Here is a 141,761-nt window from a genome sequence, read left to right as displayed (position 1 = left end):
TTCGAGAGACGCGGATAGCCAATGCCGCATTTGACGCATTTGTATGTCTGTGGCAATTGGTCCGGATGTTTCGATTCCATGTGGCGCAACACATTGTTGTAGTTGTTGTACTGTTGATCGCATATGGGGCAAGCTTGTGGCATACGTGAGAAATATTGTGATTTCGGTTGATTTGTGGAGGCAGCTTGGTGACTGCTGCGTGACTCATCGGTGGAGGAAGCACCTAAACAAAGTAAGAAAGAAAATGGAGAGTTAGTAATGACAATGCGTTGAGCGTAGACGCGTGTGTGACTCACCACCCAAACCGACGGTTGACTTCTTGGCCGGCGAATTCTCTGTGCTTATGGCGCTAGCATTTAGCGACGATGTGGACATTTGCTCGCCAAAGCCGGCCAAATGCTTCTCGTACACGTGATCGAGGAATTTCTGGTGATTATCGAATTTGGCATCGCATGTGACGCAACGCAGCGACACAATGCAATCCATGTTGTTGTAGTGACGTTTACGTTCGGCCGGATCGTCCAATTCCAAGCCACAATAACAGCATTGTTTTTGCATGGTGTCCTTGCGTTGCATGTCGGCGTGTTCGTCGTACACGTGCGAACGGAACTCCAACTTCAGCCGGTACTTCTGCGGACACAACTTGCACTCGTACATCTTATTGACGAGCAACTCCTTGGCGCGCAACTTGTCCGGTACTGCGGCCGCTGTGGCCGTGACTGCAGCGGCGAAGTTGCTGTCCTTCGCCATGAGCGCATGCAATACTTTGTACAAGTTGATGCAGTTGCGGCGCTTCAAATGCGAGATGAACAGCGCCTTCGAGTCGTTCAGCTTCAGGCAATTGAAGCAGAGATTGCGAGGCAATGCTAGGTATTTCTTGCGCATGTGTGCCATGAAATTCTTATAGGTCGAATAGGTTTTATTACAACAACGACAAGTCATATTCTGATATTGGCGCAAAAATTCATCGTTCTGCTGTAGGAAAACGATCTTCTCATCGGTCAAATGGTGTTGATACTTCTCCGGATGCTCATAGTCGAAACCGCCGATTTCACACTTATTGAACGCGTTCACGATTTGCTGTCGGTACTTGAGCGGTGTTATCATGCCGGAAGCGGCGTTCGACGCCTCCGCTGCGGCTACGGCGGCTGCTGTGGCGCGTTGCAGCTCCAGTGCGGCTGCCAAGGCGGGTGTGGGTTTGGTAACCGGCATATTGTTGGGTGTCGATGTTGACAGCTCAAAGAGATTGGGGTGCAGATTGCGTTCGTGCCGGCGTGCGTTGGCGCGTGTGGAGAATTTCAGATTACAGGCGCGACAGGACGCCTCTTTGGTGTCCAACAGGGGGGCTAGCTCAATGGGCGGTCGCGGTTGCTCATACTGATAGGGCATGTGTTCCTACAGGTGGTGGTGATTAACGAAACAATTTATTAATTTTAATTGCTAGGAAATGTGTTTTATACTGAAAATGTGTACGAGACATACCATGAGCGACTCGTCGCCCTCCTCTTCGGTGCGTTCTAAGAAGAGTGTTGGGTCAACCATGTCATCGGACTCGTCATGCTGTTTGGTGTTGTATTCATCATCGGGATCCATCGGTTCATCTTTGATTTCGACAGCGGGCAAAGGCTGTGGAGGAGAGAGGAAAAAAAATAAAAAATAATAATAATTAGTGGTGTTAAAAGTTAACGAAAATAATTTAAATTATAGACATGGTTTTTGTATGTTAGTAATTTTAAACTTCATAAGAGTCGCTGAAAAAAAAATATCTTTGTATCCAAAAAAGTTGGGTTAGGAGAAAATTTGTTTGTTATAACCAAAAATACAAAATTTAGGATGCAAACCATTTACATATTATTTAAGTATAAAATATAATACACACAGAAAAGGCTATCTGAAGAGCTGTCTGCTGAAAATTGATGCTCACAGAGCAAAAAACAAAAAAGATTTCCGTACAAATTTTGATCAATCAAGTTGTATGGTCGCTATGTGCTAAAGTAGCCCGATGTGGACAATTTGTTCAGAAAATGTAACGCTGTCTTGGACGATCATCTATGTTGAATTTCGTGAAGATACCTTGACAAAAAAAATGTTTTTCCTACAAGAACTTGATTTTCAACGGCCAGTTTGTAAGGCAGCTATTTGAAATAGTGGCCCGATCTGAACAATTTCTTAGGAGATTATAGCATTTGTTTGGACGATAATTCGTGCCAAATTTCGTGGAGATATCTTTTAAAATAAAAATATTTTTCGTAGAAGGACTAGATTTTTAACGGCCAGTTTGTATGGCAGCTATATGGAATAGTGGCCCGATCTGCACAATTTCTTCCGACATAGTAGCATTTGCTTGGACTATGATCCAAGCCAAATTTCGTGAAAATATATTTTCAAATAAGAGAGTGTTCCATACAACGACTTAAGTTGGATCTTTCAGTTTGTATGGCAGTTACATGCTATAGTGGTCCGATATCAGCGGTATCGACAAACAAGGAGCTTATTGTTTGCAAAAATGTCACATCAATATCCTATACATTAAAAAAAGTTCGTATATATGCAGACAGACAGCCTACTCGACAATAATATATAAATAATTATCCAAAATAATAATTTCTTTCAAAAAGACAAAACAGAAATATATAATGTATATAGACGTATGTATATATGTAAATATGTAAATAAGCAAAACGTTGTTGCCGATACGTTTACGTTATTGTACGTGTAACGTCTAAATAAACGCAATTGCTGTGCGGCACTCTGACACGATGGCGCCGAAGTTGCAGCAGCAACGGCAATTGGCGGTGCTTGTTGTTGCACTAACTGTTGGGGATGCTGTGGTTGCAGTTGTTGTTGCAATTGTTGTTGTTCCAACAACTTTTGCTGCTCTAAGAGCAATTGCTGTTGCTGCTGTTGTTGTTGCCGTTGATATTTTTCCACTTCGGCTTGCACATGTTGTTGCAATTCTTTTTGTTGTTGTTGCTGATGATGCTGCTGCTGCTGTTGCCGCTGCTGCTGACTGCGATGATAATGCCGCGCACGACGCGGTGGTGCTTGCGACGGTGGTGCCACAGCCACAGCCACCGGCGGTGCGCGACCTACAGCGGCAGCAGCTATCAAGCCGGCTGTGGGCGCATATTGCCGACTGTATTTCCTATAAGGTAAATGTTGCTCCAATAGCAATGGTTGTGTTGCTGTCGGTTTCGCATGAAGCGGTGCTGCTGTAGTTGCTGGCAATTGCTGTTTACTGGCGGCAGACGTGGTAATAGTGCTAGTAATCGAGGTGGTAGCAGCAGTGCTGCTAACCGCGTGGCTAGTAGTAGTACTAGTACAAGTAGTAGTGGTAGTAGTGCTAGTAGTAGTTGTAGGGTTTTCTTTAGGACTCACATAAACAGTTAAAGATTTGCGTTTCTTCAACGACGAAATTCCATCCAAAATCGATGATGCCAAGCTCGGCGCGTTGTGCTGTTCACTGTCGTCCGCTTGGTGTTGCTGTTGTTGGCCAGTGCCATCGGCACCAATCGTTGATATGCTGACATTGTTGTCGAGCAATTGTTGACGTTTATTCGTGTCCAACCAACTGCGTTGCTTGCTTTGTGAGGCGAGGCAACGATTCTTGAAACTCTGCCAGGAATTCAGGTAACTGATGCACGCATGACAAATGCGCAGTGATAAGTGATCTTCGGGATTGATCTGAAAGTGAGAGGAGAGCAAAATTTTTTTTTATTAAAATGAAAATTTAAAATAATTAAAATCGGAATAATTTATTAATTTCTGTAAATTTTATGCATAAATTCTTCAAAAATGCCTCTAAAGGCTCCGAAATAAGGAAAAATTTGATATAACGGCCTAACTTTGAGAGCATTTAGTCCCATTTTTCACAACTAAATTTAATGGGTTGGAAAAAACGACTTTCATATCATTTCGAGCTTAAACTGAGTATGTCTTATACTGTCAGCGAGTGAAAATTGTAGATAGAAAACCGTTATTACTACAGTCGGGTCTACCGAAACGGAACGGATCCGAATTTTTATCAAGCCAATGGCTGTCAACTCGGCAGCATACTCAAAATTATTCGGATAATGTCTTCTAGTAATACAACATCAACAACAAAGAGTTTGAAAATCGTTTCCACGCGGGTCGGGTCTACCGAAGCGGAACGGATCCGAATTTTTATCGAGCCAACGACTGCCGAGTTCATCAAAGTTATTCGGGGAATGTCCTATAGTGATACCAACATCTAAAACAAAAGGTTTGAAATCCGTTTCGAATAGAGTCGGATGTACCGAAACAGAACGGATCCGAATTTTTATAAAACCAAAGACTGTCAACTATGCAGAGTTCCGTAAAAATTATTCAGGGAATGTCTAGTGATAAAACAATAACAACAATAGATTTGAAATCCGTTTCCACAACAGCTGGATCGACGTAACCGAAACGATTCCTAAATATTACCCCACATAGGACTATAAGCACGGCAAAATTTATCAAAAAACATTTGGAAAATGCTATGACAACAACAACTTCAACAGTACAAGCATATTTTCCAATCTTTCCCTCACTCTAGAACTGAATGTTGTCGAAATTTTACCATTTAGGGATTTATTTCAGTTTGTGCGTTTATTGCATAATTTTAGGAGAAACTCGTTGTCTCGTCTGGGATTGTGTTTTGACACTACAAGACGAATTTCAAATATGTGTTCACAACAGGCGGTCCTATGTAACTACAATGGACCCGAATTTCTTTCCGACGTGGAACAGTTAGCTCTGCAAAATTTATGAGAATTATTTTGGGAGTATTTTCTGCGCTGTAACAACAACAAAAATAAACGGAAAGGAATAATTTCTTATTTTCACTCACTCCAGACCTCGATATTGCCGAAAATTTTGCCGTTATGTTTTCTATTTTCGTTTAAGCGTGTGTATTGCACACTTTTCGTTTGTTCAATGAAATATGCATGAAGATGACGAATGTAGATGAATTTTTAATTAAGAAAAAATTAAGAATCTTATTAATTTCTTGCGAATGAAATATTCAAATTGCACTTCAATTCTATTTGGGAAATTGATTTTAAATTGTCGCCGCAAATTACTCCTACCGCCGGCCAGGCGAACAACAACAACAGCAACAGGAGCGGTAGCACAACTATATACGCATAACAGTAGTTATAATAATGAGAGAGCGGCAGGCAGCAGGGGAACACCGACTGCCGCAATTTCTATTGGATATTGATGTCAATGACCTGTTCCTGCTCAAAACAACAGTAAATATATGTATGTATGTAGACGACGAAAACGTCTTAGCTGTGATGTACGAACGCTGGTCCATATGTAGCTATATACAAGTAGACATGCTGATACGTACATACATATGTATATGTATCCTTATAAGCCTACACCCCAGGACTTGACCAGCACAAATGAGTTCCCACACTCTAAATTTCACTTGCAATGGAACATGTGGGGTTTATATGCTTGACTGAGTGATTTCGCATACATGTATGGTAATGTACTTGTATACATGTGTGTTTTATTACATATGTATGTATGTACATGTATAAGTGTGTGGAATGTCTCATTATGCACGCCGCCCGCCGCAAAGACAAGAGGTCAAGATAAACAAACAAACAATTGAGTGTGATTATGAACAAGTAGCAGTTACATACACACACCTACACGCACACATTGTGTTAAGCAGCAGCCAAAAAGGATAATGCAGCTGCCGTGTGTGTGTGTGCGTAACATTTTTAGCTGCAGACAATGGCATTTAATTGAATGTTTTAATTTAATATTTAAGTTTAATATCATTTGTCGCCGCATGCAATCTTGCAAACACACCTGCACACACACGCAAAGCTTTCAGGCACTTAAACACGACTTGACAAGGCGCAGAGACCGGTGTTAGTTGTGTTTTGTATTGGCCTATGAAGGCACTCAAGCCGATTAAACACAAAACCTTTGTCATTTCGCAAGGATAATGATTAAAGACAAACACACGTAGACAGACATAACCATATAAAGACATATTATGTCTGTATGTATGTGTTTTGCGTTCAAGCGTGTAAGCCAAAGTGTAGCTAAATTGAATAAGTGCGTCGAAATGTATTTCTAATAATTATGTACTAATGTATGTATACATAGAAACTCGCATCTTAAGTGCCGTTTTACCTAAAGGCATACATAAGCATCATACATATGTATACGCTAGCCCCAATGCAGTACAACTGTGTTAAATGCATAAGCAGTAAGCTTTATATAGCGCTGTGGCCAGAAATTTTCGAATTTTTTCGATATTGACCGATTTTTTCACCAAAAGTCCTTTTAAAAAACGCTACTACAAATTTATTTTACTCTCAACAGTTCATATTAAATTGGCCACGAAGTTTTCACCACCCATAAAGAAACTTTGGAGGCCGATTTAACCGATGAACGCCTCTTTGTAAAAAAATACGCGAACTGACCTGAATTTTTTGTGTATTTTGCATACGGTTTTTTCATCCTTAGACTATTGGATGACATCGGACCACTATAACCAAAGGCTTTCATACAAACTAACCCAACAAAATTAAGTCTTTGTATGGAAAACTTTTACACTTGACGAGATATCTTCATGAAATTTGGCACAGCTTATTGTCCAAGCTAATGTTACAATCTCTGAAAATAATGTTCGAATCGGACAACTATAAAATGTAGCTGCAATACAAACTGGGCGTTCAAAATCACATCATTGTAAGGAAAACTTTTTTATTTGACAAAATATAATCACGAAATTTGGTATGGACTTTTGTCCAAAACAGAGCTACAATCTTCGAAGAAATTGTTCAAATCGGAACACTATAGCATGTAGCTGCCATACAAACTGACCGATGAAAATTAAGTTCTTGTATTGAAACTTTTTTATTTGTCAAGGATATTATATATTAATTTTAGGTGCTATTTCAAACGACGTTTTATATGAAAAAATATCGCTGTTGTTTTCCATTAACTCTCGAAATGTGAAAAAATTATTAATTTAAATTAAGTATTTGGATTAATGGCTCTCTTTATTTTTAGAAAGTATCACAAAATCTTAAAAAATATTTCCTTTGAACTAGGTCAAAATATGATAAAATAAAAATTTGGATTTTATGCTTTCGACGCGCACGTGACTGTATATACAACACATTAGGCTATATAAATATTGAAGTTGGGAGTGGGAATACATTGTTGAAAGTGCGCCTAAATGTATGTGTATATATAAGAACATAACATTAGTGCATTACCACATACCGACATACATGCATATCGTACATTCAGTTAACCAGAATAATTAAGAATTACATAGTATGTATGTATGTATTACATATCCCTTTATTTGTATGAATGCATATAGATTGATAACTTAGTGCATATTATTGCGAAATTTACATGTATGTACATGCGTATGTGTTCAGCAATGTACATAACCTTAAATATGTATACACATCCATACAAATGTACAAACGTGTATCTTATCAAAGCGTTGCATGACAGTCAAGCGACCAGTAAGTGCAACAACAATGCTAATTATAATTATCCTTGCAGAAAGACTAAACGGATAGAATTAAATGGGCGAATAAAGAAAATTACAGATGCCAATCTACGCATACACTACTACTACACACATACATACACACAGATGCGCAAATATGCAGAAATATTGATTGTATACATAAAGAAGCACTAATACAACTATAAGAAATTGTATTTTAATTATGACTCCTTATTTTCCTTTAATTATGCAGGTAGGAGTACAGCATACCATTGAACACGCCAACAAACACATACATGGGTAAATGTGTATACACATAGACATAACTGTATGTGGCTAAGCATAGCTTTGGAGGGTTATAATAGTGCGTCGTATCCATACGGCGACTGGGCGGTGGTCCATTTGATGTTCATTCACCTTGCCCATGCTCCATGCGGCAAACGAATTACCTAAAGCTACACACAGACTCAGCGTTGCTCATCTGTGACTGCGTAGCATATAATGCATGGCAGCTACTGGCTTTTTGTGTTGCGTCAAACTCCTCATTTTCATAATTATCATACAACTTTTCTTCAAGCGATCGATAATGGAAGCATAATATATAATTCATTTAAGAGAATATATAAATTTTGCAGCGTTATTTTTTGGCAGTTAATCGAAATATTGCATATTGAGAGAAATGAAACATTAACGAGTTGCCTTTTTTAGAGAAAAGGTAACTTGAAAATAACCAGAACTTGTAAAATTAAATAAAAGAGTTATTCAACTTAAAGCCGAAACGAAAGCCAATATCATTGTGAAGCAAATTTTCAATCCATTTGTATGACAGCTACATATACATATGTATGTATGTCATTAATTACTTTGGAGATTGTGCGTTGTTTTCGAAAATATTCTATAACAAATTACATGGAAATATCTCCTTCAATAAAAACAGTTGTCCATACATAAATTTGATATTGAACATTCAGGTTATATGGCAGCTTTATGCCAAAGTAAACCGATATCCACGGTTCCGACAAAAATGAGCAAATTCTTGGAGAGAAAAGGACGTGCCAAAATTTTCAAAGCAATATCTCAAAAACTGATGCAATAATTCCCATAGTTTGTTCCTGGATGTTACAAACTTTCACGATAAATTTCTCCATCTTCAATTAATTTCAAAATTAGCACGTAAGTTATACAAAGAAACTTTTATAGGTGTTCAAGCAATGCTCAAAACTGTAACAGTATTTGTTTTGATTAACTTCAAAAGCCTCCAAGCAATAGATTGTGCATATATCTCTACTAATCTGAAAGCATAAAAATCTTGTATCAGTACATTTGTATAATACTGATTTCAATATGCATTTACTCACATGTTCCTTGCCCTGTAGATAAATATGCATCGTCACATCGAAAAAATGACAGCTTGTTCTTAAGACGATATAAAGCAATTCCAGAGTATTTGCTATTTATATATACAATTTCAAAATTTCTTAAATAAACTTAAGTCATATGCAGGTCTCTACATATAAAATGGATATTTGAACATATCTAAGCCATTCAAGTGAAACCTCAAAGCCACGTGAACACAATGCAGAGCTGCTAATTGTCCAAAGTTCCAAACCACATAACAACTTAGCCATGTATCTCACTATGCAATGATATCATGTACGCAAATATTATAGGCACCTATCTATTTGTGCTCCAATACAACGATAAGAGTATATCTACCAAATAACTTGGGAGTGATGACGTCGTCAACACTGGTTTATGGTGAGGGTGAGTTAGCTAACAAATACGCTGACGTGGTAACCGTCGCTCCAAGTAGTGACTAGAGTACCAGCTATTGAAAAGCGACAAATTAGAATAGTTAGTTATACAAACATACAACCGAAATGATCAGGGCACATGTTAGAAATTAGAAATGAAAATTCCACAAAGTTTTTAATGTTAACTTTATGGTAGGAGCGAACTTTTAAACATTACAGTCGATTCTGAGTAAAGCGAATGAATTTAGCTTCAACCACAGCCCTTTCGCCACAGAGAACAGCAAGTGGAACAACGTGCCCTGATAAACACATGACGAACGCACTGAGAATTCGTAGCGTGAAACGAAGTAAACGTTAGCGTGTTTGGCTGACAACGCTGGCAAATGTAGCTATGGTAGTTAGCGTGAAGGTAGTTTTAATTTTGTTATTATATAGCAACATTGGTACCACGTTTGACCAAGGTAACGTGTTGACATATTATAAACGATACAAGCCTGAAATGAATTATTTTTCCACATGAGCGACCAAACCAAAGCCATTAATGAAGATAATATTGCAATATTATCGGTTATATATATATATTTTTTTAACAAACTATGTATTACAAAAATATTTACTTTTATATATTACATTTAATTAACAAAATTAACATAGTCGGAGTAGAAATTAAACTCAGTGCGATAGAAAATCTTAGATGAATGCATTCGGCTATTTTTTTTCAGTTTCTATAGCCAATATGACGTATCGATGTCATGAGACAACGCCAAAAATGTCTAACTGCAACAGAAATAACAATTAAGCCCTTATTGATGAAAATGCATGTACACATTTCCCTTGGGACGATGTCTCAAAAAGCTATTGTCTCCATAACCTCAAAATCTTTTTATCAAAATATAACACACGCATTAAAATGTGTAAGCAGCTGCCAGCTGCTCAAACACGTTATGCAACTCTCAAGGTGAAACTGCTTAGTTACTCCAAACTGCGCGACAGCGCCTCAGTTCATACAGTTTGTCTGGTACTAGCTGGAAGTACGGCTCAAGCAACGAATACACATTTATTCAATCCCTCCAACAATGTAGCAAAATAACTGCCTACATTATTTTGTACCTAAGAGCTGCTCTCAAATTACTCCACTTATCAACATTAATTCATGTGGAAAGCGTAGTACTCGTATACCAACAACCGCCAGACGACAAACAAAGCCATCTCCACTTTTGGAATCGGTCACAGATGGTGAGCGAATCGATAGACAGCAACGAAGATAACGGCTATGGAACGAACATAAGGTAATGGCAACAACGAAGTCACAACGTATTCCAAGTAGTCGATACAGGCATGCACGTCGTCAATTCCCAGCACAAAACAGCATGCCAAGCGAGGGAAATGACAACGATGTAGTCGACGCACTACTACCACCGATAATGCGCGTCGAACGCAGGCCAGAAAGAGATAGCGTGGTACCCAATACCACACGGTACTCGGTTACCAGCAAGCATTTAACTGCTGCCTGTCAATCGTAGCGTTCCAGCTAAATAGCACATGTGCGTCGGCAGTTACGGTTATGAAATGTTCCTCGTGCACCGTACCGTTCTGTACGCGCATTTTGCAAAGTTTCCCAAAATAATGAAATTCATCCTTAGAGTTGGTAAATCATCCATACATTTACAGCGCTTTCCGAATCCAATTCTCTTTTGTTTTGATATACAAAAAAAAATAAAAATCGCATTGTTTTCATCGCTTCTTTGCACATATCGTTCTTTATCGCCAACTATGTCTTTCGCTCCTTCGTAATCGAGTATGCATGAGTTTGTATGCATGTGTGCGTATAATTGTTATTACCGGCTTTGTTGTTTTTGCCATGGTTTCTATAGAAAAACGCAGGTCAAATTTCAACTGATCAACCAAATATTCCTTCTGCATCTTGTAAAGAAAATATGTCAACCGATAAAGGCTACGGATAGGAGTGGAGATCACTGATGTTCATATGAACTTATTTCAATATATATAACCACATATTGATTGGCATTCTTAATTGATATTTCTTATCAATTATCTATTTTCATAAAAACCGATAAAATACCTCTAACTAGGGTCCATATAGATTAAAGAAAAACAATCAGTAGTAAGTGAACTATAGTAAGAAAATTCAATGTACTGCCCTCTGCAGCTGCTCTTCCATCCGGTTCTTACTGTGAAAATAGTGGACACGCTTTGTTCTGTAAGCAATTAGCAACAGCAGCAGGCAACGTGACAACTAACTAACGAATCTGGCGATGATATTTCAGACGACTGCCTCGATGAAAGCAGCAGTCGTTGTAGCTACAGCTGCGGTCGTAGCTACCAGCCGACTACACCTCGCTGTCACATCCACACACAGTGAACCATTATTCAGCCATTCAACCACTCTGCTATACAATCAACAACTGCCAACTAAGTAACCAACCAACCAACCACGAGTCTTAGTGAGTCAACGCGAATGCGATAACGATGTGAGCGCTGTGAATCCGGATCCGAAATGGAATCGATTCCACACAACAGCACAACATTATTATATGCCATAATACACCAGCTAGCCAGCCATGTCATGTCACAATCGTGGAGGCACTGAGCGGCAGCGGAAGAGAGCGCGCGCACATATAACGCGCCAGACGGCACCATCATTGATTGCTTGCTCAGATTGCTCAGAGCTCACGGGCTGGCAACGCTACACCAGCGCAACTAACCAACAAACGCCATTAACGCCAATATGGTGACTTGGCAATTCCGCATGGCGTGGCATGACACATGTGGGAGCACGGACGCAAAACTTGCACAATCAATCGCATTGGCTGTCGTTCACTGTGCTCATCCTAACCTCAATCACATTCTTTATTAACAAAATTTGGTAATTTTCCTATTTTTCCTTAGCTATTACAACATAAACTTTTAACTCGATCCCTTACATATAGAATACTCAAACATATGCATGTTTCTAGATAGGAACCACTCATCGCCATCCATGATTGATTGGGTCATACCCAGTTTTTCTCATTATATTTACATATATGTGTAGGTAGATATACTATGTACTCACCTTGATGCTGACGCAGTTCTGTATCTTAGTAGCCAACGGTTCCTTGTCCGCCGCATAGCTGTTTAATATGGATATGCATTCACTGCCCGGAGCCAAGCAGAGGCGACAGCAATTTTGTCGCGCACGCACTGGGCTGCCGTCCGACATTTTGTAACGACGACTCCGTCAGACGCCGCTCTTCCCTCCCAGAAATTTCACACTGAAGCGTAGCCAACTGACGAGCAGATAACTCTCTATATATATAGGTATATATTGTAATGGTGTGATTTTTAATTGGTTTTGGAATCTGTTATTGCTGAAGCAATGACGTTTTAAGTTCACTTTCAGTTTTAAATTTTTTTGGCGTTTTTCGCACTTCTTTTCACTTTTTATTAATGTTTATCGTTTATTTTTTTACAATTATTTTCTTCTCCACTTCTCTCCCGACTTCTTTGTTTTTATCATACTTTTTCCGGTCACATTTAATTTTGCAAGTCTGAACGCGACGGGATTTTCTACAAAACTGAATTCAGATTTGGTTAATTTTTCTTTACCGGGAATTTTCGTGCACGAAGGGTGGAAATAGAGACAGTAAAACATAGAGGGCGACATCTAGCGTGTAAAATACGGACTCTAGTGTGAGAAGAAATTGCTAAGAACTGAAGCGACTCTGTGAAAACGACAATCAGCTGTTATAGCTGTCGTTGGGAAAAATTCACAGGCGTTGAAATATTATTGAATTTCAAGGTGTCATTCACAATCAACAGATGTTTATTATTTGTTGATGCGGTGACTATGACTACATAAATAATTCGTTCCCAACAGAGTCGGGTCTAAAAACCCGGAACGGAATCCGATTTTTATTTAACTTAGAACTGTCAATTCGGCACCAAGCCTAGAAATAACTTCTTTAATGTTTGCTGCCGCTATAACAACAACGACTGTATTAATAGTTATATTTGTACGTTTAGCTTGATGTACATATTTGAAATTCTTACAGCCTTTTTTCAATTTTGGTTAATGATTAAATTAGCCAAGATTCTTTCACTCAGTGAAGCGTCTTTTTTAACCAGAACTTAACTGACAAATGGCTGCTAATCAGTAGTTGAGAAAACAGCTCTTAATGTTATAATTTGATAGTTCCACAATTTCCTTCTATATAGCACCTGAGTAAAACCAATATGTTATAATTTATATACATAACTGGAAATAGTAAAGTCTATTATAGCACATTTTTTTAGTTTGACCAATTGTTTACCATTTCCTTTGGTTTCCAAAAAGTCACAATGGTTTGTTTGTTGTAAATTTTGACATTCAAATGCCCAAACGTAAACATTGTATCCCGCCAAAGTTCCGCTTCCTTCAGCTGACTATAAAATTTACTAAATTTATCTGAATGGATATTTATCTAACAATAGCACCAGACTAATACAAAATTCAAAAGCATAACATGGAGACACCTGAGGGCAACACAAATTGGCAAAATATACAGTATTTTCAGTAAGACATTTTAATTTCAGACCATAAACAAACACACGAGCCCTTGCTTCTTTTAAGTGAAGGCCGCTCCGATTATTTAAAGATGAAAATCGAAATATATTGTGTCCTATTGAAGTATCTCTTGGCATATACATATGTAGATATCTACTAAAAATATGCTTCGTCAGGACGATTCAAATATGCGGTTGCTTTAGAGTGAGTTTGTAATTGCAACGGGGCCTTTGCGCCCCATCAATCGCCACCGATTTCTCAAAATGTTTATATAATGTGCATCAACTTATAATTTTTAGAATTGAAGGTTCCAAGTATGCATATTTTATGTAATGATACATATACTTGTATACACATACATACATATATACATATGTACATTTACGTTTATACTTTGAACAGCATCTGATGGCAGTTATTGCAATTTTCAAATTCAACTGAATCAAACTGAAATGTGATAAAAGTGCATTTACATACATAATTGTTCAGTTAATATAAAAAAACTTCTTATTATAAAAATAAGGATGTTATCAACGTTTAGCGGATATTATATGCAAACAGTGCAAAAAATTCTATTTTTGCATTGTAATTTTTTGCAAAATTTATCCGCGCAAGTATATACATACATATGTACATATGTACACATGTAGATATATAATATTTATATAAATGCAATAGTATTGCTTTGAGCAGCAACTTATCACGCCTCCTTTTTTATTTAAAAATCCGGCCGGCAAGTTTACGGGCATGTGGAAGGTCAGATAACGCAAATTTATGTATGTACATATTTATTTACATGTATGTATGTATTAACATACAATTAAAGGATTGGTCTAGCAGTATAATAAATTATATATGCCAACTATATTGTTAATAAATCAAGAACTCGTAAAAACTAAAAATTATTTTCGAACTTTGCTAAGTAAAGAAGTCATGTAGGCAATTAATTAAAATGTCATTAAAACAATTAAAAAATATGTATTAACAAACAATGCTACTAATACTGATAAGCATGCTATTTTTTCAAATCTTTAAAGAAGAAAAAAGTTTGCAATAAGTACGTCTAAGCGCGATTGAAACATACATTATACATACATATACCCAGTAGGCATTATAACATTTTCGGATATTTTTTGAAAATTATTCGTATTTTTTTTTAATTTTGAATGACTTATTTCATATATATATCTTTATAGACCTGATAGGCGTGCCGAGTTGAGTTGTCTGTTTGTCTATCCGTTTGCACTCTCAGTTTTTGAGATATCAATCTGAAATGTCTCATGCATTCTTTTCTCACCAAGAAGCTGCTCATTTGTCAGCACCGCTGATATCGGACCACTATAGCATATAGCTACCATACAAACTGATCTATCGGATTCAAGTCCTTGTATGGAAAACTTTTTTATTTGACGAGATATTTTCACGAAATTTCGCACGAATTATTACCTCAAGCAGTCACATATTCTTCGAAGAAATTGTTCGGATCGGACCACTTTAGCATATAGCTGCCATACAAACTGAATATTCGGATTTAAGTACCTGTACAGAAAACTTTTTTATTTGACAAGGTATTTTCACGAAAATTGGCTCAGATTACTATCCAAAATATCACTATAATATGCGAATAAATATTTCAGATCGGACAACACTAAAATGTAGCTCCCATACAAATTCGCCGAACAAAATCAAAATGAAGATCTCTTTGTACACTTTTTGATGACTTGTGCTGTGTGTGTGGTGATGCACATGTGAAGGGTATTATAGCTTGGGTGCAGGCAATTTCAACGGATTTTGTTATTTTTTACTAGGTTACATTGCTATTTAGCGACAAAAATCGTTTTCTGTAATATTAGTTCAAAGTATTTTCTGCCAGCACCAATCAACGCTTGATTTGAAGGATTCATACATAAATCCTATTTTTAAATATTTGAAAACCAAAATAATGAAATTCCATTGCGTTGGGTATATTTTGATGTGAGCATCTCCAGGGTTATGATTAATAATTATTTTAATTTATTTGTGCATATTTTTAATCAAAACCATAACCAAAGGTCAAACCTGAGACATTGCACGCAAACAACAGACGGAAGATACGCGTATCTTCAAGAAAAAGAAAATAGCCGGGAGTTCTTGATTTGTGGCTATTTTTCGAAGGCTACAAATGGAGTTGCCAAGGCATCTTTTTAAAATATTTTGAGTAATTATATTAAAAAATCTCCTGCATCCTCTGCTTAGTTGAACCAACCACTTGTATGGCATTCAAACTTGACAACTGTTCTACAGTTAGATCTTCAAAACGTGACGAAACGAATCTTACCAAAAAATAGCCTCTCTGTATTTCTTATAACTCGCCCTCAAAAGAGAGTATCATGCCTTCAAGCGTCTGTCGTTCACACACCACGGGACTCCTCTCGTTCAAACATTTCGTAGAGGACATCGCATTCTCTCGCCATTTATCAACTATTTCTTAACTTGACGTGACTAAAATATTGCATTCAAGATTCTTTGGCTTGGACAAACATTGGGTTACATTTTTCGGGACTACAGTAGATAGTAACGAACGACTAGGAATCCTTTGCATAAATTTGCTTGAGATTCAGTTGTGGCTCTTTCACTTGGTTTTGTGTGAGGATCGTTTCAGTGACGTATATTTGTTATGTTTGGCAGTAAAATATCACTCTATGCTATCATGATTTTATATCGAAAATCGTGTTAATGAATTTCGCTATTTTAATATTGCTGATAAGTACTCCCGCGCTAGCAAGAATCAGCGATTTTGGCATCTCTAGACAAGCAGAGACACTTGTTGTGCTTATACAAGAAACAGTACGCTTTATCATTGATAGCCGGCTTGCGAAAATATACCCAGTTATGTATGTGCGTATGTATGTATGTGCCTTAATCAAATATAAATATATATACAGATATATTTATGAAATATATTTATAATTTCCTTCATTTATAAAACACATGCTTGGTGCCCGCTTATCAAAAGAAAGCGACTTGAGAAAAAATTCTTGAGAACCGGCATAGGGGACTCATAGAGGGCGCTACAATAATAATTTACTGATGGTTCATAAAATTTTTTATCGATATACATATAATATTTATACATCATGGTCCATAAATTTTTACAAAAAAAAATATTTTTTAATGGAATTGAAAGCGTAAAAACCTAATAGAGGAAAAATTCTCTTCAGAGAGTGAAAAAGTTACAAAAAAAATTTTGTTGGCGGGTATTAAAAATTCTCTGGTGATACTGAATTTCCTATTTTTTCATTATCCAGTAAATCTTTCTGTGCTTTTAAATAACTTTTTCTTTAAATTTGATTTTAAAGTTGGAAAATAATAAAAAAAATTATTGTTGTATTCATTATTTAATTTCCATGAATTATAAGGAAAAAAATGTGTTGATTCTTAAAATAAAAAAATAATTATTAATATAAAATAATAAATTTGGTGAAAAAAATATTTTCAATAAAAATAATAAAAAATAATAAAAAAAAATATTTTTGAGGTAAAAATAAAGAAAAAAAATATTTAAAAAAAATTAAATATATTTTTAAATATTTTTTTTTTTTTGAAAACCAATTTTTTAACCTATAATATATTTTAAACATTTTCATATTAACCACGAAAAGTTGAAAAATATTAAAAAACTGATTGTTTTAGTTGTATTCACTATTTAATTTCCATGAATTACAATAAAATTAGGAAAAAATTATTTTTATTATTAAAATAAAAATTATTTATTAATATAAATTAATAAATTTTAGGAAAAGAAAATATTTTTTATTAAATTAATAAAGCAATGATATTTTTTTTAGTAAAAATAAAGAAAAAAAAATATTTAAAAAAATCAAAATATTTTTTTTTAATAATTTTTTCTTTTTAATAGAAATCAAAATAAAAATTTTATTTAAGCAGTCTAATATAGAAAATAGCTCCCAATTGCTCCAAGGCCACATTTCCTTTTATATTTTGACATAACTCAAAATACATTTTCCTCTCCCACATCAACCCATCCCTCAACTCATCTCACACACCAAACTTGCCATTAGCAGCGTGTGTAGCGTGTATAGCAATATTTTTTACCGGCAAATCGACTATAAAAAGATCTGCTCTGCTCATTGACATTCAGTCTTTTCATTTCTGTGTGTCTGACATTGTTCTCTGTTATTCGACGAGTCCAACGTAATATTACCAAAGGTATGGAAATACTCTGCAAATTGTATTTGTTTATTTTGCGTGCAAAGTGTTGTTGTTCTTAAATAAATAATTAAAGTGTGGTCTCGTGCATTCACAAAGAATTTATTGTAGACAAAACGATTTATGCTAAATTTTGCTGCCAAATCGTGTACGAAAATTGCTTAGCAAAGCTTTAGCGCTTAAAGCTAGCTAAGCTCTCTCAGTTTCTCTAAGATACTGACAGCTGCAATTTAAGTTGATCTCTATACAGTAATCTACAGAGATTGCATTGACAATTTAGCGCTAGAATTTATTAAATGTAGCAATAAAGCATTATAGATACATACATACATACTATACAAACGATTTAAAGGTAGAGTAGGTGCCGCACTTGCTCTCAGCATTCTTCCAACTTAGCATGCACATACATATGTATGTACATATAAATGTCGAAAAACATGTATACGTCTGTATTCAAAAGCGTGATCGCCAAAATGATTTATTCTGTTAGAATACTATAGATTTTGTAGTTCATGCTGTGACTGTCGCAATAGTCTTTTACTCTCGGCCAGTGTTCGTCAAACTTTTCAGACAAATTTAACACTCCGAATATTATGAAAACAAAATGTAAATCAGTTAAATGAAATTTGTTTGTATTTTTTTAATATTAAATTCGAAAATTATTATGTTTTTTTCGGCGCCATTTCCGGTGACCCCTCGGAAAAAAGATGCTCACGCGCTGGCAGGATAACTCTTTACAGGATCATATAAAGTGAAAAAAATCGTGTTTTCGTTAAATTAGAACTTGGACGAAGGAAGGAAATGGAAAAAACTGAAAATTGGATTTTTGGCAGATACATATGTATTTTTACAAAAAAATTAAAATTTCGCAAAATTTTTTTCAAATATTTGTAATCGCAAAAAAAATCCTTCATCTAAGTCTTTAAGAATTGTATGCCAAAGACCAAGCTACCCTCGAGCGCACAAGTTCTCAAGGCTGTATCTCCGAAACTATTACTCGAATCAACTTGAAAATTTTGGAAAATTTTCTAGCGGTGTTTTGGAATTTAATAAGACTTTTTTGAAACGTGTAAACCCATGTAATCCCTTAAGTTTTTCACGAAGTTTGGAACGGCAAGAAGGAAACGTAATAGAGACTATAAAGTACATTAAAGCGGTTCTATTTAACCCTTTCAGCCCCAAAGGACTTTTTAAACGATGTCAAACATAGATAGAAGTTGCTTATAAGCAACTTCGGGGCTGAAAGGGTTAAAGGGAGCCAAAAAATTGGAAAATCTCATATGCGAGAAATGTTCTACGGATCATTCTGTACAACTTTGCCTAAAAGACTACGGGACTAAGGCCGGTTTCATGTTAGCTATAGTAGATCGCTAATTTTTGTAAGGATCATACAAAACTTTGGTAAATTTTTAAGATATCCGAATGAAATTTAATACGTACATAGGTGAATACTGATATTCTATTGATCATTTGTCATTGCCCCGACAACCATTAGATGCCACTAACGTTTCAAAACTAATTATTTAAACATACATCCCTCTAAGGACGATACAAATTTTCCTAATTTCAAAAATTATTTCATAGTTTATACTTTTAATTTCCAAAGCCCGTGTATTGAGTCGATTTATATACATACTGGTTCGCTCTAATTTAGCAGAGATAATACCCTTTTTCGATTCTTAAGGCTTCCTAGCAGGGAAATATAGGGAGTAGGAACCCGAGAAGCGGTTATCTGGGTAGTGAATGCCATTAGAATTGTGAAAGTCTCTTCTTATCAAAAACAGCGCGTTTAAGTCATCTTAGTGACAACACGAAAGTCAATATTAACAATCTGTGCTCATAAACATTAGATTGGGAACCGCTGCCAAGCTATTTTTTGCTAAATCGCTTGTTGCTTTGGAACCAAACAAAATCAACATGTTACGTATATAACATACCCACATACTCACATATGTAAACATTCAAATGCATAACGATTAAATGCTCATTCATTGAACAACTCTTTGTTTGCACCTCTCGATCGTGCATCTCTGCGAACAGCTGATTTCGGCGTTTGCCAATCTATTAGCCATACACATACATACATACTTGTGTACCAGTTACTTTCGTGCCGCTTTATGAAAGTTTATAAGTGTCGCGGCAACTAGCGCCAAGGTTTCAGTTGAGTCTTGGTCTGTTAACTGTGTTAATCTTTGCGGCCATTCGATTTGTCTAATTGAGAACGTGGGATCTCGTACTTACAGTTCAGATTTCAGACAGAAACTCGTGTAATAAAAGAATTTGGTCTTTTCCGAAAATGAATTTTCCAAGATTTGTAATAATTGCGGTTTTACTGTGCTTAAGCGCTTGCCAAGTGTACAGCGATGACGTCTCGGAGACAGAAGAAAGAGTTGAAGTATCCATGGAAGTGTCCATACGTGCCAATAACGTAACGGTATTTGCGAAAATTTTAAATAAAAACTTATTTCTACGTAATTTTTAATATTATTTAACTGTGATGTAATCATATAAGCATAAATCCAATCCAATACAATCTACATTGTGTGTCATGCCGCAAGCATCACTTATTGTAAAGCACAGAGTTGCACTTCCGTCTTGCAGCACAACTAGAATACCTGTATCTTAAAAGAGTTCACAAAGCAGTTTTTGCTCTTAGAAGTGGAAGTAACACAAGCAATTAAATTCAAGTTCAATACTACAACTTAAGCAATGGACATTAATATTTTATGAGTTAGAGAGTAGTTTGAACTGTTGTCAATTATTGCGGAATAACTAATGGATGTGTAGCGCTAAGACCGGTGAAAATTCACTGCTAGCGATCAGTGGCGGTTTAAATTTTTTTTATACTGTGAACAAACTGACCGATGAAAATCAAGCTCAATTTGTATGACAGCTGTATGACATAGTGATCCGATCTGAATAATTTCTTCGCAGATTGCGCCGTTGTCTGGGACAATAACCCATACAAAATTTCGTTAAGAAATCTCGTCATATGAACAACTTTCCATTCAAACACTTCATTTCGATCGCTCAGTTTGTATACTATAGTGGTCCGATATCGACTGTTCCGACAAATGCGCAGCTTGTTAAGGAGAAAATACGTCGACACAATTTCAGATCAATGTCTCAAAAACTCTGGAACTGGTTCGCGTATATACAGACAAACGGTTAGACGGACATGGCTATTCCAACACAGCTCGTCACGCTGATCATTTACATAAAACTTATATATTCTTTATAGATTACCAACGTCACCTTCTAGGTGTTACAAACTTCGTGGCAAACTTAATATAAAATAAGATATGACACATCTCCTTACTCACAAAGACTCACCTTGCCCCAGCATGTTCATAAAGTCGAATAGTCCAATATAACGATAGATGATCGCTATTTGGAAACATGGACCCCAGGGCATTTGTCTGCGTCTGCAGAGATTCAGGCTCCCTGTCACAGAACCAGAAATTTGCACAAGAAGCTAGACCCATGTTATACATATATGTATGTAAGTGCTTCTTCAGTTTGCTTTGACCAGTGTAGAATGCGACAAGTAGCCTCAATTTGGCCTAAGGAGGTTGATTACATATTTAAATCTACTGAGGTTATAGCCGATCTCGGCTATAATCGCGCAATCGGTGTCTACGCCAGTAAAGAAGAAGAAGAGGTTATAGCCTCCCATTAGCAACTTAGCATAGCGCATGCCTTGACCTCTCTCTGTCTATTTCTTGCTCATTGCGTAGCAGCTTCATTGTGATGTTAGGACCCACCGCGTTCAGGTCTTACCATGTTAGAGGATGCTGCGCAGCGGGCGAGCTCATCAGGTGTACTTGGTTACGTTTCGCTAGACTAGATATACCCCGTTCGCTATAAATATGCTGAAAAATACCATACGATTTCTCATCGTTCGAACCACAAACCGACAGTTTGTTGATTATTATTGATCGCTGTGGATAATCGCCAATGGAAAGCTGCACATTAAGTTCTCTCAGTTTTTGCCGAGTCATCAAAGATCTGTGTGGTCTAGCGTTGTCCTGATAGAAGACGAAGCCCTTTCTGTTGATCGGTTTTGGCCGTTTTTCGCGTTTGCTTGCTTCAATCTCATCAGTTGTTGACAGTAAAATGTAGAATAAATCGTTCGACCAGGCTGGTGCAGTTAATAGTGGCCCTTTCGAGGCGTCAATCTTAGCTTTGCGACCGTTCGTTCAGCTTCACCACGCTTGGACCTTGATCTTTTTTGCACTTTATTGTCGTATTTGATCCACTTTTGGTCTCCTGTTACCATTCTTTTCAGAAATGCTTCGATTTCATTTCGTTTCAGCAAATAATCGCAGATGTTAATCCGGTCCATTAAATTTTTCACAGACGATTGATTAATCTAAACATCAACCTTCTTTTTGTAGCCAACCTTTTTTAAATGGTTCAAAACTGTTTGATGATGAATGTTAGGTTCCTTAGCGGTGTTTTGGCTGCTTATGTGACGGTTCTGGTCAATCTTTTCCATTATTTCATCGACTTTTTCACCGTTAGGTCGATCAGAGCGAGGTGTATCTTTCACTTCGAAATTTCCACAACGGAAGCGAACGAACCATTGTTGTGCCACAAGAACTGATACAGCATCGTCTCCGTAAACAAATTTCATTGGTGGCTTGGGTGGCATTCTTCCCTTTTTATACAAAAATTTCAAAATATAGCGAATTTCTTTATTATTTCATTCATTTTTGAACAGCTATAACTTTTTTCATCTTTCCCGAGTTTTTGGTTAAATATTCGTGATCATCTAGAACATTCTTATTATTCTATAACAAATTTTAGATATGTATATAGCTGATCTTAAAGATTTTAATGGATGAATGACCTCAAGAAATTAGTATTTCTTAACAAAGCACAAAAAATTAAATTTTAATCTGAAACCGTTTTTACGATTTTTTGTTCAATTAAAACATCTGTTTTTAAAAGGTTTACTGCTGATAACCTATGCAAGTTGTTGTGTAACCAAAAAATGCGAAAAACAGATGATATTGTGCATACTATATATTAAATAAAGGGGTATATGGTATATGCCGTTGGGTTTTAAATAAAGATAAGATTTGTTTCACCCAACTATTTACTAATCCAGCAAAATTAGAATAATACAAAAATATCTTATTTTTCTAACTGATTTCCAATTTTTTCTATTTCTCTCGAACACAGATGTCTTACAAAATCGAACCATTGCCCAACTCTTATGCCCACCTCGGTGAAGGTCCCCATTGGGATATTGAGACGCAGAGTCTCTACTATGTTGACATTGAAGCTGGCAAAATACTGCGCCATGACTACCAAGAGGATAAGGTGTACCATAGCAAAGTTGAAGACGTCGAACTCGCCTCCTTCATTGTGCCGGTCGAGGGACAAAGCGACAAATTCGTTGTAGGAGCTGGTCGTCGTGTACTCGTCGTCACATGGGATGGTGTTTCGCCGACAAGCAAGGTAGACCGTGTACTCTTCGAAGTGCAACAGGACGAGCAGTATATTGTTAATCGTTTTAACGACGGCAAAGCTGATCCACGTGGACGTCTCTTCGCCGGCACTATGCGTTATGTCGGTGATGAATTCAAAGATCGTTGGGGTGAACTCTACAAGTATGAGAAGGGTGGCAAGGTGTCGGTGGTGAAGACGGATGTTGGTATCTCCAATGGTTTGGCATGGAACGAGAAGACCAATAAGTTCTATTATATAGACACAACCGACTATGAAGTGAAGGAATACGATTATGACTTTGATGCTGGTGTACCGAGTAAGCATGCGCTTGTTGTGATTTGAGAAAGCTTTCACTACAAAACCTTTTTATACTTTCATTAATTTAGCTAAACCAAAGGTCGTTTTTGATTTGCGTCGTCCAAATCCGAAGGACAATATCTTGCCCGACGGTTTGACCATAGACAGCGATGGTAATCTTTATGTGGCCACCTTCAATGGACACACCATATACAAGGTCAACCCAAGGTTAGTATATATTAACGCATTCAAGTAATAAATCCTGACTTTCTTATTTCTTTGTATTTCTATTTAGCACCGGCAAAGTGCTCTTGGAAATCAAGTTGCCAACCAAGCAGATCACATCTGCCGCCTGGGGTGGTCCCAATCTCGATATCTTGTATGTAACAACATCAGCCAAATTTGAGCAACCAGCACCGGCTGGCACCACTTACAAAATCACCGGACTGGGCGCCACCGGTTTGCCTATGACCAAGGTTCAACTATAATCTTATACAGTTATATTATCTGAACAGTTTTTATACGTTTTCATATTAAATTTACACCATAAAAATATAAAATTGCATTTTAAACTTACTTAGGTCAAGATTCAGGGTATGTACTCTCGCAAAAAATTATTCGAAAGGGAGTTTTTCGTAAAGAGCTCACCGTCAAGCTTAGTTTCAGACTACCTGATGACTGTAGGGCTTTTCAAGCAGCCATTCAAGTAACAATAGACATATTGTTCTCATACATATTCAGGGATGTAATATTTTACCTCGACAGCAGAGTTGCAATACCAGCGTTGAGGCATCTCTACGAGTATCAATTGCATCAAGCTGCTTTATTTGGGTGCATGGCTATAGCGAAATCGCTAGAAAGTTGAACTTACGCCTATATTGGAGTGTGGACGAGCTGGGATATGCGATTCTATTGCATTCTAGCGCTGAATTTATAGATCTCGTGTACGTTTAGCAGGCATTTGGCCACCGTTCAGCTCCTGTATGACTATGAAATTTTCTACCCTAAAGTAGAACGCAGCAAATCCACTTAACTGATTGATCTTAACAAGGTTCATCTTGTCGCAATCGTAGAAGTCTTCTTCTTCTTCTTTATTGGCGTAAACACTGTCTACGTTGTTATAGCGCAGTTTCTCAGTTTGGCGCCAAATGAAGATTCCAAGTATAGCCAGGTTCTTCTCCACCAGGTTTTTCTAACAGAGTACAGATCTTCCACTTCCTCTGCTTCACCAGGAAGGTACTGCGTCGAATACTTTCAGTTTTCATCTAATCATACGACATAACCTAGCCAACGTAGCCGCTGTCTCTTAATTGCTAAACTATGTGAATGTCGTCGTATATATTATACAGCTCATCGTTCCATCGAACGCGATATTCGCCATAGCCAATGCGTAAAGGACCATAAATCTTCCACAGAACCTTTCTTTCGAAAACTCGAAACGCCTACTCATCGGATGTTGTCATCGTCCATGCCTCTGCACAACTTCGAAGTTATGACCGTCAACAGTGACGTGGGAGCCAAGTCGCAAGTGCGGAGACTGTTTGTGTGATGGCTGGCGCTCTAAGTGAGATCCTTCTTGGATCCGTAGCCTCAATTTGGTAGAGGGCTTCGAAGGAACAATGGGCAACTGTGCTTAAAAGTCTTGTAAAAAAAGTGGACACAGTCACCCTCTGAAAGGTTTAAGTTCATAAATATCTCATAAACCACTAAAACTATATCTACCATACTTGCTGAGGAGCGTTTCTAGCAACTCCTTTATAGTGTGGATGGTATACTTTCACTTTGTAAAATGTAAATCAAGCACAGAAGAAAACATCGGTTACTTTGGCATTCGAAGACTGACAACGAGTTCCGGTATAAATGGGGTATATGCTGATACGGAAGCTTATTCAGACAAACATTGAAATAAGCTCACTTCAAATTTAATTTGTGCTTTTAAGCTAGTAAATTAGTTAGTTTAAAAATCACTTAGCACACTCATAGCTGAAAACGTTAGAGAGTTTATAATTATGCGGAAAACGAGCGTTGCCACATCTTAGAAACCAAATACGAAGGATTTTTCAATGATAGCGGTTTTCTTTTTTTGCACTTTCGCGTGATTCTTTTTTCTGCATTGGCGATCTTCGGCCAGATTTTCAGATCTAGATTTTCAAAATTCCGGCTGACTCTATATTGACTTTATAGACAATATGTGAGGTAACTTAGTGATCCTCGAAAACAAGTTTAAAAAAACTAGATTCTCTATTAGCACAAATTTTATAATCATACATCAACAGAATCAAATTTTACATATTGGGTTGCCAAAAAAGTCTTGCGGTATTTGAGCGTAGTTCTAGTTTTATTCATCGCATTGGGTTATGCTATACCCTTTTGGAAAGCTCATTTCACGCGCTAGCACGTGTTTGATTGATTGTCGTTTCTTTTAAGTATTTAAGTAATAAAGAGAAAATACGGCATATTTTACAGTACTACTACTATAAAGGCAAAAATGCATCTCAAGCCGCCAATAAAATTTGTGCAGTTTATGGACCCGATACAGTTTCCATTTCCACCGCACAACGATGGTTTCAACGTTTTCGTTCTGGTGTAGAGGTGGTCGAAGATGCGCCACGCTCCGGAAGGCCTGTCGTCGAAAATTGCGATAAAATCGCTGAATTGGTCGAAAAAGACCGGCATAGTAGCAGCCGTAGCATCGGTCAAGAGCTGGGCATGAGTCATCAAAAATTCATTTCAATTTCAATAAAAAAAAATCAATGAAAATACCGCAAGACTTTTTTGACAACCCAATATAATGACGGTAACAAAAAATAAAGGTCGATGTTTTAAAAAATTTTTCAAAAGGAGAATGCATCAACTTCTTTGTAGAATATGGTCGGACGAAACCATGGCCGACAATAAGAGTTTAAGCGCGCACTGTCCAATCCACAAAAAGGAGACCCCACAATCTGCGCCAACTATCGTAGAATAATCCTCCTCAACATCGCGTATAAGCTACTATCGAACGTATTGTGTGAAAGATTAAAGCCCACGGTCAACAAAATGATTGAACCTTATCAGTGTGGTTTTAGGCCTGGAAAATCAACAACCGACCAAATTTTGGAAAAGACCCATGAAATGGGAATCGACACACACCACCTCTTCGTCGATTTCAAAGCCGCTTTTGACAGCACGAAGAGGAGTCGCCTTTATGTCGTCTGAATTTGATGTCCCCGCAAAACTAATACGGCTGTGTAATCTGACATTGAGCAATACTTCAACTTTGTCAGACTCGTGAAGGACCTATCCGAGCCGTTCAATATCTTATCGTCAGACTTCTTCATTCACTCGTGGTAAAAATAATTCGAGCTGCAGATCTGAATAGAGAAGGTACAATCTTCTACAAGAGTGTACAACTTCTGGCGTACGCCGACGACATCGATATCATTGGCCATAACAACCGTGTCGTTAATTCTGGATAAAGAAGCGAAGATTAATGGTCCTTTGCTCATTGGCAACGGCGAATACCGCAGTCGATGGAATGACGAGCTGTAAAAGATATTCGACGATATTAAGAGACCGGCTACGCTGGCTAGGTCTTGTTGTCAAAATGGATGAAAACACTTCAGCTCTGAGAGGATTCGAGGCAGTATTCGCCGGGGGGAAGCATTCATTTAGATATATATTTTAAATATCTAAAAGAATTTAGGTTTTTTTCAAATTTCCAGACTTGAACACCCCTTTAAAATGCATAGCAAGTAAATGCTCATTCATTGAAAAACTATTTGTTTGCACTTCTGGATCGTGTATCTCTGAAAACAACTGATTTTGCGATTGCAAATCAATTAGCTACACATATATAATATATACATATGTATATATGTATAGGTATTGTGTACTATTTTCTTTCGTGTCGCTCTGTGATAGTTTATAAGTGTCGCGGCAGCTCGAGCCAAGGTTTCAGTTTTGTCTTGGTCCGTTAACTAACTGTGTTAATATTTAGTTCCATACGATTTATTTATTTGAGGTCGTGAGACTTCATACTTATAGTTATACCGACGGATTGTCGCGTATTAAAAAATAATAATAATTTTGAAAAAATTATGGGTTTTCCGAGTTTTGCAATTATTTCGGTTTTAGTGTGCTTAAACGCTTTCCAAGTACGCAGTGATGAGGATTCGGCGGTGGAGGAAAACAATAATTCAACGGTATTTCCGAAAATATAAAATAAGCATAATATCAATCTACCGTTTTGTGTCCCGCCAAGGGTGTTTTTTAGTGTAAAAAGATAAAAAAGGATGAACATCCTTCTTACAGTGCAACACGGGCATTCCTTAAAATAACTCAAGAGAAGTCACAAACAAATTTTCCTCCAGTACTAAACAATTACAAGTAAATCTTTCCTTCTGAGCGAAAGGAAATATTGTATATTTAGTTTCGAACATAGAAATGTATCATTATATCCAGCCGATCTCATTTCCATCTTATTCTCGAGTTTGCCACAACTTACTTTATTCTTTCGTTCTCACTGAACAAATAATTTGAATATGGTGTTTTAACATTGGGTAGTCGAAAAAGTCTTTTCGTATTTTGTCAAAGGTCAGACTTCACATTCATCATCAAACGGTTTTGAATCATTTAAAAAAGGCTGGCTACAAAAAGAAACTCGATGTATGAGGGACCACATGAATTGTCTGTGAAAAATTTAATGGACCGAATTAACACCTGCAATTCTTTACTGAAATGAAATGAAATCACCATTTCTGAAGCGAATGGGAACAGGTCAGGAAAAGAGGATCAAATACGAGAATAATGTGCTAAAAAGATATTGGAAAGTAATCATTCACTATCAGCTGCTCCGGCCTGGTCGAACGATAGATTCTACATTTTACTGTCAACAACTGATGAGATTGAAGCAAGCAATCGAAAAAACGGCCAGAACTGATCAACAGAAAGGGCTTCGTCTACCATCAGGATAACGCTGGACCACACTTATCTTTGTCGACACGGCAAAAACTGGTAAAGCTTGGGTGGGAAGTATTGATGCATCCATCATATAGCCCTGACCTTGCACCATCGGACTACCATTTGCCTGTGAAAATTACTTGTCGCAGTTTTTCGCCAAGCAAAAAGTGGTCGACCTAAATGGTACATATTTGGTCATTAAAGTTCATTATAAATAAAAAAAAAATGAAGATTGATTAGAAATACGAAAAGACTTTTTAGACTACCCAAACCATCTACAAAAAATTGTTTATATAAAACTAATGCCATTAGTCATCGATGAATAACAGCAACAAATTACTGTTGATGCTCTCATAAATCATCGGGTTTTGAAAGGTTAAACCGATAAGCCAGACAAGTTGTAATATTGTCTTTAAAAAAATAATGCTAATGCACCAATATACATATGGTATATATAAACAAAGATAAGGCTTATTTTTCCCAACTATTTATGAAATACTGTATACCCCATGAAGCTATATTGTCCCTATTACTAGAATAACACAAAAATATAACAGTTTTCTTATAAATTCCGAAATTATTTCAATACTCGTATCTTCCAAACACAGCTGCCTTACCAAATCGATCCACTACCCGACTCATATGCGCACCTCGGAGAAGGTCCCCATTGGAATATTGAGACGCAGAGTCTCTACTATGTTTCTCTTGATTCCGGCATAATACTTCGCTACGACTACCAGGAGGATAAGGTGTACCGTAGCAAAGTTGAGAATCTCCAATTCACCTCCTTCATTGTGCCGATCGAAGGACAAAAGGATAAATTTGTTGTTGGATCTAGTCGTCGTGTACTCGTCGTCACATGGGATGGTGTTTCGCCGACAAGCAAGGTAGACCGTGGACTCTTCGAAGTGCAACAGGACGAGCAGTATATTGTTAATCGTTTTAACGATGGCAAAGCTGATCCACGTGGACGTCTCTTCGCCGGCACGATGCGTTATGTCGGCGATGCATACAAAGATCGCTGGGGTGAATTGTATAAATATGATAATGGCACAGTAACGGTAGTGAAGACCGATGTCGGCATCTCCAACGGATTGGCATGGAACGAGAAGACAAATAAGTTCTATTTTATAGACACAGCGGACTATGAAGTGAAGGAATACGATTATGATCTAGCAGCTGGTGTACCAAGTAAGCACGCACTTGCTGTGATTTGAGAAAGTCTTCTTTAGAAACTTTTTTATACTTTCATTAATTCAGCTAAACCGAAGGTCGTTTTCGATGTACGCCGACCGAAGCCAGAGAACAATTTGTTGCCGGATGGTATGACCATTGACAGTGATGGTAATATTTATGTGGCCACTTACAATGGCTACACCTTATACAAGGTCAATCCAAGGTTAGTCTTCATACATATATATGCTTTATTGGATCACCCAGATAGCACATTTTAATCGTCTTTATTATTTTCTTCTATTTAGCACCGGCAAAGTGCTCTTGGAAATCAAGTTGCCAACCAAGCAGATCACATCTGCCGCCTGGGGTGGTCCCAATCTCGACATTTTATATGTAACAACATCAGCCGAATTCGATCAACCACCACCGGCTGGCACCACTTACAAGATTACCCGCTTGGGCGCTAAGGGTTTACCTATGACAAAGGTTCAACTATAAACATACACTCTTACGTTATGTGACGTTTCATATCAAAATTACTAGATAAAAAATACAAGAATGCATTTCAATTTTCTCAAAGGTCAAGTGTTTTCTTTTACACGTAACGGAAGCGGCGACATATCCGGTAGACATTTGACTGAAGAGTGTTATAACGGGAGTGTCATCTTTGTCACTTTTTTGAATTTCAAAGGAAATCTTTCTGTCAGCGTATTTTGAATGTTTCGACCAGCGTACAACTCTAATTTCATACCCTCCAAACGTCAACAACTACATATTTTCGATAGGATATGACTATAGACCGATAGGGACAGCAAACGACGCCATATTTTTTCCGCTCTTTTGACATTTCTCTTCAGTAAGGTTTGCCATTTCATCATGGAAAGATATACGATCCAACAACGAGTCGAAATTATTAAAATTTACTACCGAAATTCGGAGTCAGTGGTCTCAACTTTAAGAGCGCTACGTCCAATTTATGGTCGTCATAATCGTCCTGTCAGATCAACAATTGAGCGTCTAGTGGAAAAATTTGAATCCACAGGCACAGTACAAAATGTTCCCGTGCCAGTGAGACAAAGAAGTGCCCGTAGTGTCGAGAATATTGCTGCCGCTAGCGCATCAATTGAGAAAGACCCAAATCAGTCTCTCACACGTCGTTCTCAAGCGTTGGGCATCTCTGTGACGTCGTTGTGGCGAATTTTGCGAAAAGATCTTGGCCTACATTCTTACAAAATCAAACTGACTCAAGAACTGAAGCTCTTTGATGACCAAAATTGCCGTATGTTCGTGAATTGGCCTCAGCAACAACTTCAAGAATATCGAACTCGAAATTGCAGCCGTATCAGGCTATTTATGCTTGAAAATCGTCGAAAATTGGGTTCAGCATTTGGACTTCTGCAAGCGTGCCTGTGGTGGCCATGTTGTCAAGCGATTATTCATCACAACCCCAAAGTAGAATTATTATACTGACTGTCGCTTCTGGATAGAAAGTTTAGCCATTATCATGCCGAGGAATCGTTTTTCATATTTATTTTTCTTAAATTGATAGGATCATGAGATATCTGTGTTTAAAAAAGATGAGAGAGACAAAATTCAGTTCTGCTCGAAAATATGAAAAGAAATATGACTGCCAGGGGTGATTATGAATAGAGTTAAGTCCTGAACCGTTTTTAACAAAATGAATATGAATAAGCGTCTATTGTACGAGTTTGAGAAGAAGACATGTGTTTTGAAATCATTCGAAATGAACAGGTCAAGTGTGAAATTTAAAAAAAAAAAAAAAGCTGTTACAGGGTTATTTTCAGTTTCCATATTTCGGAAAAGTATAAATAGGCATATGAGGGGAATACGAAGTTTAGTATGTAATTGCTTAAAAAGTGTGGAACTCTTAAAATATGCTGTAGATTTAGTCTCTTAATTTTGGAAAATGCCTCAAACAGTGAACTGCTGCTTTATTTTCATAGGTAATTTATATATAATCCATAAAAACTAACTAACATAACAATTTTTTTTAGTGACATTGATATTTCGTCTGTATGTATGTAGCGATGGGGTAAGTTTTCACAGAACATAATAAAAAACCAAGCCCTTTACAATTTTCTTTACTGAACCACAGGCTAACTACGAGATCGAAGCATTGAATGGCACACGAGTGAGTATAGGAGAAGGACCACATTGGAAGTACCCGAATTTATACTATGTCGACATGGGTACTGGTGAAGTGGCGCGATATGATTCCATAACCGGGAGGACTCACAAATGTCAAATAAGTAGGTATTGTATAATATCGAAACTAACCTAACCTAAGTGACCTTAAAAGTAAGTCGCGATTGTAGTCGAATCAACAATTGCGCCCACTCGTTGCTGCTTCTAACAGTTTGGCACTAATTGGTAAGGTTTAGCGAAACCATATCGTTCTCTACACGAAGCTCTCTTTCAAAAAGAGTGGAGGTTTTCTCCTTCCATCAGCGTGTACCGTATCGAACACCTTCAAAGCTGGTGTGATTTCATCCATTCGGACGATATGACGTAGCCGCTGTTTTTTTATTCGCCGAATTATGTTAATGTCGTTGTATAACTCGTACAGCTCATTACGTCATCGTCGGATATTTACGATCTCTTATGTTTAAAAAACCAAAAATCTTTTTTCTCGAAAATTTCTAGTCGCGTTCCATCAGATGTCGTCATCGTTCACGTTTCTGCGCCACATAGCAGGTCGAGAATAATGAGCGATTTATGGTTTGGTTTTGGTTCGTCGAGAGAGGACTTTATCATAAGGTGGAGCTCTCATCGCCTTATATTTTTAGCACAACTCCAAACGGATGTTTGTTGACTACCCAGGTGATACTTGGTCTAAGATCGGAAGTGGTGAGGTCCTTAACCCATATCTAAAAGAATTTCTAGCCACTCCCAGAAGAAAAGTAACAGACAAAAAACTTTGAAGTAAAATAATTGTAATGTTCTTGGTCTGTTAAAATATCTACTCTAGGTTAGGATAGATGAAAGATACCTCAGTACGGCGCACGGATCACCCTTAGACTGTTATATTTAGACCTTTGCAAAACCAGACGAAAAATCTCATGTGGTTGAATATTACCTATCGACAAGGCACCCTGAACCTATTACAAATCTGCTTAGGTGTTTTATTTCTACTTTGGTCATTTCACCTGGTGTTTGGTGGTGATGTGTACTTAGGACTCTTATAACCATTGAAATGTGATCCTAGCTGAGAGCGAAGAGTTCCCTAGACCTTTTGCGATCTACCCTAGGCCAGAAGGATCTTGCGACTGCACAGCTGCTAGCAGTTGTCTAACGCTTGCTGAGCTGGTATGAAGCCCAACAGTCCAGCAGTGAACGGGAGCTCCTACCCAATTGCGAAGTTATTGAGACTGAAGTAGCTGCCATAGAAAGCTCATCAGCCTTACAGTTTCCCGGAATTCTAGTAAGTATGCAACTTGCTACACTGTGGTAACCAGATTGTAGGGTATCTTGAGTATAGAGGTTAGGTCCAGGGAACTCATATTTTTTGTAAAGTCCCTCATAAAATGTCCGAATCACTGGAAATTAAAAAAAAACCACCCCACCACATTGTATGATTACTTCCAATACTCTATTTCCCACTATAAAATTTTCCAATCCACAGCAAATCACCGACGAGTTTCCTTTATTATACCATATAAAAACTCCGACAATCTATTTGCTGTTGGTCTCAATCGTCTTGCCGCACAGATTTACTGGGATGGCTACGCCACGAAGTGTCACGTCGTTAAGAGGCTGTTTGAAGTTGAGACAGAGAATCCAAGTGGCGTCAACAAATGCCTAAACGACGCGAAATGTGATGCCAAAGGACGCCTCTTTACCGGCACTGTTAATTGTGATTTCGTCACTACGGGCGTTAGTGATCGAAATTTGTATAAATTCGCTAACGGTAAACTAGAACGGATTTTAGCTAATGTGAATCTCTCGAATGGCATGGCATGGAATTATAAACGCAGAGAGTACTATTACGTGGATAGTGGCAGAAATGATATCAGGCGCTTCGAATACGATTTGAAAACTGGGCGTGCAGGTAAGTCACGGAATATACTACTTCGAAAGCAATCATAACATCAATAGTAGGCTATATATATCTTTTTTCCTGCAGTGAATCCAAAAGTCGTTTTTCACCTGGATCTAAGTGAGTTCCCACCCAATAACAGCGGTTGGATTGTCATGGACGGCATGACCATTGACACGTCTGGTTATCTCTACGTTGTTGTACACGGCAGCACCAAAATATTAAAAATTTGCACCAGGTAATAATTCTCGCTGTTCAGTAAATATTTACATATTTATTAGCACTTGTATTTACATATATTCACACACCCCCTCTCAACTTATCTCTCCATATCTCCTCAGGAAATGGAGAATAATCCAACGCATTGAAATACCTTGCAGTTCAATATCGTCTGCGACCTTTGGCGGCGCCCAGTACAATGAACTTTATGTGACATCTGTAGATTCGGGAAATGCAACAACATCTTGTGGCGAGATCTTTCGAATTAAGGGTCTCAACGCACGCGGCGAGCTCAATGAACCGATAAATTTGTAATGCACAAAAAATGAAATCGATTACGAGATTATTAAAGCAATACGAAAGTATAGATGAATGTTACGTTATGTACTACGAGGTATGACGATTAAGTAATGAGACTGATTCCATAAAAAGCGTATATTTGAAAATTATTCTACAACTCTGCCATCCCCTTCAAAGTAGTCCCCTTGGGGAGCTATACAGCGATTCCAGCGCGTTTTCCATGCTTCGTAACATTTCTGAAACTCTTCGACTGGGATGTCCGCGAGTACCATCGTCACGGCCGCCTTGATGTCCGTAATCGACTCAAAATGGGTTCCTTTGACCACCGATTTTGTTTTAGGAAACAAAAAAAAAATCAAAGGATGACATGTCGGGTGACTAAGGCGGCTGATGCAACACGGCGATCTCTGATGGTGGTGTGGCACGGCCCGTTGTCAGGGCGCACCCTGTTGACTCGTTTACGCAATCTTTCGAGTACTTGGCAATAGTGGACTTGATTCAAACTTGTCTCTTTGTGGACGATTCCACGGCTATCAAAAAAGGCAATAATCATCGTTTTCACCTTCGACTTGGTCATGCGAGCTTTTTTCGGGCGGAAGGCGCGCGGAGACAACCATTGTGAGCTTTGGCGTTTGGTTTCCGGGTCGTATTGGAAAAACTAGTTCTCATCGCCTGTAATAACTCAATCAAGCAGCGTGGGATCGTTTTCCACTTGTTCCAAACAGTCTTCTGCGACGGTCATTCGATGCTGCTTGATTTCGTTTTTCCATTTTCGTTACGAGCACTACACACACGTCTACTCAACTTGACGCAGCAGGCGAACTAAGCAAGCTAAAGAGGTGGTACATACATATATCAATGGAGAGGGGAGGGATGCCGGAAAAAGAGAAAGGGATTTTCAATGTCACAGGTTTACCACAAGCGCGGCTATAAAATCAGTCTCATTAATTAATTGTCAAACCTCGTAGATATAGGAAAAGTTCTTTCACAGCTTCAACGTACTCTCTTATTGACGATACCCTGAACGGTGTAATTTAAGTTTGCCATGAAGTTTGTAAAACCCAGAAGGAAACATCGATGACCCTATAAAATACATACAAGCTCAGTCGACTAATTTCAACTGTAAGATGGAGCAGTCATACATTCAAGCTGAAGTCCTTGTGTAGGAAAACTTTTTTTATTTTACAAGATATCAACAGAACAGATTGATTGTTCAGATCGGACTACAGTAGCATTTAACCGCCATTCTAAATTGAGCAAAATCAAGATAAAGATCTTACACACTTTTTTGCTATAAAAAATGTAGCTGTATAGGGTATTTTAGCTTCGGTGCAATTGAACTTAATATATGTGACCTGGTCTACGAAAAGGGAGCTAACGTGCGAAAACTAGTTTTCTGGGAAAAGATGTTAAAAATAAACAACTCGTTTCGTCAGTTATCTCATGAATTGTTTTTTTTTTTTTTGACACCTAAGCCCCCTTTTCGTAGACCAGGTCACATATTTTTTCATTATTAAATTGCTCAGAGGATCACTTAGAGTCACATTAGATAAGTAAATGAGGATTGCACCGCGTCCTAGGTTCACATTAACAAATGGTTATTGTTTTTCGAAAGAAGGGCAATGTGGACTTACAATTTTTTGATAAAAACTAATGTTAGATATTCCAAACTAATTTTTGGGATATCTTGTAATTCTTCAGGAGCCAAAAAATGGCCACAAGTATTAAATACCAGTGAAAGGTTTAAACCGATGTTATATATACATATTTAGTACTAAATGACAGAATGTCCAGTATTTTCTTGATGAGATCTATTGGAAATCTTGCGTACGACGATTCTGGTGGTCAAGCGGCTTCGGTTCTTGCGTCGATTTGAGGTTGTGAGGATGCAGGCCAAGATGTTTTCGCAAAATGCGCCACAACGACGTTACAGAGATGCCCAAGGCTGAAGAACGACCTGTGAGAGACTGATTTGAGTCTTCGTCTCACTTACACAGGAACATTTTATACTGTGTCTGTGGATTCAAATTTTTCCACTAGACGCTCAATTGTTGATCTGACAGGACCATTATGATGACCATAAATTGGACGTAGCGCTCTTAAAGTTGAGGCCACTGACTCCGAACTTCTGTAATAAATTTTAAAAATTTCGACTCGTTGTTGGATCATATGCCCTTCCATGATGAAATGGTAAAGCTTACTGAGGAGAAGTGTCAAAAGAATGAGGAAAAATATGGCGTCGTTTGCTATCCCTATTGGTCTACTTTTGTAGCGTCCTTATCGATACTTGTTAACATTAAATAATATTCTGGAATTCAAAATGTGTTCGAAGATAAATAAGCGTAGTAATGGTTCGATTACGTCCATTTTTTGTTTGATCTGAGATTCCGTGATATATTTTGCATCACAACTTATTGACTATGTTTTAAAAAAAAAAACAAAATTACTTCGGAAACTTTTCAGTGATCCATATCATCTATCATTCACTCCACCTAATTTTATGTTAGTACTCTTATTCTTTAAATAGTTCAACAACTTTAGCAGTTTTCAACAATGCCGTTATACAACTGGTATTGGCAGAACTGATTTCTTCCAATTTCACATTGTATCCTAATGCCGAGACCGAGTAGTTTTTTTTCAAGAATGATTTAGGGGGGAGCCTGATTTAGAAGCTTCAAAAAATCGATTATTTTTTTTGCTTGAATCTCTTTAAAATAATCTAAGAATATGCCCTCAAAGTTTTAGATGAGAATTTGAAATATTTTCGAAGCTAGAAGGAAAATAGTGACCGAGCGTCTAGCAGATACATGAGCGTTTTGGCAGAAAGCATCCGTCAAATGCACATGCGAGACGCATTGGGCAATTGTTTCCCAAAGGCGGAATATCAAAGATTTCGTATCCCAAAAAATTAGTGAATGATGCTTAAATATATAACTACAAACCCTAGAAATTTCGTTTTAATCAATTTTTTCTTTCCTTCCCAAAAAAATCTTAAAAAAATCGATTCTTTGAAGCCTCTGAACCAGGCTCCCCCCTTAAACTACACATTTATGTGGTCTGCACATAATGTGGATCCGAACGAAAGCATTCTTTGTGCCTTGCCTTCCATTCATTGCGTACCAAAATTTTTATCTAAACACCATTTTTATATCTAATTTGTTTTTATGAGTAATCGCTTCCACGAAGGGAAATCTGATATCAGAAAACCAATTCGTCATTCTGATCGAATTCGTATAAAGGGTACTTTTTTAGAGAATATACTTTTTATTTCAAATAATTGTTATCGGCTTCAAAGCTTCAGCGAATTTGGTTTTTACTGTTTCGATTCATTTTTTTAGCGCTATTCACAAGATTTTTGGATAATTTTCATAAACCCACGTCTCATTAGCATTAATGATGAGTTTGAAGAATGGAGAATTGGAAGTTAGTTTGTCAAGTTGCGAACTTTACTCGACGTCGTTTCTGCAAACGATTAAGGTCTTTTAGTACGAGATTAAATTGAAACGCTTCATACCTAAAACATTAACGAAACTGTTAGGCGATGGTGGGTCTGGTAATGAATGAGGGCGAGACGAAATATCTTCTGTCATCAAACAAATAGTCGTCACACTGGTCATAACTTTGAACTCGTAGAAAATTTCGTCTAACTTGGAACCAGCATTAACACCAACAACAACACCAGTCTCGAAATCCAACTCAGATGAAGCCTAGCCAACATGTACTAGTACGGACTGAGTAGGGAACTGAGAAGTAAAGTTTTCTCTCGACGAACAAAGACCAAACTCTACAGGTCACTCATCATCTGCTGTTATATGGTGCAGAGGAAAGCGGCTGTAGGCTTTGTTCACAACTGCTATGCAAGTTTGGCAGCTCGTTTCATTCTTGACTTTAAATAAGCACCCTATATTACAAACTAGGCGTTCTCAAATATTTTTCGATGGGGTAGATAACACTACATTACTGCTAACGCACCAACTTTCTGCGCAACTGTGGTGTGCTTTATTTATGTTCAAGATTAAATCAAATAAATTCGTTTGGGCCTTACAGTTGGGAGTAGTTCTTATCTGTACCGCCGTGGTTGATAAAATTACTAACACTCAAACGGCAAAAAGTGAGAATTGTCCATCAGTGTAGCGTGCTTCTACAACATGAGGACACGCACTTGAAGATATAACACACATCCACATTTATAAATATACATGTAGTCTCATACAGGCGTGTCAATAACCAATAAGGGTTTACTGCCTGATAACTTTACCAATATTGGAATATCTGTGATAAGCGTTTCTATCGGTGGTCTTTAGTTCTCATTGTCGCGCAGAGAAATTGGGTTTAGACAGACGTGAGTTTGAAATAAGAATATTTAAAAAAGTTATGAGCTTTTATTTAAAAAATTAATGCAGGAGTATTAGAAATCTAGATGTGTTAATAAAAGTTAATTATAATATTAAAAGTGAATATAAATAGAAAATATATGTACATATATATATTTCAAAGCATTGTGTTTACTAATTATCAAAAATATATATGTATATACTGCTGTGGGCAAGAAATAGTAAGACTTTTTAATTTCAATTTCGCGCGAAAATCCATTCGTCAAAATATTTGGTTTCTAGGTTGGTATAACCGTCAGTCTTTATCATCAAAAAAAGATCATTAGTGTTTAGTATACGCTTGGCTGTCTGAAGCACATAAAGCGCATTTGGCGAAAATGAGTGAAATTATTCAACAAAGAAGTTCCATTTTGTGTGCGGAATAAAATTTCTGTTACCGAAACGTTCAGAATGTTCAAAAGGCCTTCGATGATAATTTTTGTCGCGAGTGTTTTCGATTGGTACAAATTATTCAAAGCGGGTCGAGAACGCGTTGACGATGAACCACCTCCAGGACGGCCATCAACATCAACTGAAGATCAACACATCAATAAAATTAAAGAATTGATACTTGAGAATCCTTGATAAACAGCCAGTCCTACTGGCATCGGGGGCATATTGGAAGGATCAATTTTGAAAGTTCATTTGGACCTAAGAAAAGTGAAAGCACGATTGGTTCCAATATCACTCAATTACTTCGAAAAATATAGTCACGTTAACGTCTGTGAAATAATGCCCTCAGACCACCAGGATGTCATGAAAAGTATTATTATTGGCGATGAGTCTTGAATCTATATCTCAGACTATCAAGCAACCCAATATCGTGGCAAAGGTGAGCCTAAGCCGAAAAAACACCTCGAAGCAAGTCAAAACTCATGTTTAAGTTGACACTTTCCTTCGATTATCGAGGTGTGGTGCTCTCCAGATTCCTTCCGGCCGATCAAACTGTCAACAAGGAGTACTATTTGCGTGTTATGCGACGTTTGCGCCAAGCTATTCGTAAAGAGCCGGAATTAACAGGGTTTTTCAATAAGGACGCTTTTTTTTTAATTCAACAAAAACTGCTCGGATATCAATTAAATTCTTTATTCCTGCGAAAGCACATTCGATGCTATTATGTATGGAACTCGATTTCTTTTGCATGGCCACCAGGGACACACTTGCAGAAGTCTAGACGCCGAATCCATTTTGCGACGGTTTTCAAGCATAAATCGCTCGATACTGCTGCAATACCACATTTGATATTGGTAAGAAGTTCATGAATCGTCACTGACTTGTTGGATAGAGCATAGACTTGACGTAGCCCCACAGAAAATAGTCTACGACGTCAAAATCGCTCGACCGAGGTGACCAATTTGACTGGACCATTTCGTGAGTTTACACGTTCATCAAACTTGGTTTTCAATGAATCGATTGTGACAATCGCTGTGTGGCTTGTGACGTCGTCCTGTTGGAACCACATATTGTACAAGTCCATATCATCCAATTCGGGCCAATAATATTTGATTATCATTAAGCGGTAGCGAATGTGAACACAGTAACGTGCCGATCTTGATCATCACGGAAGAAGTACGGTCCAATGATGCCGCCGACCCATTAACCGCACCAAACCGCAACTTTGTCAGGTTGCAATGGTGACTCATGAAGTACGTGTGAATTGCAGCATGCCTAACTTTGCTTATTGACGAAGCCATTCAGCCAGAAATGATGCCTCATCGTTGAAGATGATTTTTCGCTGAAAATTTGGATAATTTTCAAGTTGTTGCTCAGCCCAATTCACGAACAACGATTCTGGTTGTCAAGCGGCTTCAATTTTTGGGTCAATAAATATGATCTTGTAAGGATGTAGATCAAGATCTTTTCGCAAAATTCGCCACAACGACGTCATAGAGATGCCCAACGCTTGAGAACGAGGTGTGAGAGACTGATTTGGGTTTTCCTCAATTGATGCGCTAGCGGTAGAAATATTCTCGATTCTCCAGACATTTCTTTGTCTTACTGACACGGGAACATTTTGTACTGTGCCTGTGAATTCAAATTTTTCCACTAGACGCTCAATTGTTGATCTGACAGAACGATTATGACGACCATAAATTGGACGTAGCGCTCTTGAAATTGAGATCACTGACTCCGAATTTCGGTGGTAAATTTTAATAATTTCGACTCGTTGTTGGATCGCATATCTTTCCATGATGAAATGGCAAACTTTAGTGAGGAGAAATGTCAAAAGAGCGGGAAAAAATATGGCGTCGTTTGCTGTCCCTATTGATCTACTTTTTGGGCGTTGCTACAATACCGGTTATGTGCCGATAACTATGGGTTTTTGCCCCATGAAAATGCATCGTCGAGTATTACACTGATACTTCATGATTTTTTTCGCGAAACTTTCAACGAATATCAGACCGCAACCACAGTATTCGCCGGATTTAGCTCTGTGTGACTTCTGGCTTATCAGCAAACTCAAACGTCTGCTCCGAGGAAAGCATTTTGAGTAAATTGAAGACATTAAACGTGAATCGCTACGCGCATTGAAGGCTATTCTGGAAATTGAACTTTAAGAACTGATTGGAAAAACGTTGACACAAGTATATTGAGGCCAAGGTGGATTACTATGAGGTGGACGACATGGATTTTGAAGAATAAATTGAGAATTTTAAAATTATGAATAAAGTCTTACTATTTTTTACTCATAGTAGTGTATATATTTATATATTTTTTTCAAATTAAAATCCGTGAGCGCATACAAAGTCTAATTGTAGTGGGTGAATTCTAACAGAAGCTCAAACCCCAACGAGTCGGCCTAAAGCGAACAGTGAGCAATACCTCGAGTTCGTGTTCGAGAAAAATACTTAAGCACGTTGAAATTGGTGCACGAAACAATTTAAATAGCTTTTTAAATAGTTCAAGTAATAAAAATAACAAACAATCGTGTTACACCGTGCAAAACCAGTCATTTACAAAACTCCAAAAAAAAACTACAGTTACTTATGTGCTACGCATATATATCGACAAAGTGGGCGTGATGTCCTTCAACACATCCAAGCAAATGTACAGTAATACGCGCTGCCTAAAAGTGGCTTTGCGCACTATCATCTGCATCATATTCTTACTGACGCTCATCATTTTGGTGATCTCTACGCGCAACAATGCACGAAATACAGCCATGCGCATGTCGAAGTTGCCGGTGACGCACGGCAGCGTTGTGCTCTTCTGGAATGGCTTCTTCGAGGACAAACGCTGGACCTTACCGGAGGACACGTTGCACGCGCAGTGTGCACAAGTCCATTGCATTTTCACCAATCAACATGACTTTTTGCCCGCCATCGTCGATTATGCAGCGATCGTTTTTCATACGGCGCGTAAATTTCCGCTTTTTAACGGCACACCACCACAACGTGCGCCCAATCAGTCGTATGTGTTCGCACAATTAGAATCGCCGGAGCATACCTGGCACAATTTCCAGGCCGAGAGGAATTTCTATAATCTCACGTTGAGTTATCGCCTCGACTCGGACGTCGTGTGGAGCTACAATGTGGTGAGGACGATTTCAACGCGTCAAATTATTGCGCCGGCGCTAGATCCAATATGGCCTGCGGTGGAGGTGGCTTGGACGCAAAACGACGCGGATTTGTTATCGTTAATTGAAGGAAAGCGTAAAATGGCCGCTTGGTTTGTGTCCAACTGTAAGGTGGCTTCGCGGCGGGAGCGCTTAGTGAAGGCGCTGCAGGCGCACGTGCAAGTGGATGTGTATGGCAAATGTGGGACCTTGAGGTAAATTGTTTGTTGTGTTTGCAATGTGTCAAATAGTGTCGGTGTGTTCGACAATGTCGTACACCCATAGGTACTCAAAGATAATAGAAACACTTGTAGAAGATGTGAAGTATGTTTACAGCGAGATAACGGGAAGTTTTGATGAACTTCAATTATCTGAAGTACGGTTAGTTTGCAAAGGCTTTTGATTTTATTTTAAAGCTCCAGGTTATATCAAACTTTATAAAGTTATGGCGGGTTAGGTATTTACAGGGTTTGTCCGGAGAGTAATAGGACTGAGTCAATTTAAAAAAGTTTATTGAACCAATAGTTATAATTCTTTAAATAAAATAAAAAGCAGCTCTGCCGCGATTTCCAAGCATTGAAGGCGCACGGACGGCATTCTTCGGAATAACCGTGATAGCAGAAGTGCATGCTGCTTGGATCCCCTCCGTAGTCTCAAAATGCTTGCCATTCAGGCAAGGAAAAAAAGTCCGGAGTCCACAGCTAGGCTGTAGAGCGGTTGCGGAATGGTGGAATGCCGGTCTTGGTTAGGTAGTTGTTCACAAGAAAGACAGTGTAAGCCAGAGCGTTGTCGTGGTGCAACATCCAATCGGTAGCGATGTTTTGTTGGAGCCGATTTACCTTTCGTTTCAGTCTCTTGAGGACTTCCACGTAAAACTTGACGTTGACGGTTTGTCCAGGAGGATCAAAGTCATGGTGGACGAAGCCTTTGATGTCAAAAAAGACAATGAGCATCGTTTTTCCTTTGGATTTGCTCATTCTTTCCTCTACCGAGTACAGTCGCGTCGGAAAAAAATCAGACCTATTACTTTCTGGACAAACCCTGTAAGTTGATTTTTTGTGAGATCACGAATAATCCAAACTTGGACAGTTAGATACGCATGTCTGTTGTGGTGTCCAGAACTGCCAGGCATGTATCGAAAATACCGTCACATACCGATCAAACGCCTAGATCCGGCCACGATTATATTGAGGCGATTAATATCCATTCCAGTCAATTCAGCGGGTTCGTAGAAAGTATGGAAACGGCGACGCTTCAACCTTAGTCTGGCGAAAACTGGAAAGTAGAGAAAAAAGTGTATAGATGTCTGCACCTCATCTTCCTCATTGTAATTTTGACAACTTGAGTTTTCTAAAATTATTAGCCTCACCGGAGTTAAAGGACTTCCCATTCCGGCGATATTTGTCCTGCTAAGAACTAGCAGTTAAATGGAACTTTTAAGTTGCACTCTGTGCCAGAAGATGTCTGAAACCCCATAAGTGGTACTTGCTGAACAACGTTTGCCTAGCTCTCGCCAGACCCATAGATCCAGCACCCGAATGCACGAAAGCAGGGGAACTCTATTCATTTACATCCTGACACTTTCCTGCTGCAAGCACATTGGCTTTACAATTTCCGACGATTCCACTGTGGCCAGGCATCCAGACAAGTTTAATATGGAAGGATTGATGCTACTGCTAGTGAGATTATGCACCTCTTGACTAGTTTTGAGTTCACTATCAGCGAGCCTGTATAACACCGCTACTATCAGAGTGAATGCATGCATACCTCACTAAAAGAAGCGGCACTTCGAAGAAGTACATTTGATACTACCTTGATGGCGCCCACTTCTATTTGAAAAGCACTACAGCAGACTGGCGGTCTGAAATATGAGTTGATTGAGAGCTACAGACAGAAGAGTCATCTATCAACCTACTCTTGAGCTTCGATCCATCCCTGAAAAAGACAGTTTAGCCGCTGTCTCTTAATTCGCTGAACTATGTCGATGTCATCGTATATCTCAAACAGCTCATCATTCCAACGACTGCGGCATTCGCCGTTGCCAATGCGCAAAGGATCATAAATCTTCTTCAGAACCTTTCTATCGTAAGCTTGTAATACCGACTCATCAGATGTCGGCATCGTCCATGCCTCTGTACCATATAGGAGCACTGGAATAATGAGTGACTTCACTACCAGACCCATTTGCTTCGCTTCTTTAACCATTCTGGAGAAAGCAGAACTAACGACGCGGTTGTTGAAGTCGGACGGTAGGGAGCGGCCCTGGCTGAAACCTCGTTTGATATCGAACGGCTCGGACAGGTCCTTCCGATCCTGACAGAGCTTTTGGTATTGCTCAACGTCAGTTTTCACAGCCGTATTAGTTTTGCGGGGACACCAAATTCAGACATCCCAGGATAAAAGCAGCTCCTTTTCGTGCTGTTAAAAGCAGCTTTAACACCAACGAAGAGGTGGTGTGTGTCGATTCCGTTATCACGGATCATTTTCAAGATTTTGCGTATGATGAATATCTGGTCGGTTGTTGATTTGCCAGGTCTAAAGCCACACTGATAAGGTTCAATCAGTTTGTTGACAGTGGGCTTTAATCTTTCACACAACACGCTCGATAAAACCTTATATGCGATGTTGGGTAGAATTATTCCACGGTAATTGGCGCAGATTATGGGTTTCCCTTTATGTGGATTGCACAGAACATACTTAAATTCCAATCTTTGACCATGCCTTCGTCTGACCATATTCCACAAAGAGACTGATGCATGCTCCTTATCAGTTCTTCGCCGCCGTGTTTGAATAGCTCGGCCGGCAATCCATCGGCCCACGCTGCTTTGTAGATCTGCAGACGGGTAATTGGTACTTACATTTTTTCATGGCCGGGAATGGATCCTCTGCTCTATGGTCATCGATTAGGGAATCGGGTTCACCATCTCCTGGGACCATCCATCTCCTGAGACCAAAATCGGTCTTAAGACTTTAACTGGGCTTCAACAACAATTTATTTCTAACTATTATATTGTTTTTATTAAAATAATTTCACTTTTTTCTCTTCCTACAGATGCGAACGCTTCAACAGCAGTTGCGATGAGTTGCTCGACAAAGATTACAAATTCTATTTGAGTTTTGAGAATTCCCTTTGCAAGGATTACGTGACGGAAAAGTTTTTTAACGCGCTGCAGCGACACATTGTGCCCGTGGTCTACGGTGGTGCAAATTACACGCGTTTCGCGCCACCGCACTCATACATTGATGCGCAGGACTTCAAAAACGCCTCATCACTGGCCGCATACCTCAACTACTTGAGTGAGCATCCCTACGAGTATGTCAAGTACTTTTGGTGGCGTCGCTATTACAGAGTCGAAGCTAATGACGGCGGCCTCCAAATGCTACCATATTGTGAGCTATGTGAACGTATACACTCAAAGCCCACCGTTAGACGTACACAAGTCTATGAAGATATAAATGCATTTTGGACCGATGAAGTTTGCACGAAAAAGGCTCGGATAGATTTTTAAGTTGAAATAAGTCGATTATTTATTGTTTGTAATTTAAGTAGTTTAATAAGAACTTTTTATGTAAATTATTTGTACATAGAAAAGTTAACATGCAGGCGCATGCGCAAAAATAAAAGTATAAGTAATGGAGTTTCGGAAACCATAACTAGCTGGCTGGTTTGATGGTGTTCTTCTTTTTTCACGACTTAGTCTTTCTATCACGCCAATAACCCTAGTCTGTTGAGGAAATCCTAAAGTTTGTGTACTTCACATTCACAACAATTGTAATTGTTGTAATTATGCAACAGTACCCTTTAAACGTTTGATACAAAAAAAAACTTTAAATTTCTTTACTGCTGATAAATTCCATTGAGACGGAAAATATTTTCTATATTCACAAAAATTATCTTTAGTAACATACAAATGTATTCGAAAACATGGCTATTGCACTGATCTTGACTATGTATTAAAGCATATTTGTTATATTTACATGTAAATGTATATTTAGCTATTAGAGTAAGCCTCAATAATTACACTTTGTCGACTTATAATTTTCAAACCAACTTCTCCCAACTTAGGGTTGCAAAGTTGATCGTCATAGAAGCAATAAATGCCAAAAGAACGACAAAGTATAACGCACTGCCGGCGATGTCAAAAGTTTCGAGTAGTTTTAACAGTGCTTTTGGGAGTGATGATTAAGTCTGTTGTGTCCAAGCGTGCATAAAGTAATTCTTCATCTGAATAACTTTATGCAACGTCATAAATGGCTTGGACACGTTACCGTGCTCATCCGCCACCAGGTATATTACAATCCATTGATGTATTAACAACACGTCCGATGCGACGATTTGGGCGAAGGCCTTGATTGAAGCCGCCACCATTACCGCCGCCTCGTCCACCACCACCACCTCCACCTGGACCGCCTCCACCACCGGTTCCCCATCTACTCGGTCGCGTATTGCTGCGCGGATTGTCATTATTCATGAAGGGAGCCATCAGTGTTCTGAAGCTGAAATGTGAACATATTTGTATGTGAGAGCATTACACCATATTGCGTATTCTAATAATTTACTTACAAGGTGACAGTCACAAACCAAATGCCTGTAAAAATCTCCATCACACGTGCCACACTCCATGGTCTCCGCTCCAAGACACGACCATCTGTTGTTTTAATTAGTTTTTAATATATTTTATACACGAATATCTTAAACAATTTACCTCGGTCTATATACACCATTCTGCAATGGCGCCACAATTGTTGAGTGGTTGTCTAATAATAACAATAAATTTTGTTTAATTACAGTAAATAAATCAAAACAAAGAATTTAGCACTTTGGAAAAATCAAGAATACAATTCGACGACAATGTGATATTTACAAAAAGTGACGTGTATTTTACCTGTTTTAGTTCTCGGAAAAATTCACAATAAGATGGCGCTCTTGGTTTTTTAATACAAATTTTGGAATATTTATTATACGAATATATTATTATTTATATTTTTCGATCGGTTGTAAGTCAATTTCCTTGTAAATCTATTGTTTATTGTAGCGTATCTTTGAATTTCTTATTAATAAAATAGTTTATAACCAATAAATGTGGGTCGTAAAAATATGCTACCTGGCAGCGCTAATTTTTATTTTATTCTGTGCACATCAAAACAATATCAGCTGATAACAGATGTGAAAATTAAACAAAGGAAAATTACATACACACATTTCTGAAAACTGCATTATTTTTCTCCGACTTCTCCCGCATAGTATCTAATTTTATTAGAAAAGCTTTGCAATGAAATAACAATAGAGCAATTAAAAGCGAGTGAAAAGCTTGAGTGCAGAGTTGTAGTAATCGTAATTATATTGTTGTGATTTAAAATAATATGCAATTACATAAAATAAATGCATTTTTTGTTGTGTACATATAGTCATATTAGATATATGCTATTGCTAAAAAGTGCAGCATTATAGCAAATATATAATAATTTGTTTAACACTAAATAGCTGGAGCAGCATAAACAATGGATGACATAGACGCGCAGATTCAGGAGTACTTGGAAGTGCTACCATATGCCGAATGCAATTTTCTAAAGGTTGGTAATCAAACATATACTTATGCATTTATTAATTCTGACTTCATTATGTACTTTGAACTTTTCCAGAGTTGGCTGCAAAGTTTACAACCCAATAACAGCAAAATAATACCAACCAATTTCGAAAATATAACACAATTGTTGCTGAACCATTTATACCCAGCTGTGCAAATACTGAATGCTAGTCGAGAAAAATGCAAACTTCAAATCAGTCGGGTATTTGTTGAAGTACTACAAATATTATTGAAAGAAAATTTGAATGAAAACGGTGCACAGTTTATTAATTTTATTGCAAATTTTCCGCTAAACATACTCGATGGTCCGACGTTACGTTTTAAATTAATAAAAACTTTAATTGCGGAAGTTAACAGTTCTGACGACGTATGCCTTGCTTTACTGGCACGTCAGGACTCCAACTTATTAGTGGAGGTGCTGGAACAAACGCAGCAACAATACCTGAATTGCTCAAATGGTGTGCCAAATAAAGAATTTATATTACAACAAGCATTGCGAAATAAATTGCATTTTGCACCGTTGATAGCAAAGCAATTAAAAAATGCTAATAATGTGAAAAATAAAGGTTTACGCAACAATTTATTGATACTAAAGATTGCCGATGAATTCTCAAATACAAAGCAAGCATTGTCCGAACTCGGCAACATAAACAAGTGGCTGTCGGAGTATGCCGTTGACGGCACTCCATTACATTTAAAAGAAATACATAAATTCTTTTATGCTGATTTTCAGCGCATAGCTATGATATTAGATTTTCTAAAGCGATATACGGATTTATATAAAACAATAACATTAGAGCCCATATTAAATAGCAGAAGCGTTTTGAAGTTGCTGTACGACTATGACATTGATACCAAGTAAGTTACATATTTTTGGTATAACCTGTAATAAAGTATGTAATAACTTTTCAACAACTTATAGCTTCGAAGAGACCCGCCGCCTTTTGGAAGCCACACGCAAATGGCAAATGCAGCTAACGAATATGAAAAGCATTTACGAACTCGAAATGGAAACTTTGAATTACTACACAGCTCTTTCAACTGTGTGCGACATAATGCTACCCAATACAAACCCAAATAATTTGGATGCATATTACGAATGCAAGGTGCAGCAGCTAAACGGCATGCTGCGCAAAATTCTCAATGTCGACATGTTATGTGCTCTGATTGAGGATGTTTTCCAATTAATATTCCTACGCTGGGAGCATTTGCGACACGCTTCAGCAGCATTCCACACAAATTTTGGCCACTTAGCGGCACATTCAAGTGGCGTTAGTAGCACAGCCGAAGCAGCTGTGGAGACACCCACAGCATCTATGCGTTCAACGGCACTCTCTGCAGATAGCGGACGTCAAGGTTTCATTTGTCGCGGCCCAGCGCTACATGCAATCTTTGCATTTCTCAAAAATTTCATTACCAAAAAAATACATTCGGAGGATTATAAATTGGCTTCGGGTCGTGTGCAGCTACGCTTCCAACGCATCGTCGATGTAATAACGGAGGCACTGTGGAAATATGCCGTTTTGCAGAAGTTTGATAATTCACTTACGCTGTCAAGCCGTAAGCAGAAGTTCGGTCTTGAGGCGGAAGAGTTGCTCCAATTGATACATGCACATATCGATATAATAGAGAAGTCTTCGAGTGACGATGACAGTCGTGATCGTAGTAATTACGCAAGTTTGTCGCGTCGCAAAGCAGCGCGTAAGAAACGGCGCGCCACTATTAGTGTTGCCGCCGGCATTGCGCGACCCATAGTGCAAGCTGGAGAAGCAGATAATGCCAAAGTTAATTTAATGATTAATAGCGTCAATGCCGCAGAGGACACAGAGTGCAATGCTGTTGAGGATTTAAAGTCGCGGCGCGAATTCAATCGCTTGGCTGAACGTAGTATTATACCGCAGATGTTGGGCTCACCGGAGAATCTGGCCATAATGGCTTTGTCTTTGAAGAATTTCAGCGATGTTAAGTTCATCATTGAGGTAGGCTATGATTTTTTGCTAGTTGTGGCTTTGTTGTACCACTATGTGAATGCTTGCCTTATTGTCTTTCTTTGCTCTTTGTGGATACTCTTCCGTTGTTGCGTTATTTTAACAAATGTTCTTCACTGGATTTTTTATATTGTTGTATATATGTAAATAAGTATGTATGTACTGATTAGTCATTTTATTGCAACGCCACTTTACGGCCGTTATAACTGAATTAACACAGCTATTAACCTATTATTTTCCACAATTGGTTCGCAACAGCTTTCACAAACATATGTCATAATTAATTTTGTTATTTATCATCACACCGCAAATGACTGGCATCCTACTGAAAACGGTTTGACAGTTTGTTTGATATAAACAACATTCAAGTCAAATTAAAACGTAAACAAAGTACCTCCTCAGAGTATAAATATATAAGATAAATAGTAGATTAGAATAGTAGACTTAAGAACTATTGTGCCCTCTCCTAATCTCTACAATTACCCACTTATCCCCAGCATATTGATAAATTCCAATACACTGCTAGGTGCAAGTGAGATCAGGTGATCCCTAAAACGTCTGCGTCTGCAGACTGCTATGCACTCAATTAGCAGGTATACTGGAGTTTCAGTCTCCCTGTCGCAGAGTTAACACTTTGCACAAGGAGCTTGGCCCATGTTTTGTAATGCGACAAGTAGCCTGAGTATGTTGGCGCCTGCCTTGGAGTTGTTCCCAATACCTCTCTCTACCTTCTTCTTCTTCCTTGCGGAGCACATCCTTTATGGTAAGAGGATCCACTGCGATGAAGGGTTCAGGACTCAGCAAACTTCCGACAAGCACTGACCGCCATTCATAGTGAAGCCATCAACATCTTCACTGACTCCCTTCCAGTAAATGGCGTACTCGAAGTTAAACCACCACCCATTGCCGACGAAGGGCTCGAGTTATCGCGAGAAACGAGAGTGATACTTGCGCAGCTTCGTTCTAGATAATGTGGCATGTTAAACTCCTACTTATCCAGAATAGACCCCGACATATCCAATATATGTCTCCGCATGACACTGCCTACCTCTTTGCATGCCCTACCAACCCCTTTGGTTCGACCCCCTCAAATCAGCACGTTTCTTGGGCCTCCATTAAACGACGTCTATGACAACTTATCTAAACCTTACCATCCTAAAGGGGACTAGGCATCCTCTAAAACAACGGCAACAGGAAGGATACAGGTCCTGTTATGTTAGTAGATTCTGCGTAGCGAGCGAACTCATCAGCCAGCTCATTCCTGGCTATACTTTTGTGCCGGGCACCCGGATAAGGTTACTGTTCAGCCGTTCTCTACACTCCTGTACCAGTGCGATTTGATCTCTTAGGCAGAGATTGCTTTAAGTGCTTGATGGTAAAGTTTTCTGCTTGAAATATGCTCGGGAAAGCTTCCCACAAGTACGTGGTCATGTGAGTCTTGCTACTGCATTGTACTAACCGTAAGCAGTAGCTCGAGAGTGGAACCAATCCTTTCATCTTTAATTAGGCCTATTGATCATTTAAAAAGTGGTCTATATTTTATTTTGTTACTAAATTTTCTCAATTGGAACTCACAAAGTAATATTTAAATAATAATAACAAAAAATAGATAAGTTTTGTTGTGTTTTATATACGCATAAAGCTATATAAAATCCGTTATTTGTTGCTGTGGTTATCCGCCAAAGAAAATTCTTCTCTATAATGGTACTTGAGATCGACCGGTTTCAGCCAAAAGCCATTTGCAACAGCCAACCACTTGCACAACAACAAGAGCAGGACAAATATCTATGAAAAAATTATAAATTTACTAAAATTATTCATATAATTGCTGTGCATATGTATGTATTTTCATAATTTTTGTTTTTTTTTTTGGTTTTTGCAGACTTTCCACTTACAAGACACCGCGCTCAATCGTGAGCTGGTGTTTGTTGAGCAACAACAACACATCAAACAGAAATTGACAACAATTTACGAAAACTACCTGCAGAAGGAGCAAAGCGGCAGCGGCGACGGTGGCGATGTGGAACAGCCAGCCGCCACTGTTGAGCAGATACGCAACGTCGCGGGCAAAGGCTTCGATGTGTCTCGCATAATCAGCGTCATTGACACCTTTGCACTCACGCAACGCATAGAACCCACAGCGGAAGAGCAGGAACTGTGCCAGCGTCACATGAACAATCCGCAATATTTATTTTTGCGCAATTTCGACGCCGACAACATGAACGCCTTCATCATCACCGACTTGGTGCTCAACTTGCCATTCAACCGTGAGATAACCTCAAATATTTTAATGGTTGTAAGGCGCCAGCAAACAGTTAGCGGTGGCAGCAGCATGACGCGTTCACTCCGCAGTGATGACGGCGCGGCCAACAAGCAGCAATTGCACAGTGATATCGGCGCCTTAGCGTTACTGGAAAGCCTCAGCGCTTGTCTGCAAATACAGCCACAGCAGCGACTCTGTCGCCTGCTCAACGATAACTACTATACGCTGAAGCCGCGCAAATTAACATTGGAGCTGAAGCGTGAGCGCGCCTTTGGCGCAGTCTTTCACAAAACGGACAGCGAAGTCGGACACATTGATGATTTGAAAACTCATGCGCCGCTCTTTCACGATTTGCAAGCGAAATGTAACTACTATCAACGCTTCATCAGCTACGTGCAGCAGTTGGCACAACTTATGCAGTTGCGTGATCGCAATTTGGAGTATCACACTGGCGCGCTGCTGAAGATTAACGTCTGCGATGTCATCGGCGAATTGATTTTCGAGTGCAATATGACGCCATTGGAGATAGAGGCGAATGTGGCCGCGTTGAATTTGAATTTAGTGCACGTCATAGCGTTGAATGTGTGCCCCGAGATTGCGGGCAAATGTACCGATGGCGTCGGCAAGTTGGCGCGGCGCAAAATTACGCAACAGAAAGCCGAAAGCATACTTAACTATGTGGCGAATCAAAATTCGCTGCTGGCGTGCCTTCTGCAGGGTGTCATTACTGCGGCCGGTGTGCCGTTGCCGGCAAATAAATTGAATACCAGTTTTCTACAAGCGCTACTCGAACTGGAGGAGATTGAGCGCGTCGCTACGCTCTTTAATGACAACAAATTCGTGGCCGCCTTGCGCTCCGACTACGATCCTAGCACGCTAGTGGCTGCTGTTGTGCCGAAGTTGACACAGCTGCAGCTGCAGACACTCGATTTGGGTTACCAGCCGAAGGCGTTGCAGCAAAGACGCACAGACCAACTGCTATTGCAGCTAATTGAAGAGGATGCGCGCAACATACGCTTTGCCGGACGCATACAAGATGTCGGCACGCGCGCCAAGCTGATACAAGCCAATTTCACAAAAATTGCCACCACACGTCTGGCCAAAGAGTTGATCGAGAACACGCTGCAAAATCGTCAGGCGTCCAAACGCATACCCGCCGCGCTGCGCCAACAATTGGAGGCTACCTTGGCCGATATAACAATTTATGCGAAAGTCTCGGAGGTGCTGCAGTTCGAGACATGGCCGCAAGCCTACGACTTCGGCATGAAGACGCCGACGGCAATTTTCGAGAAACTCTTACAAACGCATTTGTATAAACTGTGCTACAATTGGTGCCGCGTGGTCAAGCTGGCCGAACGCTTTGCGGCGCAGAAGCAACGCTTTCTGGATGTGCTACTCAACGCGCTGCTGGAGCTGCATGACGATGTCAGTTATGGCGGCAGTAGCAGCGGCAGCAGCGAAGCCGACGGCGAAGTCAACAAATACTTACTAAAGATACTCGAGACATTCCCCACAGCCGATGTTGCTAATTTCCTAGACACACACAAGGACAAGTTCCGCACGGTGCACTTAATGCGCTACACGGTCGATTATTTGACGCGTTGCAATCCGCACGAAAGTCACAGCTATCGAAATTATAAAATTTCCCTCATAATTTTCGAACAGCTTACGCCCGGTGAACTTGCGCCATTTTGGAAACTTTTCACCTATCCACTGCTGATCATCGAACAGTTGGTGATGAATACCAAATTCGAAACGCTCACCAAAGTGCTCACCGCTGTGCGTACGGCGCTCTCACAGCCCGACGCCGCCGGCCCACAAGTCTGTGCCTTCTGCTTCGACAAGCGCGGTCACATCTATGACATTCATACGCGCAGCACGAATTCGCCGCATAAAGTGAAATTCCAACTCGGCACCGATATCGGCCAGACCAACAATTCGGCATTCATTTTGTTGAATTTCAATTTGTACCAGAAGCACCATGTCATCACCAACGAATGCATTGATTTGTTGTTGCGTATTTACGGCACCAAGGCGCTGGATTATCACGTCTCGGATGTGGCTTCCTCCTCGGAGCGCATCTCACAGACCACCGACATGCAGCAGTCGTTGGACTCGCTTTGTGGCGCCTTTCAAATGCCGGCGGTGGCGCCGACGCGTGAGGATTGGGTGCGCGACGATGATGCCACGCACTGCATGTGCTGCCATCGTGCCGCCTTCACGATGCTCATGCGTCGCCATCATTGCCGACGTTGTGGCCGTGTTGTTTGTTTTGCCTGTTCGGGGCATCGCATGCGCATACCCGATCTGTATGAAGACGTCGAGGTGCGCGTTTGCAACGATTGCTTCAGCAAAACGGAGGAGGTGCAACGCAGACGTACACAGGATGCGCATGCTGCGGTGAGAGACGGCGTGGTCACTAACGCCGGCGGTGGTAAGCGTGCGCGTGATAGCGACGCTTACAAGTGGCAGCTGTGCGGCAATATTACGCATGACAAGCTCTTGCGTGAAGAGTTCTGCTATGAGCACGCGCCCAGCGTGGCGCTATGTCTCTCCATACTCGCCTTCCATCAGGGACAGCAAAAATGCGTTGATCTGCTGTTGTATCATTGTCATAAATTGGAAAAACTATTTGTGCCAAATCCCGAAGTGGACTACGAGCTGGTCGCAAAGATGATGAACTGCCTCGCACTGGCCGCTAAGGTATATATAACGGTAGTAGTGTTGTACTATAGTATTTAAACGTGTTTTCCAACACTTTTGTAGGTGCGTGGTGGTCCACCAGAAATTGAAACTATACGCGAACATTCTATGATCATCATGTCTGTGGTGCAAAATGGCTGTGAGTCTTTAATACCACCAGGGCCGCTCAACAATCACAGCCTACGCAAGCTTGGCGATTCGCTGGTGCAGGCAGAGAAATGGGATTTGGCTTTTGAGGTGCATCTCAAGTGTGGCTTTCCCACTGTCGGTGTGATGGCTGCGCATGGTCTGTCTTGCTTGCGCGCGGGTTGCTTTGACACTGGTGAGTGCTGTTCACATATATTATTTCACTTCTTCTACTAGATATTATACCTTACTTACCTAAACCTTATAAGCATGCGAAATCAATTGGATAGCAGTAAGCGGTTCTTGTACATTGGTGAAGGCTATGGGGATGTGTGTGGAGGTGTCGTTTTCTAATTATTTTTGACTTTGTTTGTCTCCCCTTTTCTGTGTCTTTATGTATATTACCCTCATTCTTCAGTGAAATATGTATCTAGAGAGTCCAAAGTTAGTACCTAACCTTGTGTAAGTCTAGCTCTTTTGTTGTTGTCCTTGTTGTAGCGTCTTGTTGAGGGGTGTTAGATGTATGGTAGGTGACTAATATCTTTCGGGAATCCTTTGCGCGGAAGACATATGTTTATTATGTCAGGATTTATTCTATTCTAGAACCAAGTTGCGCTAAATCACGCCGGTTTGACTCGACGACTCGAGCTCATGGTCTGCGCTGGGTGGTGTTTCCACTCCAAGGACGCCATTCTTTGGGAGCGAATCGATTAAGGTGTTTAATCATTCACTAGGAATGACGTTTAGTACACGCCATCGACGTCAATGTATTTTGGAAGCTCGTCGACATATGTTTTCTTGATGTTCCTAAGAGACGGTTCCGTTTCAAGCAGATAACTGCAGGGATGATTTGTGTGAAGACGACTTGTTATTGTTGTAACAATCTAAAGCATTCCCGTTCATAAGACGGTCGGGTCTAAGTAACCGGAACGGACCGGGATTCGGATTTTTATCCGGCTAAAGATTGTCAACTCGGCACCAGGTCTCGAAATATTTTTCGGGAATGGTTTCTGCCGCTACAAAAACAACAACAACAATATTTCCGAAATATGTTCGGTAAAAATTTCTGAGGTGGCAGCATAAAAATTTGGACCCGATAGGGTTACGAAAACATAGTTAACCGCTAACACTCGTATCTATTATTGCATGAAGATGAGAAGCTATCTAATTTTGACTATCATATAATTTTTTTTATTTAAATTTTTTTTGGAAAATTTTTTTAAATGTCTTAATTATTAATTTTTATTGAGAATTAACCATTTTTAGTTTAAATTCATGAAATTTTATTTATTTTTTTGATTTTTCAAAATTTGTTTGTGTGTCTGTGGAGCAGTGAATGTGTAAAATTTTATTAAAAGTGTGTTATATGTATATGTAAGTGTATGATAAAATTTATGTTTAATAAAAAAAAATTGTCTAAATAACATAACCAAAAATAAGGATTTAAAATCCATCATATCATAACATATCAAAACTAACCTCACTTCAGTGGTTTACACCTCATCCATTGGATATTTACTAATGACCCGCTTTAACACAAAAAACTCGCACATAAATTCTTTAAGATAGATTAAAATAACAAAAATAATAAAATTATTCTCAGCACGCGAGAAGTTCGCCTACTGCATGACGAAGTTGAGTAGCGAGTACATGAATGAGAAAATATGCAAATATATAATGTCCACGACAAGCACCGAAACGGACACGAATGACAATCCTTTCGAATCGACTCACCATGAAACGGACTTACAAACAACTAAACGTCCACAACGCGGTCCACCGTTACTGCAAGAGATAATGAAAACTATAGAGAGCACACCCTGCCTCAAACCGCAGCCGGAAACACTAAAGCGCGCCTCACTCATACGCAACTCGAATACCTCACTCGCCTCACTATTGTCGCGTCGCAAAGACCCATGCCCGATACGCATGCACGAACCCGCCTTGGGCATACTCAACACGCTGGCCAATCTGAAGCACATCGCGAAGGGCCAGTACAACGAACTGCACAATAATCTCAGCGGCACGCATGCCAATTTGGACAATAAGTCACGGCAGTATGTGCAGCACACGCGCGGTTTCGAGGAATGCCTCTACTATGTGCTCACCTATGGCTCACACACGGATGTGCTGCAATTTCTCATGCGTCATCGCGAACTCAACGCGGCGCTCAAGTATTTGTTGCAACAAAATCTCGAATCGGAATACTTTATACAGAATATATTCCTCGTCTCGCTGCGTTATGGCAGCCTGCCGTCGCTAATCGAGCACATGCAAAAGATGGACGCCACTTTGGCCATATGGCGTGTGACGCTGCTGCAGACCTGTCACTACCTGGAGACACAAAATCATCTCAACTCGCTCTATCAGCTGCAACTGCTACTGCATGATCCAGTGCGCGCCAGCATGACCTGCGTACGCTTCTACTCAGCGAATTGTGAGAACTTCCAACATTTACATGCGAACGCCATGCATTTGCACAATGCGCAGCAGCACTTGCAAAGCCAGCTGGAGCTGACACAGTGGGATAAGGTAAATTTCGAGCCGTTGCTGCGCAATCGGCGTAGCTCGGTGGGCAGTCGGCGCTCGAGTGTGAGCTCGGGTGCCAATACACCTGCTACGAATATGAGCTTCTTAATGCATATGGATGCGCGCGCGCTCAACAGCCACATCAACACGATCTCGATGCAATTGGAAGTGGCGAAATTCTTGGCGCATTGTGAGCGCGAGTTGAGCGCCCCCGATGAAGTAAACACCTTGAAAATGCTCAAGCAGGTAAGTGACAAGTGTGAAAAATTAGTTGTTCATTTTATAAATGTGCCATGCAAAATGCTTTCAGTTACGCCTTGACAACTCGCTTAAATTGAAGTTGCCCACGCTCTTCGATGGCGCGCAGGAGCGCATACAAGTTTGCATATTGATTTTGCTATGCGGCAAGAATATCGAGGAGGGCTTTGGCTTAGCCTACAGGTGAGTGACAGTACTATAGTCTTCAACATACAATATAATACATTTTTTAACCTCAATATAGAATCATACACCACTACAAGCTGCCTGAAGTGAAGGTATTCGGCGCGACTGCCAAATTTCTTGCCTGCAATCAGCGCATTGCCGAAGTGGAAAAGCTAATAAGCTGCATAACGTCCAACAATGGCATACAGTCGCGTGACATTGATGAAATCTTATCGATTGCCGTCAACTCGGCTTGCAACTGTAATGACGCAGAAGTAAAAACGGTACTGGATAATCTCGTCAAGCGTATACATAGCGTGGAATTGCGTATATCTTGTCACATCTTTATTGGCCAGCTGAAATCGGCATACCTCTTAGCGAATAAGTACGAACGTATTGGTGATATTCGTCGTATACTACGACAAGCCGAACTCACAAATCAGGTGCACATTAAGAAATTGTGTGAAAGAAAGTTGAATGTGAATGCCGCAGCGCGTGAATGATTTGAAATGCATACCAATGTTTTTTATTAACACCTCGACTGATCCGTAGAACAAGTATACCTTCATATATATATAAATACGTATTATCATATTGTTAAAAAAAAGAAGAAAAAAATTATTAAATATTTTATTGTGATTCCATATATTATTTTTAACTCATTGTAAGATTTTACCAAATTTATACATACTTACATATATGTACATACATACATCGATTTACGTAATAAAGTATAGGCAATTTTATAAATGTCATCATTTTTATTATTCCCCCCAAGACTATGAGGTTAGTGCAGGGTTTTTTGATTTTTTTTTTTTTTGAGTGAGATTTACAAGTTTTTAGGAGTAACACTAAATTTAATATTATAAAAATATATAATAATAGTCAAGATTTTGTTATGGAATTCCATTCAGCAAAAAAACATTTCTAAAGACAAAAATATAATATAAATTATTAACAAATTTTGCATTATATGCATTCACGATTTGATTTTCGTCAGTTCAAAAGTCTTTCACTTCACAAGAAATATTTTAAAATTAAAAAATTATGTAAACTCTAATGGCCCGGAGGTACCTGATAACCTCGTAAAGCGGTTTCATAGAGTGGAATTGCATATATGTATATAATATATATAACTGATTCGTTTTAACGAATCTCAAAATGCTGTTAGGCAGTACTCGTTCACTTTTTGTCATGGCTTATGAGCCATAAGTAGGCATAACTGCCATTTATCCACAACAACTGCCGCAACTTGGTGCGTCCATTGATGTGTTATTTATGCGTCCAATGCGACGGTTTGGTCCAAAGCTACCACCACCGCCGCTGCCGCCACCTCCTCCACCACCAGAACCACCGCCACCGCCTCCACCTCCTCCGCCGCCGCCGCCATAGCCACCGCCCCAACCGCCTCTGCGGCCATTACCACCACTGCTGCTATGCTCATCCTTCATAAATGGCGATAGTAGTCCTCTGAAACTATTTCGAAATTATTAATATTATATATACATACATATATATATGAGCGAAGAAAATTATATATATTAGTTTAGTGCGTTGTATATTCTAACTTACAATGTAATCGATATGAACCAAAGGCCTGTGAAAATCTCCAATACGCGAGACACGCTCCAAGGCCGGCGTTGCAAAACGCTGCCATCTGTGAATTGACGAGTTTTGTTTAAATTTGCTTTTAAAATTTATTCAAAAAATATAAAAACAGTGCCTTAAAATAAGTATACATGATAAATAATTTAATTATATGTATTAGAGTCTAAAAGTTAAAATACAAAAAATCTAAGCATTTCAATTAAATATCAAAACAAATGCAAAATAAATTCAGGGACATTTAAAAAATCAGCAAAAACTTAGACCTACATACATACATCTACACATACATATGAATGTAAAATATCTAGTTTTTTCCATACTTAATCAGCGAAACTAATCTTTTCCAAAGCACATATTTTTGTGCATACTTTTTTACTATTAATTTTATTCAAAACCAGCGTGTAGCTGTGCATTGCAACAGATTTCTGTTTACTTTCATAAATTTTCGGTTTATTATTTTGAACAATACACAGCGTACGTGTACTTTAACGAATTCAAACTTCCTTATCTGCCAATATATAGAAAGTTAACACATACATACTTTTATCTCGGCCAATTTTTGTTAGTTTTAACGTATTATGGTTTTTTAAAAGAAAATTAATAGTAAACAAAAGCTGCTAAAATCTCAATACGTGTACTTTAGAGAATTTAACACATTTTTTATCAGCAGCTACACTCTGCAGGAAGTTGACACATATTTAAGGTATTTAATGCAACTGTTGGTTTTTTCCACCATAATACCTCGATCTATGTACACCATTTTACAATGGCTTTGCTTGCTTCACAGTTTCGTGCAATTTCTAATTAGACAACTAATATTTAAAGCATAAAGTAGTTAAAAACAATTTGTTATGGTTAAGAAAAATTTTTTGCAATCCAAACTCAGTTTACAACTGACTTGTCATGGCGTATTGACGTTTGCTTTTCACAGAGCATTTGTGTGTGTGTGAATTTGTTGGTCGCTTTCATATTACCTTATTTGACATGTAGATGTCGCCCTTAACTTATTAAAAGTTTATGTGTGTGTGGATAGATAGTCGTAAATTTTGTATATACAAAACATAATGCTTACATTTTAGTCCGAATTTAAAAATACTGAAAACATACTTTCTGAAAAATTGAACATATTTAATTGAGGTTAATGTAAACTACAGCTGTAGTGTACAGCTGGGTATAAAGATTAGGTACTCAATTTTTGAATTGAGCAGACTTTAATTACTTGATTACTCATACGCCATGCTGTTTCAAATGTGGACATCCATCTGCATGCATGTGTATGTACATATACATATATGTATAGTAGAGCAAGTTGATTTACAGGGAGCCAAAATTGTATTTTATCACTAAAACTGTCTGTAGATTCGGCTAAGTTGACACATAGCATACCATGTCCAGTCGAAACTTGGGCTAGAAAGATCAAATTCTTTCTCGCTTCGAATGCTTTCTGTCCTCAAATTATTCTTTCTCTCTTCTCATTTGAGGAAGCCAACTATTTTGACTGAGTTTGGTAAGCCTACCATATTTTTCCTAACTTTATTTTGTTCTTTTGTTGAGAAATCGGTCTATTTTTACGGTCTGCTCCCGCTTTTCATTTCATGGTTTCAAAGTAGCTAGCTGGAAGAAGGTCTATCGTATCATACTACAATGATTACAAGAGTGTATTTTTTTGCTTGTGAGAAATTCACTATTTCTCCTTTCCATTGTAACTTTCTCTGCTGAGTGTTTGTTAGCGGGTTTAGTGGATCGAGATTCATGTTGAAAGTATGTTGACAGTTTATATTCGACCATAAATAATTTAATCCGAAAATATAAATATTTTTTTCTATTCGTCATAACAGTTTAAAGCACAGCTTTAATACAGCACCATTTTGATTAACGAGCAACAAATGTTTTACTCACACATACCTGATAAATTGTTATACCCTAAACAGGGTAGTTTTGGTTTCCTATGAATTTTGACTGGTAATACCGTGCTCCAATGCCTGAATCGAAGCGGGATTGTCCGCATGAACTTCAGACTTTACATGTTCCCACAGGCAAAAATCTAACGGTGTGATATCACACGATCTTGGTGACCTATCTACCGGCTCAAAATGTGAAATTATCTGTTCACTGAAGTGCTCTCTCAATAAGTCCATTGATTTATGCGATTTGTGGGAAGTGGCGCCGTCTTCTTGAAACCAAATGTCGCCGAGATCCCGAGCTTTAATTTCAGACATCAATTAGTCGGTTGTCATTGCGCGAAAACGGTCGCCATTGACGGTTACGTTCTCCCCATCATCATTTTTAAAGAAATATTCTGCGATGATTTCTCCGGTGACAAACCACACTACAACCTAGCCGCTGTTTTCTGAATGAAATGGCAGCTCTTGAATCTCTTCAGGTTGCTATTCATCCTTAATTTGGCAACTTTGCTTGTTTATATATCCATTGAGCCAGAAATGAGTCTCATTGCTGAACAAAATTTAGCTCGCAAACGTGGGATCTTCTTAGAACTTTTCAAAATACCATAAATCGAAGTGATGTCGCTTGGGAAGGTCGAGCGGCTTCAGTTCTTGAACAAGATGTATGCTTTGAATTTAAAATCTCAAAATAAAATGCGCCAAGTAGCTCACCTTGGATCACCTGTTACATAGGTATAGTTGCTGTAAAAGTTCAACTGTGCAGGGTATCATAGTTTTGTTTTTGTTGCAGCCAAAGTTACAGTTTTTTCGTTTTTACTTAAACCAATTATCGCCAGACGTTTTCACGGTTATATAAGTGCTGCAAAGCGGCGAAAAACAATCAGTGCGATCCACAGAAATCTACGAACTACACCGAACTATATTTAACGGCGTTAAATTGTAATGATGGCAATGCCATTTATATTACTCATTCTAACGGCAGTCCCAGCGGCATTGGCAACAGACTACTGCGATCCGAAGTTATGCGGTCGGACAAAACATATTGCTTGCGGCCACAACGGCGTGAGTGTCTATTAAATTTTTTAGTTTTTGCATATATTTACATGCACAGTATTAAGTAATCGAAATTACCGTTAGGCTTTTGCGGCGCGCTGTATAGATGCCGAAGTGGTGAGTTTCACAAAAAGGCAAAGGGATTTGATCGTACGCGCACACAATAAGGTGCGCAATCGCGTCGCTGGTGGCACATCGGCTCTGCAGCCGGCCTGTCGCATGGCCACCATGCAGTGGGACGACGAATTGGCCGAACTGGCGGTGTTCAATGTGAAACAGTGCAAGGGCAGCCATGACTGCCACAATACGGCGACCTACAAGTATTCCGGTCAAAATTTAGCGTGGATGACCTACAATGATTCACCGAATACAACGGAAATGTCATTAAAGTCAGTGAATATGTGGTATGATGAGATTAAGCATACCAAAATGGCGCATATAGATAAGTATCCGGGTAATTATCGAGGCCCGTAAGTAAGAATTTTTAATTTTCGAATTATTTTGAATGATATTTGTTTGAAATATCTGTTTTATAGCACTATTGGCCATTTCACCATTATGGTGGCGGATCGTAATATTCGCGTAGGCTGTGCTGCTTCCACCTACATGGACGCGAAGGAATCACAATATGCCTTCTTGTTCGCCTGTAACTATGCAAGCACGAATTTGGTCGGCACACCGATGTATAAGAGTTGCACCAGTGCTGCTTCGCTTTGCAAGACTGGCCGAAATCGACGTTATCGTAACCTTTGTTCGCCCTCGGAAAAATATGACGAATGGTATTAGTCAACGAAATATTAATATATATGTATGTATATATGTAATTATTTATGCATTTTAAATAAAAATTAAATAAGAGTCCAATTACCAAGAAAAGTTAATATTTATATTTTCCGGCTGTTTTATCGGCTGGAATGGCCTTCAGTGCCCCCAGCGAAACTAGATTTCTTCGGCGCTAGTTTTGTGGAGAGTTTCGACATCATATTCAGGAAACTTCGTTTCATCAGCAATAAAGGTACGTTGTCAAGCGATCACTACTCGACTTCGTCTTTGCAAAAGATTCAGGTATTGTGGTACAAGTTTAGCATTTACGCGCTTTTCATACCCAAAACATTAACCAAAATGTGTTCAGTCGATCCATAAGAGCTGTTAAACTGCTCGGCGGCTTGGATCTTTACTGTCAACAGTAACAGAGGCTAGTGAACGACTCGCCTAAGGGAAGTTTTAGATGATTTCGCAACCTTTGTCTCTCAAATACTTGTTCTTGTGTTAAAGTAGACTACCCAAAACAGTGTTGCAACATTTTCAACGGTTACGTAGCAGTGATTCCATTATGAAAAGAAAATTTAAGTAAAGTCGTTGTTCAATTTTTTTTTCTTGGTAAGAATGACAAACAAATATTTCACGTTGTAGACAGACAGCTGCCAAACAGACACTAATTGATATATGAAGTTCAAATTCTCACAAACATAAACAAATAAAGGGTGATTCATTTCGAAGTTCCTTACTTTTGTAAAGAAGAAACACAGAAATATCAAATTTAATGGGGAATTATATTATCTTTCAAAAGAACATTTTTTGGCCTTTATTGTTTGAAGATTATCTCTTTCAAATGTTGGCCGCGGCTACGTCACAGATGATCCATCCATTAAGCCCAATTTTCGATGACTCGTTCGAGCATTTCGACTGGTAACTGATGAAAGACATGCGTGATGTTTTGCTCCTTGGCCTGAAGCGAAACGGAATTGTCCACATAGACTTTAGACTTTACATATCCCCACAGGAAAAAGTCTAACGGCGTGATATCACACGATCTTGGTGGCCAATCGAACGGCCCAAAACGTGACATTATTTGTTCACCGAAGTGTTCTGTCAATAAATACATTGATCGATGCGATGTGCGGGAAGTTACGCCGTCTTCTTGAAACCAAATGTCGCCGAGATCACGAGCTTCAATTTCAAGCATCAAATAGTCGGTAATCATTCGCGATAATGGTCGCCATTGACGATTACGTTCTCACCGGCATCATTTTTGATGAAAAATTAACCGATGACTTCACCAGACCACCAATCACACCAAACAGTTGTTTTTTTTTAGATGAAACGGCAGATCTTGAATCTCTTCAGGTTTCTTTTTGTCCCAAATGCAGCAATTTTGCTTGTTTATGCAACCATTGAGCCAGAAAGGAGCCTCATCACTGAATAAAATTTGGCTCGAAAACGTCGAATCTTCTTGGAACTTTTCAAAAGCCCATAGAGCTAAGGGATGTCGCTTGGAAAGGTCACAAGCTGCAGTTTGTACGCTTTCAATTTAAGATCTCGATGTAAAGTCCGCCAAGCCGTACCATACGTCTGTCTGAGTTGCTGCGAACGGCGCCGAATCGACTCTCCGCGGTCTTTGAGTACACTCTCATCTATGGCTGTAATATTTTCTTCACTGCATGCTGGTCGTATTCTATTCAGTTGAATATTAGCCAATAATGAATGCTGGGTCTCAAGATGAGTGATGGTATTGCGAAAAGTACGCTCAATATGCCGATCATGTTGAACCATAAGTTCAGCGAAGCGCGCACAACACATTCTTTATGGAACGTAAATTTTCGTAACAAAGTTGAACGATTTTCAAACGTCATTCAGGCGTAACTTTTTCCATAATGAAATGCTAAACAATACTGAACAAAAATAACATGACAGCTTGACAGCTTGACACGACTCACGCGAGATCTGTCAAAAAAAGACTATTAAGAAAGTACCTTTACTTGGATCATCTGTTAGTGTACTTCTCTCCTTCGTTTGCATCTTCAATATTTGGTTCAACGACTTTTAACGTGGTCACACGTCGGTGTTCGATGAGCCACGCTCAGTTGCTCAAAATCAATTGTCACGAAGGATAATTTGACTAAAGTTCAAGTATCTGGTATTGTCAAAAGGTATATGAGATAGCCGAGGCAGAAGGCATCTTAAGTCATCTGAATCGAATGAAGAGGTTGGTTAGGTTATAGCCCAAAAAGGGACCTACTTTGTGGTCCTACATAAATCGTACTGTTCAGTTGGTTAACTTAAGGCTGTGTTAATACTATAAATCCCAAGTTTTGTGAAATTTTCGTTTATTTTGTTGGTGAACTATTGGATTGTATGTACTTATCGGACCACATGTGTTATATTTTTGCCCAAATTAAGAGAATTACTCACTTATATTTTCCAAAAGTACATATACTTATTTGTATGATTTCGAACTTAGCCATTTCTTGCTTGTTTAAATATTTTCAATGCTACAAATTCGCTCTCAGAGCTTTTAAATTTCGAACAAGCAAAGAAAATTATCATGGCTGTAACGCTGTTGTTTGTAATTCTGTGGTATAATAAATGAATTGCCAACATCCAAGATAAGTGGAAAACACCCAACTTGATAAATATTTATTAAAACTTTCCGCAGAAATATAAACTCTTTATTAAACAAGCCCTTTATTTTTATCTTGCTCATGAACAACTTCTAGATATCTGGCATTTATGTACATATACAGAGCGCGCAATCTTTCAGTCTGGTATGTAAACATTGAGTACCGTTGTAAATCAACGTCTTCCCTTAAATACTTATTTAAAAAAAATTCAGTGCATCAACGATCAAGTGGCGCCTATAATCGTATATATGTATGTATATTACTTTCACTGTGTTTTTCATTACTTTTTCTCCTCTGTCCGTCAATGGTTCAAGGATTAGAGTTAACTTTGCTTTTCAAATATTCCCTCCAATAGGAAACAGGAGAGTCAACTACCATTTTTTAGAGTTGAGTCCAGCGCTTACGTGCGCTGACATATCACGTTGATCTACTATATAGTATTTTATTCCATAAACTCTACGAGCAAGTCTTCGAAATCCAAAACAAAGATGTTCTTATTTACATTTATTACTCCTAAAAGTCTCTAATATCTCTTCTATTACAAAATATTTTGTTTGTGTATACTTACATACATTTTTTTATCTAAAGAAATTCATTCATAATCGCAAGACGTAACCAGCGCAATATATGAATACATAAGAATCATAATTCTAAGTAATAACTTAATTACCTGTACAAATATTTTCGTTCCGTTTCCTTATCATTATCAGTGCTACTGTATACAACAACCATACTTCCATCTATATACAGGTTTCTAAGTGATTAAATTTCCACAACATTGTTTATAAATACCCAGTAAACATTTTCGAATTTCTTATAAAGAGAAGCCAGCAAAAGTATACGACATTTTTGCTTGTTGAATAATCAGAATCGAAGGAAAGAAGAAGGAGCTATGCCTGAGAAATCTAAAATGTCAAATCGTATGTTGGCTAAAATTATGATGAGCTTGTTGAATTAGGATTATATACGACGATATTGGATATATGTACATATGTCGTTAACTTCATGACCACCAGCCAATTGTCTCTACAAAAAGGCACAAATAATGTAGACCTTCTCCTGAAAATCGTTTGCAGTTCTTATACTGTAGATAGGGAGCTGTTTTGGCACTCGTTCGCCTTTCCGCTAAAGAAGTAAACAATAAAATAACTTATTTTGTATAAGGGAGATCATTGATTCCGAAAATAACTGTGTAGCATTAAGGCATGTCCGCGTTCAGTATTAAATCTAAAGCTTTAGAGTTCAAGAAGTGTAAAATTCTTGGTGGACGGTATAGTATTGAAAATTAATGTTGGATGTTTAGTTGTAATAACAAGAATTTTATTGAAAATCGAAAGCTTTAACTAAATAATGTCACTTTAGAGGACGCGATGTATTTTAGAAATGGTTTCATTATCTCAGAAATACACTTCTGGGTTTGATATTGCCTAGGCGAGCTTGAGCAACGGCTATGGGTTTCCAGAAAAAACATAATTGTTTCAAAATCTTTCATATTTCTCATACCAAACACAAAATTTTACGAAGTGTCATAAATTTGATGCAAAAAGAAATTTAGGGAGCGTGCGACAAGCCGGTAATGCAGCAATTTTTACAAGTAAAGTTTTATTATGGGAATACCAACGGTGATAAGTCTGGTGATGACACATGCTCGCTGAATTGGGCTGACTCATCGAGAAAATGTAGAAAATATCTAGAGCAAGGCACCAGGGAAACAATGGATCATCTCTTGCGCACTTGTCACTTATTGCCAGGACTATTCTGGGCTCCCCTTGGTATGATATACTGGAGGTATATATAATGAGGCCACACACCCTGTTAAAATTCACGTCACGCGCAGGTATCCTAAAGGATAACTACTCCTCTTGGACTTGGCAACTGAACTCCATCTGGTATCGCAATGAACCCAAACTGGTCTAAGGTTGGCTTATTGGCCTACTAGATTAACTTAACGTAACCTAAAATTTTGTTATTAGAATTGTTCGGCTTTTAGAAATAAAATCGTAGTTTACTTGAAGATTTTTCCTGATTTTGGTTCCTATTCGTAAATGTTGTTAATTTTCGCTTTCAATCAGTTTTATTCTCTTTTAAAAAAATGGAAAAATGAGTATAACTAACACTAGTCACTCGCGTATTCACATATGTATGTCATACGTCAATGCGTTGCTTTTGGTTAACTGGGTATATGTTTGGGGAATACTTGGTGAGATTCCACTGGCCTAAATGTAATTTGTTGAAGTGAGTCATTCAGACTTTCTGTTATACAAAGTAATTTTCAAAACAAAAACAAAAATTTTTTGCAAAACGTAATAAGGAAATTGTTGGTGATGTTTGCTCACGTAGGCCTGCTAAATAAAAACCAAGCTTTAATTATACAGCTGTTGCGCTTAGCTTCAAGTTCAACTTCTATTTGTTATTGCTTTCGGGAAAATGTATTATTCAGTTAATTTAACCTATATGTTTAAAAATTTCATGCAAGAGAGTGATTAGGTATGGCTAATTTGGTGTAGTTCTTCGGTCCAAATTAGAAAATTTTAAGATTCTTTTCTATTTAGTGCCCCTAACGAAAGTTATTCATGGGATTCACCAGGATAAATTCAATTATTGGATTAAGGTGCCTAAAATCAAATTTTTAGTATTGATATGGTTATAGAGATCCTCAACTCAGACCTTTTAGAGTAACTACGCTGCCAAAACATGATTTTAAACGGTTTACTATCTATAAAAGAATTACCACCATCTTAGTGGTCCTAAATATACCTTTTGGTAATAGAGATAGAGGCTATACTAAATATATACTATATTATACCGACTAAATTATACAGACCGAAAGCAGAAAAAATACTCGATCATATAGTTATTGTAGCGGCAGAAAACATTCCTGAAGAAATTTCGATGAATGCTGCCGAGTTGACAGTCCTTGGCCGGACAAAAATATGGATACGTTCTGGTTACTTACATTGAACTGGTACCCACGACAGTCGGGGAACGGAATATCCGAACATCATTGGCTCCACCTTGAAAGTATGAAGCGAGTTTTGGCGGAGTCCAAACTAAAGTATTTAACTCCATTAATAGTACGAGGGAAAGCACAATCAGACAAGTTATACTTAACATAATACTGTGAAGAGCTTAAGGACTGCTGCAATGAACATTCAATTTTTTTTGTCGAAGAAAAACGAAAGAGATTTTTCATTATCTAAACGAAGTCAGTTAACTTCATTAGTCAAGTTAATAGTTGAAGAGGTGCAAGTTCCTCGTAATTGATTTTTTGTCGAAGAACATCGTTATTTTGCCACTTTTGCTTCACTGATCTACCAATATAATTCCATGAATGTACATATATTATTTATTAATTATGTCGTCGTTTTATTCAAATTTCAAATCTTACAAAATTTGGTTTCCATTCATAAACCACACTGTTTCAAAACCATTTGTTAACATCGTACTTTTCGGAGGCCGAACAAAGACTAGTGTATTTCGGATTTTTACCAGTCGTGCATTGTGAAGCTGCCACCGAACAACTCGTATAAATCGCGAAGTTTATCATATTTGTTGTTGCATAATTACAGGCGAATAAGAATGCTTTATATTGTTGACCCGATATGCCGTAGGTGGAAGCAGCGCAGCCCACGCGAATATTACGATCTGCCACCATAACGGTGAAATGTCCGATGGTGCTAAAATGCAGAAATTTCATAACAAAATATTAAAACTAATCGAAAATCTAATAAAAAATCCATATACGCAATACTTACGGGCCTGAATAATTATTCGGATACTTGTTGATATACTCCATTTTGGTATCCTTAATCTCATTATACCACATATCCACAGATAGTAATGACAATTGCGTTGTATTTGGCGTGTTATAGAATGTAATCCATGCCAAATTCTGACCGGAGGTCTTGAAGGCCGCTGTATTGTGACAGGCGTCATGCTTCATCTGACATTGTTTGACATTTAATGCCGCCAGTGTGGCCAATTCGTCGTCCCACTGCATGGTGGCCATGCGACAGGCTGGTTTCAGCGCTGTCTTGCCGCCAGCCACGGTGTTACGTTTGGCATTGTGCGCATCGACAATCGAGTTTTTCTGCGCCTGTGTAAATGTGACCAAGGATGGACTTAAGCAGGACGCTGCGAATGCCTAACGGTACAAGGAATTGTGTATTAGTCACTGTATTGCTAGCATAGCGCTTCCTACTCACCCCATTGTTGTTGCAAGCTATGTGCTTGGTGGATCCACAATAGGACGAATCACAGTAATTTTGAGCGCTTACGATTTGTAGCGCCGCGAGGAAGGAGGCGATTAGCACAACTTTCAGTTCCATTGTGAGACAATAAGTGAGAGTCTTGTTGTATTCTATTTTACGATGTTTTTATCTGCGTGTGAAAGCACGATAGTACGCCTCGCTGTGCAGTAATTGACTATGATAAGTTTCCGATTCTCCGGCCGCTTTTATGGTCTTTTTAAACTCATTGCTTAATTACTGTAGATAACACTTTAACCAGAATTTCGTTCTGTATTAATATTCTAAGCTAAATTAAAGCGCAAATAAATTAGCAAATAGCAGCGGCCATTCATTTAGAAACGGTGAAAAGAGTTTAAGACACATTCGTTTATTTTTCTTCGAAAATTTGATTAAATATGCTGTGTTCAATGCATTTTCAGAGTACTTCGGAGTGTTTCGGAGTACTTGGTCCGATCTCGCCCGTTTTCGCATTGTAACATAAAAATGTCGCGTACCAAATTTCGTTGAAATCGATCGGGTGAGTCTGGAGATATGTATCTGTTTTCAAGTGGACGAAGCCACAACCATCGTACAATTTTGACCCCGGCTCCATTAACTACCCATCATACCATCTCACGGATAAAATTTAAGGTTTCTGGCGTATTCAGTTACTGATCGCGCTTTAAGTGGTTTTTGACAGTACCGTTATATGGGGAGTGAGCGGAGTTATCATCCTATTTCACACATTTTCACACTGTCGGTAGGAGTTCATATAATATTTGCTCTAAGTGAATTTGGTTGTTGTTTTTTAAGGGATATTAAGGGATATTAAACTGAATAGATAGCGGGGTCACGCCCACTTTTCCAAAAAATTTTGCCCACAGCTGCCTCCGGCTACTGAGATCTACATATATCTTGATTTAGTTTTTTCCCAGGTACGCAAATACCAAGACGGATGGACAGACAGACAGTCAGTCTCTCGGATTTTAGCTCGTCTCTTCATCCTGATCTTTTATATATATATAATCCTATATCTATCCCATCTTGCACCGTTTCTATTTAGCTAGCCATGGCTGTTCTATCTCAAAAATGAGAAAAAAATAGATCTTTCGAAAATATTTGTCCAAGTTCGGCACGCTTAGCGTTATTATTTAACTGCTCTATTTTTTGTGTTTTGTTTTTGCGGGTTGTTTATCAATTCTGTTAATTTATTTTGTCTTTGACGTCGGTTTCAAGAGACTGTTTTAGGGCCGTATGTTTTGTTTTGCCGTTTAATTATCAATTTGTTCGAATGTTGCGAAACTGAGGGATTTCCCTTTTGTTTTTTTAACAAGAAAAGTAAAAACTCGAAAGACAATGAGTTATATATAGTTACTTAGTCACTAATGATAAAAGTTAATCGGCATTCTATCTCATGTCTTATATAAGTTAAAGCCATATGTTAAAGGTTTCTAACATACAGTGTTTCTCTTTGAAGTTAGACTAAGCACTTTTTCTCATGTCTCTCATCTTAAACTTTACTATTAAATAGTTGAAAATTATCCGGACTATTCAATTTTTTATGAAAATATCATATAGGCCTGCTGAAGACTAATATTGGGTTTGGAAGTCCTTAAAGGCACACATAAGTTCCCACAACTCCCCATACATTAGTTGCGTTGAGTTAGTGATGATCACTCGATGCTTAAAGTCTGTAATACTAAGAGCTTAACCTAACTTTTTTTTACTCTTTTCGATAGAAAAACGCTCCACTGATCTACTAGCCACCCATGGAGGTTTCTAGACCTTTCAATGTTACTTTTGATTATGCAGTATGGTACACAGTTCACAAATCTGTTTTTAAAATGGGTGTCACGAGTAATGACTACGTTTGTTTGTTGATCGTTGGCTTAAGACGAGTTTTAGATATCAGAAACCCTCACGAAATAAGAATGTATCGAATGTGTAAAAGTCTCAGCCACTTACACGAATATTATTTTGATAAGAACCTAGCCAAATCCACACTTTTTTGGCTATGACATGAAGTTCACTTTTATATTTTGTTACATTATTTTCCGACAATATCCATACGCGCCAAGTAAAACGAGCTAACAACGGGTCAAGGTATTGCTGTTTCGTTTATTAGTTTTGGTATATATAGAGCTTCCGTCGGAGATAAATGCCTGAATGCAATTAATGAGAGATAAGATAAGGAAGTACACAAATGAAATCGAAGCGAATTTGTGGATGATAAGATAAATGGAATATTATTTACTCTCCGAGTGCAGTTTTCGTCGGTAAGGGGGCTCGTGGAAGATAATAACTCCTGTTGAACTGAGCATTTTATGCAGCCAATCACAATATACTTAGGGGTTTCATGTAGTCTCATAAAGTTGTAAGTTATAACGAAAGTTGTAAGTAATTGCGTAAACTACTTAATTATCCAACAACAAATACAATGGAGGATTCTTTGGCATTTTGTTTTTTTTTTTTTTAAAAAAATGGTCTATCTGTTGAGTCCAATTTTCGATGATTTGTTCAAACATTTCGACTGGTTTCTGGCGATTGACACGCGTGATGTTTGGCTTCAAGTCCTGAATCGGAACCGTATTGCCCGCATAGACTTTAGACTTTACATATCCCCAAAGGAAAAAGTCTAACGAAATGATATAATATGATCTTGTTGGCCAATCCAGTGGTCCAAAACGAGAAATTATGTCCACACCGAAGTGCTCTCTCAATAAATCCATTGGTTGATGCAACGGGTGGGAAGTGGCACCATCTTGAAACAGTGGTTGAAACCAAATGTCGCCGAGATCGCGAGCTCCAATTTGAGGCATCAAGTAGTGGGTTATGATGGCGCAATAACGGTCGGTGACGGTTACGTTCTTACCAACATCATTTTTGAAAAATATGAATCGATGATTCTACCACAACCACACTAAACCGTAGTTTTATCTAGATGAAATGGCAGGTCTTGAATCTTTTCAGGCTGCTTTTCGTCCCAAATGCGGCAATTTTGCTTGTGTACAAGTACATACCCATTAACCCCGAGCGATGAGGCTCACATTGCTATGCAAAATTTGACTTGAAAACTCCGGATGTCCTTAGAACTTTTCAAGAGCCCGTAGAGCGAAGCAATGTCTCTTGGGAAGGTCGAGCGGCTTCAGTTCTAGCAGAAGCTGTACACTTTCAATTTAAGATCTTGGTTTAAAATGCGCCAAGTCGTTCCATACGGCAGTTCAAGATGCTGCGAACGCTCCGAGTCGACGCTCCACGGTCTTCGTGTACACTCTAAGCTACGGCTCGGCAAATTCAAATCTTTCGTTAATTTTGGGATTCCCTGTATTTAACTCCAATCTTGCGTTAATTTTGGGAAGCCATTCATAACGGTTGCGAAAATTCATTTAAGGGGAAAAAATTACATATTGTCAACGATCTCGTCTAGCGAGTCCAGAAAATGAGCTATTTTGTAAGGATAGAGCAATGAGGATGTATGTGACTAATTAGGATATTTGAAGAAGTGTTCTGGGTCAAGCCAGCATACAATTGGTAATTGGGAAATTTGTTCTCGCGTCTACTTGGAAAATTTTTATGATCATATTTTGCTACATCGTATATATTGCTTTAGGGTTAAGAGTTCAAATTATGGGATGTACAGAGTGCCAAAATTTTCTTCAAGTATTCTCGGGTTATTTAAAATTAGACCTTGACATAAGATGGAACAAAGTCTTGTAAAACTCCGCTGATAATCTTTTCTCAGTAAGTAAAACGTTTAAAAATTTCATCAAAAATTTTCCATAAGCCAATTTTTGCCCTGACCCATTTCTAAAGCCAATCTTTTTCACCTTACTGCAGACCTAATTTCCCTTTTCTTTCATAATTTGTCGTATTTGTTTTACTTTGAACATTGCCGTTGTATGGCTTGTTTATTACCCAATTAATTACACACAAATATAGTTGGAAAATATTTATACAATAAGTTCTTTTTTATTTACTTTTTGCGACTACCACCTGAACTTAAGTTAACTGTATATCATTTTAAGCTGCAGTATTGTATTATTGAAGACAAAGACACTATTGACTCTCAAATTACCAGCTTGCGGAAGAGTTTTTTCTGCGAGTTCAGTGAGCTTGATTCCTTTGTTGTGTAATTATTGTAAATATTAGCTTCGTTTTTTTACTGCTAGAATTAATAAACTATCAGGAAGAAGAAGCAGGCGCAAAATAAGAAATTACTTTAAGAGAGAGGTAAACAGCGTAGTTATATTGGGTTGTCAAAAAAGTCTTGCGGTATTTTTATTGAATTTTTTTTTTATTGAAATTGAAATGAATTTTTGATGACTCATGCCCAGCTCTTGACCGATGCTACGGCTGCTACTATGCCGGTCTCTTTAGACCAATTCAACGATTTTATCTCAATTTTCGACGACAGGCCTTCCGGAGCGTGGCGTATCTTCGACCACCTCTACACCAGAACGAAAACGTTGAAACCATCGTTGTGCGGTGGAAATGGAAACTATCGGCTCCGTAAACTGCACAAATTTTATTGGCGGCTTGAGAAGCATTTTTGCCTTTATCGTAGTAGTACTGCAAAATATGCCGTATTTTCTCTTTATTTCGCTTCATGTTTGCGACGCTATAACTCACGAACGACTTAAAAGAAACGACAATCAATCAAACACGTGTTAGCGCGTGAATTGAGCTTTCCAAAAAGGTGTAGCATGACCCGATGCGACGAATAAAACTAGAACTACGCGCTTTCAGCGCCAACTAGCGAAAATACCGCAAGACTTTTTTGACAACCAATATTAGCCAAAGCGGCCAAAAAAAGCTAAACGTAACTATTAGTTCAAATTGTCTAGTGTCTGCTGTAAATATATATACATACATATATGTATGTTTGACATGTGGATAAATTTAGAGATCAATAAAAATACTTATGGGACACATGTCGCAATAAATGTTTTGCAAACTTTATGCGCGTGGGATATTTTGCCATTTGACGTTGTCTCCAGTCAAATAAAATATGTTTTTTGTTTGTTTTGCAAATATTTTATTGTTGATTTCAAATTCATATTCTAGTACTGTTCAATACTTTCATTTAAACCGATTTTTTAGATTATTATTATATTATTATCGTTAAAGTCAGATCAACCTATGGTTTTAATAATTTTTCGACGAAGACACCTTGTAAATACTAGGGCTAAAGCTTCATCTGGGAAATCTAATGTGTGGATCTGGATGTCAATTAATGTCACCACTTTTTGACAGGCGACCAGGGATTTTTTTTTGCAGAAACTGAATTAATTCTTTTTAAACCTAATCAACGTGAAGATTTCTTTCACAATTTTGTGGTTGCCTAAAACGAGCCAAAATCGATCAAGATCGAATTCTATTGACAATTTTATTAGTTTGCAAAAATATGGTCTTATGAAGGTTTTGGACTAAATGTCCTCTTAAGGAAGTGTCATACAAATTCGTTGTCAACCAATGAACTCAACCGATTAGTAAATTCAAAAATGCTGGTTGGTTACTCCATTTATAATGTATACTTATATCAGATTGAAACTACATAGTAAAAATCTTTGAACACAGAGAAAAATTTCGTCTTGCATTCCTTACTTTCTACTATGAAGAGTATACCTCTTGAATTTTGCTACGTCTCAGATGGTCCATCCGTTGAGTCCAATTTTCGATGTCTCGTTCGAGCATTTCCACTGATAACTGGCGAATGACACGCGTAATGCTTTACTCCAAGGCCTGAATCGGAGCGGTATTGTCCGCATAGACTTAAGACTTTACATATCTCTACAGCAAAAAGTCTAACGGTGTGATATCACACGAACTTGGTGGCTAATCGACTGGCCCAAAACGTTAAATTATCTGCACACCGAAGAGTTCGGTCAAATATGTGTGGGAAGTGGCGCCGTCTTGTTAAATTCAGGTATTAAAAAGTCGGTTATCATCGCGCAATAACGGTCGCCATTGATGACTCCTTCTCACCAGTGTAATTTTTAAAGATATATAAACAGATGATTCCACTGGCACACAAACCACACCAAACCGTTTTTTTCTAGATGAAATGATAGTTCTTGAATCTCTCCATTTTGCTCTTCGTCCCAAATGCGCAATATCGCTTGTTTACATACCCATTGATCCAGAAATAGGTCTCATCTCTGCAAAAAATTTGGCTCGAAAATGTTAGATCTTCTTGATACTTTTCAAGAGCCCATAGTAAGAAGCAATGTCGCTTGGAAACGTCGAGCGGCTTCAGTTCTTGCACAAACTACATATAATTTGTACGCTTTCAATTTAAGATCTCGACAAAAAATCCGCTAAGTCGTTAAATACGACAGTCCTAGTTGCTGCGAACGGCGCCGAATCGACTATCCACGGTCTTCGCGTACACTTTCAGCTACGGCTGCTATATTCTCTGCACTGCGTGCTGTATGTGGCCTATTTGGTCCAATATTATCCAATAATGAATGCTGTGTGTCAAGATGAGTGGAGGTATTGCCAACAGTACGCTCAGTGGGCCAATTATGTTGACCATAAGTTAAAGAAGCGCGCGAAACATATTCTTTACAAAACGTAAATTTTCGTAATAAAGTAGAACGATTTGTGAACGTTGTTCAAGTGTAAGTCTTTTCATGATGAACAAAAATAACAACTTGACACAATTCAGTTGTGATTTGTCAAAAAAGTTTATTGAAAAAAGTACTTCTACTTGGATCACCTGTTATTATATTCTATTAATATTCTACAATTAACTCTTCCAAATCCAAATCAGTAATGCTCTTATCTTGATTTATTACTCTAAAAAGCTTTGACAACTCTTCTATTGTTTATCTTTATCGAAATAAATTAATAGATAATCTCAAGGCATAACTTAATTTCATTTACAAACATTTTTTTCTATTCTTATCAGTGCTAATAAACACAACACCCATAACTGTTAGGTAGAGTTATATCTACATTTCTAAGTGAGTCATTTTTTACTACATTATTTGTAAGTACCCAGTAAACCATTTTGACATACTTATAAGGAAGGGTGAAGAAGACGACTAGTAGTGCTCCACTAAAAAGTAAAAAGCAGATGTATTCGAAAAAGTTCAAAAATGAAACTCGCAAGGTTCGCTTGTCAGTTTGCTGTGTTAAGGTTATGAGGCACAATGATGGATAGCGGTTCCAGATATAACCTAATTTCGCGATCACGAGTTCATTAAGTTTACAAAAAAGTACAAGACACCACATGTTCAGATGCCGCCCATTAATAAGGTCCTTATCTAACTATTTTAAGTATTAAAATTTAGTCCTTAGCCAAAAAATTCCTCTGAAAATGCCTACTGTACTGTGAATGGGGAACTATATGGCCAGGCATTAGCCTTTCTTGGACCTCTGGAGTTTAATTTGTATACAGTTTTTTATCAAAGAATTCTACAAAAAGGAGATTATGTACTTTGGGAGATTTAGTCTAGTCTAAATTTAATTTACGGAAGTGAGTCATTCAATCTTTCTGATTTTTTTTTCAAACAACGCAAAATTATTTGAAATATTTAACAAGCAAATTGTTGGCGATAAGGCATATTTACATACGTAAAAACCGAGCTCTAATTATACAAGTGTTGCTCGTAACTTAAAGTGAAACTTTTATTTGTTTTTGTTTTTTTTTTTAGCTGTGTACACCCAATTTCTGGGAAATATTATATTGTTGAGTTAATTGAACTGCATATGATTAAAAATGTTTCATGCAACAGAATTAATAGGTAAAGTTAATGGTGAGGCCCTCTCATACTACTTGGAAACTAACGAGAATTTTTTCCATCAATAGTTAAGTTCCGCTAGTAAAGATAAGTGAAGAATCCATTTGTATTTAATAGCGATTTGATTATAAATTTTCTCAGCTCAAAGTTTTTACAATAGCTTCCACGTCTAACCATGTTTTACCACCCGTAAAAAAATTCCGACAATCTTAGTGGCGGCACCAACCTTTAAACATATTGGGTCGTTCATTAAGCAATTTCGTTTCATGACAACAGCTGAACTTATTGAATTGTTTTTTTAGCCAACTTCACACTTAGCCATTTTACCGTTATATTTATATCTGAAGAGCTGATTTAGCAAGGCTTGTTTGTAAAATTTTTCCGCAAATATTTTTGGAAGAGTTTTTGTTTGGTGTCCTATCGAAGATGGAAGTTGGAAAACAGAATTTGCGGCATATGTATTTTACCGTTTTACTATCAAAAAAGTAAAAATGCAGTACAAGTAATGTTTGGATTTTTGGATCAACTTTAGTGTTGAGTTTTTTAGTCGAACCGAAACCCATGTCGTCCTCTTCCTCGGACTCCGACTCCTCCTTTTTCGTTTCTTCCTTCTTTTCGGCAGCAGCGCCAGTACCAGCAGCTGTTAGCAAAACTCCGTTCCGGCAGTTTCAACACTGAGAATGCACACCGTTTGGGAAGGCCTTGTGAAGCTGATGTGGATAAAATAAAGTCGTTGGTCGATGATAATTGTCGAATAACAACTCGAGAGATTACTGAAAGATTAAAGTTTTCTAATGTGACCGTTCAGAAGCACGTGAAACATCTAGGAATAATTTCGAAGCGTGTCATATGGGTTTCTCATGTTCTTATAGAACGAAATTAGTTTCATCGTATTAACGACTATGCTTTGCTTATCAAACGACAAAGAAGGGATCCAATTGTGGAACTCATTGTTTTTGTTGACAAAAAGAGTTGTTTACAAAAAAGTAAAGCGCAAGAGATCATGGTCTAAAAAGGATCCAAAATTGGCACCATCGGACCTGTTTCGGTCTCTACAATATTTGTTGGATGGAAGAACCTTCAAATCAGGAAGTCAAAAACCACTTGGACCAGTTTTCAATACTCAATTATTAATGGGTCTCCTGTAACAGAACGAACCTAGTTTTGGTAGGATCCGAACAAAGGCTGCTAACTCAATAAGCATATGGATGGGAGGACTATTAGAATAGCTACATTTGATAAGATTTGTGAATAGCTTTGAGGTGTGATTCGTTGTCTAAACTAAGTCAGTTGACCTCATTAGAAGGTCCAAGCGAAGTGGATTAGTGTTCGTTGAAACGATCTTAGAGAGGTTCGAGTTGCGGATAAATAATTTTTTCCTAGTAAAATCGGTATTTTTTCACTTTATAATTCCATGTACATATATTAATTATATATCAACCTAATTTTATCGACTTATTAAACATAACAAAATCGGAATTCCATTTAGAATTACACGCTTTTAAACAAATTTGTTAACATCGTACTTTTCGGAGGCCGAACAAAGACTAGTGTATGACGGATTTTTACCAGTCGTGCATTGCGAAGCTGCTACCGAACAACTCTTATAAATCGGGAAATTTACCATATTTGTTGTTGCATAATTACAGGCAAACAAGAATGCTGTATATCGATGACCCGATACGCCGTAAGTGGAAGCAGCGCAGCCTACGCGAATATTACGATCTGCCACCATAACGGTGAAATGTCCGATTGCGCTTAAATACAGAAATTGTATACAAAATTTATTAAAAATAATAAAAAAAATTAAAAAATTCATATAAGCAATACTTACGGTCCCTTATAGCTACTCGGATACGCATTCATATACTCCATTTTGGTATCCTTAATCTCATTATACCACGCATCCACAGATAGTAATGACAATTGCGTTATATTCGGCGAGCTATTGAAAGATCTCCGTGCCAAATTCTGACCGGAGTGCTTGAAGGTCTTCGTATTGCGACAGGAGTCGTGCTTCATCTGACATTGTTTGACATTGAATGCCGCTAGTTTGGCCAATTCGTCGTCCCACTGCATGGTGGCCATGCGACAGGCTGTTTTCAGCGCTGTCTTGCCGCCAGCCACGGTGTTACGTTTGGCATTGTGCGCATCGACAATCGAGTTTTTCTCTGCCTGTGTAAAAGTGACCATGGCTGGACTTTGGCAGGACGCTGCGAATGCCTAACGGTACAAGGAATTGTGTATTAGTCACTGTAGTGTTAGTTTAGCATTTCGCACTCACCCCATTGTTGTTGCAAGCTATGTGCTTTCTGGATCCACAATACGACGAATCACAGTAATCCTGAGCACACACGATTTGTAGCGCCACGTTGAAGGAGACGAGTAACAGAAATGTAAGTTCCATTGTAAGGTAGTGTTATATGTTTATTTGCTGTGCTGTAAATGACTATGATAAGTTTACGGTACTCCGGCCTTTTTATGGTTTTTGTAACGCATTTCTTAATTACATTAGAAACACTTCAACAATAAAATTAGTTTTTTATTTATTTTGAGCTAAAATTATTAATAAATATTGAAAATAACTGCGGGCATTAGGAACGGTTGAAAAACATTTTTTTACATTTTTTTTATTTTTCTTCGGCAGCTTTACCTTTTAATGTCTGTTCGATGGAGTTTCTCAAGGAATTTTTAGGGTGTCTCTTCGGATTATTCTTTACATCAGTTACATGCTCAGTTAATTACCATATATGTATAGTATATACTATATGTAGTACATTTCACAAAGTACTACATACGGCAGTTCACGCACGATCTCTCTAGATCAGCCATTTAACCTAACCTACTGCAGTGGTCTCTCAGTTTAAAAAGCTACCTTATGCCTAACTCCGGACAGTGTATCCTCAGAGCAACTCTGTCTTCAATTATCGAGCATTCCATTTAAATGTTGAATGTGATGCTTTCAGTTAACATTCCTTTACGTCAACCATCTTTTTCTATGCCTGAACATTCCTTACCAATTGAAAAGTTAAAGTATGTAGCCGGTGCTAGGCAAACCGCCATTAGCCACCGAGTTATGTCTAAAAATTCTACATACAGTGGCTCACAGCTCATTTCGTGTAAGCAACATTTTTGATAATACTGATATGAAATTAATATTTTTTTTGTTCTGAACTAAATGAACGAATGATGCAATTATATTGATAATTTAGTTTTAAATACAAAACATGTAAACAAATTTACAAAAGTATTCAAATTCAATATTTTATTAAACAAAAACCAAAAACACTCATAATTCATGGGTCACAGCTTATTTCGTGTGTTGATTTTCGTTCATGTATGGAAATAACGGATGCAGAAAACTAACGGTAAATCAAAGAGTGAACTATGAACACTTAAGAAGCAGTTTAGGTTCTAAAAACAATGCAGATCAGTTGCAAATACGCGGTAGATCACATGGGTCCACGCACTTTAATTGAAAAACGCGAATTAGTTATTAAACATTTTCAAAGTGGAAAAACGCAAAAACAAATTGCTGAAATGGTTGATTTAAGTTCATCTACAGTTCAATATATAATTCAGCGCTTTGTTCGTGAAAATCGCGTGCATAACAAGGGTCGAAAGGCTCCTAATAAAATTTTTAATGAAACGGATGAGAGGTGGATTTTAAAAAAGATTAAAAAAAAAACCAATGTTAAGTGCTCCAGCGGTGACCAAAGATGTTTAAATGTTTCTCGGCAAAAAATGTCATCCAGAAACTGTGCGCAGAATATTAATAGACTCCAATTTTCATGGGCGAAGAGCACGGAATAAGCCTTTTATAAATAAGAAAAATAAAAAAGCCCGTTTACAGTTCGCAAAAGACCATTTAAACAAGGACAATGCTTTTTGGAATACGGTTATTTTCGCCGATGAGAGCAAGTTTAATCTTTTTGCGTCAGATGGTAAAGCATACGTACGGCGGCAACCAAATACTGAGCTCCAAACAAAAAATTTACGCGTAACAGTAAAACATGGTGGCGGTCATGTAATGGTTTGGGGGTGTATGTCATCTGCAGGCGTTGGTCGATTGGAGTTTATAGACTCCACTATGAATAAAGAAGACTAGACTTACTCAAGCAAAATTTGCTTCAAAGTGCAGAAGACCTGGGTATACGTGACACTTTTCGCTTCCACCAGGACAACGACCCTAAACATAAATCTGGTCTTGCACAAACTTGGCTCATTTGGAATTGTCCACACCTCGTCCAAACACCTGCACAGTCACCAGTTTTGAAAATGTATGGCACATTCTGGCAATTAATATTAGAAAACACCACATTTCTAGCGCCCAAACTCTAAAAGCGGCTTTGAAGGAAGAGTGGGGTAAAATATCGCCAGATTATACAAAAAAAATTGGTGGAATCAATGCAAAACCGCATGAAAGCTGTAATCGAGCAAAAATGCTTTTCCACAAAATATTGAAATTTTATTTTTGTTTACTTTTTATAACTTTTTAGTAAGAATTTTTATACCACACAAAATAAGTGAGTGTTTTTGGTTTTTGTTTAATAAAATATTGAATTTGAATACTTTTGTAAATTTGTTTACATGTTTTGTATTTAAAACTAAATTATCAATATAATTGCATCATTCGTTCATTTAGTTTAGAACAAAAAAATATTAATTTCATATCAGTATTATCAAAAATGTTGCTTACACGAAATAAGCTGTGAGCCACTGTATATATAAATGCGCTGTTTTCAGCGAAGTGGTATCTGGAGCAGTATAAATTTAAGAGTCACCCGCGCAGGGGCGTTTCTTCATGCTCCCATTAGAGTAGCGAGCTCTTGGACTCTTTTTATAAATTACTAGAGGACCCGCCTACGTTTTACTGTGGCTGATACATAGGTAGTACTACTAATACCATCTATGTATATGATTTCTGTTAGTTAGATTATAAGAATTAGTTAAGGAATAATCGCATTTTTGATGAAGCAACAAAAATGAATCAAAAAGCATTTCGTGCGTTAAGAAAGAATTGGTTTTTGGAGTAAAAATACTATTGAATTTGGGCTGTGCATCAGTGAAATCAATCGAGTCCAATCGATTGTCAGCCTGGTGGACTTCATATTAAGAAACGGTTCTCAAGCGTGGAAAGACAAAAAAATCGGCTGGCATGGTTATGGCATCAGTCTTTTGGGATGCCCGTGGTATATTATTCATCGAATGATAAATGAGCCAGTTGTAATTCATTGCATTGTGTATTTGATTGCAGTTCTATTCTACCATTCCCAATATTTAGCAATTTTATTATTTTTCAGGAAGGATCAGTTTGAAATTGTACGCATATATGTATTCATCGTTCCCGTTAAATATTGCATTGCTCTGTGCAATGCTTCGAAAAGATTTCTGTGTATCTCAAATTTTTTATCAACACTTCAGTTATGCCGCTATTTTTTTATGCCCGACCTTTTGAAATTTTAAATTGCCGGTCAAGATACCCCCTCCAATTGTTAGCAGGTATGAAAAAAATGTTATAGCTACCCATAGACGTATTGCACCACCCAATTTATTACTTATACCATGTTCAGACCGACACTTAATAACACGATTTCGGCTGTTGAATGGATTATCCCATTAATCTTAAAAATTTATCAAGATTTCGCCATACAAAAATGATATTTCCAAATCACTTCATTGAAATGGTTTGAAACTGATCCACGCTAAATCTCTCTGTGCAACTTTGATTTTGCGCCACCTACTTGTCAGCATTGGAAATCTGTTACATTATCACAGCTGATTTAGGCACTATAAAAGGAAAAAATGTAAACAAACAATTTTTTTTAAAGCAATGAATCTAATTTCACCTGAAAATCGACTTAACAAATGAAAAAATGCATCCACTATTTCTATTATATGGAAAATATTTGAAAAAGGACGGTTTTTATTTCAAAATATTGTATGACAATCTTTTCTTTTGATAAATAGCTGTTTTTTGATCTTTCTAACGGCAGTGAGAACACTGTTGTGTTATGAAATGCTTAAATGTAATCTAACCTTTTAAAATTTCGGTCTGAACATGGTATTAAGAACGAACTCTGTCCACAATATAAAAACTTGATCCACAGATGTCGCCTTTTACTTTGGCATCGTTTTCTTTAATGCACGTTTACGCCAATTTAAGGTTTGAATATTGGATACTGCGATGGTAGCGCCATCTATCGGTCAAACATTCCAAAATTAACAATTGATTAAAAATGAAAAAATAATTTAAAAAACATTTTCTAGTGGACCAAATTGTAAATCTAAACCATTCTCGAATCTCCTTGAACATACACACAAAATTTCATCAAAATCGGTCTATCCGTTAAGGAGCAGTTCAAATGCAAACACACGGTCAGAAGATTTATATATATAAAGATTAAGAAAATATAATATTTATAAAACAATATAATGGATTTGTATTGTATCTATCTAGCCAGTCATAGCTATTGCCCTTTATGTCAAAATTAGAAAAAAAAAAAAAAATTGGAAAATATTTGTCTTAGTTCAGTAAATTTTAAGTTTTTATTTATTTGTTCTATTTTTTGTTTTTTTTTTTGTTTTGTTTTTCTTTGTTGTTTATGTATTTTGGTATGTATTTTATTTTGCCTTTGACGTCGGTTCTATCATACTTTTTTACACCGTTGGTTTTGCTTCGCTATTGAATTATCAATTTGTTTCAAAGTCGGTAAACTGAGGAATTTCGCTGGTGTTTTTTGAGCAAAAAAGCAGTAATAAACTCAAAAGAGAGAACGAAGTGAATTCACACGCTTACTCTTCTATCCGCATTTCTTCCAGCCCCCTTATATACTTAAGTATATGTAACCGCAGTTATAGTTGTCAAAAGCACAGAGTTGAAGTTGAACACAGTTTTTTATACAAATTTACTTACTAAAGATATAAAGGGGAACATCCCAAGTAATGGTCTCAAAAAATCGATTTTATTTTCTCATAAATTACTTCCTTAACTTGCAAAGAATACGATAGAAAAGGGATTTTTAAAAATTCGAAGTTGTTTTAAAGATACAGCAATTAGAAGAAAGAGCTGTTCGGCTCTTGTTTAAACACACTTGATACTTTCTCACAGGGTTTTCTAAACCTTCCTCCACCGTATCTAAAATACATCTTGACCGCATGATTTGATTGTAAGGAACACTAAGCACATGTAAACGCATGGAATTATATAGGGTAGTCGAAAAAGTCTTTTCAACAATTTTTTTTTTTTTGTATTTATAATGAACTTTAATGAACCAAATATGTACCATTTTGGACGACCACTTTTTGCCATTTTTCCGTTAGATACATTATTCTATCATTAATAGATATATAGTTTTGGTAGGGTTCGAACAAAGGCTGCTAACTCCATAAGAATATGGAAGGGAGGACTATTAGAATAGCTACATTTGATAAGATTTGTGAAGAGCTTTGAGGTGTGATTCGTTGTCTAAACAAGTCAGTTGGCCTCATTAGAAGGTCCAAGCGACGTGGATTAGTGTTCGTTGAAACGATCTTAGAGAGTTTCGAGTTGCGGATAAATAATTTTTTTTTAGTAAAATCGGTATTTTTTCACTTTATAATTCCATGTAGTATATATATTAATTATGTCTCATCAACCTAATTTTATCGACTTATTAAACATAACAAAACCGGAATTCCATTTAGAATTACACGCTTTTAAACAAATGTGTTAACATCATACTCTTCCGCCACCGAACAAAGGCTAGTGTATGTTGGGTTCTTGCCAGTCGTGCAATTCGAAGCTGCTACCGAACAACTCTCATAAATTGGGATGCCTATTATATTTGTTGTTGCATAATTACAGACGAACAAGAATACTGTATATCGATGACCCGATACGCGGTAAGTGGAAGCAGCGCATCCTACGCGAATATTACGATCTGCCATCATAACGGTAAAATGTCCGATTTTGCTAAAATACAGAAATTTCATACAAAACTCATTAAAAATAATTAAAACATTAAAAAATCCATATAAGCAACACTTACGGTCTCTTATCTTTACTCGGAAACTTATTTATATACTTCATTTTGATATCCTTAATCTTATTATACCACATATCCACAGATTGTAATGACAATTGCGTTATATTCGGCGATTTATTGAAAGATCTCCGTGCCAAATTCTGACCGGAGTACTCGAAGTCCGCTGTATTGTGACAGGCGTCATGCTTCGCCTTACATTGTTTGACATTCAATGCCGCCAGTGTGGCCAATTCGTCGTCCCACTGCATGGTGGCCATGCGACAGGCTGGCTTCAGCGCTGTCTTGCCGCCAGCCACGGTGTTACGTTTGGCATTGTGCGCATCGACAATCGAGTTTTTCTCTGCCTGTGTAAAAGTGACCATGGCTGGACTTTGGCAGGACGCTGCGAATTCCTAACGGTGCAAGGAATTGTGTATTACTCACTGTGTTGCTAGTTTCGCTCTTCCAACTTACGCCAGTGTTGTTGCAAGCTATGTGCGTCCTGGAATCACAATACAACGAATCACAGTAATCCTGAGCACACACGATTTGTAGCGCCACGATGAAGGAGGCGAGTAACAGAAATTTAGGCTCCATTGTTAGTTAGTGCTATAAGTTTATTTGCTGTGCTGTAATTGACTATGATAAGTTTCTGGTACTCCGGCCTTTTTATGGTTTTTGTAACTCATTTCTTAATTACATTAGAAACACTTCAACAATAAAATTTATTTTTTATTTATTTTGAGCTAAAATAATTAATATACATTGCAAATAGCTGCGGGCATTAGGGATGGTTGTAAACATTTTTTTTTTTTTTACATTTTTTATTTTTCTTTTAATGTTTGTTCGATGGAGTTTCTCAAGTTACCATATATAGTATATATGTAGTACATTTGCCAAGGAAAGACGCTGGAATTTTAATATTTTTAGTTATTAAAAAGATGTTTTATTCGTACATATAATGCTCTTTTAAAGGGGTTACATGGGTTTTCCTCGGGTAAAACACAGCATTTCTTCAACAATTTGTTCTCATATAAAAACTTAAAAATTTTATTAGAATTTTTTATTGTTATAAACATACACTGTTAACAAAGAAATTCTGAAATTTTTGGAAAAAATTTTTTTAATTCGGCTTTTGCGAGGTCATTTCCGGTGACTCCTTGGAAAAGCGTTGCACCCGCGCTTACAGGATAACTCCTTCCAAGATCATCTAAAGTGAGAAAATTTGTGTTTTAGTTAAAACCTTAACTTAGAACTTGTCCTGGCACCCATAGAAGTTAAGTCGCTTGTTTCTGGCGGTTCTCACCACTGCTACCCTGTTTCCCAAAACACTTTTGGCCGAGAAGCGTAACGAAGTTAAAACCTTCATTGATGCTTGACTGTCCACGTATATGTTAACACTAGAGTTACCTGCTGAAGTTGCAGCCATCAAGGTAGCAGTAGATTTGCTGCTCCGGAGTGCGACCTATGCAGTCTGTGAGTCCGAACACAGGAGTTCTTATTTTGTATGGCTTCACAAAGTACTACATATGGCAGTACACGCACGATCTCTCTCGATCAGCCATTTTACATAACCTACCTGCTGATCCTTTTCTATATACTGCAGTGGTCTGGCAGTTTAAAAAGCTGCCTTATGTCTAACTCCAAACCATGTATCCCCACAGCAACTCTGTCTTCAATTATTGAGCATTCCTTTAAAATGTTGAATGTGATGCTTTCAGTTACCATTCCTTTACGTAAACCATCTTTTTCTATGCCTGAACATTCCTTACCAATTGAAAAGTGGAAGTATGTAGTCGGTGCTCGACAAACCGCCGTTAGCCACCGAGTTATGTCTAAAGATTCTATATATAAATGCGCTGTTGTACCGGCTAGATGGTCATATGTAGCTGTTATGGTTTATGTCAAATATGATAAAAAAAAAATTGAAAATATTTGTCTTAGTTCAGTAAATTTGTTCTATTTTTTTTTTGTTCTGTTTTTCTGTGTTGTTTATGTATTTTGGTATGTACGAGTATTTTATTTTGCCTTTGACGTCGGTTCTATCATACTTTTTTACACCGTTGGTTTTGCTTCGCTATTGAATTATCAATTTGTTTCAAAGTCGGTAAACTGAGGAATTTCGCTGGTGTTGTTTGAGCAAAAAAGCAGAAATAAACTCAAAAGAGAGAACGAAGTGAATTCACACGCTTACTCTTCTATCCGCATTTCTTCCAGCCCCCATATGTACTTAAGTATATGTAACTATAGTTATAGTTTTCAAAAGCACAGAGTTAAAGTTTAACAGTTTTTTATACAAATTTACTTACTAAAGATATAAAGGGAGTCATCCCAAGTAATGGGCTCGAAAAATCGATTTTATTTTCTCACAAATTACTTTCTTAACTTGCAAAGAATTTGGTAGAGAAGTGATTTTTAAAAATTCGAGTTCGTTATAAAGAGACAGCAATTAGAAGAAAGAGCTGTTCGGCTCTTGTTTAAACAAGCTTGAAACTTTCTCACAGGGTTTTCTATACATCTTGACCGCATAATTTGATTGTAGAGAACACTAAGCACATTTAAACGCTTGGAATTATATAGAGTAGTCAAAAAAGTCTTTGCAACTTTTTCTTTTATATTTATACAAACTTTAATGAACCAAATATACCATTTTGGTCGACCACTTTTTGCCATGTTTCCGCTAGGGACATTATTTCATCAGTGAAAAACTTGTCTGGTTTCTCGAAAAACTGCGACAAGTAATTTTAACAGGCTTCTCTTGAAGCCAACTTTACACCATTAAGAGAGTTCTGCATTGACCGAAACAAATGGTAGTCGAATGGTGCAAAGTCAGGGCTATATGGTGGATGCATCAAAACTTCCCAGCTAAGTTCTCCCAGTTTTTGCCGAGTCATCAAAGATGTGTGTGGTCTAGCGTTGTCCTGATGGAGGACGAAGCTCTTTCTGTTATCAGTCTTGTCCCTTTTTTTTGATTGCTTGCTTCAATCTCATCAGTTGCTGACAGTAAAACGTAGAATCAGTCGCTCGACCAGGCTGGAGGAGATCATGGTGGATGGCTCCTTTCCAATCCCACCAAACACTCAGCATAACTTTTCGAGGCGTCAATCCTGACTTTGCGATCATTTGTTGAGCTTCACGACGCTTGGAATCTTTTTCGCACATTATTGCCATATTTGATCCACTTTTCGTCTCCTGTTACCATTCGCTTCAGAAATGCTTCGATTTCATTTCAGCAAAGAATCGCAGATGTTAATTCGGTCAATTAAAATTTTCACAGACAATTCATGTGATACCCAAACATCGAGCTTCTGTTTGTAGCCAGCTCTTTCTAAATGGTTCAAAACCGTTTGATGATGAATGTGAAGTTCCCTAGCAATGCCATGGCTGCTTATGTGACGGTCCTGGTCAATCTTTTCTATAATTTCATCGGATTTTTCAACGATAGGTCGACCAGAGCGAGGTTCAACTTTCACATCGAAATTTCCAGAACGGAAGCGAGCGAAGCAATGTTGTGCTACACGAAGTAATACAGTATCGTCTCCGTAGACTTCACAAATTTCATTGGTGGCTTTTGTGGCATTCTTTCCTTTTTAATACAAAAATTACAAAATATAGCAAATTTCTTCATTATATTCACGCATTTTTGAAGATCTGTAACTTTTTTCCATCTTCTCCGAATTTAATTTTCCTGGTAAAATGAAGCTTTAAATCTCACCTTTCCAGCACTATATAGTATGACACAATGTGATTAGTAGCACTGGAGATATACTATATGACTGCAACGACATCTGTTGACAAAATACGAAAAGACTTTTTCGACAACCCAAAATAATCAATAAAAATTCCCAAAATCTCGATTTTTTTTTGACAAAAAAAAATGCAGTTATATTTATATTGTCGAAATATATCCTAAAGCTCTATCTATTTACTTAACCTCAAAAATCCCTAGAAAGCAAACTATCACATGGGATGAATTTATTTAGGATATTTCTCTTTGTCAAAAAATTCGAACTGGACCCAAAGAGTCATTGTACCCTTAATTCCAACTTCTTAAAATAATATCCATAAAATAACTGTTTTTTTTTTATTTTTTGTTTGCTTGTTTGGCGAGTAACACTTGAACTTGGCTTAACTGAGTACCGCTTTGAGCTTTCGCATTGTATTATTAAACATAAAAGCGCTTTTGAAGACTGGAAAATTACCAGCTTGCGGAAGACTTTTTTTCTTGATTTAAGGGGCTTGATACATTTGTTTTGTTGTTTTGTAGTTATTGTAAATATTAGCATTGTGTTTTCAAGAAACACAGAATAGTGCGGAAATTGCGAAATTACTCTGAGAGATAGAGAGTAAAATAGCCTAAAAGTACGATAGAAAATCTTTTCTCTTTCTCTCTCGCGCACTTTTTTGCTTTATACTGTTAGTTTTATGATTTAAAAAGCATTTTCCCCTAAAAAAGATTTGAAAAGCTTATGGATTAAGTCTTAAAACTCCAACTGATCCACAAAAAAAAAACATCTGCTTCTGCTCTCCACGCAAAATTCTCAAATACAAATACAACATATGCTTCTAATTATCTTATATATATTATATTATATTTCCGTAATTAATAAACTTCGGTTTTCGCACAAAGACTAGGGAAGGCCGCATTTGTACCCTTCTTACAACCAGAAGCCGCCTTTGCACACGTCGTATACATCGCGGAGCCGATCATGTTGGTAGTGGCATAATTGCAGGCCAGCAGAAATGCCTTATATGATTGACCCGCCACCGAGTAGGTGCTAACAGCGCAACCGACACGTATGTTTGCTTGCCCAACCATAACCGTAAAATGACCAATGGCGCTGTAAACACATAAAACAAATGAAAACTTATCACAACACAACATCAACTCCTTGTAATACTCACGGTCCACTATAATTGTTGGGGTATTTATTGATGTACGCCTGAGTGGTGTACTTGATTTCATCATACCACAAATTGATCAATTTTTGCAACAATTGCGGTACATTCGGCGTGCCATAGTAACTGGACCAAGCCAAATTCTGACCCGAATACTTGAAAGCCGGAGTATTGTGGCAGGCGTCATGCTTCATTTGGCATTGCTTGACATTCAACGCGGCCAGTGCGGCCAATTCGTCGTTCCACTGCATGGTGCCCATGCGGCAGGCCGCCTTCAATTTGGTCTTACCACTCGCCACTGTGTTCCGCTTGGTGTTGTGCAACTTAACGATAAGGTTCTTGTTTGCCTGTGTTAAGGTTACCATGGCGGCATTTCGGCAGGACGCTGCGAATTTCTTTAAAATTTTTGAAATATTAACTGAAGTTGTTCCTTTAGGATTCTACAGCGTCTAAACGCTCTTCTTACCCCGTTATTGTTGCATGCGATGTGCTTTTTGGCACCACAAAGTGATTTGTTGCAATAATTTACCGCTTCGGCGATTTGAAGCGCTGTCAGTGAAATGATGACAAATACGAGCCTCAATTCCATTGCAATGTTTCAGCAAATAATACCGTTAAAATAGTTAAGTTTAAGTTCGTACGCTTCCCAACAAGCTAAATGTCAGACTGTGTATATAATTGAAGGCCACAGTTGCTTTTATCAGTTTGTCTTTCATATGTTTAATCGACACGCTTTCAAGTTCCCCAAAAGTAAATACTTGTAGAGTTTTGTATTTAGTATTTACTGAGTTCTGCGCATTTTATAAATATTTGTGCTCAAGAGAATACATAATATACTACAAAGATAACAGTGGAATCCCCTAATCGCAACTCATCAATTTTTTATAAAAAAAAAATATTCGTCCATAATCGCTTTTCATATAGCCAAGGAGAGCGATATTAACAGGTTTTTCAATAAGAGCGCTACACAAGTTTGTCATGTCATTATGTATGGAACTCGATTTCTTTTGCAAGTTCACCACGGGCACGCCTGCAGAGGTCCAGAGGCTGAACTCAATTTTCGACGGTTTTCAAGCATAAATCGGCCGATAGATACTGCTGCAATTTCACGTTCGATATTCATACGAAGTTCATCAATTGTCGTTGACTTGTTGGCATAGACCAGAGCTATGACGTAGCCCCACAAGAAATAGTCTAACGGCGTCAAATCGCACGATCGAGGTGGCTAATTGATTGCGCCATTTCGTGAGATAACACTTTCACCAAACTTGGTTTCCAATAAATCGATTGTGACATTCGCTGTGTGGCTTGTGCCGTCGTACTGTTGGAACCATATATTGTCCAAGTCCATATCATCTAATTGGGGTCAAAAATATTCGGTTATCATTGAACGGAAGCGATTCCCATTCACAGTAACGTGATGATCTTGATTACATGGAGTACGTATGGATTGCTGCCTGACCAATATTGGCGAATCCATTCAGCCAAAAATTAGCCTAATAGATGATGATGATTTTTCGGGGAAAATCCGGATAATTTTCAAGTTGTTGCTCAGCCCACTTCACGAACTTACAACGATTCTGGTGGTCAAGTGTCTTTTCTTCTTCCATCAATTTGATATTTTAAAGAGAGACTTGAAACTGATTTGGGTCTTCCTCAATTGATGCGTTAGCGGCAGCAATATTCTCGACACTACTGACCTTTCTTTGTCTCACTGGCATGGAAACATTTTGTACTGTGCCTGGATTCAAATATTTTCACTAGACGCTAAATTGGCGACTTGACTAGACGATTATGACGACCATAAATTGGACGTAGTACTCTTAAAGTTGAGCTTACTGATTTTTACTTAATTTTACTTTTAAATTTCGGCTCGTTGTGGGATCGTATATCTTTCCATGATGAAATGGCAAACCATCCCTATCGGTCAACTTTTGTAGCGTCCCTATTGAAAAACTCGTTATATGCCATCTTTGGTTCAGGGAGAAAGAGAAATAGCTACACGCTTTCAAGCGGAGCTATGTTATTATATTAAAATATTAGAGCTCGCAGTCACTTTAACTGGTGTCTCTAAAAAAAATCATGGCTTGGAATTTAAAATATAATCGTATAGATTACTGAAAGTGCTTAAAAATACTTTTGTCCCAGAAGAGTTCGGTTTTCTGTCTTTCGGCAGTTTCCGATTTTTCCACCCTAGGCCACGTGACGATGTTATTATAAATGTCTTACGTAGGTCGTATATCTTAATGACTGCATCTCAATATGAGAAAGCCAAACTGGGGATGAGGACAACGCTTTGTCTTGTCGTCCTTGTTATGAAGTTTGCAAGGAAGGACCAATAAATTGCTTTATATTGTATAAGTTTTTGTAAGGTCTCTTTTGTATTTGTGAAGGGTATTATAGCTTCGGTGCCACCAAAATTAACGTTTCTTTTAATTTTCTTTCGTATATACATGTGTATGTATTTAGATGGATAAACATATGTCACACGCGTTGTTCAAAATTTGCGAACTATCGTGTGTTCATTTCGCCACTTGACGTCGACTTCATTCAAATAAAAGAACTTTATATTTATTTTGCAAAATTCTAATTTTAAATAGAAGGTTTACTATTTCACCAAACACCTCGGCTGTTCTAAAGTTTTTTCTCATTTTTTTAGTAACAAATGTATTTTAAATTAAATGACGAATTCTGTTTAAGCTGTTTAAGTGTGGCACATCCGCATTTATTAATTTAGCATAATAAACAAATTAAAAAAGTTTTTTCTTCAAATACTTTTGACGTCCTTAAATTGCAGATCTCTGGATCCTAACAATGAACAAAATGTTTGTGGATCTGAAAAAGAAGAGGGTTCGGTTAGAGGTAAATTCCCGAATACACTCGCAAACCTTATGCCGACAATTTTAAATGATATTTATCGTTAGGTTGTATCGTGTACACTAAACTTAAATTCTAGCAAAGCGGAGCTAGTAATGTTCACTAAGGAAACACAATATTCCAGAAATAACGACGACATTACTGAGTTGTGGTACTTGTGACTAATTTTAGACAGGAAGCGAAGTCTGCTCTAGATTGAGGAAATCTTACCTGTTAGTTGCCAGCAATAAGAAACTCAAACTTCTCAGTAGTATGGATTTTCGAAATCCTATAGAGCTGAATTTAAATATGTTCCCCCGCATTGTCTTCCCTTCCAGGGAAGAGTGAGAAAGTGACGAGATGTACAGGGGCACAGCAAGAAGCAGTTTTTCTATATTTAGTTGGTTCCAAACTAGAAAACCAGATGAAAAGTAGTGTATTATTTGCAAAACTAGTTGCAAAAATCGCATTCCGTCCACCAGACCACTGCAGTGTCTTCCAAGCGAAGATCACAGCGATTAGAGAAAGCTTTCTTGTTCTGACAAGGAATGTGCTCACAGCAAGGAATATTTTCATATATAAAGATAGTCAGATGGCTTTGAACTCACTAAAGTCTCAAAGGGTCTCCTTTAACATAGTGAAGGAAAGCATAAGGCACCTCTCTACAAACAAACTCCGTAAAAGGGGAAATTATTACTTATTTGCCTCTAGGCTACTACATTTAATCGACAAATATGTTATAAATATAGCTGAGTCACAGAGGAAACAATACCTGAATTGCTCAACCAGCAGGCAAATGTGAATAGATCGCCCCTCACGACTATCAAAATTTTAAAGGAATGATGTAAGTCCTTTAGTAGGAGAGTTAACAGGTCACTGTCTGATAGGCAGACATGCCAGTACACTAGGAACGCCATATAATGACTACTTTAGAAGCTGCCAGGAGGTAGAAGAGGAGGAGACTATTAGACATCTTTTATGCGACTGTAAGAATCTATATCGGAAAAGAAACTCAACTATCGATCGATGGTTTATCGACGATGTCTCGGAGGTTAAAATTTTTCATATTGATAAACTTCATTAGAAGTGTAAAGTGGTTTAGAGCCCTATAGGTTGAGGAGACTTTAGTTCCGTTGGTATCACAATGGGCCTACTAAAGGCCTAGGTGCGTCGTAAGACAACCACTCTACCTAACCTAACCTAAAGAGAATAGTGAATTTTCGAACAACTTATTATAATATTGGGTAGTCGAAAAAGTCTTTTCGTATTGTGTCAATAGATGTCGTTGCAGTCGTATATCTCCACATTGTGTCATACCACATAGTGTTGGAAAGATGTGATTTTCAACTTCATTTAATAGAAAAAATATTAAAGAATGCCAAGCAAGCCACCAACGAAATTTGTGAAGTTTACGGAGACGATACGAGTACAGTATCAGTTCGTGTAGCACAACAACAGTTGGCTGGCTATAGAAAGAAGCTCGAGTTTTAGGTACCACGAATTGTCCTTGAAAAATTTAATGGCTCGAATTAACATCTGCGATTCTTTGCTGAAATGAAATCGAACCATTTCTGAAGCGAATGGTAACAGGAGACGAAAAGGATAATGGTCCAAGTGAAGCTCAACAAATGGTCGCAAAGCCAGGACTGACGCCTCGAAAGATTCTGCTGAAAGTTTGGTGGGATTAGAGAATTATCCACTATAAGCTGCTCCGGCCTGGTCAAAGCAAGCAATCGAAAAAAACGGCCAGAACTAATCAACAGAAAAAGCTTCGTCTTCCATCAGGACAACGATAGACCAAACACATCTTTGATGACTCGGCAAAAACTGGTAGAACTCGGCAGGGAAGTTTTGTTGCATCCATCATATAGCCCTCACCTTGCACCATCCGTCTACCATTTGTTTCGGTCAATGTAAAACTTCCTTATAATTGTCCCGATATTCATACACAAAATCACAGCCAACCATGTATTAGGCACTCACACATTCGTACCTTTCTGTATTTTATTCGAACTCACATGATCTATACAAATTTATTGAGATCATATGTTTCTCTTGTGGAGCAAAGATTTGGAAAATCAGGGTTTTTACCGGTTTCACATTCAACTGCTGGTTCCGAACACGATTTGTAAATGCGGAAATTTACAACATTCGTCGTTGCATAGTTACAAGTTAATAGGAAACCGTCGAAATCATCGCCTTCCTGTCTGTAGATGATCGAAGCGCAGCCAACACGAATATTCCTATCGATCACCATAACGGTGAACTGACCAATACCGCTAAACAAAATAACTGAATAATCATTCTACAAACTTATCGATTGCTTGCGGTGTATAATACTTACTCGCCTCCGTAATTACGTGGATATTTATCGATAATTGCCTGATCGGTGTCCATAATTTCATTATACCACAAATCCATTGCACGCTCCGACATGATTGTGACGTTCGGGGCCCCATAGAAATTCATCCAAGCTATATTTTGACCCGAGTGCCGAAAGGTGTCGGTGTTGCGACACTCGTCGTCTTCGATTTCGCAACGTTTTACATTAAACGTCGCCATAGCAGCCAATTCGTCGTCCCACTGCATGGTGGCCATGCGTCAAGCTGGCTTCAACATTGTGTTACCACCGGCCACAGTGTTCCGTTTTACATTGTGCATATTGACTAAAGCTTCCTTTTCCGCGGCTGTTAGTTCTACCATTCTCGGATTTATGCAACTTGAAGAGAATTGCTAAAAAGTAACGGACATTAGCTGTTGAACCGTTTTCGATTTCTTTATTACTTTTTGTTCTTACCCCATCATTGTTACAGGCAATATTCGTTCCATGGCGACATAAATCGGGGTTACAGTAGTCTGAGCTGTGCGCTGAGTCCAAAAAGGGCAGCAGCGAAACCAAAAGTGTAAACGCCAACTGCATTTCAACTGATCTGATATTCGAATGGGAAATTATTTGCGAAAACGTGACTTATATTGCGACCGTTATCTAATAATTATAATATATATACATACTTGTATATACCGAAGTTAGACTAAACTTCTGAATTAGGGTGGATCGTTTAATAGTAGTCTAGAGTTCAGATACATTGCAGCTGCTCTTTGATGCATAGAAAATTATGTCAAGAACTCTTCTTCCTCTTTTTATTCTGCAGAATATCAAAAGCGACTCAAATTACAGAGCGCAACTATCAGATCTTGACTCTTACTACTTAGAATGTTTGAGTAAGATCGGAAGAGATCTGCCTCCCTCAGTATTTTGGAACTGGTGAACTTTTTTGGGTTAAATTTCTCCAAATTATGACAGTCAATGTCATTTTAAAATATATAAGTTTTTATTTTTCGATTTCTGAGAGTCGAAGCCCCAACTCACCGAGTTTGTTGAACTCAGTAATGAATGTATTATATGTAGATGTCACGATTTCATGCATAAGTAATTGAAAATATTTCTGATAATACATTTACTTGTATTACGTCAAAAATTATTATGACTGGAAAGGTGTAATGTAAAGCGTGAGCCATATTTCGAAATTTCATTTTTTAAGTAAACAAAAACCTCTTCTACGATTATCGTTTAATGGGGAAAAATTTTTCCAATTTCTTTGGGATCATCAATCTTTTTTAACGACTTGACGTAGCTCCACAGGAAATAGTTTAACGGCATGACTTGCACGACCGAAATGGTCAATTGACTGGGCTATTTCGGGCTTATTGACGACGTCAATTGTTGATCTGACAGGATGATTACGACGACCATAAATTGGACGTAGCACTCTTAAAGTTGATGCCACTGACTCCGAACTTAGGTGGTAAATTTTAATAATTTCGACTCATTGTTGGATCGTATATCCTTCCTTTTGTGGCGTCCCAATTAAAAAACTCGTTATTAGAGCTCGCAGTCACATGAACTGGTGTCTCTAAACAAAATGATGGCTTGGAATTTAAAATACAATTGTATAGATTTTTGAAAGTGGTTAAAGTACTTTTCTCCCAGAAAAGTTCGGGTTTCTGTCTTTCCGCAGTTTCCGATTTTTTCCACCCTAGGCCAAGTGACGTTGTTATTATAAATGTCTTAGGTAGTTCGTATCTCAATTTGAGAAAGCCAAACTAGGGATGAGGACAACACTTTGTCTTGTCGTCCTTGCTATGAAGTTTGCAAGGCAAAATTTCAATTCTAATTCAAATATACGGTTTACTATTTCACGCAGTGTCTTCTAAGCGGAGTTCACTGCAAGTAGAGAAAGCTTTTATGTACTGACAAGCAGTCTGCTCACAACAAGGAATATTTTCATATATACAAATAGCCAGACGGCTTTGAGCTCACTGCCTTGATCTCTTGGTGGATCTAGCGTCCTACTTCACGATCAACCTACAATAGATTTCAGGACTTAGTGACATCCCTGGAAACTGTGAAGCAGATGAACTAACCAGAACAGGCACCTCCCTACAATTAGTACGTGAGTAAGCACATAGTAAAGGCACCTGTTCAACTTAGGACTTGCCTCTTGCTCTAACTGCCGGTTCTGCGACAGGGAACCTGAAACCCCGGAGCACCTGCTGATCGATTGCATTGCAGTCTGTAGACGCAGGTCTAAGGCCCTTGGAATTATATTTCCGGATAGGGATCACATCGACTCACTAGCTCCCAGCAAAATACTAGAATTTATCGATTTGTTGGGGCTTGGTGAGTTCCTGTGAGTTAGGAGAGGGCACAATAGAGCCAAGGTCGCAGTGCATACCTCAATTAATTCTATTGTCTATTGTCGAAGCACATAGATTAAGACAATGCGTTAATCAGCCCTGCACATGTTAAATGCTTTTGCCAGTATTTTTTGGTTCCAATTAGTCGGGTGAAAGGTACGCCTTTACTATCTTGACCGGGTTCGAGGCCGATCTAAAACTTCGGCCGTGCTGTGGGTCGGGCACCAGGCCGAAGTGCGACACCACACCGAATTGAATTTTTCAATCCTCCCTGCCTTTAGGTTCAAACCACAGCCACCACGAATCTCTCCAAAGGTCCAAACCCAATGAGCCGATTGGAGCGAGTTCCAAAGGCTAACTGCTATCCGTGGTACTAGATTACAGCCTCCAGTCAGACTATGTAGCTTTTGCTACTACCAGTTGAGCACCCAATAACTCTATCACTGGTGATACTTGTCGCTTGAACTTCAAATGTCTTTTCATTAGAAAGCTCCTTGTAATAATACGTAAAAAATTTTGGCTGGATCTAAACTATGGCAGCTAAGGGGTTACATGGGTTTCACGACTTCTGGAATATTTTCTTAAAGTATCAGCTTGATCTTAGTAATAGTTTTGGAGATACAGCTTTGAAAAGTTATGAGCTCGTGGTAAGCTATATATTATACTATATAGTCAATGGTAAAGATAATTCGCCTTTATGCGATTTGTGCAGAGCTTTGAGGTGTAGTATTATCTAAATTAAGTCTGTTAACTTCATTCCAAGGTCTAAGCTGCGTATAGTTAGATTAGTGTTCGTTGAAATGATTTTAGAGAGGTTCGAGTTCCCCATAAATACTTTTTTTCGGATAAAAATCGACATTTTTTCTTTATAATTCCATGTATACTAATTATATTATATATTAGCCTAACCTTTATCGACTTCTTAAACATAACATAACTTGAATTCCATTACGAATCACACGCTTTTAAACAAATGTGTTAACATCATATTCTTCCGCCACCGAACAAAGGCTAGTGTATGTTGGGTTCTTGCCAGTCGTGCAATTCGAAGCTGCTACCGAACAACTCTTATAAATTGGGATGCCTATTATATTTGTTGTTGCATAATTGCAGGCGAACAAGAATGCTTTATATTGTTGACCCGTTACGTTGTAGGTGGAAGCAGCGCAGCCTAAGCGAATATTACGATCCGCCACCATAACGGTGAAATGTCCGATTGCGCTAAAATAAAGAAATTTCATTAAAAAAAATTGCAAAAACTAATTTGAAAATTAAAAAACAAAATCATATTTACGGGCCCGAATAATTGCTCGGATACGCATTTATATACTCCATTTTGGTGTCATTAATCTCATTATACCACATATCCACAGATTGTAATGACAATTGTGTCGTATTCGTCGTGTTATAGAATGTAATCCACGCCAAGTTCTGACCGGAGTACTCGAAGTCCGCTGTATTGTGACAGGCGTCATGCTTCATCTGACATTGTTTGACATTCAATGCCGCCAGTGTGGCCAATTCGTCGTCCCACTGCATGGTGGCCATGCGACAGGCTGGACTCAGCGCTGTCTCGCCGCCAGCCACAGTGTTACGTTTGGCATTGTGCGAAGCGATGATCGAGTTCTTTTGCGTCTGTGTGAAGTTGACCAAGGCTGGACTTAGGCAGGACGCTGCGAATGCCTAACGGTACAAGTAATTGTGTATTAGTCACTGTGTTGCTAGTTTCGCTCTTCCAACTTACGCCAGTGTTGTTGCAAGCTATGTGCGTGCCGGATCTACAATAGGACGAATCACAGTAATCCTGAGCGCACACGATTTGTAGCGCCGCGATGAAGGAGGCGAGTAACAGAAATTTAAGCTCCATTGTAAATTAGTGTTATATGTTTATTTGTTGTGCTGTAATTGACTATGATAAGTTTCCGGTAGTCCAGCCTTTATATGGTTTTCGTAACTCATTTCTTATTTACATTAGATAACACTACAACAACAAAATTTGTTGTGTATTTATTTTAAGCTAAAATAATTAATAAATATTGCAAATAGCCGCGGTCATATAATTAGGAACGGTTGAAAAAAGTTCAATTTAATTAAATTTTTAATATTTTTAGATTTTAAAAATATGTTTTTTTCATTTAATGCTAAGGGGTTACATGGATTTCCTCGGGTAAAAAACAACATTTTTTACAAAAAACATTTCTCATATAAAAAATTAAATATTTTATTAGAATTTTTTATTGTTACAAACATACACTATTAACATAGAAATTCTAAAATTTATGGAAAAAAATATTTTAAGCTGGGCGCCATTTCCGGTAACGCCTCGGAAAAAAGATTCGCCCGCGTTGGCAGCATAACTCCTCATAGGATCATCTAAAGTGAAAAAATCGTGTTTTAGTTAAAACCTAAACGTTCTAAACGTGGACGAAGGAAAAAAATACTGAAATTTTGACTCTTGGCTGACATTTTTACAAAAAAATGAAAATTTCGAGAAATTTTTTTTTTCAAATATTTGTAATCGAAAAAAATCGGTCGACAAATTCTCTAAGAATTATATCTCGAAGACCTGTATAAAATATAATGAAGTAGTGCTCAATAGATTTTGCTAACCGAATTCAAAAACACAGTTCCGAGAAAAACGCGTTTAAAACGACGCGCTTAGCCCGTCGGCTGTACCTCCGAAACTATTACTCGGATTAACTTGAAAAATTCGGACAATATTTTAGAGGTGTTGTAGAATTTAATAAGATAATACAAAAATCGATTTTTTGAAGCCCGTAAACCCATGTAACCCCTTAGTATGTCTAAACCTCCAAAGAAATATTGTTCTAATAAAATGAGAACTTTTTTATTTTTTTTTTTTATTATAATTAAATTTTTTTTTATTTTTTTATTATAATTCAATATTTTTACGTATTTAATTCATATATAATACAAATTTCAAACCAGTGGCAACTTCATTCAAAATTTTTTTCCTGGTTCAAGCGCTATTAAACCCTTCAGATTGTAAAAATTCGTTTAATTTATTAAAAAAAAAATTAATTAAAATATTTAAAGAGGTGGCAACCGTGTCCACCAAATTCTTTGCAGTGTTTCTATTCTTTATTTACATTTATGTTTCAACTGAATTTTATACTTTTAACCGATCTATCTGGCATTTTATTCCAATTGACACTATAGAATTTTTATTTAAATTAGGTAAGATTAGGTTAGGTTAGTCTTGTAGGCTAATATGATTGTCATACACCAGTTTTGGTCCTTATCGATACCAGACGGCGTGCCGTCATGTGGTCCAGAGTTCGTCTTTTAGAATGCCAGCGCTTGCCACAAATTTCTACTGATTCTGTGGCCTCACTGACGAAACCTCTTACAGCGTCTCATACTAGATTGATCTTAACATTTTCTGCATTTCTTTCAATCTGTCAACCACATTCTGAGGCCATGTGTCAACTTTGCAGGACTTTGATCTGTCGATACTTCAACCATGTGCGTATAATCTCTTCCATGGAGTGCCAGTAAAAACCTAGTGTACTCCTAAATTACCGCTTTACACAGGACTTTTGCAGTTTTGCACCCTGGTAGATAGTTGCATTGTGTTTTTACATTCCCTGTCTTGCTCCTGTCTATTTCGTCGTTCATAGACAATGAATGGGCTTACTACCAAAATAAGTCACATTTCCGCATGACAGTTATGCACTTACATCACTCTCGGCAGTCTCGTCCACTATATTATTACCCTCGATGCATTCGAGTGGCCTAGAACCCAGTAGAAGTTAAGCCTCTATTACTACCTTGCTTACCAGGATACTTTTGACCGATATGCCGCGATTTTCAATTTTCAACGAAGAAGTATCAGGTGTAGTAGTTATAAATTCAGGAGCTACCGTGGCAGGGATAATGCTCCTATTTTGTACATCGCCTTGAGCTCCTGATTTTTATTTTTATTTAGATTACTTAAGAAAATTTAATCTTAATAAAACAATATAATGGATTTTATCTATCTATATGGCCACAGCTGTTGTCGTTTATGTCAAATATAAAAAAAATTAAAAATTGGAAAATATTTGTCTTAATTCAGTAAATTTGAAGTTTATATTTATTTGTTCTATTTTTTTGTTTTGTTTTTCTCTGTTGTTTATGTATTTTGGTATTTATTTTATTTTGCCTTTGACGTCGGTTCTACCATACTTTTTTACACCGTTGGTTTTGCTTCGCTACTAAATTATCAATTTGTTTCAAAGACGGTAAACTGAGAGAATTCGCTGGTGTTTTTTGAGCAAAAAAGCAGAAATAAACTCAAAAGAGAGAGCGAGGTGAATTCACACACTTACTCTTCTATCCGCATTTCTTCTACACCCCTTGTATACTTAAGACTTAAGTATATGCAAAGTGTATTCAACAAAGTGAACTAAGTATATGACATTTAATTTTTCTTTACGCTTATTTGACATGAATGTTGTCATTGACTTAACCCTTACATTTATTCAAAAATTCAAATTCGGAAATTCAAAAGTAAGCAAATTTCAAAACGAAAAACAATATTTTTTTAAATAACTGAATAAAATGCCGAATACTTGTTGCCTATGCAAAACAACTCATGGAAGTAACTTACCAATGTTTTGTGCTCCAACTGACAAATCGCAACGGAAGGAATGGGAAAAAGTATGTGGCGTACAACTCAGTTTGTCATCGAGAATATGTGGGCTACATTTTAAGGCGGAGGAAATAAAAGAATCTCCCCTTAAAAGAAGACGACTAAGCCCCGATGCAGTACCCTCATTAAACTTACTTCCCAATCTTCAAGAAAAAAAGTAATAAACCCTCATATTTTGATAACTAGAAATTTTACGTTTTTACTACTGATTAGGTCTCAAGACAAACTTGTTTGCGCGAAAACTTTAACAACTGATCGGAAGCTATACATGCTGTGCTGTAGTTTTGGTTTTTTACACGTATGTAATTGTTTGTAAAATAAATATGAATTCATTATAACGTTGAAAACAAATAAATTGGTTGTCTCTATTTCTATTACGTTTATACATATTTATCATATATACTCGTATGTATGTAAAGCAAGTGGCTTCATATTGTTCAAGATCAAAAAAAAAAAAAACACACGGGTTAATATAAACAAATACATGAATTGTTTACTATTTTATTGTCAAATAAGCGTAAGTCAAATACTTAGTTCACTTTGTTGAATACACTTTGAGTATATGTAACAATAGTTATACTTTTCAAAAGCACAAAGTTGAAGTTGAACACAGTTTTTTATACAAATTTACTTACTAAAAATATAAAAGGGATCCTCCCAAGTAATGGGCTCAGAAAATCGATTTCATTTTCTCAAAACTTACTTTCTTAACTTGCAAAGAATACGGTAGAAAAGGGATTTTTAAAAATTCGAAGTTGTTTTAAAGATACAGCAATTAGAAGAAAGAGCTGTGCGGCTCTTGTTTAACCAAAACTTGAAACTTTCCCACAGGGTTTTCTAAACCTTCCTCCACCGTATCTAAAATACATCTTGACGGAAGGACTTGATTCTATCGAACACTAAGCACATGTAAACGCATGGAATTATATAGGGTAGTCGAAAAAGTCTTTTCAACTAATTTTTTTATATTTATAATGAATCAAATATATCATTGAAAAGAAACTGAACAATCAACAATGGTTTATTGACGACATTTCGGATGTTGTTCAATGAAAACTTTTCGTATTGATAAACTTCATGAGAAGTGCGAAGTTGGTTCAGAGAGGAAACAATAGAGTGAAGCGATGATATCACAATGCGCCTTCTAAAGGCTTGGGTGCTTGTAGGACAACCACTCTACCTAATCTAACCTAAAGGGAATAGTGAATTTTCGAAAAGCCTATTATAATATGTATCGTAAAGTTTGCTGTTACTACTTTTTACTTCGTCGAAGGCTCTTTGTCTATGCTTGCATTTGGACTCTAACGAAAGTTAATACTTTTAAGAGGAATAGGGATAGACGAGTTAAGTGATGACTGGCAGAATGAGTGTCCTAAAAACTCTTTTATAAGGGAAAGCGTCTTACTGATCAAAGAATTTTGTAGGAAGGAGAATGAAAGGCTGATTACTGTTGTGCATAGGATACTACATTTAATAAGTCACCACTTCTATAGCCTGCTGATCGAAAAAGCTTCTCCAAAGCTGCGATGTGACTTATCACTAGTTGAGTTATTCACATGTGATGGTAAGAAGCTGTTCAACTTGTATTAACTCCTAAGCAGAATATGGAAGGGAGAATATCTGTATCTCATTTGGAACTCATTCCTGGCTGATAGGTCGTTCTCGGCTGTCGTAAATCTGAAATTTATTCAATAAAACATGCCGCAATCTCTAGATTTCAATATCAGACTATTAGAAAGACTAAATATAGGTTGATCTCTACATTGAGTCCATGCCCCTTGCAACAACTTATAGGGTCTAATTAGGTGGAAATTAGCCATCTTTCCCGAAATAACATTATAGATTGCAAAAAACCTCACAACTTCTTTAAAACTACCCTTCCCAGTTTATAATTGTTCCGATATTGAAACAGAAAATCAAAGCCCGCCATGATTTAGTCACTCACACATTCGTACCTTTTCGTATTTTATTTGAACTCACATGATCTATACAAATTTATTGAGATCGTATGTTTCACTTGTGGAGCAAAGATTTGGAAAATCAGGGTTTGTACCGGTTTCACATTTAACTGCTGGTTCCGAACACGATTTGTAAATGCGAAAATTTACAACATTCGTCGTTGCATAGTTACATGTTAATAGGAAACCGTCGAAATCATCGCCTTCCTGTCTGTAGATGATCGAAGCGCAGCCCACACGAATATTCCTATCGATCACCATAACGGTGAACTGACCAATAACGCTAAGTAAAATCACTGAATATTTATTCCACAACTTTATCGATTGTTTGCGATGTTCAATACTTACTCGCCGTTGTAATTACGTGGATATTTATCGATAATTGCCTGATCGGTGTCCATAATTTCATTATACCACAAATCAATTGCACGCTTCGACATGATTGTGACGTTCGGGGTTCCATAGAAATTCATCCAAGCTATATTTTGACCCGAGTGCCGAAAGGTGTCGGTGTTGCGACACTCGTCGTCTTCGATTTCGCAACGTTTTACATTAAACGCCGCCATAGAGGCCAACTCGTCGTCCCACTCCATGGTGGCCATGCGACAAGCTGGCTTCAACATTGTATTACCACCGGCCACAGTGTTCCGTTTTACATTGTGCATATTGACTAAAGCTTCCTTTTCCGCGGCTGTTAGTTCTACCATTCTCGGATTTATGCAACTTGAAGAGAATTGCTAAAAAGTAACGGACATTAGCTGTTGAACCGTTTTCGATTTCTTTATTACTTTTTGTTCTTACCCCATCATTGTTACAGGCAATATTCGTTCCTTGGCGACATAAATCGGGGTTACAGTAGTCTGTGCTGTGCGCCGTGTCCAAAAAGGTCAGAAGAGAAACCAAAAGTGTAAGCGCCAACTGCATTTCAACTGATCTGATATTCGAATGGGAAATGATTTGCGAAGACGTGACTTATATTGCTACCGTTATCTAATATGTAGTTATAATATACGTATGAAAATATATACCGGTGTTAGACTAAACTTCTGAATTAGGGCGGATCGTTTAATAGTAGTCTAGAGTTTAGATACTATACATTGCAGCTGCTCTTTGATGCATAGAAAATTATGTCAACAACTATTTTTCGTCTTCTTATTCTGCAGAATATCAAATTACAGAGCACAACTATCAGATCTTGACTCTTACTACTTAGAAAGTTTGAGTAAGATCGGAAGAGATCTGCCTCGCTAGTCGTTGAACAGTTTTTATAAGCTTGACTTGTGGTCAGCTTCACTTAAGTTCTTCAACTCTGCCTCGCTCAGTATATTTGAACTGGTGAACTTTTTTGGGTTAAATTTCTCCAAATTATGACAGTCAATGTCATTTTAAAATATATAAGTTTTTATTTTTCGTTTTCTGAGAGTCGAAGCCCCAACTCACCGAGTTCATAGAACTCAGTAATGATTATACTATAGATGTCACGATTTCATGCAAAGGTAATTGAAAATATTTCTGATAATATATTTGCTTCTATTACGTCAAAAAATATTATGACTGGAGAGATATAATGTAAAGCGTGATCCATATTTCGTAATTTAAAATTTTTAAAGTAAACAATAACCTCTTCTACGATTATCGTTTAATGTGGAAAAATTATTCCCAATTTCTTTGGGATCATCAAGCTTTTTTAAACTCTTTAATCTTCAGGTAGCTGGAGAAATCCATTAAATGAAACAAAATCGGTTTGGGATATCAATGCATTTTTTTCCTGTTAAAGTAAATTCAATGTCATTATGTATAGAACTCGACTTTTTTTATGGCTAGCACTGGCACTCTTGTATAAGTCTAAATACTGAACTCAATTTTCGAAATCGGCCGATACTGCTGCAATTACACGTTTGATATTCGTACGAAATTCATCAATCGTCGCTGTCTTCTTGGCATAGACCATAGCCATAACGTAGCTCCACAAAAAAAGTCTAACGGCGTCAAATCGTACGACCGAGTCAGCCAATTGACTGCGCCATTTCGTAAGATAACACGTTCACCAAACTTGCTTTTCAATAAATCGATTGTGACATTCGCTGTGTGGCTTATGGCGCCGAACTGTTGGAACCCCATATTGTTCAAGTTCATATCATACAATTCGGGACGAAAATATTCGATAATAATTGAGAAGTAGCGATTCCCATTTACAGTAACGTGACGGTCTTGGTCGTCGTGGATGAAGTACGGCCCAATGACGCCGCCGACCCGTAAACTACACCAAACCGTAATTTTTTCGGAATGGTATTCATGGAGTACGTGTGGATTGCTGATTGAGAGGATCTCTGAATTTAAACAATGCACACAATGTTGGTGCATATGGAAAAGAAGAGGGTACGGTTAGAGGTAAATACTCTAATACTCTCGCAAACCTAAAGGTGAGTTTTTTGTTTTTTTGCGATGTCGAAATTTGTTGAGCAAAGAATTTGGATTAAATTTTGTTTACGGAATCAATTTTCTGCTGCGGATACGTTGAGGATGGTGCAGAAAGCCTTTGGTGATGAGGCTATGTCTAAAAAAATGTTTACAAGTGATATAGTGAGTTCCAAGCCGGCCGTGAACGTGTCGAAGACGAAGAGCGTTCAGGGCGACCATCAACCTCAACCGACGAAGCTCACGTTCTACAAATCAAAGATTTGGTGTTGAAAACCGTCGATTAACAATTAGAGATCTTGCTGATGAAGTTGGCATATCCAAAGGCTCAGCCAATACCATTTTGAAGGATGTTTTGGGCCTCAAGCGCGTCAAATCTCGACTGGTACCGAAAACATTGAATTTTGTTGGAAAAAAGGCGTCACGTTGAAGTGTGTGAAACGATGCTTTCCGACTACCAGGGTGTCATGAAATGCATTATAACTGGCGTTGAGACTTAGACCTATGCTTACGACCCCGAAACAACCGATCAATCGAGCGAATATCGTGCCAGAAGAGAGCCGAGACCAAAAAAATCGCTCAAAAATCATGGTCATGTTGACTGTTTTCTTCAATTATCGTGGTGTTGTGCATTATGAATTCCTTCCAACCGGTCAAACAGTCAACAAGGAATATTATTTGAATGTTATGCGTCGTTTGCGTAACGCTATCCGTCTAAAAAGGCCGGAATTGTGGAAAGACAATTCTTGGTTTTTACACCACGATAATGCACCATCCCATACTGCCCTCATAATTCGTGATCATTTCGCCAAAAACTCAACCCATATCGTTCCGCAACCACCTTATTCACCTGATCTGGCGCCGTGCGACTTCTGACTGTTCACCAAGCTCAAAAGACCTCTCCGATGACACCGTTTTCATACGATAGAGGAGATTTAAGCCGTAGCGAAGACGGAACTGAAGGCCATCCCAGAAATTGACTACAACCAGTGTTTCGAAAATTGGAAAATCCGTTGGCATAAGTGCATTGCATCGGGAGGGGATTACTTTGAAGGGGATGAAATTGATTTGGAAGAATAAATAAAGAAATTTCAAAATAAATACAATGTCATCTTATTTTTAGGGCACAGTACGTCCCTAGATAATGCCTTCCCTTTCAGAGTAGCGTAAGAAAGGGACGAGACCAACATGGGCACAGCAATAAGCAGTTTTTTCTTTATTTAAATGATTCCAAACCATAAAACAAAGTGAGAAGTAGTGTATTATTTGCAAAACTAGATGCAAAAATATATAACGTTACTGTAGAAGCTCTCAGGAGGTAGAAGTAGAGGAGACCATTAAGCATCTTTTAAGCGACTGTAAGAATCTATATCGGAATAGAAACTCAACTATCGCCCGACGGTTTATCGACGACATATCGGTTCAGAGAAGAAACAATAGAGTGAAGGGATCCAGTTAGTATCACAATGGGCTTCCTAAAGACCTAAGTGCGTCGTAAGATTACCACTCCACCTAATCTAACCTAAAGTGAATGGTGAAAGTCGCTAAATAGTAGTTTAGTTAGGTTGGAAACCCTTTATCACGACTGTTGACAAATGCTTCTTTAAATTATTACCACGACTGACATCTGTACCCACGATAGTCGGCTCTGCGTAACCGGAACGAACCTTGTTTTTTGCGCAAGCAAGAACTGTCAACTCAACTTCATTTCTCAAAATTATATAACAAATTCTCAAGAAGGAAATTAACTTCAAAAATAAGTGTTCCATAAAATATTCCGCAATCTCTAGACCTCATTATTAGTAACCCTTTGTAGAGATCACACTAAAAGTAGTGAGCCGTATACAGTGCGCCCAACTCCATTGCAACTACCTATAGGATCTAAGAAGATGGAAATTAAACCAGCGCCATAAATCTTTCCCGAAATATTTTGTACATTGCAAAAAATCTCACAACTTCTTCAAAACGATCATTCCCAGTTTATAATTGTCCCGATATCGATACACAAAATCACAGCCCACCATGTATTAGGAACTCACACATTCGTACCTTTCTGTATTTTATTTGAACTTACATGGTCTATACAAATTTATTGAGATCGTATGTTTCACTTGTGGAACAAAGATTTGGAAAATCAGGGTTTGTACCGGTTTCACATTCAACTGCTGGTTCCGAACACGATTTGTAAATGCGGAAATTTACAACATTCGTCGTTGCATAATTACAAGTTAATAGGAAACCGTCGAAATCATCGCCTTCCTCTCTATAGATGATCGAAGCGCAGCCCACACGAATATTCCTATCGGCCATTATAACGGTGAAATGACCAATAACGCTAAGCAAAATCACTGAATAATCATTCTACAAACTTATCGATTGTTTACGATGTTCAATACTTACTTGCCGTCATAATTGCGTGGATATTTATCGATAATTGCCTGATCGGTGTCCATAATTTCATTATACCACAAATCCATTGCACGCTTCGACATGATTGTGACGTTCGGGGCTCCATAGAAATTCATCCAAGCTATATTTTGACCCGAATGCCGAAAGGTGTCGGTGTTGCGACAATCGTCGTGCTCGATTTTGCAACGTTTCACGTTAAACGCCGCCATAGAAGCCAACTCTTCGTCCCACTCCATGGTGGCCATGCGACAAGCTGGCTTCAACATTGTGCTACCACCGGCCACAGTGTTCCGTTTTTCATTGTGCATATTGACTAAAGCTTCCTTTTCCGAGGCTGTTAGTTCTACCATTCTCGGATTTATGCAACTTGAAGAGAATTGCTAAAAAGTAATGGACATAAGCTGTTGGACCGTTTTCGAGTTTAGGGTTCTTTATTAGTTTTTGTTCTTACCCCATCATTGTTACAAGCAATATTCGTTCCATGGCGACATAAATCGGGGTTACAGTAGTCTGTGCTGTGCGCCGAGTCCAAAAAGGTCAGCAGCGAAACCAAAAGTGTAAACGCCAACTGCATTTTAACTAATCTGATATTCGAATGGGAAATGATTTGCGAAAGACGTGACTTATATTGCTACCGTTATCTAAAAGTTATAATTTGTAAATATATACCAATGTTAGACTAAACTTCTGAATTAGGGTGGAACGTTTAATAGTATATTAAAGAGAGTGCAAACGAAGAGTTCAGATACATTGCAGCTGCTCTTTGATGAACAAAAAATTTCTTCAACAACTCTTCTTCGTCTTCTTAGTCTGCAGAATGTCAAACGCGACTCAAACAACAGTTAAAGCACAGCCATCAGGTGTTGACTCTCACTGCTTAGAAATTTGATGTAAGATCGAGCGAGAAAGAGAATTCGTCGCTTATCGTTGAACAGTTTTTATAAGCTTGACTTGTGGTCAACTTCACTTAAGTTCTTCAATTCTTCTCCGCTCAGTATTATGTAAGTGGTAAACTTTTTTGGGTTAAACTACTCCAAATTTGTGAAAGAGTGGAGTTGACTGTTTCTTTAAAACTACAAAAGTTTTTGCTTTTCGATTTCTAAAAGTCGATGCCACAACTCACCGAGTTTGTCGAACTCAGTAGTGATTATACTATAGATGTCACGATTTCATGCATAGGTAAATGAAAATATTTCTAGTAATATGTTTACTACTATTACGTCAAAAATTATTATGACTGGAGAGATATAATGTAAAGCGTGATCCATATTCCAACTTTACATTTTTGAATTAAATAATAGTCCCTGGAAAAATTCTATGCGTTGATTAGGAAATAGGGTATTTTGCTCTTGGGATATAATTATTCCAATTCTCAACTGTTTCGGGATCTTTAGGTTAAGCTTTATTAAACTACTAAGGGATCCGTCCACGCCTTACTGTGGTATATAGTACATTATATACTATTATTCATATAATAAGCTATTCAATACAGTGAAAATTTTATTTACGAATAAAGGCGAAGTTGTTTTTGTCGGTTCGAACTAAACACAGTGTGCTAAATTTTACTAAAATCGGTTCAGTAGTTTAGGAGTCAATCGTGGACAAACAACGTGACAGGTACTTTTTATATATAAAGATATCTTTATGTAGCTAAAGAAATCCAAATCTTATACCAAAAAGTAAATTCAAACCATCATACGAGTATACATATATAGAAAAGATATCTAAAAGCGAGTACGTCGCAGACTTTTTCTATGGCAAAAGTGAGACCGAAACTGTCGGGATATTGAAAAGGCAACTTAGTGATTTATCAGAGAAAAAAGAAAACGAAAGTCCACGTTTCACCATTTAGAAACAAATTTTATATTTAGTTTCATTTTTCGGATCAAGGGTAATGTATAACCCATAACGTAGACAGGAATACTTCGTGGAACCCAAATATTGAGGATAAGGCGAGTAAAGTGTCAATATTTTACACAGTTGAGGGAAAACCCATAGAGCCCTCGTTAAAACGATGATTTGAGATTTAAGGAAGATGGCTGTTATATGGTGTAAGCATCCTAAAATTTACAGGGTCCTCTGACCATTTAGTTTTCTGCGTCGCTAAGGCAACTTGACTTCGTTTCTGTTCTCATATTTACGAGAGACATGAGGTATACCAAAGTTGACGGATTAGTGAAGCAGTGAACCATGTCTGATTGTAGAATGTTTGGTGGAAAAGTCTGCTATTTTGAAATATCTATTTAATTATTTTTTCTATCGAACGTTGTTATTCTTATGCATGTGATATAAATGTTAATTAACTTTAGTCATTCTTGACTTTCCCTCTTTTGCGACGTTTCTTCAACTATTCAGATGAATTTTGTGGTATTGAATTTAGTCGTCGTATTATTAAAAAATAACTTTTTTTAATTTACTAAATACACATAGCTTTATGCTTGTCAGGCGCTGAAAAATATTTTACTTTGCAAACAACCCTCGTATTTATTTTTCCGTTGAAAACTCACTGTGAGTCAAACATTTAAATTAACATTAAGTATTGGCTTCAAAACTGTTGGTAGTTATTTATGCGAAAAGTACTAAATATTGAAGAAATGAACCACAAAGATAAATCGTATTTAGCAAAGTTAGCAACCATTTTATCTGCGGAAAAATGAAATAATGCTCCAAGGCCTTGTAGGAAATATGAAAAGCAGAATTACGTATGTAAAATTGGAATTGTAAATATTTTACATATTTTCTAATTTAGTCATTACTAAAATTAATTATTTGAACAAATTGACACTTGTCACAAATAATTAAAGGGTGATCATTTCGAGGTTCCCAATAAAAAAACACAGAAGTTCAAATTTAATGGGGAATGTTTATCATCACTCGAAATAACATTTTTTAACATTTCTTTTTTGAAGATTATCTCTTTCAAATGTTGGCGCAGCTACGTCCCATCCGTTGAGTCCGATTTTCGCTGACTCCATCGAGCATTTCGATTGATAACTGGTGTATGACGCATGATGTTTTGATCCAAGGCCTGAATCGAGGTTCGATTGTCCGTATAGACATTAAATTTTTTATATCTTCACAGAAAAAGTCTAACAGTGTGGTATCACACGATCTTGGTGGGCAATCGACCAGCGCAAAATGTGAAATTATCTCCTCATCGAAGGGTTTTCGCAATAAATCCATTGATCGATGCGATGTGCGGGAAGTGGCGACATCTTGTTAAAACCAAATGTCGCCGAGATCACGATCTTCAATTTCAGTCATCAAATAGTCGGATATCATGGCGCGATAACGGTCGCCATTGACGGTTACGTTCTAACCGGCATCATCGATGAAGAAATATGCACCTATGATTTCACCGGCCAACAAACCACACCAAACCGTTGTTTTTCTGTATGAAATGGCATCTCTAGAAGCCCTTCAGGTTGCTCTTCGTCTCAAATTCAGAAATTTTGCATGTTTTGATAACCTTAAGCCTAAAACGGGACTTATCACTAAACAAAATTTGGCTGGAAAAGTTCGGATCTTCTTGGAACTTTAGGAAGTTGTTCAATACAACCCTCCACGGTCTCCATCTCAGCTACGATTGCTATATTTTCTTCACTGCGTGTTGGACGTGGTCTATTCGATCCAATATTATCCAATAATGAATGCTTGGTCACAAGATGGGTGATAGTGTTGCCTTCTGGGATCCATATGGAAAGATGTTGTAAGTTTGGCCATCCACTCTGATCTGCTTTTCCATTACTCTAGTTATACCACTAAATTCGTGCTAAAGCTATCAAACCTATAAGAAATTATGTACGAACTACCAACAGCTTCAGTAGCATCCCTTTGTTACTCCAAATACAATGCGAGAACGTAGCTCAAAAGTCAATATTACCCGTAAAAGTATGCTGTCTTCAATACCAGCCTCGACTACTTCGCTTTTGATGTATTTCTCGATACAATTTTTACTTCTTTCGCCGAGAGTGAGCTCTAGCTTTATAGACTTTGTGTGTAACGAATATACTTACTACCCAGATCGATCGAAAGGTGGCTCAGCAGTTAAACATTATACAATATATAAAGGGTGATAAGAACCATCTACATATGCTATGTGAGATAAAAATATTGGTTTTGGTTTTGCACTTATACATATACATATAAGCATGCATGTATGTGTATAACATCTATAACAATCAATGTATTTTTTCTAGACTCACAAAATTTACGCCTTAACAAGAAATCAATTTGTGAATTTTCTCTAATTGACATCCCACTGGATGACATGAGGTTTTGGTTAATTAGGTAAAAATACTTAAATACATACAAACATTCTTGTCACTCCATAATTAGGCACTGTAGTTAAGCAGTGAGTGATTTTTATGCTCAGAAGCTAAGTTAGAAATGTTTACTTTAAAGATTAGACCTGCAATAGAACATCGAAAAAATACAATTAATTCAGCTAAATTAGTTACCACAAATACAGAAATAAAGTCATATACAAACAGGCATTTATATATGGTATAAATGCATGCATATATACACATATATGTACATATGTTATACTATTATGCTAGCGTTATGTTTGTATGTATCCACATATTTTCCTTTATGTCAAATTACGGTTTTCGGTGGACTTTTAAGCTGGCAACTGCTAGTCATTGCAATAATTGTACGATCAATTAATTACTATGTCCGCTAAAGAAATATTGATTGGTAAAATTTTCGTTTTTTTTTTCTTGGTTTTTGGCCTTTTGCTCATTGGCCAGTCGTTAGTATTGGGTAATCAAGAATAATTGCTTCGCTGTCGCACGGCATAACAATGAAATAAGGCATATGAGTATATACATATAGTACATAAGTAAATAAATACATGCGTGTATAGTATGCAGTATACATGTATGAAAAAATAACTATGTATTCATATACTCGTTCATACATATAACATTTCAATTGAAAAGTCCTCGGCCTACAATAGTAAAACACTTTTTTGGGACAAAATTCGTTTTTTCAATCAACACAGATATAGGTACCCTCCAACTTTTCGACGATCACCTCTTCAGCCGACGCAAATTTCTTTCCGGCGAGCATTTGAGATCAGAAAATAGGAAGTAGTCACTGAAGTCTGATCTAGAGAATACGGTGGGTGCGATGCAATTCAAAGCCCAATTGCCCTGTCTTAGTTCGGCCGTTTTTTCGGCGTTTTTTTCCTCCAAACGGTCAAATAACTCTATGTTACAGTCGCTGTTGATCGTCCTTACTTCTTCAAGGTATTCTATAAAAATTATTCCATGAGCATTCCAAAATACAGACGCCATAACCTTGCCAGTCGACTTTTGTGTTTTCCACGCTTTCGAGCGGGTTCATCATGTGCAGTCCACTCGGATGACTGTCGATTGGATTTCGAAGTGAAATGATGGAGCCATGTTTCATCCATTGTCACATATGGACGCGAAAACTCAGGTTTATAAAGCTTGAAGATCTCCAAACATTGCTCCGAATCATCAAATTGTTGTTGTTTTTGCTCAAAAGTGATCTCGCGCAACACCCACTTTTCACAGAGCTGTCTCAAACCCAAATATTCGTGATTGATACGAATGACACATTAAGTATACAATATATCTTTACAGTGCCTGTTAATTTTTACTATACAAGTATCCATTTGCCCTTTTTTGATGTTTTTGTCGGTAACAGACTCTTTTGGGCGTCCACCGTCTTCGGTGCTTATTTTACCACGTCTAAACTTACCATACCAATTCTTGATGGCTGGAAGGGACGCCAGCTATGTGTCAGGCCAGGGACTTTTCAATTGACTGGTTGTACATTATAGTATCTTACGTTTCCTTTTGGGTATGTCAAACTTTGTAGTAATCAGTGCATGAATCATTTTTTTATAATTAAAAAATTATAATTTATAATAGTTGTCATCGTTGATAGCAATCTCCCAACTTTTTATAGTTCATTGGTCTTTTCATCCAAAATAAGCTATCTTGAGATCTTGCAAAAAAAAACGTGTCAGGGTCCAGATTTAGAACACACCAGAATATAAACCAATTTTATGTGTTTTATCAAAGTTTTGATAGATATTTTGAAATTCTTCTCAGATAAAACTGCATATTCTTGTTTAATTATTATCATATTAAAAATGATTTACGTCCTCAAGATAGTCGTGCAAACTATTTCATGTGCCGTTGATTGAAGTAATGTCCGAAATCAAATTATGGCGACATGATTTTGGTAGCATAAAGCTTTCGCCTACCCAAATCGTATTTCCTGCATGAATGGAAGAATTCATTTCATATGTATCTGTAAAGTATAAGGTGTTCCAAAATTATTTTGCATATTTTTTGCTCACCTGTTTAACAAACTTTGGTTCGACGCCCATATGGCCTCTTTTCGAGGCTCTGTATGAATTTTAGCAAGCCACCAAACACTGGTTGCTTCGCCCAGACAACTACCGTCAAGCAATTGTTTAGTATCAGCAGCATATTTTTAATTTATTCAATATGCCAAAAATAACATGTGCATTTCACGAACTAAATATCCGACAGTGTCTTCTCAAAGCCAAGTCATAGTCACGAACTCTAACAGAAACGATACAAACTTTTTAGTCTGCATCGTCTAGTGTCTGTGATAAGAATGTGCCTTAACGCCTTTCTGAGCACATTTAGGACATCCGACCAGAGACGAAAAGTTAGCTTAGTTTATTCACGAACAAACATCAATCCCTCGGGATCGTATAATGTATATCAAGGCGATAATCGGATTATATTCTTTCTATTGAATAACTTGTATGTTTTCGAAATTCTTGAAATTTTGACAATAGAAGGTATAATTTTTAATAAAATTATTAAATTTCCTAAGAAAAAGTGTTTGACTGAGTACTAGCTTTGGTTTTATCCATGAATATTTCTTACTGAAATCCTCGACTTTAGTCAAATCCGTTACTAAATATTTTTTCTATTATTTATTCGACGCTCAGGAACGTATTCACACATTCACAAATCCGATAATCGAAGAAATCTCGGATTTAAAAAAATTTATTGAACTAATCGTTACAATTTTTTAGAAACTTTTAAAATTGGCGCCTTCTGCGTCGATGCACCGTTGCCAGTGCTATTTTCAAGCATTGAAGGTGCCACAAAAGGCTTTCCCCGGAATAGTCTTGAAAACCGAGGTGCATGCTGCTTGGTTCCCCTCTGCCATCTTAAAATGCTTGCCTTTCATCGCCCTTTTCAGACAAGAAAACAAAAAAAAGTCCGGGGCGCATCTGTGCTGTATGGCGGCCTTGGTTAGGTAGCTGTTCACAAGAAAGGCGGTGTGAGCCGGGGCGTTGTCGTGGTGAAACTTTCAATCGGCTGAAATGTCCTATCGGACCCGACTGACCCTTCGTTTGAGAGTCTTGAGGACTTGCACGTAAAGCTTGGAATTGACGGTTTGTCCAGGAGGAACAAATTCAAGGTAGACGATGCCTCTGATGCCAAAAAAGACAATGAGCAGCGTTTTCACTTTGGATTTGCTCATTCATCAGCGACCTCTTCCCGGCCCTCCAAAAAGACCTATTGGTGTTGCTAAAGCAACATCTGAGTAAGCCTGTTTGATCATATCAACCGTCTGTGTCGAAGATTTTCCAAGTTTCGCACAGAATTTAATCGCGTACCTCTGCTATAATGAACGTTGCATTTTCGGCTTGCCCCACTCCGAGAAACACGTCGCGCAAAAATGTTTGTCCTGACCCTCCAGGTGCTCGGAGACAACTGACAACTCCCTCTACCGAATCTAGTCGGTGCGCACACACTCCGAAGTACAGTCGCGACGAAAAAAAAATCAGTCCTATTACTTTCCGGACAAACACTGTATACGGCTGTCCGTCCTTCTGTCTACATATTTGCGAGCCAGTACTTCAGTTTTGGATATCATTGATCTGATGTTTTGCACTCGTCCTTTTCTCACCAAGTAGCTGCTCATTTATCGGACCATTATAGTATATAGCTGCCATACAAACTGAACAATCGGAATCATTTTCATTATATTTTTCATTTGACGAGATATTTCCTAAGGAAGTGTACAGATCGGACAACTGTAGCATATATGTTTGTAGCTGTCATAGAAACAATCGAAAGCAAGCTCTTGTAAGGAATCTTTAGTATATGTGTAGGGTATTATCGTTTTTTAGTTCATATTTGTTAAAATCTCTTCCCCCTCCACTGGGTATTACCCAAGAAAATATTTTTTATGGTTATTTATTGGTTCATTTACGTTTCACCTTTTTAACGCTGCGCCGTTGAGCGCGGACAATGCATTTCGCTGACTTCATGTAAACAAATCACGGCCATAATAATAAACCGTTGACAGGCAATAAATTCAACTCATAGCGCACAACCGCTATACGAGCCGAGTCATTGAAGAAAAGTGGAAGTAGGAGCAGAATAAGAGCAGCCAACGAATTTCCTTCCTGCAGTGGTAGAATCTTCCTTTGTAATATTTCCTGCCGACGATTGTGCGCGAACAAAGGCGACTGCAGTGAAAATTTACCAAACAAATTCGAAACAGATCAGTGATCGGCAATTGAGTTGATGGAAAGCGGACCCGGATGAGAATGGGCAAATCGAAATAGAAATCAAAACAAAGTATGAGTGCGACGACGCTGACCCCAGGCGACAGAGCAGCCGAGCGCAGCGCAGCATAACGAAGCAATTATCACAGTTACAATTATGGGCGACAGTGGGAGCGGGAGTGGCGGCAAATGATCAACCGAGTCAACAGCGATTTCACACTGCGGCAGCTAGGAAACACGAATGGGAAGGTGAATGGAAAGGCGAATTGAAAAGCAGATCGGTTACGATTTCTCCATATAAAACTACAGCTAGAATACAGAATGCGAGTGCTGATTGGAATCGTATAATATGTATGTATGTATGTGTGTGTGACCTTACGTTGGTGTTACCAATTTGTCGGGATGACTTTGATTTTCTTCGAGGTGACAATTGTCAAATAAGTTTCGGCCGAAAAATGAGGCGACACATTAGACATTGCGACAGTTCGTTAATGGACCGAGCTAATTTGCAGCCGAAGCATATTAGTGTATGTGTGTGTGTGAGTTTTTTTATGTGGACTTGTGGACAAAAGGGGAGAGTGCCGGTGACAATAATCAGTGGAGGTGAATGAACAACAAAATTCAGTAGCCAATTTGAAATCAGCGCGACCATTGCAGGTAGTTTCCACACACACACATATACATACATACGAGTGCATTTGTATAGGTGCTCATAGGAAGTGTGAAAGGAAATGTTTGGAACGCCTGGCGAGCGTCTGGAGTACACTTCCTTTGTGCCGCTTCAGTATTTGACAGGTAATGTTGTTGCATGCAACGTCAACGTCGTCGGTGCGGCAACCAGAGTGTGGGAAACTGCAGTTCCTCGAATAAAAATCAGTAAATCACACAAACAAACATACAAATAATATAAAAACAAATTCAAAGATTTCGTAAAAGTGGTAATAGTTTCGGAAAAAAATAATACAAAAAGCGAGAACGCAATGGCAGGAAGAACTGACAAAGCAAGCATTGTGTCCTTTGATGTCAGCCAAAAGATGAGGATGGTCGGTCGTGCCGGTGTTAGTAGGTGTATCGTCAAATACTATTGTATTGCTGCGTGTCATTCACAAGCGTATTTTGCCGAGCGTTTTCCAACAGCAACTATCTACGGATGTAAATCCACTGACTGACGTGTGTGGGTTGCGACATCACAGGCTTTTCGAAGCAAAGAAATGCATGAACGTAGTAAGGGAGCGAGAAATGCTTGGGTGGCTATAAATTTATATATGTATGTATATATATATGTATGTGTATATATGTATATATAGTGGATATGTATATGTATACACATAGTGCTTGGCATATTGTGGCGAAAATGCTACAATTTTAATGAACTACAAATGCTGTCAAACGGAATAATAAATGCCACAATGAATTTGGGTAACCGTACAACAACAGCAACTACAAATAATATTGACAATATCGATAACAAGTGCTATAGATTTTGAAAAGGAAGTAAAAAGCGAAAGTAAAGGACCTGAAAAATATAAAATAAATGAGCGTGGAGGAAATAAGTATATACAAAACGATTTGAATACTGTGGCGTTTAACCGGTATATTACATACATTAAAAATTTAATTTTTTTCCATTTTATTTCACAATAAAAAATACTACGCTTATAAGAATGCAAATCTTAGTTCAATATTGACCCATTCCATTTAATCCAAATCGTCAACACATATATACAATTTTCTGCAAAATAGTTCAATAAATATTTTTAATTCCTGAATTTTGTGCAAAAGGTTTGGGGTTTTTAAAAAAAAGTTAGCATCGATGCCAAAATACCCTTCATAGATGCCTTTCATATAGTATAAACCTTTATATTGAATTCAATCGGTCAGTTTGTATGACAGCTATATGATATAATGATTCGATCTGAACAATTTGTTTGGAAGTTACATATGTGCTATCAAGATACGTATGAGCTAAATAATTTCTTCGGAGATGGTAACATCGCCTTGGACAAGAATCTGTACTAAATTTGGTGAAGATATTATCTCACCTAAAAAGTTTTCACAAGTTAATTGGGTTAGGTTAGATGGCTGATCAAAGATCGCACGTCCTTTGTTATGCCATAGAAAGGACAACGCCTGTGTTCGAACTTAAAAATTAGCAATACACTTAGTAGACACTACTTGACTTCCCTCTTCACCGGGACATTCAAGAGGGAAGTGTTGAGTTGTATCCATCTCATCTTCTTCCATACAGCTTCTGCAAATGGCGTCTGATAGTGTTACTACGTGTACAGATAGGGGCTATCGCTGTCCAAGCTTCCGCGAAACCCTACTATTTAATAGTAGAATACAAGAGGATACTAGAGCACCGATCCGCTACCATTCTACCGATAGCGGTTCTAAGGTGCCTTTTTTCCTGGTTCATCAGCTTTATAGTTTCCTGTAATTCTGCAGTGTCCTGACACCTATACCAGTCTTATCACAAAGACACTCGATGCTATTGTTAGCGAGGTTAGGCACCATTCGTATCTTATAGTATCGCTGCTCTGCTATCTGTGTGGATGGTCACTTCTCTGAAGGAGGCTGCACTGCAGAGCATTAAATATACTGCTGCCTTAATGGTAGGAAGTTTGAAACAGGAGTTGATAGAAAGCTCCTGACAGTATATCCCTCCGCCAACCTCCCCACAAGCTTTGACCCATCCGTGAAGAAACTCACTGTCCTTCTCCTCCAACGGCTTCTTCCCATCCACAACTCAATCGCCGGTATTTGGGTAGATAAGGAGTCGCCATAGTTCGGCTTTGATCCAAGCGATCCGGTATGAAGTCAAAGTGAGTGAGGATTTCCGAGTGTTCAAACCCATGTTCTTTTATTAACATATAGGATTAAGGAATTAATTTTGATCGTTCACTTTTGTATAACAACTTTATGATGTAGTGACCAGATATTGGCGGTTTAAGCATATGGGCATTTTGGAGAGAAAAGGACGTGAGCAAAATTTCAGATCAATATCTCAAAAACTGTGAGGCTAGTTCGAATATATACAGCCAGATAGATATATGTACGTGGCGAACTGTTCAAGCTAAAACAGATTAAAAACGACACGTCTGTATCGATGGTAGAAAACTAAAAAAATTCCGATAAATGTTACTGAGAATAGTTTAAAATTCTTGAATGAATTTAAAACCCACATTCATTTTATATTGCCGGAAGAGAAGCCAAGATTTCACTACCACGTTTGGATTTCAGAAAAGATGGTGCCGAAGATTTCTAACGAAGATTTTTCGACATTTTTTTCGAACGAAGACAAAAGTAATGGTATGTAAACCGTTTGTTTTGAGCCAGATGAAAAACTCCTATTGGATATCAGGTAACAGTAGAGCGTGCTGAATCCATCACAAATCTGCTTTATTTCTATTACTAATATTTCACCTGCACGTCTAAAGGTATGAGATCCGAGGTGTTTTGCCTAGATCTGACAAAGCGGGACATTAGTGGATGATTTTTACATTTTTTTTCCAATCAGCTAATGAAACTGGCTTCTATTGTCCAGTTAGAACTCCTACAACTACTGAAAGTTTGACGTTGTTGAAAGCGAAGAGTTCACTTAACCCCTTACGAAAGATCTTGCGACTACACAGCTGCTAGTAGTTGACCAACACTTGCTGAGCTAGTATGAGTCACAAAAAAGTTGTAATGAAGCATAGGAAGCCAACAGAGTTCCTACCCGATTCCATTGCGCACTTAGTCAGACGGAAGTACCTGTCCTAGCAAACTCATCAGCCTTTCCGTTTCCAGAGCCAGGAACCACAGTTAGATTAAGATTTTGCAAAGCTATAAATTTCCCCAATCCTTTATCCTTATTCAAATTCAATCAAAAAATCACAGCAAACATTGCCAGGATTGCGTTTGAATGGAGAAAATAACTCACAATGGTCTAAGTTCCGTGAAGTTTTTTTTGTATAGTCAACAGAAAAACCCCTCAAAAGAAGCAACGACAAAGATAATGTAGCTATCTTCTAAATATACACAAACATACATAAAAGAAATGAAAGTGAGTGCGAAGAATATTAGACAAGTGACAGAGCGCATTGAAATCTTGAAAAGAAACTAATGAATTTTCACAAGTCCTGTGGGAATTGGCATATTAACTCGGGCCAACCACCGCCCAGCGTGACACCTGCTCATGCCATTGACGTAACCGACAACAACACCAAAAACAACCTACAACAACTGTGCAAACAAAAACAGCAAGATATACAATAACGACACCAAAAAATGCTAAGAAACGGAAACACAGCAACAACAAAGACCAAAGCAAAAGGAACAACAATAAAGGTAAGGGCAACAACATGTGAAAATGATAACAACAACAAAGACGAAAACAACAACTACAAATGTGAAAATTACAACAAATCTGGAAACAACAACAAAATTCAAACAAATCTAAAAACAACAACAACAAATGTGGTAATAAAAAACAACAAATGTGAAAAAAATAACAAATGAAAGAAAACGGAAAAGCAGTAACAACAAAGACCAAAGCAAAAACAACAACAAACTAAAAAGCAACAACCACAAAAATTGTAATAATAACAACAACAAATCTAAAAACAACAACAAAAAATGTACTAATAAAAACAACAACAAATGTGAAAACAACAACAACAGAAAAAGTGACAACATAAATTGTAAAACAACAACAACAACATCAACCACACCCTGTGATTTGCTGCCGAAGCCACAAATATACCAAATAAAAGCTTGCTCAGCTTTCCTCAGCACTCTGCCTCACTCGTCACTTTTGTTGCGCTCCGCTCCGTTCTAATGGTAATTCAATACTTTTGCGTCAACATAAAAAAGTAATAAGTATGACAGCGACATGCGGCAAATAGCAGACGGCAGACAACCGGCACACACGCACATACAAACTCACTTGCAAAACAAAAAAAAAAACACAATTACCAGTAACAATTGCTCATGAGTGTCTATCTTCGCTCGAAGTACTTGTCCGAGTATGAATGCGAAACAAATTGAAAGCACATATTTTCCACTGCAATTACTTAAATAGAGCAAGCGACTGCATGAAGGGGGTGGTCAAATGATGTGCACAGCTTGCCCATTTTACTCCACTCCGGTCGGCCCAACAGGTTTCTCGAATTACACCTACTCGTGCCAGCAACCGCTGGAAAACCCACTTGAGAGTTTAGAGATGTAATTGTGTATGTGTGCGTGTGTGTGTGTGTGTATTAGAGGGCGTGTTTGATGGGCGTACGCTTTGTGTGTGGCATGCAACAGAAGGCGCTAATAGATTTCGCATTAAGACATGTCAGCATTGAATAATAACAACAGCCGAACAAAGAAATGTAACTGAAAACAACAACAATAATAATAACAAAACAGCAGCACGCTTGGCCGAATTTCGCATTTTCGATTAAGTCAGCTAACCCTAATAGACCTACATATCCACGGTCTCAGTGGAATTGATCGAGTGATGACTGCTGCGCACGCCGCCACGCTGTTTGACTGACTAAAATGTAGTCAGTTGCCGGTTGGCAGTTGTTGAAGTGCGCCAAAACTGCGCTCCTTCAATCGCCTGTCGCTGCGCTGTGGGTTAAACCACACTAACCACATGCTCAATGATATTTTAGGATTAGGGTGGGAGATTTTTTTTATATTTTGATGTAGGGTTTCACGTACGTTTTTTTTTATTAATTTAGACTTCTTTAAAAATATATTTTTTTTAAATAAATAGTCTCATTAGGAAAAATTTGTTCCTTAAATACCCATCTTTGTTGCTTGCTTGCTGAATACTCAGCTTTCGCTATGGTAGTTCCGAGGCTGCATATATTCTATATTCATTTTTATATTTTTAGAAGACGTTTTAGTGTTGAATATATCTATGAACCCAAATTACAGCACCCGAATGGGATTAGGGCTTAGCTCATAGACTTACTAAATCAAAAATTTTTTTTTTTTTTCGAATAGTGAATTCTTCACGTATGCATGGTCAATTATGACCCGTACTGGCTAAAAAAACATTTCCAATTTTTTAAAACAAATCTGTATTATAGCTTCAAAATTGTCTTCTACATACCTCTTTACATGTCGTTATGATACTCGGCGCGAATGGTATTCGATGTCTTCAAAATTTTGGTTATTTCAGTTTCGGCTCTGTGTGGAACGCCAATCGCTAAATTATTGGATAGTTTTCCTTCTGCGACCTCTTCTAGACGTGTGTGATAAGACATTTAAGTTTCCTCTATGGCATTGACTCATAGACGCCTAATTTTCTCTATATGTCTCCGTTTTGTCATGATTGAGGCTGCCGCTTCTCTCAGTACACAAGAGTTTCGCCAAATTTTTCACCAGTGTAGTTTTAAGTTTTTCCCTTGTGCTTACAAAGCGCGGACAATAAAAGAATACTTACATGCAAATAGTCATCAAAGCACTCGGAGCTCGTCGTGCTGGAGTCTGTAGCTTCTAAAACACCCATGTCTACTTAGTATTTTGCTTCGGTAGAAATCCAGGTCCCCATGTCGTGTGTCTATCCATGAAAGGATATCCGGTAGCACTCTGTGGGTCCACCGTCCTTTGAGTGAGGTTTGCCACCACTAATCCATAGTGTTAAGCTTTTGACTCTCTCTTCTCTTTTGGCTCTTATAGACGGCTCTGATAGCTTGCATATTCGGTAGTATTCGTCATTCTGGATGTCAATAGGCATCGTTAAGGCTATTACTTCAACAGCATCGCCTAATATTGTTCGGAAAACACTGAGAACTCTTAGTGCCGACAGCATGCCTAGGCATTAACGCCTAGCTCCTGGATTCATATTGGAGCCGCATATAATACAACCGATCTCATTACTTTTGCTGTTAACAATCGTCAGCCTTTATTTGTCAACATTCTTTAAAAGGCGTTTAGGATTTTAGTCTATTATTACTCGCACATTTTTTCAATGGTGAGAAATATACTTTCCTCCACTTATTAAGTACTTATGAGCATGACCTTTGTTTCTTGCTCAGCCATTGAGGAGAATCATTGGCGCAGAATTGCACTTGTTCCGGAGGTCACCGAGGTGTTTAGTCACTGCTACCACAATAAGGTCCTCTGCGTATGCAATTAATTTAACGGCTTTCGGTTGGTGTCGCCTTAGCACCCCATCATACATACATTAGGTTCCATAGAAGGGGTATGCCTCTTGGCCCGAGAGTATTGGTTCTTTTATCTGTATCGAATAATTGTCGCCTGTTTTCAAAATAACTCATAAGATATTGAGGAACGCGTATGTCATACGGACATTGTTTAGATCATCAATGGTGGATCTCTGATTCATAAAGCCGTTTTGTCTTTCTGATAATCCGCCGGCTTTCTGGATTGCTAAGTCCAAGCGGAATTTTTACTATACTTCCGTACACTTTGCCAATTGTGTGCACTGAGGTCGATATACTGAAGATTCCTTCGAAGGCTTTTTTAGTTTAGGAAGTAGAACCAACCGCTGGACTTGCATTGATGCGTTTCATACCCAAAACATTAGCAAAAAAAAATGTGTTCAGTCGATCCATAAGAGATGTTAAAATTCTTTGCTAACTCTTCGATGCCAACACGATAATTTTCAAGCACTGTTACTGTGAGCACGACTCACATGAGACAAGTTTTCGATTAGTTTGCTGAAGATCAGCATTATGCAGAATTTTCAATGATTACGACATACTATATGACGCCATATGGAGACCAAACTTCATATGAACTTGAGAGCTTGTACCTACGAAGTATGACAATTAAGTAATGAGACTGATTCCATAAAAACCGTATATTTGAAAATTATTCTACATTTAAACGCAGCTATACAGCGATTCCAGCGCGTTTTCCATGCTTCGTAACATTTCTGGAACGCTTCGACTGGGATGTTCGTAATCGACTCAAAATGGGTTCCTTTGACCACCGATTTTGTTTTAGGAAACAAAATAAGTCACAGGGTGACATGTCGGGCGAATAAGGCGGCTGTTGCAACACGGCGATCCCTTTAGAGGCCAAATATGATGAAGGATCCAGTTACGAGCGATGTCTGGGCGCACCCTGTTGACCTGTTTTCGCAATCTATCGAGTACTTGGTAGTAGTAGACTTGATTCAAAGTATTCCCCGGTGGAACTAATTCTTTGTGGACGATTCCACGGCTATCAAAATGGCAATAATCATCGTTTTCACCTTCGACTTGCTGATGCGAGCTTTTTTCGGGCGAGGGGCGCGCGGAGACAACCATTGTGAGCCTGGCACTATCACCATACACTCTTACAATTTTAGCGTACATTTCCGAAGCTGTTTCGCCCAATCTGACGCAAAATTTTATCGCATTGCTCTTGATTTCGTTTTTCCATTTTCGTGACGAGCACAGTCACAGGTTTACCAAAAGCGCGGCAATAAAATCAGTCTCATTACTTAATTGTCAAACTTCGTACATTGTGTATTTAGTAGTGATAGTGTAGTGTATTTAATTTCTGCTAAAAACAGTGAAAAAATTCCGTGTTAAACAGTGTCACCCTAATAAGCTCTTGTTTACTTGCTACGCCACTCACCGAGGCAGATATAAATGACCACCACCCACTGAATCGAGAGCTGACTGATTGATTTTCTGAACTATATACATATGTATGTATGTATATATTATCATGCACGAAATGTAACAAATGTCGTTATTAAATTTTGGAAGTTAAATGCGTTCGCTGAGATTTGCCGATAACCAAAAGATGCAAGTATGCCGCTGGAGAGGCAAGTGGGTGGCTTGTGTTGCCATGTTTCATATTTTTGATGAAATTATTCTCTAACCAACCCCCTTCCCTCTTTGCGTGCATAGAAAGTAATATCTATAATTCGCTTTCTTATTGTTTTCGCAAATGTTTGTATGAATGTATTCGTCATTACACTTGTTACAGCTGCGTGTAAAGAGCACTGCAAGTAGGAAGTGCATGAAAGTGGAAAAAATGTATTAGATATCATACAATTATTTATATTAACCCCTTTCCCCGCTCTTAAATGGGTAATCAATGAAAACGAATCCATGTCAACACGCAGCTTAATTTGGTAATCGGCTCAGCACGCCATAACTGAACTGACTTCGCCCAGCTTCTTGTTGCAGTTATTGTAATTGCTATTGTTGTTGTGTTGGTGGGATGCTTTAACAACAATTGAAATGTATTTTTTTCGAGCCGTGTTGTCTAGGCAGCGCATTAACACCGTCCAACCATGGATTTACTCGGAAATTTTGGTAAATATATATTATAGATATATATAAATATAGTATATACTGCTGTAAGTAACAATGCCACATTAAACTAAATCGACAAAGATGCAGAATGCTTCCACCTAAAAGCCTGCGCGTTCCTGTGCCGAGTTTCTCGGAGATTTTATATGTAAATAAATACTTAAGAATTATTCCACAATTGTGTTTCACTTGTCTAACAATTCCATTTCATTTGTTGTTGTTGTTGTTGTTGTTGTCGGTATTACTGCTGGAGGCTTGTGGTTGTGCCGGCATGTAATTGCTAGGAAACGAAAACATGCAAAACTCATTCAAATTTTTTGTTTTTTTTTTTAATATCAATTTTTTCCGCGTTTATAGATTCCTTGTGGTTAGTGTCCAGACGAAACCGTACTTTCGTACGAAATCGAAATAAACATTTTTAGCATAATTTTTTTTTTATAAACATCTTTACCAAATAATAAGTATGTAATTATTTTTTATTATACCCTGAACAGAGTATATTAACTTTGTCACGATGTTTGTAACACCCAGAAGGAAGCGTCGGAGACCCTATAAAGTATATATATAAATGATCAGTATGTTGAGCTGAGTCGATTTAGCCATGTCCGTCTGTCTGTCTGTCCGTCCGTCCGTCTGTCTGTATATATACGAACTAGTCCTTCAGTTTTTAAGATATCGTTTTGAAATTTTGCAAACGTCATTTTCTCTTCAAGAAGCTGCTCATTTGTCGGAACGACCGATATCGGACCACTATAACATATAGCTGCCATACAAACTGAACGATCGGAATCAAATGCTTGTATGGAAAACTTTCACATTTGACAAGATATATTCACGAAATTTGGTATACATTATTTTCTAAAGCACCAATGCCATCTCCAAAAAAATTGTTCAGAACAGATTACTATAGCATATAGCTTCCATACAAACTGAACACATAGTTACTAACAGAAATGCTGTGAAGAGTATTTAGCTTCGGTGCAACCGAAGTTAACGTTTTTTCTTGTTTTTTTATATCCTTTTTCGACTATAAGAATATAGCCAGAACGTATATATGCATATATATTTTTTTTCTGGAACTGAAAAATCAATTATTCACAAAGGGGAGTCAAAGTATTCTAAAATAGGTTAGATTAGGTGAAATGGTCGATGCTAACAGAGATCTTACTACACCAGAACGTTGTGGTACCTAAAAAAACACCTATACGTATATAATAGATCATAAGACCCTTACGAATCGATAAAGCGCTTTGAGCCCAACACAAATTTGTTAAGGCGACTTATGTCAGTTTTAGCTATGTCTCTATGTTCGCTGAAGGTAAGATTGCCGAGATATTTCCGCCTCATTCGTGCAAAGACTTGAAAATGGAGGAAAAAGTGCCTGGATATTTCCACTCCACCCTCCTTCATACAACATTGACAATTTGGGTCCAACTGGATTTTTAGCCTTACCGCATGAATATCTATTGGACAATGTTCAGTAAGAATTTCTACGATTGAGGCATGGTAGATTGTCTTAAGGACAGTAGTTCAGTAGAGCTCCTACCGCCGACTATAGGTCCAGTGCTAGAACGCAAGACATCAACGGAGATCTAACTCGTTCCTACTTCGATTTGGCGAGGAAAAAGTAGTATCTATTGCTAGCTAATCAACGATGTAATCCAGCGCTTTCGCTATGAGTCGGTATCCAAATGAGCCCCATAATGAAGTAGCTTAAGTCTTTCTAAGAACATACGCTACTTCACTAACTTTGAGTGCACAGTTTGCGAACTCAACGCTAGTATTACCAGTCTAGTGTCAGAGTATACACACATTTCCCTGAAAGAAGCTGCACTTCGCAACAATACGTCTACTGCTACTCTAACGTCAGCCACTTCTGCTTGAAAAATCCTACAGTAATCTTGCTAAAATTCAAGTAGAGAGATCTTTTCACGGTAGACTCCACTTCCAGCCTTGCCTCTTAGACTCGATTCATCTATGAAAAATCTCTCTGTGCCTTTTCTCCATTGAAGGAGTAGATAATTTCTGTGTGACCCTGTTTGGACCCTTTATATAACCAGCTTCTCTGAGACTTTGAGTGACTTTCGACAGATCAAAATTAATTAAAATTACAATGCGGATTAAATTTAAAATCATTTGCATTCACTCTTATTGTGAGCTTACTGTGATTCTTACCTCATCTCAGTGAGATTTTCGAAGCAGTCATTATATTTGTCTAAATCTCAATACTCAGAAGAGCTCAACGGCTATCCCTATAATCAACTACAGCATTTATTTGATACAATACAACCTATGCGGAAGTCAAAAATTGGTTTCATTGGTGTTTCCGAAATGAACAGTAATTCCAAATTCGAACATTGGATCATTAAGAAAAAGAGACATTGATTATTATCTTTTTACTTGTATTTTATTTGGAATGTTTTCTATACAATACCAATGTCAATGTCTCTTTTCGTTCCTTTACTTTCTCGAGCGTTTCGGGAGTATAGTGGTTATTTCGGAACGAATGTTTCCATTGAGCCAGCCAAAGACCTGAAAGTTGCTGAAGTATATTTTGTTTCCCAAACAACTACACAAAAATGAATTGGGCTGGAGTAGAATAGGGAGACTTCTGTGATCTATAAATTCCAGTACATTTTAACAGAAAACGCCAAGGAAATTGCAGAAGTTGAACCTTTTGATGCGTAGTGTAGTTTGGTAAACCAAATTCTTTAAGTCTTGACGGCGACTTTCTTGAAATTCATTCTGTAATCGTCAAAATCTTTCCAACACATTTGCAAGTAGACGTACTAAGCTCTCATCCATCGATAACGATTTAAATCGACCATTTCGTTTTGTTTAACGTAAATGATTGCAAGGTCTATACATACAGCCATGGACATATAAATAGCACACATCTGAATCTTAAATTAATTCTAATTTTTTTTAATCCTAAAGTAGCTGAACAATAAAAATTTGCTATGTATCTACTTGTCACTGTTATGAGGCTCATTTCCCTGCATAAAAATACTGTTTATTTTCTATTAAATTTTGTACGCGACAATTTTATTGCGTATAGTGTTGATTTGAGGTGGACACATAAATAGCACATTTTTAAGTTCGTACTTTTTTTTAATTTTGTGTGAGGTTTCGCATATTTTTAATTTAACTCTGCGAATATATAATTATTTCATCGATATTTCGTTAAAATGAGAAGGAAAAAAACATGCCACGTCGGAAAAGGGAGTCCTTACATCTAATATGAGCAAAAAATGAAAAGGTCCTGCCAAAATTGCTAAAATAATACATTGCTCTCCAAAAATGTTATAAAATGCTCCTTATGCAACAAAACAGACCCACCTTGTGTCAATAAAAAAATACCAAGAAAACCAGGACCACGTAAAACCGATATTAGTGTTGACAAGTACATAGTACGGAAGAGCAAAGCGGATCCTTTTAAGTCAACCAGAGAAATTATGATCGAAATTAATGACGAATATGGTGTGGACGTGTCCAGAAAGCTTGTAGGAAGACGACTCAACGCATCTCAACTTTTTGGACAAATTACCAGCAAGAAACCACTCTTGTCAAAACGCCACATAAAAATTTGACTGGCATTTGGAAAGGCCCACAGAGACAAACCAACTCTATTTTGGAAGAAAGTGAAAGTGAAAGAAAACCATAATAAATGGGAAGGTTCCAGTTGGAAAATCATTTTTACGTCGTCCACAAGGTCAATCCCTTAAACCTAGGTATACCAAAAAAACCATTAAGCACGGCGGTGGAAGTATCATGGTCTGGGTCGTGTTTTCATGGCATGGCATCGTGCCAATTGTTCGAATAAATGGTAAAATGGACCAGTTTTAGTATTTGGATATACTGAAAAATAAAATGTATTTCAATCCATGCCCATAAACTGGACATTTATGCAAGACAATGATCCGAAGCACACCGCAAAGGTAGTAAAGTATGGTCTCGGCAATAAAAAATTTAGAATATATGAGTGGCCTGTGCAAAACCCAGATCTGAAACCAATAGAAAATTCATGGAATGATATAAAGTTCAAAATAGCAAGTAAAAAATTCAAAAATTTTGATGATGTATGATACGATATCAAGAACTGGTAGACACCATGCAGCAAAGATGTGAGCGGGTGCTTAAAAATAATGGATATAGTACAAAATACTAACGAAATGAACAATCTTTTGCAATTTTTAAATAATTTTTATAAATTTTTGTACCTTTTTTTAAATCCCTTTTCAGATTGTGCTATTTATGTGTCCCAGCTTTCATATAGGATATTGATGTTTTCGTCTTTTTTTTGGCGATAATAAAATATCTATTGTTTTAGTGTTATAGTTATAACGGGTGATTTTTTTGAGGTTAGGATTTTCATGCATTAGTATTTGACAGATCACGTGGGATTTCAGACATGGTGTCAAAGAGAAAGATGCTCAGTATGCTTTGACATTTCATCATGAATAGACTTACTAACGAGCAACGCTTGCAAATCATTGAATTTTATTACCAAAATCAGTGTTCGGTTCGAAATGTGTTTCGCGCGCGTGTTTTTGTTCAGCGATGAGGCTCATTTCTGGTTGAATGGCTACGTAAATAAGCAAAATTGCCGCATTTGGGGTGAAGAGCAACCAGAAGCCGTTCAAGAACTGCCCATGCATCCCGAAAAATGCACTGTTTGGTGTGGTTTGTACGCTGGTGGAATCATTGGACCGTATTTTTTCAAAGATGCTGTTGGACGCAACGTTACGGTGAATGGCGATCGCTATCGTTCGATGCTAACAAACTTTTTGTTGCCAAAAATGGAAGAACTGAACTTGGTTGACATGTGGTTTCAACAAGATGGCGCTACATGCCACACAGCTCGCGATTCTATGGCCATTTTGAGGGAAAACTTCGGACAACAATTCATCTCAAGAAATGGACCCGTAAGTTGGCCACCAAGATCATGCGATTTAACGCCTTTAGACTATTTTTTGTGGGGCTACGTCAAGTCTAAAGTCTACAGAAATAAGCCAGCAACTATTCCAGCTTTGGAAGACAACATTTCCGAAGAAATTCGGGCTATTCCGGCCGAAATGCTCGAAAAAGTTGCCCAAAATTGGACTTTCCGAATGGACCACCTAAGACGCAGCCGCGGTCAACATTTAAATGAAATTATCTTCAAAAAGTAAATGTCATGAACCAATCTAACGTTTCAAATAAAGAACCGATGAGATTTTGCAAATTTTATGCGTTTTTTTTTTTTAAAAGTTATCAAGCTCTTTAAAAAATCACCCTTTATTAAAGTGAATAATTTTTAAAATAAAACGCATTCCTATTTAAATCCGTAAGTGATAAACCTAAGGAATAAATACATGTTTTCTTATTTGATGACCAAGTGTGCTATTTATGTGTCCATGGCTGCATATATTTTATTAAAATATGAATGCCCTCAGATGCCTGCGATAATGTGTCATAGAGATTTGGAAACTTGAAAACGTGGTCCGAAAATGATTTTCAAGGGGACAAGTAAATAGAAATCGTCACCTGGAATTGAGATCGACGAAAGATAGTATGAATTCCAATTTTCGATTACTCGTTCAAACATTTCGACTGGTAACCGACAAATGACGCCTGATGTTTTGCTCCAAGGCTTTTTTTTTTTTTTTTTTTTTTTGTTTCGAAGGGGGAATCTTTCATAGATACCGTCAGTAAACGGCATGCACGATTTATACTGTACGCTAAGGGTACACCTCTTTCGGGACCACGCACAGTATGGTTGATCTTACCATGCTGAACTTGCGTAACAGTACACCTACGTACTAAACCCTAACTCCGACTGCAGTTCACTAGTCCTACGGTACTACCGTTAAGCATTTCTTCGCAGGACCAGGGTCAGCCAAAATTTGGCTCTTCAGGGGCTCCTTTCTGGACTACTCTTCCCTATTTCTTCTGCTCTCGCTACTTCGTTGCCTTTCTTTGTTTCTCAGTTCCTGTAGGGTAATTGCGGACCAATTGCTCCAATTCTTGAATCGAAGTGGGATTGTCCATAAAGGCTTTAGACTTTACAATCCTCACAGAAAAAGGTCTAACAGTGTGATATTACACGATCTTGGTGGCCAATCGACCGACCCAAAACGTGAAATTATGTATTCACCGAAGTGTTCTCTCAATAAATCCACAGATTGATGCGATGTGTGGAAAGTGGCGCCGTCTTATAGAAACCAAATGTCATTCAGATCACGAGCTTCAAGTTCATGTCGCAAATATTCGGTTATCATGGCACAATAACGGTCGCCATTGACGGTTACGTTCTCACCGGCAACATTTTGGAATAAATATGGAGCAATGATTCGACTAGCCCACAAATCACACCAAACCGTTGTTTTTTCCGGATAAAATGACAGCTCTTGAATGTCTTCAGGTTGCTCTTCGTACCAAATGCGGCAACTTTGCTTGTGTACATATCCATTAAGTCAGAAATGAGCCTCATCGCTGAACAAAATTTGGCTCGAAAACGTCAGATCTTCTTGGAAGTTTTCAAGAGCACATAAAGCGATGCGATGTCGTTTGGAAATATCGAGCGGCTTCGGTTCTTGCACAAGCTGTATTTTGTACGCTTTGAATCTAAAATCTCAAATTTAAGATCATCTATAAATTTTCCAAGTCGTTCCATACGTCAGTCCGAGTTGTTGTGTGTTTATATATTCTATTCGTTTCAATTGTTGTAGAGACAAAAAAGTATTAAGTATCCTTTGCATAGAAAATTTCATGTAAAGCAGATGATGATACCCTCAGGTTTAATTTTGATTTGATATTAAATTTTGAATTTGTAACAAAAGTCATAAATCCTAGTTAGCGCCTATTTTCGGTCATTTTTTTAGCAACAAAACCTCAAAAAACTCGTAAATTTCTCAAAAACGTTTAAAAGCCTTAACCTCCCAAGAACGTGTCGTCCGAAGCATGGATCTCCCAAGAATTTCCTTTCGATATATGGTATGGTGCTACCTTGTTTGATATTAGTACCGCCCCATTCAAACAGAAGTAGGAGGATTAAAGTTCCTTTGCATTTCTTGTGAGTATTTAGTTTGAGTTTTATTTTCATATTTCTCATTTTTTTGTGACGAAAAAACGACGCATTTGACTCCCAAGGCAAAGCATAAGTCGACACTTAAGTGGAGCCACTCCTGACATTTTTTCCCATTATACTATATATTTTTGCCTTTTTTATTGCGCTCCTTGTGGTGCGCTGCAACAAAGCTTCGTTGATGGTAAAAAGTTGTTTGCGCTGTTTTTGTGGTTGTTGTTGTTGTTGTGTGCTCCTTAACGCTGAAGTGTGCCTTTCTAAATGAGCAATTCAGTGGCAGCAACGGCAGCATGTGTGTGTATTTCGTATATGAAAGTGTATATGTGTGTGTGTGTGCCTATAACGGTACTCATAAAGAAATGCAACCCCTTGTGAGCGACTTTCTTGTCAAGCTATTCAATTTGTATTTTGCTACGAACTACCAACAACACACACATACACGCATTGCTGACTAGTGGGCCCCTAAGTGTGTGCGTTTGTGCGCGTGTGTGTGCGCCTTTTTTATTACCTTTACCATTTTTCATTATGAACTTAGTAAGACTTTTATTATTGCGTTGCCGCAGTGCATTGGGTAATGCTCGGCTTTTTTCCTGCTCTTCTACTTCTGCTGCTTCTTCTTCTGCTCGCTTTTTTTATATGAGTCCATAAGTGGGTTGGAATGAATGCAATGCCAGGCTGTTGAGTGCATGTCGGTCCTCTTCAAATACTCGAAATGCGAACAATTAGTGTTTACACACCTTTGTGTAGTCGCGGCACAATGGTTGAGGCGCTACTGCAATTTAGTGGGTGTGGCTGGCGGGGTTTCTCAATGGGATCGTCCTTTCAGCGCACGGTTTCTGTGTGTTTGTGTGCATGTGTGCGTTTTTTTCCTTTTTTTCACTACTGTTACATTCTTTAATACACTAATAAGCACCGCATGCGGTCCTTATTATTAAATTTTGACTTTTTTTCATTTATATAACACACACTTACAAACCAAAAAAACACTTGTTCGAAATTTGCGAAATTTCCGCTTATGAGTTTGCATTCACCGCAGTTGGCATTTAATTTCGTGCGACCCTTGGCTTGGTCAAGTGCTCGTTTCCCCCAACCTCCCCTCCTTGTTTAACTTTATTGCAGCGTGGTTGCACAACGTAGCGGCGGAAAGTTCGCGTAGGCTGAGCAGGTTTCAACAGATCGATTTATGATAGGCAGCTTCCTGTTGATTACACATTATGGCACGATGACAAAAAGCATATGATAAATGCCATTTCACACGCCGTTGGTGGGCAAGGTCCACGCCACACACACAGCACAGCGCGCAGACTGCAGCACCACGACCAACCAGCCGATTGACAGCGTCTTAGGGCACAACTCAAATTTCAAATCCATGCCACCCATGTGTGATTGGAGCTTGGCGGTCGGTTGACAGCTGCACTTAAATTCTTTCTGCAGCCACGGCTATAGCCGCCGACTCAGTCATAACCTCAGTCACAGCCACAGTCATAAACTCAGCTACAGCCACAGAACCTCAACCACGTCAATAGCCCCAGCCTCAGCTTCGGTCAGCTGCAGCTGTAGGGCAAACACATAAAGTGTAGCGCAGTCAGCATATTGCAGTGTTGGACGGTGTCGTCGCCACCATTACACCGAAGTCAATTCGAAATCAACCGAAATATTAAAAGCTATTGGCAGTAAAAGCCCAAGATGTCACTCTCTAATCGGCATAAGGCGGATATGCTGCGCTCCACGCCTCGCCGGAATTAGGCAATCAACGAGTAGGCAATGCTGGCGGAAATCATTTTTGTTTACAGGGTGTACCCATTCGTTTATTAATAAGTACAGTAAGTTGAAATGAGATTTCATCTAGGTTTAAGTGATTGAAAAAATCACTTAAATCTTAAACCGCATGAAGCATGCTCTAAGGCTCTGGGTATATGAATGCGTCCGATCAAGGACACATCGAAATTCTCTCCTCCTTCAACTGCAACCCTGAAAACTTGGATCACCACGTCTCAGAGGCCACTTGTGACGGCTTCTTCTCTGCTCACATACCGACGCGAGATATGTAAATGGGGAGAAGTCGCTGGAGAAGATGCGAAGTATGCTTTTTCACCGATGAGTCAAAGCTAGTAGAGAAGGTTGGAGGGTCACTCACTAAAAATTATCAAGCTATTTCGTCATCCGACTCGTTTGGATAAATGGTCACAGCGTAATCACTGGCAACTGCCAAGCCAATGAGCTAGCCAGAGAGACACCCGTGCTACGCTCACATTGGAATAAGACCGAGATGGATTTACTTTGACGTCTTACATTATAGTAGTGGATCAATGGACCTCACATACGCTTAAGTAGCATGCGTTGATCTAAGATCACCCCTGCGAAACTGTGAGATCTTTTTGGTCTAGAGTAGAACGCAGGAGATCTATGTAAATACTTACCTTGAGCAAAGTTCATTTTGCCGCAATCGAAGTAGTTCTTACTAAACACTGTCCAATAGGCATCCATGCGTTAAGATTAAGAATCTTGGCGGACGTTAGTTCTCAAATTTGTATAGAGGACGGTGGGGAGAAACATCTAGGCACTTTCGCCTCCATTTTCCAGCGTCTGTACGATTGAGACTAAAACATCTTGGAAGGCTTACCTTCGACAAGCCAGAAGATGTATCCGAAACTGACATTAGCCGTCTTATAAAATTTGTGAGAGGCTCAAAGCGCTTTGTCGATTTGTAAGGGTCTCATGATCCAGTATATAGGAGTTTTTCGAAGCTATCCAAGTAAGATACGTGTTTGGGATCGTCATAGTAACCTAACCTTTAAGCTGTCCAAATAAGATCCTTGTTGGGATCGCCCTCGTAATCTAATCCTAAAAACATTTCCTTCGGAAATCCTGTACTTGAACTAGAAACCCCTATACTATATTTTTAATCTTTAAGCTAACCAATTTTAGGTAATAATGCTAATAAAATGCTAAAAATATCTCTAAGATCTAGAAAGCGTCCAATCTGCATTGCGATTCCAATTGTGTTGATATTATAGTCCATTTTTTCGATAAAACTATTTACTAGATATCTCAGTAAAAAATAGTAATGAATATGCTTACAAATACATTACTTTTCAAAATATCCACGAATATAACTTATTTCCATGCCGCCTTTACCGAACACCTTGTATAGGCTTAAGATTGCATTAAAAGGCGCTGGTTTACAGTTTCCCTCATATTTCTACTCATTTCACTGCTGCATTGATTCTTTCGTTCTTTTCTTCATGTCTCTGTTTTGTATTGACATCGGGAGGAATCAAATTCACGTATGCGATTAAAATCTAAAAACTGTCAATTAGGGCATTTCTTGTGTGTTACCCGCTTCAATTACACTCCACTTTTCGGTGCATGTGTTTATACATATATGTATGTATGTGTGTAGGAATGCATGGCATGATTGTGGAAATCTTTCTTCAATAAAATTAGCCTCATTGGATATTCTTGGTTATGTCCGTGGATTGTGTGAACATGTTATGTATTTATATGTACATAGGTACTTTGTCATAGCAGGAACGTATGAAATTTTAGCTTCCCTATATTTGATAATGTCATAAATAGAGATCGAAGGCGTTAAAATAAACTAATATCTTAATATTTCTTAAGAAAGTTTAAAAGTATGTTCTGATGAAGATCTCGGAGAAATACATATATTCCTCAGGTCTTTCTGGTGGTCGCACGCCCGCGAAATGGGGCTGACAGATCGAGAAGCCTGCTGGAAATATCTAGAGCAGGGCAACAGGGAAATAATGTATTATCTCCTGTGCTTTGGCAAGACTACGCTGTATGCATCTGAGGTCTCCACCCTATGATACACTGGAGGAGGTATCGATAGTGATGTTTCAGGGTCTGTTAAAATTCGCGTCAAGCGCAGGCAACCTAAAGGATGAGTACTCCTCTTGGACCTAGCAACTGAACACCATCTGGTATCGCAAGTATGGTCTAAGCATGGCTATTAACCTCACCTAACCTAACTTACGGTCACTCTTGAAAAAACTACGCAACTACAATATGAGTATAGACTGATTTTAAGTAAGTTCTATCGGATGATTTATAATACCAGTATCACTAATCTATAATTCCTATGGATTTCTCAGCCTCAAAAGTTCTCTTGCCCATCTCTGTAGACCGTTAATCGAAAGAACCTTATTAAGCTTATTTTAGCCATGTGGTTTTTGGGAAGTAAAACGCATATACTAAAATTTAATGTTCAGGTAAAGAATTTAGCTTTATTAAAAAATGAGGGTTCAATATTAAGGTTTAACAAAGATTTCGGGCAAGTTACCGCCGCGGCTGGCTCGAATAATTTCAGTCGTCTCGAGTTTATTCTCGTGGACAAGCGACTTCGCATAACCCCACATAAATCGTCCAGCAGTGTTAAATCTCATCACATTGGAGGTTACACCACAGATTCACAGTGCGAGAGAATGCGCTCACCAAAAGTTTCTTTTAGTAAATTGATTGTTTTGTTGGTTGTGTGGCATGTAGCGCCGTCTTGTTGGGACCAAAAGCCATCCACATCACCATCCTCCAATTCAATAACAAAAAAGTCATTAAACATGGCTCTATACTGTACCCCATTGACTGCAACATTTTGGCCGGATTTTAGAAGAAATATGGACCCTCTATCCATACTGTACACCAAACAGTAACTTTTTGAGGATGTAACGGCGTCTTAACAATGGCTTGTGGATTATTATTACTCCAAATGCGACAGTTTCGCCTACTAAAGTAATCTTTCAAACAAAAGAAGCTTCGTCGCTGAAAAACATGTTCTTGTGAAAATGGGAGACGCTGGTCATCTCGCTTTGGGCTCATTCACTGAACATGCGACGCGCTTGATTGCCGTCCACGAGATAGATTTTGTAAACCAAGATCATTCCGCAAAATATTCCATAAAGTGGTTCGGTTTGGCTCCAATGGTTCCTCGCGATGGCGGGTGGCCTCATTCGATTATTCTTCGATATTCTGCTACACAGCAGCAATAGCGTCATCGGTGCGCACAGTCCATCGTCTCTGAGTATGTATGCATTGTCCTCTAGAGTGTACATGGTACAAAATCTATCCATAGTTGCTCGAATTACAGACTCTGCTGACCGATTATGTCGACCGAACATTGGACGTAGGGGCGATGCGTCGCGAAAACCGAAACATTATTTTGGTAATAAATTTGCATGACTTGTAAACACTGTGCTGGAGTACGCCTGACAGGAAAGCAAACTGAGTATAAATCAAGTAACAGCTGTCAAAAAGACGAACTCCGAAAAAAGTATTGCCTCTTTGAAAACCATACGTCTTAATAAAGTCCGATAATTAATCGAGAGGGTGTTTTACTCAGATATTAACCTTTGGGCTCAAGCTTGTGATATTTGCAACATTATTAAAGATTATTAGAAGAAGTTCTGAATCAAAAGGATTTATAACATTATTGGATAAGTTTTTTCTAAATATCGAGAAGTTTGGATTAAATACATATATCTCTTATATTTTTAAAGAGCAATCGAATGGCATCTCATTCATCTTATTCGTATCGTTACTTGAGAAATTTTTAACGAGTTGCCACCTGTTTCCTCTGCCTCTTGCTAAGTTTGCCATTATATCCAATGTTTTTTAACCAGCTGCATTGTCTTGGATTATTGTCTATTGACAGTCTCTGGCTAGAGATGCCCACAAAAGTTCTGGAAACCAGACGAATGCTAAACTAAATTTTCGTTGACACATTTTTATTTCATGCCACATGTCTATATATGTATGGTTAAGTATTATTGTTTATTACAGTGTTGACTATAATTATGGTAGCAGTTATTTTTTCTTAGTTCTCATATACCATTCGAGAAAAATTGTTTTTTTATTTTTGACATCCTAAAAGAAGTTTTGGGAGTTAAAAAACTACGGTAACAATTATTTTAAAATTTTAAGGGTTTCTATAAATACATATGTATATGTTAAAGCTACGCAATGAAATTTTGAGCAAAAAAATAAATATTTTTCGAGTTGCACGCAATCTCCGACGGCGCTTAAAAATAGACCATCCATTACTGTAGTGAATCCGATGGTCCGCCTGGATGAAACCTAAAAAAAAAAATTCTATGAAAAGAAATAGTCCGTACACTGATCTACACGAAAAAGATGTCAAAATTGACAAAAATACGACTTAAAAAAAAATATCGACCTTTACCCGAAATTTTTAATAGTTTTTGGTTTGATACATTTTGTAAAATGTCTTGGTAGTCGACTTATTTGACTCCGAGTAATCATTCAAACAAATTTGAAAAATGTAGTTCTTAGGGAAAATCGTTTAAAGATACAATCATGGAGGTGATGAAAGTGAGCGGCTACAATTATGGTGTTAGATGGGTTCCCTTAGGTAAAAAACAGCCTTTTATCGAAATTGTTTTTCTTATATAAACAATGAAATATTTTATTTTAACTTTTTATTCTAACAAACATACACTATTATGAAAGAAATTCTGAATTTTTTGGAAAAGAATATTTTAAATTCAGCCATTGCGACGCCATTGCCGGTGACCCCTCGGAAAAAATGCGCCCGCGTAGGTAGGATAACTCCTTACAGGATCATCTAATGTGTAAAAAATACGTGTTATAGTTAAGACATTAACGTAGAACTTGGACGAAGGAAAAAAACTAAAAATTGGATTTTTGGCAAACCTTTTTACAAAAAATTAAAATTTCGGGGAAAAATTCGTGAATTTTTTTTCAAATAGATGTAATCGAAAAAAACAATCCTTCGCCCAAGTCCTTAACAATTGTATCTGAAATACCTGTGTGAAATTTCATGCAGATCGGTTGAGTAGTTCTGGAGAAATCTTGCCAACCGACTTCAAAAACACAATTTCGAGAAAAACCCGTTTAAAGTCGGTGCCCTTGCCCTAGCTAGCCTCGAGCGCACAAGTTCTCAAGGTTGTATCTCCGAAACTGTTACTCGGGTCAATTTGAAAAATGAGGAAAACATTCTAGAAGTGTTGTAGAATGTAATAAGACAAAAAAAAATCGAATTTTTGAAACCCGTAAAC

At 37.9% G+C, this 141,761-nt stretch overlaps 15 protein-coding genes across 25 annotated transcripts in view; 6 read left to right on the top strand and 9 right to left on the bottom strand.

Annotated features, from left to right (window-relative positions):
* Positions 1-12,845, bottom strand: part of LOC105224318 (zinc finger protein hangover) — an 18,356-nt gene extending 5,511 nt beyond the window's left edge. Inside the window, exons 1-5 of the mRNA XM_011202368.4 lie at positions 12,332-12,845; positions 3,379-3,684; positions 1,483-1,626; positions 297-1,395; positions 1-223 (exon numbers count right to left, since the gene is read on the bottom strand). The exon at positions 1-223 is cut by the window's left edge and continues 179 nt beyond it. Of these exons, the coding sequence (XP_011200670.2) occupies positions 1-223; positions 297-1,395; positions 1,483-1,626; positions 3,379-3,684; positions 12,332-12,478 (1,919 nt within the window). The 5' untranslated portion in view covers positions 12,479-12,845. The remainder of the gene's footprint in view (positions 224-296; positions 1,396-1,482; positions 1,627-3,378; positions 3,685-12,331) is intronic.
* A 5,015-nt stretch (positions 12,846-17,860) lies between these two features.
* LOC105224317 (regucalcin) lies at positions 17,861-24,324 on the top strand. Of its 2 annotated transcripts, none has more exons than XM_011202367.3 (4): positions 17,861-18,010; positions 23,198-23,783; positions 23,854-23,992; positions 24,060-24,324. In XM_011202367.3, exons 2-4 carry the CDS (start codon positions 23,198-23,200, stop codon positions 24,250-24,252), a joined length of 918 nt encoding a protein of 305 aa, XP_011200669.2. In that variant the 5' UTR covers positions 17,861-18,010; the 3' UTR covers positions 24,253-24,324. The 2 variants fall into 2 exon arrangements, with proteins under 2 accessions (XP_011200669.2, XP_011200668.2); XM_011202366.4 differs by lacking the exon at positions 17,861-18,010 and adding an exon at positions 20,175-20,444.
* Positions 24,325-27,697: 3,373 nt separating this feature from the next.
* Positions 27,698-30,460, top strand: LOC105224316 (regucalcin). Its single transcript, XM_049455733.1, has 4 exons — positions 27,698-27,948; positions 29,314-29,896; positions 29,966-30,104; positions 30,187-30,460. Exons 1-4 carry the CDS (start codon positions 27,844-27,846, stop codon positions 30,377-30,379), a joined length of 1,020 nt encoding a protein of 339 aa, XP_049311690.1. The 5' UTR covers positions 27,698-27,843; the 3' UTR covers positions 30,380-30,460.
* Positions 30,461-31,955: 1,495 nt separating this feature from the next.
* On the top strand, positions 31,956-34,770 carry LOC105224314 (regucalcin). Its single transcript, XM_011202364.3, has 4 exons — positions 31,956-32,151; positions 33,525-33,950; positions 34,026-34,176; positions 34,280-34,770. Exons 1-4 carry the CDS (start codon positions 32,088-32,090, stop codon positions 34,470-34,472), a joined length of 834 nt encoding a protein of 277 aa, XP_011200666.2. The 5' UTR covers positions 31,956-32,087; the 3' UTR covers positions 34,473-34,770.
* Positions 34,771-38,540: 3,770 nt separating this feature from the next.
* On the top strand, positions 38,541-46,012 carry LOC105224313 (alpha-(1,3)-fucosyltransferase C-like). Of its 5 annotated transcripts, none has more exons than XM_011202363.4 (3): positions 38,541-38,799; positions 41,607-42,601; positions 45,439-46,012. In XM_011202363.4, exons 2-3 carry the CDS (start codon positions 41,853-41,855, stop codon positions 45,893-45,895), a joined length of 1,206 nt encoding a protein of 401 aa, XP_011200665.2. In that variant the 5' UTR covers positions 38,541-38,799; positions 41,607-41,852; the 3' UTR covers positions 45,896-46,012. The 5 variants fall into 5 exon arrangements, with proteins under 5 accessions (XP_011200665.2, XP_049311689.1, XP_011200664.2 ...); XM_049455732.1 differs by having other exon boundaries at positions 41,590-42,601; XM_011202362.4 differs by having other exon boundaries at positions 41,579-42,601.
* Positions 46,013-46,219: 207 nt separating this feature from the next.
* Positions 46,220-47,253, bottom strand: LOC105224312 (glycine-rich selenoprotein). Its single transcript, XM_011202361.4, has 3 exons — positions 47,093-47,253; positions 46,951-47,035; positions 46,220-46,883 (listed from the first exon to the last, which is right to left on the bottom strand). The coding sequence occupies exons 1-3, from the start codon at positions 47,109-47,111 to the stop codon at positions 46,661-46,663; spliced, it is 327 nt and encodes a 108-aa protein (XP_011200663.1). The 5' UTR covers positions 47,112-47,253; the 3' UTR covers positions 46,220-46,660.
* A 618-nt stretch (positions 47,254-47,871) lies between these two features.
* On the top strand, positions 47,872-58,761 carry LOC105224308 (zinc finger FYVE domain-containing protein 26 homolog). The gene is made up of 8 exons (XM_029549430.2): positions 47,872-47,960; positions 48,030-48,832; positions 48,897-49,953; positions 51,845-54,928; positions 54,992-55,250; positions 56,658-57,829; positions 57,894-58,024; positions 58,086-58,761. The coding sequence occupies exons 1-8, from the start codon at positions 47,889-47,891 to the stop codon at positions 58,507-58,509; spliced, it is 7,002 nt and encodes a 2,333-aa protein (XP_029405290.2). The 5' UTR covers positions 47,872-47,888; the 3' UTR covers positions 58,510-58,761.
* LOC105224309 (glycine-rich selenoprotein) lies at positions 58,620-60,537 on the bottom strand. Its single transcript, XM_049455743.1, has 3 exons — positions 60,356-60,537; positions 59,579-59,663; positions 58,620-59,482 (listed from the first exon to the last, which is right to left on the bottom strand). Exons 1-3 carry the CDS (start codon positions 60,372-60,374, stop codon positions 59,236-59,238), a joined length of 351 nt encoding a protein of 116 aa, XP_049311700.1. The 5' UTR covers positions 60,375-60,537; the 3' UTR covers positions 58,620-59,235.
* A 1,855-nt stretch (positions 60,538-62,392) lies between these two features.
* On the top strand, positions 62,393-63,441 carry LOC105224310 (antigen 5 like allergen Cul n 1). Its single transcript, XM_049455742.1, has 3 exons — positions 62,393-62,580; positions 62,656-63,041; positions 63,108-63,441. Exons 1-3 carry the CDS (start codon positions 62,461-62,463, stop codon positions 63,355-63,357), a joined length of 756 nt encoding a protein of 251 aa, XP_049311699.1. The 5' UTR covers positions 62,393-62,460; the 3' UTR covers positions 63,358-63,441.
* Positions 63,442-69,312: 5,871 nt separating this feature from the next.
* LOC105224311 (antigen 5 like allergen Cul n 1) lies at positions 69,313-72,284 on the bottom strand. Of its 2 annotated transcripts, XM_049455734.1 has the most exons (4): positions 72,167-72,284; positions 70,178-70,471; positions 69,728-70,116; positions 69,313-69,649 (listed from the first exon to the last, which is right to left on the bottom strand). In XM_049455734.1, the coding sequence occupies exons 2-4, from the start codon at positions 70,298-70,300 to the stop codon at positions 69,394-69,396; spliced, it is 768 nt and encodes a 255-aa protein (XP_049311691.1). In that variant the 5' UTR covers positions 70,301-70,471; positions 72,167-72,284; the 3' UTR covers positions 69,313-69,393. The 2 variants fall into 2 exon arrangements, with proteins under 2 accessions (XP_049311691.1, XP_011200662.2); XM_011202360.4 differs by lacking the exon at positions 72,167-72,284 and having other exon boundaries at positions 70,178-70,527.
* Positions 72,285-79,363: 7,079 nt separating this feature from the next.
* On the bottom strand, positions 79,364-80,394 carry LOC105224307 (antigen 5 like allergen Cul n 1). Its single transcript, XM_011202355.3, has 3 exons — positions 80,231-80,394; positions 79,781-80,169; positions 79,364-79,703 (listed from the first exon to the last, which is right to left on the bottom strand). The coding sequence occupies exons 1-3, from the start codon at positions 80,351-80,353 to the stop codon at positions 79,448-79,450; spliced, it is 768 nt and encodes a 255-aa protein (XP_011200657.2). The 5' UTR covers positions 80,354-80,394; the 3' UTR covers positions 79,364-79,447.
* A 5,131-nt stretch (positions 80,395-85,525) lies between these two features.
* On the bottom strand, positions 85,526-86,595 carry LOC105224306 (antigen 5 like allergen Cul n 1-like). The gene is made up of 3 exons (XM_011202354.4): positions 86,427-86,595; positions 85,977-86,365; positions 85,526-85,900 (listed from the first exon to the last, which is right to left on the bottom strand). The coding sequence occupies exons 1-3, from the start codon at positions 86,547-86,549 to the stop codon at positions 85,645-85,647; spliced, it is 768 nt and encodes a 255-aa protein (XP_011200656.2). The 5' UTR covers positions 86,550-86,595; the 3' UTR covers positions 85,526-85,644.
* Positions 86,596-90,542: 3,947 nt separating this feature from the next.
* LOC105224304 (antigen 5 like allergen Cul n 1) lies at positions 90,543-91,541 on the bottom strand. The gene is made up of 3 exons (XM_011202353.3): positions 91,318-91,541; positions 90,858-91,246; positions 90,543-90,793 (listed from the first exon to the last, which is right to left on the bottom strand). Exons 1-3 carry the CDS (start codon positions 91,438-91,440, stop codon positions 90,556-90,558), a joined length of 750 nt encoding a protein of 249 aa, XP_011200655.2. The 5' UTR covers positions 91,441-91,541; the 3' UTR covers positions 90,543-90,555.
* Positions 91,542-95,729: 4,188 nt separating this feature from the next.
* LOC125778393 (antigen 5 like allergen Cul n 1-like) lies at positions 95,730-110,472 on the bottom strand. 5 transcript variants are annotated; one of them, XM_049455739.1, is made up of 3 exons: positions 110,296-110,469; positions 109,836-110,224; positions 95,730-95,986 (listed from the first exon to the last, which is right to left on the bottom strand). In XM_049455739.1, exons 1-3 carry the CDS (start codon positions 110,416-110,418, stop codon positions 95,731-95,733), a joined length of 768 nt encoding a protein of 255 aa, XP_049311696.1. In that variant the 5' UTR covers positions 110,419-110,469; the 3' UTR covers position 95,730. The 5 variants fall into 5 exon arrangements, with proteins under 5 accessions (XP_049311696.1, XP_049311694.1, XP_049311693.1 ...); XM_049455737.1 differs by lacking the exons at positions 95,730-95,986; positions 109,836-110,224 and adding exons at positions 104,997-105,300; positions 105,366-105,754 and having other exon boundaries at positions 110,296-110,460; XM_049455736.1 differs by lacking the exons at positions 95,730-95,986; positions 109,836-110,224; positions 110,296-110,469 and adding exons at positions 104,997-105,300; positions 105,366-105,754; positions 105,819-105,982.
* Positions 99,240-100,312, bottom strand: LOC105224303 (antigen 5 like allergen Cul n 1-like). Its single transcript, XM_011202352.4, has 3 exons — positions 100,150-100,312; positions 99,700-100,088; positions 99,240-99,626 (listed from the first exon to the last, which is right to left on the bottom strand). Exons 1-3 carry the CDS (start codon positions 100,270-100,272, stop codon positions 99,371-99,373), a joined length of 768 nt encoding a protein of 255 aa, XP_011200654.2. The 5' UTR covers positions 100,273-100,312; the 3' UTR covers positions 99,240-99,370.
* Positions 110,473-141,761: the final 31,289 nt, after the last annotated feature.

The sequence above is a fragment of the Bactrocera dorsalis genome, chromosome 4, assembly GCF_023373825.1.
Source record: "Bactrocera dorsalis isolate Fly_Bdor chromosome 4, ASM2337382v1, whole genome shotgun sequence".
NCBI classification, from domain to species: Eukaryota; Metazoa; Arthropoda; class Insecta; order Diptera; family Tephritidae; genus Bactrocera; species Bactrocera dorsalis.
This window is presented reverse-complemented; position numbering and strand designations above follow the sequence as displayed.

Excerpts from the sequence above, each read along its gene's own strand:
- LOC105224317 (XM_011202366.4), top strand. The coding sequence starts at position 20,307 with ATGAATTTTCCAAGATTTGTAATAATTGCGGTTTTACTGTGCTTAAGC. Across the intron at positions 20,445-23,197 it reads TACGTGCCAATAACGTAACG|ATGTCTTACAAAATCGAACC; the intron begins GTATTTGCGAAA and ends TCTCGAACACAG. Across the intron at positions 23,784-23,853 it reads CTTTGATGCTGGTGTACCGA|CTAAACCAAAGGTCGTTTTT; the intron begins GTAAGCATGCGC and ends TCATTAATTTAG.
- LOC105224316 (XM_049455733.1), top strand. The coding sequence starts at position 27,844 with ATGGGTTTTCCGAGTTTTGCAATTATTTCGGTTTTAGTGTGCTTAAAC. Across the intron at positions 29,897-29,965 it reads TCTAGCAGCTGGTGTACCAA|CTAAACCGAAGGTCGTTTTC; the intron begins GTAAGCACGCAC and ends TCATTAATTCAG. Across the intron at positions 30,105-30,186 it reads TTATACAAGGTCAATCCAAG|CACCGGCAAAGTGCTCTTGG; the intron begins GTTAGTCTTCAT and ends TCTTCTATTTAG.
- LOC105224314 (XM_011202364.3), top strand. The coding sequence starts at position 32,088 with ATGGGTACTGGTGAAGTGGCGCGATATGATTCCATAACCGGGAGGACT. Across the intron at positions 33,951-34,025 it reads TTTGAAAACTGGGCGTGCAG|TGAATCCAAAAGTCGTTTTT; the intron begins GTAAGTCACGGA and ends TTTTTCCTGCAG. Across the intron at positions 34,177-34,279 it reads ATATTAAAAATTTGCACCAG|GAAATGGAGAATAATCCAAC; the intron begins GTAATAATTCTC and ends ATATCTCCTCAG.
- LOC105224313 (XM_011202363.4), top strand. The coding sequence starts at position 41,853 with ATGTCCTTCAACACATCCAAGCAAATGTACAGTAATACGCGCTGCCTA. Across the intron at positions 42,602-45,438 it reads GGCAAATGTGGGACCTTGAG|ATGCGAACGCTTCAACAGCA; the intron begins GTAAATTGTTTG and ends CTCTTCCTACAG.
- LOC105224312 (XM_011202361.4), bottom strand. Across the intron at positions 46,884-46,950 it reads TGGTTTGTGACTGTCACCTT|CTTCAGAACACTGATGGCTC; the intron begins GTAAGTAAATTA and ends TTCACATTTCAG.
- LOC105224308 (XM_029549430.2), top strand. The coding sequence starts at position 47,889 with ATGGATGACATAGACGCGCAGATTCAGGAGTACTTGGAAGTGCTACCA. Across the intron at positions 55,251-56,657 it reads CGCGGGTTGCTTTGACACTG|CACGCGAGAAGTTCGCCTAC; the intron begins GTGAGTGCTGTT and ends AATTATTCTCAG. Across the intron at positions 58,025-58,085 it reads GGCTTTGGCTTAGCCTACAG|AATCATACACCACTACAAGC; the intron begins GTGAGTGACAGT and ends ACCTCAATATAG.
- LOC105224309 (XM_049455743.1), bottom strand. Across the intron at positions 59,483-59,578 it reads TGGTTCATATCGATTACATT|TTTCAGAGGACTACTATCGC; the intron begins GTAAGTTAGAAT and ends ATTTCGAAATAG.
- LOC105224310 (XM_049455742.1), top strand. The coding sequence starts at position 62,461 with ATGATGGCAATGCCATTTATATTACTCATTCTAACGGCAGTCCCAGCG. Across the intron at positions 62,581-62,655 it reads TTGCTTGCGGCCACAACGGC|GCTTTTGCGGCGCGCTGTAT; the intron begins GTGAGTGTCTAT and ends AATTACCGTTAG. Across the intron at positions 63,042-63,107 it reads CCGGGTAATTATCGAGGCCC|CACTATTGGCCATTTCACCA; the intron begins GTAAGTAAGAAT and ends TCTGTTTTATAG.
- LOC105224311 (XM_049455734.1), bottom strand. The coding sequence starts at position 70,300 with ATGGAACTGAAAGTTGTGCTAATCGCCTCCTTCCTCGCGGCGCTACAA. Across the intron at positions 70,117-70,177 it reads TAGCTTGCAACAACAATGGG|GCATTCGCAGCGTCCTGCTT; the intron begins GTGAGTAGGAAG and ends TTGTACCGTTAG. Across the intron at positions 69,650-69,727 it reads CCGAATAATTATTCAGGCCC|CACCATCGGACATTTCACCG; the intron begins GTAAGTATTGCG and ends TCTGCATTTTAG.
- LOC105224307 (XM_011202355.3), bottom strand. The coding sequence starts at position 80,353 with ATGGAACTTACATTTCTGTTACTCGTCTCCTTCAACGTGGCGCTACAA. Across the intron at positions 80,170-80,230 it reads TAGCTTGCAACAACAATGGG|GCATTCGCAGCGTCCTGCCA; the intron begins GTGAGTGCGAAA and ends TTGTACCGTTAG. Across the intron at positions 79,704-79,780 it reads CCGAGTAGCTATAAGGGACC|CGCAATCGGACATTTCACCG; the intron begins GTAAGTATTGCT and ends TCTGTATTTAAG.
- LOC105224306 (XM_011202354.4), bottom strand. The coding sequence starts at position 86,549 with ATGGAGCCTAAATTTCTGTTACTCGCCTCCTTCATCGTGGCGCTACAA. Across the intron at positions 86,366-86,426 it reads TAGCTTGCAACAACACTGGC|GAATTCGCAGCGTCCTGCCA; the intron begins GTAAGTTGGAAG and ends TTGCACCGTTAG. Across the intron at positions 85,901-85,976 it reads CCGAGTAAAGATAAGAGACC|CAAAATCGGACATTTTACCG; the intron begins GTAAGTGTTGCT and ends TCTGTATTTTAG.
- LOC105224304 (XM_011202353.3), bottom strand. The coding sequence starts at position 91,440 with ATGGAATTGAGGCTCGTATTTGTCATCATTTCACTGACAGCGCTTCAA. Across the intron at positions 91,247-91,317 it reads TCGCATGCAACAATAACGGG|AAATTCGCAGCGTCCTGCCG; the intron begins GTAAGAAGAGCG and ends AAAATTTTAAAG. Across the intron at positions 90,794-90,857 it reads CCCAACAATTATAGTGGACC|CGCCATTGGTCATTTTACGG; the intron begins GTGAGTATTACA and ends ATGTGTTTACAG.
- LOC105224303 (XM_011202352.4), bottom strand. The coding sequence starts at position 100,272 with ATGGAGCTTAAATTTCTGTTACTCGCCTCCTTCATCGCGGCGCTACAA. Across the intron at positions 100,089-100,149 it reads TAGCTTGCAACAACACTGGC|GCATTCGCAGCGTCCTGCCT; the intron begins GTAAGTTGGAAG and ends TTGTACCGTTAG. Across the intron at positions 99,627-99,699 it reads CCGAGCAATTATTCGGGCCC|CGCAATCGGACATTTCACCG; the intron begins GTAAATATGATT and ends TCTTTATTTTAG.
- LOC125778393 (XM_049455738.1), bottom strand. The coding sequence starts at position 110,418 with ATGCAGTTGGCGTTTACACTTTTGGTTTCGCTGCTGACCTTTTTGGAC. Across the intron at positions 110,225-110,295 it reads TTGCTTGTAACAATGATGGG|CAATTCTCTTCAAGTTGCAT; the intron begins GTAAGAACAAAA and ends ATTACTTTTTAG. Across the intron at positions 109,771-109,835 it reads CCACGCAATTATGACGGCAA|CGTTATTGGTCATTTCACCG; the intron begins GTAAGTATTGAA and ends GATTTTGCTTAG.